This window comes from Calypte anna, chromosome 3 (assembly GCF_003957555.1).
Source record: "Calypte anna isolate BGI_N300 chromosome 3, bCalAnn1_v1.p, whole genome shotgun sequence".
NCBI classification, from domain to species: domain Eukaryota; kingdom Metazoa; phylum Chordata; class Aves; order Apodiformes; family Trochilidae; genus Calypte; species Calypte anna.
This window is the reverse complement of record NC_044246.1, coordinates 104,016,608-104,160,786: the sequence shown is the minus strand read 5'-3', so window position 1 is coordinate 104,160,786 and position 144,179 is coordinate 104,016,608. Positions and strand designations below refer to the sequence as shown.

The 144,179-nt window shown below is 38.8% G+C and overlaps 2 protein-coding genes across 2 annotated transcripts; one reads left to right on the top strand and one right to left on the bottom strand.

Annotated features, from left to right (window-relative positions):
* Nucleotides 1–89,714: 89,714 nt before the first annotated feature.
* Nucleotides 89,715–113,093, bottom strand: KCNS3 (potassium voltage-gated channel modifier subfamily S member 3). The gene is made up of 3 exons (XM_030448070.1): nucleotides 112,904–113,093; nucleotides 92,443–92,627; nucleotides 89,715–91,714 (listed from the first exon to the last, which is right to left on the bottom strand). The coding sequence occupies exon 3, from the start codon at nucleotides 91,663–91,665 to the stop codon at nucleotides 90,184–90,186; it is 1,482 nt and encodes a 493-aa protein (XP_030303930.1). The 5' UTR covers nucleotides 91,666–91,714; nucleotides 92,443–92,627; nucleotides 112,904–113,093; the 3' UTR covers nucleotides 89,715–90,183.
* A 15,886-nt stretch (nucleotides 113,094–128,979) lies between these two features.
* Nucleotides 128,980–143,704, top strand: LOC103529815. The gene is made up of 21 exons (XM_030447581.1): nucleotides 128,980–129,118; nucleotides 132,095–132,121; nucleotides 132,487–132,579; nucleotides 133,953–134,080; nucleotides 134,732–134,875; nucleotides 135,577–135,660; nucleotides 136,242–136,409; nucleotides 136,478–136,574; nucleotides 136,672–136,895; nucleotides 137,611–137,764; nucleotides 137,839–138,047; nucleotides 138,136–138,253; nucleotides 138,401–138,606; nucleotides 139,051–139,168; nucleotides 139,809–139,978; nucleotides 140,736–140,809; nucleotides 140,889–141,016; nucleotides 141,816–142,005; nucleotides 142,368–142,509; nucleotides 143,293–143,389; nucleotides 143,697–143,704. Exons 1-21 carry the CDS (start codon nucleotides 128,980–128,982, stop codon nucleotides 143,702–143,704), a joined length of 2,718 nt encoding a protein of 905 aa, XP_030303441.1.
* The last annotated feature ends 475 nt before the right edge of the window (nucleotides 143,705–144,179 follow it).

Genomic DNA, 144,179 nt, shown 5'->3' with positions numbered 1-144,179 from the left:
TGCATGGCTGGCTCTTCCAGAAATCCCTTTGTAGAGAAACTAATGCTTTGTTTTGAGAAGAGAAAAAAAAATATATCTGAAGGTACCAGTGGGGAAATGTTCTCTTCTGCAAACAAACAAAGCAACAAAGACTTTATTCTGATTGAATTTTGTGATGTATTGCTTATTATAAAAATCTACATAATCACTCTTAACAACCAAAGAATGAGTGCTTCATTAAAAATGAGTTACCAGGAGAAGGCAATAGCACAGAGCTGAAGGTATAAAGTTGTAGCGAGAGTAGATAGCCTGATAATAACTTCTTGGCTGAGAAGCGGTTCAGGTGTTTTACATATTACCTTGACATATTGCCAGGTTTTTAATCTTGACTAATGAACTGAATGTGGATTTTTAATTATTTTTTTTCACTAGCTAGCAAAGACTATTTCTCTTCTTTTCACTGAATAAGAAAAGGAAATCTTACATCCTGGTTCTGAGATTCACCTTCGTATCACTAGCCGAGAGAAAGAAAGATTAAAAAAATGTTCCTGTGTCAATTTCTTTTTTTAGAATTTTCTGCATGGCCTTAAATTACACTAAGTCCTAAGCAAAGCCAAAATGTATCATATCATATGCAAGAATTTACTAGTTATCCCATTAAAACATGGATGTTAAAAAGCAAAGGGAATGAATGAGATTTGTAAAAATTTTGTGGTGCTATTTAAGGCATCCCAAGAGTAACCAAGATCCTTGAAGCTGACCTCTCAGCAGAAATGCTAGAAAACTTTGGGGTGACTCCAGCCCTCTGGAAAGTTAGCTGGTGGCCAGGAAGGGCATGCTAGGGCATCAGTTAGGCACCAAAAAAAGACTTACTTTTTAAAAGTATGATAGAGGTTCAGGATATGTTAGATATATGAAATAGAAAATAGTAAACCTGTGTGATTACTTTGCTGTGCAACCTTAGTATTTAGACAGAAAAAGATGCTGAATCTATTGTTTTTATTGATTTTCTTAAGAGGATTCAGTATGAATGTGGAATGCACGAAAGAGCTAAGTCTGTTTTACAGAAAAGCAGGTGTCAACAAGAGATTTGGATTCACAATATTTTTCTTGTATTTAGATTTCTAAGTTTTACCTCTCAAAAGAATTGCCAAAGATGCTCTGCTCTGGCAATAGAGAGAGAGATTTTCCTTTGTATTCAGGAAATCACTAGGTAACCCATCCTCAGAATGGTTTATCTCAAGATGAAATTTTATCCTTCAGGATGAGTTTCATATTTTCCTGGGTTTCATGGTTCATAAGCTTGAAGAGATGCAAATCTGTATTTTCTGCTTATCTGGAGGATATACCTGGCTGTTTCACAATATGAATACCATCTGCTCCAGCAATTCTGCTTTGCAAAAATAAAGAGATTTACTGGCATGAGAGCACAAGCATCTGACAACAACAACAAATGGTAAGATCTGGATTCTAGCTTTTGTCATGAGGGTTACTATATTCTTTCCCACTACGGTAACCACAAGCAGTCTTTTAAGTAGAGAGCAGAACCTATAATCCCCTGGTCAGATCCTAAATTACCACTTAGAGGATTGGCAGGGCTTCTGCACTGAGCACAGAATGTGGCACAGAATAATTTATTGGAGAATTTAATGGACTTGCCTAAAATTGACCTGAATATCTTGCAGAATTTCCTTCTAAAACTGTCCAACATATTTAATTTGAGCTTTCTGTCACACTAATAAATTCTAAAGATAGCTTTAGTCTTATGTTTTGCTCTGACATAGTATTTCTTTTATTACTGCTTTCAATCTTAAAATAACACAAAGCAAAAATAGACACAAATGCATAGTGAGTATCAGACCATTAATTGGTTTAAATAACTCCTAAAAATACCAAAGAACATTGACTCTTAATGTCTTAATGTCATCATTGACTTGAGATGTTAGTTTTAATTTGATATACTGGCTGCTATATGTTTGCAAAAAGAAAAAAAAGATGGATAAAGGTATACTACAACCATAATGCACCACTTCTAAGGAAAATTGATATATTTTAAGTAATTATGTTTTGTATTTAAATTGTATATAGTACATATATACATAATTTTATATGTATATGCATATATAATACATTAGTATATTTCAATAAACTTTATATATGGGTTTATTTCTTGCTAGAAGAGAATAATCTTTGAGCTATAGCTCACACTTACCAATTTAGCAAGTTTAGCCTGTTAAAAACATTTATCAAATTTTATCATCATAATGATGGAAAAATGTGCTAAGATTAACAATAAAATTTTTAGGTTAATATTATTTTCATGCCCAAATAATTCTGTAAGAGTTTTATTCTTTATTTTATAGGACATTCAAATACTTTGATCCTGCATATAGTTCTTACATCTACTGCACACTGGTAATTCTTTCCACCTACTGGTTAACTGCTCCCTCAAGAGCAATTGGGAAATTGTCCTCAGGACAGAAGCAGAAACAAGGCAGAGTTTCAGGTTCCTTTGCTCTACCTTGTGCCCCTATAGCAAAGCTTCATATTACAGGTGGCAACACTGCTAGAGAAGCTTAAATGCAACAGGGTCAAATCTAGCAGTGATTTGGCTAAACAAAAGTTGGTGACTTTGATTAAACAATCAAAACTTAACACCCAGGGAGAAGACAGGAGTGTCTGGCTAGTGGCATAGGATGGTAAATGGAAGTAGAGCTGACAAGCTGTATTTCCTGGCCACCATCCTGGATTTGCTTGTTTACTCCCTAAATAACACTCAGGTGTTCTTTAGGTGCCTAAAGGCCATTAGGCAGCATGACACTGAGCAAATGTACAGATTTGCTACCTGATTCCTTGTATTTTAGGAAAAAATAAATCCTTTGCTGCAAGAACACTTCTAGTAACCAAATGCAGATCTTCCACTTTCCCACACAGTGAATCAGATGTTGTTAATCAGCCAAGTATTGGTGATTTCCATTTAGCACTGCCAAACAACTCTTTGTGAGGTTCTGATTTGCTTTTTAGACCACTGTAATTTTTCCCTTCTTAACAAGGGTTTCAGTCATGGCACTGCTGCTTTTGAAAGCTGTGCTGTGCTGAAGAATTACTGTGAGTGTTAAGTGCTTGCTCAGAGAGCATATTCTCTTTTCCCTGTTGATTCATACCACTTGTGCTCAGAAAAAGCATAACTGCTGCTGCATATATGAGCTAAAGATCACTAACTGTTTTATCTTGAATCTTAAAATTATTAAGAAAACACAGGAAGTGAGAAAGTGTGCTTTCTCTCAATTTTTCATTCTCATACTTGCTTGGAGGACAAGTAGCATCGGTTAAGGGAATTAAGGGAATTCTGATGCCCAGACTAAGAAACCATCTTCAGCAGAGGGTTCCCTTTTGCAGTCAATGCATATCATGGTCTCAAATTCAAAACATGGACTTCCATAGAGAACACACCCTACAGCAGGGCAATGCATCACATAGTGTAGTCATAATACACTGTTAATTGTGAACGTACATATGCATATATATGATTTTCTTTCTTGATTCTGACAAAAACTGGGTGGAGTAAGTATATCAGAAATCTTTAATGCTTTGCAGGTATTTCTACCTTAAGATTAAATATTACCTCTTCTTTTGGGTATGTTTTTCTATTTTCATTTACTCCTTTCTAAGGACAGTAATTCATATCCACAACCAATCTTGAATTAAGCCACTTGAGTAAAGTAATGATGACTGTAATTTGAATTCATAGTAATGCCATTTAAAGAGTCATAGAAACCTAAGGAGAATGAGTATTAAATTTGGAGCTTTTTGGCCTTTAATAAAATTTAAATATGAGTGCTATTGTTCAAAAGTGAACTCTGCTTTTGATGATATTCATCCTCGTATTGGTTTAATAGCACTCCATTACAATTTAGGGCACCCATTAGTCTCTACCAGAGTTTTATACATTTCTCCTCACAGCTCTGTGTTAAGCTGGTGTCTGATTTCAGTCACAGCAGTGCCAAATAATTCCACTGAAAGGAGTTGGGTGACACCAAGCAACTGTAAAGATAAGTCAGCTGTGTGTGCTATTTCTTCAGATAAACATCTCCACTCCCAATAATATCACACGCACAAAAATCTTCCACCTGGTTCTCCTCATTCTAGGGACTTGCCTACAGTGAGCAGCAATGAGTGATCCCGGACTTGCTTTGCTTGTGCTTCAGATGAGGCAAAAAGGAGCCAGGTGTGACAGCAATGTAACCACATCGGTTCAGTGCTGCTCCCAGGCTGCTCCAGGCAGTGTGACATGGTGCTTTCTGTGCAGGCTTTGGACCCTAAAATGGGCAGGGGGGTTGCATACAGCTACCCTTAGAGAGAGGTCAAAAGGCTCTTTGGTATGACTTGATTAATAAATGAACAGAGGTGTGAAAGCAGCAGTTCGACCATTGCACTTTTACACTGACAGAGCATTTTCTGAGCTGTTTTGTTATGGGCAAGATCCCAAATGATCTCTAGGTAAAAGCTGGAAACTGACACAGACCAAAAACCATTGCTAGAGGTGAATTGTGAGGAGTCACCCTGTCTTGGGATCCAGGACACCCTGGTATTATAAAGTGTGACCATGCCACCTCTGGTCACAGATCCCAAAAGCACACTCTATACTGAATTCAGTTTGCAAGAAGAGATTTAACTCCTGATACCATCCCATCCATGAATTATAAGCCTTGAAGCAGTCACATTCAAAAAAATTTTTTTGTCATGGCAAAGCTGCAGCATGGTCTGAGGGTGACAACACAACAATTTGCTGGCTTTATACCCACTGCATTTGCTTTGAAGCTTGTAAGCAGGTTATTGCAGTACCAGTGCTGATTGAGGAGGTGATGTAGCTCTCACTGATGTCAGTGGAAAGATTCTCACAGACTTCTTAAGATGGAAATCATACCCCAGACAGAGCAGGAAGGTGTAAGACCCAAGGGATACCCCAGGAAAATACTTCTGCACTGACTCTGGTTGGAGAAAACAAGCCCTAGCAATATAATTATAATAAAACAAGATGTAAAGATGCACACAATGAATGGGATGCCTCAGTTCACAGATCAATACATTGGCAGAAGCTACTTTGTCTCTAGTCAAGCTCAGAAGTAGAGACATAATAAACTTCTTTTCCATTTAAAACTTTTCTGTCCTAACCACAAATCATTCCAGCTGAATAAAGTGAACTGATAAATCTGTCTCTTTTGTTATTATACTTGATTGATTAGTTCTCCTTCAGCTCACAGGGGATGTACATGTAGAAGTACCTTTTTTTGTAAGTACCTTTAATATATTGTAGGTTGAAAATAATATTGAGTGAAAATGTAAATTTTTTTATTGATTAATTCCAAAAGACCAATAAATTATATTTTTCATGTTTGGGTACAGTCATTACAACTAGGAAATAAATTCTCATCATTCAACATGTCTTTTAAACTTTCATACATTTTTTCCAATGTTAAGGGCTGAAAATGCTTTTTTACAATGGACATCAAATCAAATTGATTCATAACCATATCCTTGGTGAAATAATAATTAGCACTCACTAAATAAGATGGGAAAAAATAAATTCAGTGTCAGGCCAATTCTTTATTTGTAATAGAGACAAAAATGTGCTTTCTTATTATAACTTCCCTCTGGATATTTGATAAACTGAGGCACATGAGAGGTGATGTCAGCAAAAGAACTCATGCAATAGCTCTGTTGTGTAGTACAGAAGTTTCCTCACAGGAATTCCACAACATTGATATTTACTCCTATCTGTGAATTGAAGTACTGTGAATTTGATATGCTTCAAGACATGCACCAAAACTCATTTTTTCATTAGACATTTCCACTGAGGATAGTTTTGAAGTGGCTAGTGAGAACTATAATCATTACAGTAAGGAATTACAGTTGGATGGGGAAAGGAACAGAATGAGGTTTTCCATAAATTACCTGAAATTTCTTCACTTTGAGTATAGTTGTATTTTCTAGTGGAAGCATGGAAATATTGGCTTTTTCAGGGCTCCTTATAACATCAAAGCAAACATAGAGAAATAAAACCACGGATGGTCTATGCCTTATAGCTCACAGTATCATAGATTGCCAGCAGCAAAGCTTGCATGGATTTCACTTGAAAAGCCAAATTCCTGTTCTGTTGTGAAAACTGGCCCTACTGTACTCTCAGTTATCCATTTGCACTATTCACAGTACTCTTCACTGAAGACTGCTGAAGACACAGTTGCAAAAGCTTCAGCTTTGAACAAACTAAAAAAGACTTGAATGCCTCAATTGAGGCCCCCAAAAGATAAAAGGAGCCAGTTTCCAGTCAATATAGAATCACATTTATGTTGGAAAAACCCTTTTAATATCCTCAAGTCCAGCTGCAAATCTAACACTCCCAAGTCCACCCCTAACAACATCCCTAAGCACCTCATTAATATATGTCTTTTAAATACCATCAGGGATGGTGACTCCACCACTGCCCTCGGACAGCCTGTCTCAATGAAAACTCTTTCAGTCAATTAATTTTTCCCAATATCCAATGTAAATCTCTCTTGGCACAACCTGAGTTCCTCTTGTTCTATTGCTTGTTACCTGGGAGAAGTGGACTGACCCCCACCTCACTACAACCTCCTTTCAGGTAGCTGTAGAGAGTGACAAGGTCTCCCTTCAGCCTCCTTTTCTACAGAATAAAACCCATGTCCCTCATAGACTTCTACTCTAGATCTTTCACCAGCTTCATTGCCCTTTTCTGGACTCTGTCCAGCACCTCAATGTCCACCTTGTAGTGAGGGACCCAGAACTGAACACAGCAATTGAGCTGTGGCCTCACCAGTGTCGAGTACAGGGCTATGACAACTCCTCCTGCTGGCCCCACAATTTCTGATACCAGCCAGGATGCTGTTGGCCTTCTTGGCCACCTGGGCACACTGCTGCCTCAATATCAGCTGGCTGTCAAGCAACACTCCCATGTCCTTTTCCTCTGGGTATATTTCCAGCCACTCTTCCCAAAGCCTATAACATTGCATGCAGCCCTCAGATAATTCCTGTCTCAGAGCTGCTCTGAATTATTCTACTTTCTAATGGGACCTCCAGAAGTCAGAAAGTTCAAACTAATTTTGCCAAGCACAGGGACATCTCAAACTTTCTCTCTTCATCAATAAAGCCATGACTGTGTCACAGACCCTGTCCCCATAATCAACAGTGACTGCCCTGTGGGAACATCCAGGTGAGAATGAAATGGTTTTTCCTTTCTGCCTTTGCTGCTGAAGCAGCATGTGGGTGTAATGAACAGACAAGTCTTATCCTAAAACTTGTATTGCTCTTCTGAGGATTACTGCCGTGTCAGCACAGAGTGCTTAAGTTAGACTTGGGGAAGAAAACTGGTTCTCACTCCTTTGTGGAATAAGTACAACAGGCTCCTGATGCAAGAATTTAGGAACATCCACATGGAAGATTACCTAGGGCCAGAAGGAAGTTTACATTTATTTTCCTGCTGGAATTGCCACACAAACACTGTCAGCACAAGGCTAAGCATCATCTCTCACCCTTCCCATCATTTGTTCTGCATTTTGTCCTGCAGAAAGATTCTTCAGGCTGCCTGCCTTGCTCAGCTTTTTAACCATATACAGTATTAGTCTCATCATTTGGTTTGCCTCTTCCTCCTCTCCTTGGTTTCCTCTTCAACTGCACATTTTTTCTCTGGAGAATTTAGAGCTGAATATTGGGTAAATAGAAGTTTATCTGCAGCCAATGATCAGTGTTAAAAATTTCTTGTGAATCTAGTCATGTCAACCTCTTCGTCTTGCTACTTGGTCTTATTGCTATTATGAGTACTATTTGTTGTGACACAGATTTTAATTTAGCATTTTTTCCTAAATAGAAATGCATAGAATGCATTCATAGAATGCAACTTAACTGTAGACAAGAGTGAAAAACCAGATCTGCCTCTCTGAATCAATTAACAGCAACGTGAGGACAGCCACACTTGTTCAGACTGAGGCCACCTGCCACAGCAATGGAAGCCTTAAAGAAAGTGCAAGAACAGAGCAAATATCTCTTAGTTCTTCAGAGAGGATGTTTCACTCCCTGTGAATTGGCATCTTAAAGATTTCTTTAGGCAGACATAATGTTGTTGCAGTTTTAAGCACTGGCAGCTTGTAAAGGTGCTGCAATCAGTTGTGTGAAACCAGCTAATCAAAACGCGTTGCAAAAATATACAGATTTAATACTGTTGAAATAATTAATTATTTTATTTTGTTATTTTTAGAACTTCTGCTTTCGTCATGTTCCAGAGGAACTCAAAGACTTTTTTTCTTTTTTTTTTTTTTTTTAAATTATTTTTCCTATAATCTGCATCGGGATTCAAAATTGTTTTCAATTACAATTTTTTTTTTTTGTGAAGATTACTTTATACTTAAAAACCTATTAAACTGGCTCAAGCAAAAAAATTCACTACAAGTGAAATGACATGTTATTAAACTTTGAGTTTGGACTCTTTTTTTTAAGTTATTCTCAATTCTACTTTCAACATCCTTCAGTAAATAATGAACAATTGTTTACAAAATGTCTTTTCACACAGAAGATGATTTGTCAATCTAATAACTTCATTACACCACATTTGCATGACTAATTTTAAGATGCATCCCACCCATAATAAGCAGCTTATGCATAATTTGCTTTTAGCATTCACAAAACATATCAGATTTTTCTCTACATAAGTAAGTTTGGATTATGGATTTCAAAGGGAAATCAATATTCTCCTTAGTCTTATGAAGCAAATTTTTCCTAATTGTAGGAGTTCTGTATTTAAATGGTTTATTCCTTCTTTTAGCATTCTTGTTTATTCATAGACCATGGTTGGAAATAATTAATTTCTCTTTCAACTCTGTTCCATCTTTCAGTCTCTACCAATCAACCCACATCCCTGTAATTCATCCTTATTGCTGCACTGTTCTTAACTTATCAGTTAATTTTTCTCCACAATCTAATTCCTTCCCTTTCCTTCATGTCTTACAATTGCTTCTTCTGTGCATTCCTTCCTATGACGTTTTTCCTTCCCAGGAACTGCGCTTTTGCCTTTTTCCTCTCTCCCCTCTACTCAGTGCCACACAATTCCAGGGTGGCCAAATATCACCGAATCTCAGTATAGTTTGGGTTGGAAAGACTTGGTCTAGAACACTCCCAGGGAGAGGGAAGCCACAGCTTCCCTTGGCAACCTGTTCCATTGTCTCACCACCCTCAAAGTGAAGAATTCCTTCCTAGTTTCTAATCTAAATCTACCCTCTTTCATCTTAAAATTGTTCCTTTGTCACTACACTCCCTTCTAAAAAGTCTGTCCCTAGCTTTCCTATAGCTCCTGCAGGTATTGGATGTAAGGCTGCTCTAAAGTCTCCACGGGGTCTTCTGCAGGGTGAACAACCTCAACTCTCTCAGTCTATCTTCATAGGAGAGGTGATATATAACTTTCTTTAATTGCTTTAGAAATTGGCAGTCTTGTGCACAGCACTTCAGCATTTAAGAGAAAACACAAGGATGTGACAAGAAAGGATGGGACAAGAAAGGAAACAAGGACAAAATAAAGACAGCTCATATGATAACCACCAGGTTGGCTGTAACTTTGGGCTTTTGAAATTATATGCTTGTTTTTTGTTTGGTTGGTTTTGATAGTCAGGCAATAGTAGAACAATATTTATGTACTAGTAATGACAGTCTCCTCCTTTTTTCCCTTCTCAAACACCACAGCCATAGTTTATAGCCTGTCCATATTTCCATTAAAAAGTCCTTTTTTCAGAGGTCAATAACTCAGCCATTTAAGACTGCATCAGTTCAAAACTTGACATAAAAGTTGTCAAAGATTCCTAATTCACTTCTTATCCCCATGATTGAGGGGAAATATTTGTTGAGGGTTTTTTTGTAATTTATGATATTTAATTTCAATGTTGATATATAACTTGTCTTTGCCTCTGAAACTGTTGCAGATAAATTGTCATTAATATGGGCTAAATCTTTCAAGATTTTTGAAGTAAAACTGAAAAGCCAAAATATCCAGATAAAAAGCACAGCTACCTATCGATCAGCATAGACAATTTGTGTTCTTTTCCAGACTGCAGAACATATTTGTCTTAGTTGCCATCCCACTGGTAAATAGCTGGCTATCAGTTTTTGCTTGTTATGTCCAAAAGAAAGAAAATGGAAGGGCTCTGATTCTCAACTTAGGCCACTTGATTCACTTGCATCCAAGTGCTGGACTTGTGCCAGTCTGTGCCACTGGAAATTAAGCAGCCCCTGGATAAATGTAAAATAAGAACAGCAAGAAGTGCAAATAATCAGTGACTGTGTTTGTTCTCACTAACCACTCATATGTTTAATTCATAACGAGTATACTGAAGTCACAACAATTCTTCTTCGCCAAAAAAACAGCTTAGCTATGCAAAAAAGTATTTTTTTCCCCTGCTGATTTTAACTTTTTCATTCATCCATGAAGGGCCAGTTTGCAGTTGTGCCAAAGCACAGCCATGCAGAGGAAGGCCAACAAACATCAGCAGTAGCGTGCATCTGCTTTCTGGAGCCAACCTGAACACTTTCTATTCTGCATTTTCTCATTGCAGTAATGTGCTGTTATACAAGAGCTCTAGGACTTGAGGCAGCTGGCTACCTTCCTCTGAGCCCATCTGCATATTTTGGCATAGAATATGCTAATGCACTATCAGTCAGCTTTGTCCTTTGAGAAATGCTGTGACTTACAGAAGAAGTGGGGGTATTGCAATGTATGTGAGGTATGTGCAATATCATGCAATGTGCAATAATCCATTGCAGTGTACCAAGCTTATGAAGACCCCACGACAAAAGTAGACCATCAATGCCAGATGTGAATTAGCCTTCATATAGTTTAATTTGGAAAACACTGTAAAATGTGCATTCATATTTACTCATGGTTCTCATAAAATTTGTCTGTAAATCATCTGTCCAAATAAACAAGCAAAAAATCTCAGAAGAAATGGCTCTATTTTTTTTAGTGTTTTGTTGGAAAAATGCCTTACTTTTTTTTATACCATGGAGTCATCAAAAGAAAATGCCAGTAAAACCAATGAAGCGTTCATTTTCACTAAATACTAAAGGGAAAATATCCTAGTTAGCTCAAGTAATATAGCACTTCACACAAAACCTGTAGATTGTATCACTGAATGCAAACTCTCATAGTTCACTTGCAAAATCCCAGTAAAGTGTCACAGAAAACTTTCAAAACAGAAAAGATTCATTTTTGTACTTTGACAGAGTTAATTCCTGTCAAAGCATTGTGGGCAGGAAGTTCCTTTATGAATAGGATTTTATTAGACTTTATAGTTCATATTCATGCTGTGCTGAATATATAATTGTGGAAAATATGAGCCTCTTCTGAAACAGCTAACCAAAACTATTTTCCATTTAGAATAAATTCATTTCACTCAACACAAGTATCTGAAGATGTATGTATCTAATCTAGGGAGTTTGGCCTCTTCCTCTGCCCAGTGAACAGAAATAGAAAACCCAAATTGCTCTTCATTTTAGCTGCATAATATCCTTCCCTTCTGAAAAAGTACATTTTCATCCAGTGAAACCAGAAAACTTAGACTAGGTGCTTAACTTTAAGACAGGTAGGATTAGGTGAAATTAATCACAAGAGGGATTGTATTAATGTTATTCTTTTGATCACTACTTGGAATAAACTTTAAGAGCAAACATGTCCCCCACATCAGTTCCACAACACAAATTAGCTGCCAATATATTTCTACATCACTTTCAAGTCACCTTCATCATTTGTGCTGACTAATAATCATATCTTATTTCAAACCTTGTTGCAGATGTCCCATGGCATTATCTCAGGTGCATCCCACATCTCAGACCTACTTCACCTGCACAAATTATCAGTTCATTTGGTGTGACCAGGAAGCAGTACTCTACATGTACAAATGAGCACAACATTGAATATAATGAATCCAACATGTCCAGGATACACTGAATTCACTGTTTTGCACATGCACAGTCTTGGTCATATGAGATTTCCAGGTATCCAGTCCAGACTGCCAGAAATAAAGTCGGGTTTCTGCTGTCAAGATGATAAAGCAGTGAATTTTATACCTCTTACAAAGTGATTAACCAGCAGAAAGGATGGGGTTGGTAGTTCCATGCATGTAAAATTGGTAAAATTTTACTGAAATACCCTCCTAACTTTCAACAAGTTACAGCTCAGTGATTTTATCAGTTAGAGGCAGTTCATCTTTTCGGTTTTTTGGTTAAAACAACATAGAAGAGTCTGCAAAGTTGTGCTCGAGGGTTGCTTTCTACCCACAGAATTCCTCTAGAGTGTTTGTTTCCACACTTTGCAAAATATTTAAGTTTAAGTAAAGGAGAGAGGGTTTTATACTGAAAACTGTACCTGGGGCAAAGAACACAAGAGCACTGCTTGAATCCAAGGAGTACTTGCTGATTTGTGGCACATATAACTGCCCCTGGGAGAATGAGAACATTTACTTTTCTAAATTCACACAAAAAATATGGATGCTATCCTAAATTATAATATGGCTTCAGACCTCCTCAGGCAGTGAAAGGTTTGTACAAACAAGTGGAGCTTTGGACCTCTGGGGAAAAAAAAAGCTTATTGGAAAAAAAGCTTATTTCAGATTTTTGAGAGGAGGAGGGAGGGGGGTTGTGTGTTTTAGAAGCTGAGCAATACCTAATGAGAAAAGTTTACAAAACAGCAAGAACTGCTTGTATAAATCTGTCAGTCCATTTTCACCTTGTAATGCATTGTCTCTGCAGTTTCAGAAGTCAGGGTCTGCTTAATTCATCAGCCAAGGAAAAGCTTTGTAGTTTTTTTGAGATTAGTTTCCAAGTAGAAATTCTTGCTTTTGTACTGACGTGCAAAGTGACAGAACCTGTTGTACCCTGATCTATAAAAACACACACCAAGACCTTTCCTGCACCAAGGATGTTATGAAACTCTTTCCTGTTGAGACACAGGTTGTATTTCAAGGCTACTAGAAGCAACAAAATTCTTTCAATTAAACTAGTTTATGGATGACTCTATTATGCACTGTGCAGCAATTGTCCTCCTACCTTCAGGACTGGCTGGTTCTTTGAAAAGATGCAGATGCAGTAGTTACATAGAATAGGCAGCATATCTGAATTTTCAAAAATGGTCATTGCTGCCAGGAATGGTAAGTGACGTGCCTCTAGTATGGGCATGTAGGCTCCTATGGAGGCCTGCAATATCAATTGAAGTGATGGAGCAGGACAAAGTCTAAAGGAAAGATGCTGACATCCACATGACTGTTGCTGTCTCTTCACATCCTTCCTGAAAGCTCCTTTTTCTCCTCAGCCCCATTAAAAATGGCTTACATGGTGTGTGGTGATTGCCACTTCTCATGCTATACATCATGTTCTTCTTGTTGCCTTTTGGCCTAGCAACGGTTTCCTGCACCTCACAAGGCTGAAGGTGCCAGGTCTGTGATGAGGGCAGCCCTTTTGTTATGAGCTTGTACCGAGCACAGCAGGATCCTGACTCCTCTTCTGGCTCAGCAAACTGATTGACACAGTACTGAAATATTTCATACAAATCCAGCTGTACTTGGAATTTTGAGCTCTCTGGCAGAGCAAGCCCCGTCACACAGAGCAAACAATGTGAAGCTGGGGGTTTTGTCCCTCACTTCCTTTTTGCGCATGTCAGCTGCACATTCAAATCCTGAGCCAAGGATTCTGTCTCAAAGCCTGCATTACTTCTGCCTTACTGCTTTAATTCTGCATACAACTAAGCATCAGGCACTGAGGAATGCTGTTTTCCTCCTTTTCTACATCAGCCTTGTATATTGGTGGAGTTCAGGAAATAATTCTTCCTGAAAAAAATGTTGATGGCAGCACTCACTGCTTTCAACTTCACTTACATGTGCAAAAAAGACAATGACTCCAGTTTAGGTGTAAGGCTCTTCCATTTGTGCTTTGCAAAAATGAAAATGACAGTGAGGTAAGCAGGAGATCAGTGCTTTAAAGATGCCGAGCAGAAAGAGACTTAATGGAGAACCAGCACAATGGCATTTCCCTGAACAGATTAATATACATAGTAAACATATATAATTCTATATTAAAAGAGGATGCCTTGGCTGTTTTTTACATACCTTTCATTGTAGCAAAATTTTTGCACAGATTTATCCAACTGTGGTGATGATGATACTGATTCCCATTGATACAGTGTTTTGTAACTGTACAATACTTTCCACATCAAGGAAATATGTATTAATTAATAATAATTATATGGGAGCTAAAAAGTGATGTGAACTGAAACTCAATTAAACTAATAAACTTTCAGTAAAAATGTGACTCTTCAAAGTAAAATATGACTTAAAATATGTCTTTTTTTTAAAAAGTAAAGAAGTATGTATGTAGAAATGACATCAAAGCTGAAGCTGAAACCACTTCAGTTTCATTTTAAAATAGACTTTCTAATGAAGTGCACTTGCATCAAATGATTGCTACAAATTGTGCAGGTTACTCTAAAAATCATCTATTGCAAACATTTTTGTTGATACTTGCATCATATTTCCCTTGAATAACCACCTGTCTTTGCCTTCCTGTCACTGAGACTTGGCTAGACTAGAAAAATGATACACAGGTACCATTTTGTGTTTTCAAAATATACAAATCAATGTCTGTGATTCCTAAGAAGCTACAAAATATGTGTTTTACAAATAAACTATGAATAATAGAAGAAAAGATCTGAACTCTATAGTTTTTAGTTCTGTGTTCCTTCATTTGCTGGTGATAATGACAGTAGTAGCTTTTTTCTAAATTATGATGGTCTTTTGTAATAAGAACCCTGTTCTCTTCTCTTATGCCTTTGATCTCCACTCCTCATGCATTAAGTCTTTATTTTTTTAATTTTTGTGGCCTACTGTATTTTATCATGTCTTCCTTGTCTTTGCTCTAAAGCTTTTATTCTTCATTTAAAATTCTGGCATTCTGTATTCAAACAGCCACTATCACTGTTGGTTTTTTCTAACCTTCCTTCCTCAGGTTATTTATCCACTCCTTGCTATCAAGAACCAATATCCACTAAAGTCAATGAAAAAAACCTGACTGAGTCTGCACACACCCAAGAGATGTTTTACCTTAGAGAACAAAGTACATTATTGGTGTTGAACACATAAATGATAGTCACAGAATACTCATAGCAGTATGGGAGTCAATAGCAACTTCCAGTAGTCTCCAGTCAATTTAGGATTTCATAAACAGTATTAGTCCCTCTTTGTTTAACATAATTGTTGCATTTCAATCACCTCAGGACATTGGAAGGTCGGTTTCCTGATAAAATACCTGGGTTTGCTCAAGGTCAGGTCAGAGCTGTATTACCAGAAATACTTGACTGAAGATGGAGACTTCAGATCTGTTGCACGGTAGCAGTCAGGGACAGAGATTTCTGGATAGAAACACAAGATATCCTCAAAGTTATCTGCAGTAAATATGTTTCATAATCAGAGCAGACAGTAATGCCAGGGAGCAAGAGGGCTGGAGCATCTAATTATAACTTAAAGGTTCATTTTTGTCAAAGCTGTCCAAACAACCTCAAATATAGCTCTTACCAAGAAGATATTCTATGGTATTTACTATCTGAGAACATTATACCTCTCACAGGAAAAAAAAATTTTAAAAGAGTATATTTGTCAATATTTTTTAATATTTAATCATAAAACATTCCAGCCTTGACCACAGATTGTTGTTGCTACTGCAACAGTTTTCCCACTCTAATCATAATCACCGTGCCACTGGCAGCAGATGAATACAGAAATACAAGCTTCAGTTCCTTGTTGATTACCAGACATTCAGCTCATTGCTTCCTTTTCTAGAAAACACTGAGCTCCACAACCAGAAAATTATTATTCTGCAGTGAATAGGCAGATTTCATATGCAGAGAGTGAATGTACTTTAGATTTTTGCTATTGCTCAGCAAACATCCTGTAGGTCTATACAAGTGGATATTAGAGGAACTCTTCAATCAGCTCTAAAGAAAGTCTGAGGAGTTTTCAAAGACTTACAGAGTTTGGTTTAGCAAGTGCTTTGCAGCTGTTAATAACAACTTATGACCATTCAAAAATTGACAGTTGCCTTAGAGTAGTACCTTGGAGTAGTACCTTAGAGTAGTACCTTTTCTGTACTTGGATCCAATGTTCCAACACAACATTTTTGGCAACTTGTCTTCCCCTCAGACCCAGAAATACTAAACTTTGGGAGAGATACTCCAGTTTTAGATAGCTTTATCTCCTGAAGAACATGGTAACTGTGGTAGATATAACCTAACCAGCATAGCTAATAACAAAAAGCATTCACCAGCACAGTGTGTTACAGGGGACCCCGAGTCAGGTTTTAAAGGTATCTTAAATCACCCATCACTTAATTTTTATTGCAATTACTAGCAGTGCTCAGCAGAGCAGAGCTAGTTTCAGTATGGCTACACAAGGCACTGACTGCAGTACAGACCCATTCCAAGCACTTCATTACAGCCCCTGCCGACCTGCACAGCTCTGTACCTTGGGTGGCAGCTGGGTCTGCTCACTGCAGTGGGGAATGGACTACAATGCTGTTAGTGTCTGCAAACATATTCTGTTTAATCACACATAAAGGGTAAATAGGGAACTCTGACTGATGCCAAGATAACCATATTTTCTTCTAGTAAATAAGGAACAGCCGCAGTCTGCTCATCCTTATTTTCCAACCATATTGTTACATAATTATGAGATCCTATCCAGCAAGATGGATCAGTCTGCAGGGGAAAATGCAGCTGATCAAATTATCTAAAAAACAGCTCAAAGCTTAAATGTGATCTTAGTTGAAATTGTGTGCCACCCAAGAAAGCTGTTGCCACAACAAGGTCTGTTCTTTGATGTGAGTGAATCAAGGGTTTGATCCAGAAGTAGCATTACCTTGCACAGAAATTATTTCTTTAGTTTTTACCCCAATAATATGTGTATTGGACCATCCTTTTAGTTTCTTTTAGCACAGTCTACTGTCAGTCACTACAGAATCTGCAGTTATTTTGAAGGTATTTTCTTAAATGTTTTATATAACGCTGCATTTTGAATAATATTCAGATTTCTTCGTTTATGTAAATTACAGGAGGTATTTGTCTTTCCTGACTTTAAAATTCCAAGCATGCTGCTAAAATCTGTCATGCTGAAGCTTTGTAATGTAACCTTCTTAAGTGACTGCATTTGAAAAATGTGTATAAGGTTGATGTTGATGCTTTATTTCTGGGTCCAAGCCAGTCAGAACCATGAGGATGCTTTCATATCAATCATTCTCTGCTTCCCATGACCTTTAGGAATAGTTTCCATGTGAGATGGGCGTTTTCTTTCTTTAGTGTGGCTGCCTAGCAACAAATATGCTTACCCACAGCTGCATTGCTAATGCACCAGGATGAGCCATGATTGTTCCCCTGTCCCTTTGCTGGCATTTTTTTTTTTTAGCAGGTAAGAAACATTCAGAAACTATAAGTTGCTTGTTAAATTAAAAAAAAAAAAAAAAAAAAAAAAAAAAAACAAAAAAAAAAAAAAAAAAAAACATTAAATGTGTAAAAGAACATGTAGTTAAATAAATTATATCTTGGTATCAATTTGTCTGAGAGGAAAATGGCAAATTAAGAATTACAGAGTATTTGGAACCATTGACAGGGCAATTACTGTGCACTAGTAGTACTGAACCAAGGAAATTATTTAGATAGGTCCTGTTAGAATTCTCAGCCACTGCATTGCAGGAGCAGCTTTTGAGTATTGCTAACACATAGCAGCCCCTACTACCTTCACAAATGAAATCCTGTAAAAGCCTACTGTCATTAATCTTGAGTTGTAAAATGCTATCGAGCAATTTAACCTACAGAATCAGCCCACTGCAGCAACCACAGTATAGTTCTATCTCTGCAGTAATGCATATTCAATTATCTATCTCATCTTCTTCTGTCTTTACTATAATTGATAGCAAGAAACTTCTTAACTGCAGCTCTCCATTAAATAATAATAAAAAAATAATAATAAGAGGGAAATTAAAAGATTGGCGTGTGATCATTCCTATCTGTAGGGCATGTAGATAGGTCAGTATTTATATTTTTCAAAGAAATTTTTTTTTAAACTGTTCTAAATGCACTGCCTCACAACAGGTCCATATGCTTCAGTCCCTGCCAAATGTTTCAGGAATGCAGATGTCCACAAAGAGGTCTGTGGCATTATATTAAACAGCATCAGAGTGTGAGTGCAGCCCCTGGAATGAGCTGCCAGCACTGCCATTGATGGGGTGGGCTCAATCCCCTGTTAGCCAGACCACCTATTTTTCCCTTAGCAGTGCTTGATAACAGCTCAGGCTTATCACTGATCAGAAATAATTCCCACACAGAGTCTGCATTCAGCTGACCTGCTTTGTAGCCTAAATGTGGACAGACTATGCTACAAAGGTAGTCCTGATGCTGTTGGGTACACTGGCTGGTACAGATGTAGGTACAGTGCATCCATACAAAGCTTGTGCTTTCAAGAGCAAGGTCACTAGTTTAAAAAGTCTAACTTAGAAACCTGAAGAAATGGATTATCATGGGGCTAACTTCTTCATTGTCTTCATATTTGGTGCTAAAAGCTAGCTTATCTGAAAATAAATCTGATGCTTCCAATTCTGGACTACACTACTTCTAGATAACTTCTTGAGGTACCAACTCACTACCAATATACTTCGAACCTGACATGAAAACAAAACACTAAGCCAACATGAATGTGACTAATATAATTTCATGGACTTTCATGTCACAAGATGAATTATCAACAATACAGAATGAGCTATTTTTAACTGGACATTGGAATATGAAACCACAAAATACAGAGGACAACACTAAAAATACATCCAAATAAGAATTGATGTACATAAGCAACTTAGAAATGTCTGAAGAGATAATCCAGAATAAAAGTACGGAGCATTTTTTTCCTTCAGAATTTACCTTCAGCTTCTAGTAACCAACAATTTAGGGATTCCCTGAGTTGGAGATGACACCCAGACAGTTTTTGATGAATTTCTGCTCTATGAGTTTGTTCAATGCCTTTCTACAATTTGTTATATTTTCAGCTTCCATAAAATCCCATGGCAATGGGACAATTCAATACTGCATTGTGTGAAAAGTGTGTAAGGGATGGGTTACAAATAAGGATTGGGAAAGAAAAAGCACATTAATTTTCAGTATTCCATGAACATTTGTCAGTGCTGTAGCATTGCAAAAATAAATGGATCACACAAACTTTTAAATTTTATAGCTTGATTGTCACAGCTTTTAGACCTTTTTATGCTCAGAATACCTAAGGGTAAAGTTGTAATAGTATTTTTCTTTTTTTCACCTTTACTATATACCTGTAATAATATCAGTATTTTCAACATCAGGACAAGACAGTGACAATTTTAATGTTATCATCTGGTTCCATTTATTGGTGGAAACTGTTGATGATTCTCCCCTGAAGAATTTCCCTTTGGGTAATATTTGATCTATTTTTTTATGGTATGTTTTCCAGTATTGAAACAAATGTGATTTCTCTTTATAATGAAGAATTGAGCAACGGATTCATGATTTGTTTGTTGATCAGCTATGAAAAGAGATAATTTTATTGTTGGACTATTTTCTAATTTGTAAGCTATTTTTTCTTTCTCATATTTTTGATGCAGTGAAATTTTGCTGAAATAAATATACTGTAAAAGAAAAAAAATTGTAGGTGAAACAGAAAGCAGTATTGACTTTGTGTTGACGTGTTAAAATAAAAAATTCACATTGGGAAAATCAACTCTGAGAAGTCTTTAGATCACAAGGATGTCCCCTGGCACTAGAGGTTGTAAAATATTTGTTCTAAAGTATTGTATGAAAGTTTGCTAGATTCTGGCTGGTGAATTTTCCTCTCAATGACCAGGTTAAATGGACCTCAATAGAGACCTCTCTGCAGGAAGAACATACTTATTTCCTGGACTGTTATTTTTAATGATAACAAAGTACCAATGCTAGATGAAAACCTGAACATGGATATCAGGAAAAGTGACACATCTTGAAATGGTAGTTTCACCTCTGAGTTTATCCTTTCCTGGTACTCACATTGATTTATTTTGATATCATAGAGGAAAGCAAGTCAAGGTGTGGCAGAAAGTGTTCTAAGATACATGCCTGAGATAGGTGGGATGAGTTAACTTCTGAATGTGTTCATCTTTCTTTATTGAAGATAAAGACAGCTTAGCTGAATGAAGAAATAGACTTGGTAACTACATTTGTCGAGGGACTGCCTTTGGCTCTGAGGCAACCTGATGTGCAGGGTTTTTACCTTACCTTCCCAACAGGTTGCCTGAACTGACTACCCTACTCCCAGACCATCCTAATCCCCAGATCATGTTGAAAGATTAAGCACAGAAAAGGCACTGAGCAGCCTGCTTTGACAAGTGAACTAGAGCAGATAATCTCCAGAGACACCTTCCAATCTAAATTATTATCTCTGATAATCTGGGAGACTGCTATGTCACCATACCACAGACCTGACAGTGCCAACAGCATTAGGATATGATGGATTGCAACCTTAGGCTCTTTGATACATGTAGACCTCCCTGCAGTCTACACATGGATATTTTTTTACCAAATCTAACGTCCTGAAATTTCTGAACATCCCTAGTAATAGACCAATTCCATTTCTCTCTGGTACTGTGACCATTTCCCTGACAAGTAGGGAAGCAGTGGCTCAGGCTTCCAAGGTCCCTTTGAACCCCTATCTTCCTGTGATTCTGTGAACACTTGTGGTAATATCCAGAATTAATTGTCCAGGATTTCACATGGAGTGTTGCAGCATGTGGAAGCTGTGGTTCTTTGTACCTGAACTCGATAATCAAAATCTGTATATATGAACACAATCACACAGATGGCTCCAGTCTAGACATGCCCATTGGTTTTGGTAGAACAATGGTATGACCCAAAATTAAGCTCCTCAGCACATCAAGCTAAGGGCAGAACTCAGACATTTGTTAACAAATGGAAAGCAAAGCAGTAATGAGATGTATGGTTTTTATTGGAGATTGACATTATGGACACAGCAGATGCTAAAGCAGAATTTGAGAGGTATGGGATTTGTTCAGAGAAAAAAGAATAAGATGTAAAGATTGAATTATTTTTCTAACACAGCTTTCATGGATAAGTGCTGCGATTTGTTATCTGCTGGCTACTACCATAAATTTTAAAATGTATTATTTTTCAAAGTTAAATGAGTTAAATAAGTTTAAAAACTTAGTCATATGAGCCTGATTAAGTTTCTGAAAGCATTCATGAACTCTGGGGATACTTAATTTATTTTAGCAAACCTTCACTGAAAAGCACAGAGCTACCAAGATGGTGAAGTGGCCGAGCATTTGGCCTGTAAGGGGAGCCTAAGGCAAGTGGCCACATTCAATCTGGAGAAGAGATGGCTTTGGGTTATATAGCAGCATATTATCAGTAAATCTGAAGGCATTATGCATCAGTATTGTTTACAGTGATGCATGGCAAGACATCAAGAGACAATATCTCATGAGTTGAGCCAGGAGAGGTTCAGGCTGGATATGGGGAAAAAAATCCCCATAAGTACAGTCAAGGACTGGTACTAAAAAGATAAAAAGTTTGTGCAGCTTTAGAGACCCAATTGGATCAATACCTTAAGAACCTAGTCTCATCTCAAAGCTGACCCTGCTTTGAGAAGGACCATGGATTAGAGATCTCTTCAGGTCCCTCCCTCTGAATTATCTTATGCTTCTATGATCTTGAACATCACTTTCAAATACTATCCTACCTGAAACTATCTTCATCCTGAGAATATCCTGAAAACTCCAAGGCACATCATTTTATAAGAGAGAGCATGGATATTTTTCCCACTGCTTAGCACTCTGGTGCATCACACCTTAAGAAAATCCTTAATTGTCCAATGTGGAAAGGAATTTAAAGGAGAAGATGTTTAATAGAATGAGCTAGTAGTTATTTCACTAATGATATCTAAGAATCTCATTGACAATGACAAATAGAAGTTGAAAAACATATATGTTGAAAAACACCCTGAAGCTGAGGTCAGTGTGGGTGTTGATGGGCAATTTTTTTGTTTGTTTTAAATAAGTGTTTTTTTAGTAAGTGTTAAAACAAAAGCTTTGAACAGGTTTAGGATAGAATCATTCCTCTTGAATCACGTAATGTTTAATTTACTGAAAGCTGGAGAGAACTTTTACGTCCTGCTGCACAAACAGAGCAAATGAACCAGCAACTGCTTTATTTTCTCTCCATAACAACACAGATAAGAAAGAACTCTTTGACAGAAGAAAACAAAAAATACAGCCTGAGGTGGGGTAAAAGACAACTAGGGTAAAAGTGAAACATAAGTCTCAAGCCAAATGCATGCCCTTACTAGAAAAAATAATGGAAAAGCAACTCAGGTAAATGATATATGAAATGCAAGTAGCAAATGAGAAGAAATCTGAGGAGTGAGAGGAAAAAAAGCATTATTGATACATTTTGATACAGAAGTAGGAAACGTGTATGTTACAACCCAGCTTATACCTGAGGGAAAAAAAAAAAAAAGAAGAAGAAGAAAAAGAAAAAAGAGGAAAAAAAAGGAGAAAGAAAGAAAAAAAAAAAAAGAAAAAAAAAAGGCTTGGGTATAAGATGTAAGTACTGGCCTATTATCAGGAGTGCCCAATGACAAAGGAGTCTCCAGCACACAGCAAGTCTTCATCTTGCCCAAAGCTTACTCCCAGTATCCAACAATTCAGAGGATTCCTGAGCCAGAGCTTGCACCTTTATATCTGAAAACTTTCATGATATTTTCTAGCTGCTTCATGAACCACTGTAAAATTTAGTATACATAACATCCTATGGGAAAGTATACACCAAACTATGCACCAGAAAGAGCAGTGTCTTCTGGTTATTTTTAATCCATCACTTGATGGAATAAGCTGAATCTATTAAACCTTTCTTGATTTTCTGCAAAATGCTCACAATCTTTAAAATATGAAAAGGTTTTTATTATATCTTATTGTTGTCTCTTCCTTCTCCAGACAACTTCTTCCCAGTTTTAGTCATTGCTTTTAGGCACTTATGTGATAATCTGTGCTTCTTACCCAATTTTACCATACAGATTTTCTGAGGAGGAAAATTAAACTGTGTGCAGTATTTGAGAAGTGAGCAAGTTATCCATTTCTGCAGTGGCATAAGTTGCAGTTTTCTTCTCTGTTCCTTTGCTAAAATAACTACTAATCCATTTGCTTTGTTGAATCCTAATGAGCATTAAACTGATGTTTTCACAAAGCTATTAAAAACTCAGATCTTGTCTCTTGGTACCAATACTCAGCTTAGAGACTACTATTGGGTATGTAAAAAAAAAAAAGAAAAAACATAATTTTTCCATAATAACTTTTCCATTGAACTTGCCACCACTTTGCCTCTCTTAGGATAGCTGCTCAGCACAGGTGATTATCAAGGACTACAATTTTTTTGTGCCAGGTTTAGTGCCAGTAGGTATTGTAAGATACATTCCTCAGACCTATACAGTTAAACAGAAGCAATGCTAGAGAGCAAGTGAACACAGAAGTGCCAAAACAAACTGATTAATAGTTGCAAGGTTTGAAAGCCAGATGATAGACTTCAGAAGGTTCAAAGGTAATAAAAAGGTAATAAAACCTTGCTTAAATTTGCTATTATCAGAGTATTGGGGAGTGGAAAGTGCTGTGTTTGTCCTTAAGAACTATACTGGCAGTCATCCAGAACTGTAAACCAGTAAGTTTTATTTCAGCATTGGGCAAATTGAAGGGGTAAAGGAAATAGTGTTTGAGAAGATATAGGTTAATTTATGAAGTTGACAACCTCCTACTGCTTTATGTAAGAAAACCCACACCTCTCTAAGCTTTAGCCAATAACCAGGTGACCGATGCTCTCAGCTATATCCCCACTGTCCTCCCAGAGAAGGATAAAAAGGGAAGGGAGAAACTTCAATGTTGGAAAAAAAAGAAAACAAACAAGAAAAAAAAGAGAAAAAAATTAAAAAAACACAAAAAGCCCATACAAACAAAAAAACCCAACCCAACAACAAGAAAAATAAAACCCTAGAATGGATTTAGTGAAGTAATAACAATAATAATGATGGTGAATCATAAATATATACAAATTTGTAAATATGGACTCCACAGTCCTCAGATGGTAATTACATGTCAACCAGAAAAGGCCCAAACTGGACTGGGCAGCACATGGGGGTTCCTGAGTCCAGGGCCCCAGTGTAGTACACAGAAACTGTGTAGCACGTTTTTTTTATTTTAAAATAAAAGCATTTTACTATGCTTGTGTTTATGTTAACCTCAAATAATGGGTAGAGTTATCAGCCTTCTTTTTCTGTTAAACTTAGGAAGCCCACAAAAAGCTTTCTTGTTTGAGAAGTACAATTGCTAAATGGAACAAGTTTATTTCTCCAACTGGAGTTCTGATTACTGTCTTCAGTCTCGTGTGAACAAAATTAAATCAGGATTAAAAATAAAAACCCACCCTGAGCTGTGTGACCTTTGGGAAACTTCACAGTTTCATGCAATCAGCATTTTCTCTGCCTTGATGAGTTATACACTCACCTGTGCTGCTATTTCAAGGATGTTGCTGATTCAGTTTATAAATTATATAAGTAAATCCATGGCTTCCCTTACTTTTTAATGTGAGCTATTGGCTTTTCCTTTACCTCAGATGATTCAAGTGAAAGGATCCTATGGGGACCTTGTAGAGGAGGAAAAAAAAACCAAAAAAACCCACAACCAACCAAATAACAAATAAATAACAAAACACCACTAGCAAAAACACAAGAAACAACAAAAATCAACAAAATAGATATGAAATAAAGCATAATGGAAAGAAGGTGGCTCACAGCTTTTTCAGGGCGGAAATAATGACTATTGTTTAATAACAAATTTGAGAGGAACAATATACTTTTGATTCATGAAATGGTAATTGTGTCATGAAATCCTGTATTTTTATTGATTGCACAATACAGGAAGTAATAACAAATGAAACATAAAGTGAATGTTTGTGGGATTTTTATGATCTGCCATTCATGAGAGACAAATCTCAGAAAACATCCTTGAAGCTTATTACCAAGCTGTCTTTTTTGTGTTGTTTGCAAAGAGATTCTGGATTTGGTCTTCTCACATCAGACCTTTTACAAGAGGGCATTTTGTATGGATCCCATACATTTAGTCAGATTACATTTGTGTTTACCTTTTTTCTTATTTAAAGTAACAACTAAAGACTCCTCTTAAAAATGTCTTTTGCTCTAAGCAGCATGCAGAAGCATCACTAATCTGAGACCAGAAAAGTGCCAAATGGCAAAGAACATGAAGATGTGACCATTTAGCTGCCTCTATGCACAGGTGTTCCCATCTCCCACTTTGCATCTCTCTGCAGTAGGGACCATGGAAGGACCCAGTGATCACCCTCTGCAGGGTAGCTTCAGATTCCTGCTCTGAAGGAGGTAAAGCAGGCACTTCAGTCCACACAGTCAGCATCCACCTCTCCCAGGGCAGATTAAAACAAATGATGAAACTGAGTGTTTTGGTCTGGAGAAAAGTAGTGTGAGGAGAGACTTTCTTGTTCTCTAAAACTAACTGAAAGAAGGTTGTAGCAAGTCTGGTGTTGATCTCATCTGCCAAGTAACCAATGACAAAACAGGAGGAAATGGCCTCAGATTAGAACAGTGGAAATTTAGATTGGATATCTGGAAAAATTTCATCATTGAAAGGTCTGTCAAGCATTGGAAAGATGGTCCAGGGCAGTGGTGGAGTCACCATCCCTGAAGATATTCAAAATACATGGAGATATGGTACTGAGAGACATGGTTTAGTAGTGGACATGACAGTGCTGGGGTTGAACATGATGACCTTACAGGCTTTTTCCAGCCTAGCTGATTCTATGATTCTAAAGACTCTGAATCTGGGGGACTTTTTGTTCTTGAAGGCTAGTTAATGTCAAGTGTGTAACAGACTCTGGAGACTCCATAACATTCCCTCCTTTGCTAATGCACAGATTACTGTAAACTGCAGTCATTATTCCTGTTGCTTTTTCTTCCTCCAGGTCTCTGAAATCTGTAGTTACACACCTTTTGGATAGGATAGGAGAAGAATACTCATTACCCATCTTATCCTCACCTGAGGTCATACCAGATTTCATAGTTTACATAACTCAAGTACGAGAAGAATACCAAAGTCTAGAAGACAAGAAACATTTCAGATTAAATTTTCATCTCTTTACTTCTGTCTGCTTTATCCACTCTCCCTAATGGATATTTGGGCACTGAAAGCTGCACCCAGCTCCCATATAAAACTCGGGCTGGTAAACCACATTCCAGGAGTGGTTTACCTAAAAGTTAGTTATGTGGCAAGATATAATTCAGTTCTTTTCTGAATTGGGTATTTATTCCTCAGAAAACAGGCAGCTGTAAGCCATCTTTAGGTAGAAATTATATATGCAGTCAGCAGTTCAGACTGATAGAGTTATTAATAGGCTTAAAATAATCTTTCACTAATACTGATAGCAGAATAGAAGAGTTCCTCTAGGGCCTTTTGGCGTCAAGCCAGATGGCAATGACTTGCCTAGAGTTGTAAATTTCTTATACCAAGGTTCCAAAAAAAATTGTCACTTACTAGCAAACAAAGCTCTGTTAAAATGCAGCACTTAAAGTTTAAAAATAAAAGTATATAAAATCTATATAATGCATATTGTAATTTGGTTAGCAGGTGCTTTTCACCATGTAATTTTAAATTGAATTATTCTTAAATAGATGCATTTGTAGTGCTTTCCAGTGAAGACTAGATCTGGATCTAAGCTGATTTTTTCATCATTAGCCTGGACCAAATAATAATAAAAAAATCTTTAGTAATGAGGTCTGTGTGATAAAGATAGATGTAAATAATATAAAAGACAGAATTATTGTTTCCCAGTCCATTTTCAAGAGAGCCAAAGTATAAGGTTATGTATGACGGCATTTCTAATTTAGACTCATTAAACTCATATATTTCTTTCTTTAGGAAAGGCCTGAGTGAGCCTTAGCCATCTGCCAATTATGGAATCAAAAGAGATAATACATTCTTGCAAATATAAGCAGGTAAATACAAAGGGGAAGTAGCACAAATAGAATCCCCTTGCTTCAGAGACTGACACAGCTATGATTGGAGTACTTGCTTTACATCCTGTATCTACAATTCAAGCAGGAAGTTGATCAAGTTGAGCAAGTTGGGAGAAGAGTCACTCATATGCATGATTAATGAGAAATTTAGCATCAATGACATGTAAAAGTTCCAAGACAGTAAACAGAAATGTGTTTCTGTTTAGAGAAAAGTCACTCTTTCAGAAAGTACCTAGGAAAATCTGTTAAAGGTGCTTGACTGGTACTTCAGTAGTGAGCCTGTTTAACCAAGACACTAGAAGGCACGGAGGACTTATTGGATGTGAATTGGATGAAATTGGATGTGGCTTTCTAGATACATTCCGTTTCTGTCACAACTATTTGTTTCTAAGCAAAAGCATTACTCAGAATGATAGGTGATGATCAACATATTCTCTTATGTGTCTCAAACCTGTGAACACTCCATCTCATCTTCTGGATAGAAGAGGGAAATCTGTTTGAAAAAACACTTTAAAAACCCCCACAGCTAATGATAGAGAAATAAAATACATTTTTAAGATTCTTTCTCTTCTGTACACATGATTTAAATAAGCAAGAGCAGTACATAGCAGAAATCATTTCAAGGGCTCACTTCATTTCAAACTGAGCCAATGTTCTGCATACTGAAGCTATTTGATCCCAGGCCTCCCACATCCATAGAGATCCCTTGGGCTGCTGAACCACTGTACCTCTGTTGGAGTGACCTTCCCTTCCCAGTAGCACAGATACTGCTGGAATGGGAAAGAAAGATTACACAATTTCAGGGTTAAATGATGCCTTAAGTGGCCAATAGCCTAGAAATGTGCTTAACAAAAGCAGTAACAGAGACTGCTGGGGAGAAACCCCAGAAGAGGTACCACCCTGTGCTGACACTTCATGTAATTTAGGAAATGGGAAAGCTCGGCTAAACTTCTGCTTCAGCTGCCCACAGCAATGATTATAAATTGAGATTTCCAGCTTCCAGGAGGACACTGGTGAGTACAAGCAGTGAACATGTTGGGTTTGTGCATTGCATTTCCCTTAGGAGACATAAAGTATCAGACCAAGAGAGTTACTGCACTGTTGCTCTAATGCTTTCAAGCAGAGATTCTCAAGAAATTTATGCTGAATTTTCTAGTACTCACCTGATAGAAAGAAGCATTTCCTGGCTGTCACCTGTGCTCTGCCAAAGTCCTATCTCTAACTGCCGGATGGTTTTCACAATTTTATCCAGATGCCAAAATGCTGATTTGAACATAGGAGCTGTTGGTTTCCACATCTAAGGATGCTGTGATGTTATGTGAAAGAACATGATGCACACTTCTTGGTGGAATTCTTTTTCACCAGGAAATCTCTTGCCTATTATCAGAAGCTAAGGTGATATTGACCTCTTTAGTTTTTTACTTCCCCTCACGATGGACTTCAGTCTCGATAATATGCCTGACCAAAGCTTATTTTCATCTTTTACTTTCCTGACTGAAATGAGAAACATGCCCCTTGGCATCAATCTCAAATATAACTGAGTAAAACAACCTATATTCCTCCTATTTCGAACAGTGCATATCTCAGATACTTTGAAATTTCTGGGTAAAAACTCTTTAAAGATCAAAAAGCTCCATAAAACTCATCAGGTATCTGTGCATTTCTACATACCAGGTGCTTTTTTTAATGGCTATTCCTCGTAACCAGTAACAAAGCAGAATATCAGGAAAATTAGAGGTAAAAATGCATTTTTGGATGGCATGTTTGCAGCCAGAAATGACAACTTGACCCAAATGAGTTTACTGCTTCTCCTTTTTAACACTGGAGCTTCCTTTATCTCTACCCTTCACTTTCATTTTAATTGCTGTCTGGAACATTTGCAACATTTAGAATTGGTTTCTTATTATGGCAATTTGATTTTCCTTATGCTTTGCTAATTGCATCTCTCATTTCTTTTCAATCATTACAAGAACAGATGACAATGGAAAAAATATCTTTGCTGTCCCAAGACTCCAATCTCATGCAAATCTTCAGCAAATTGTTGCATGTTTGTGTTTTGTTTGTTTGTTTGTTTGTTTTTTCAGAAAAACATTTAAACAGGTGTTTCTTTAATTGAAAATTCTGTTAAAAGGGAAATTTGCAAGAATACTCTACTGACTTACCAATACATATCCCATTAAAAGCATATGTCATTTTAGGGGGATCTACAAACATGTTACAATGTAAGCACTTGCTTTGAAGGGAAAAGCTCTTGTGAATCCAATATTTAGATAGATTACTCTTTTCTACAGCCACCTAAATCCAAGGCCATTATCCTGGTCCAGCATGAAGTAAGAGCACCAAGAAAGGCTGCCTTGTCACTGCACTGGCCTCTCCTTTTGTCAGTTCAAGTATTTTCGTGGCCTCATACTAAACCAATCTGGAGAACTAATCCATGCTAAATGCTCACTTCTTTGGGCTGGGTGGTTTTGGGTTGTTTTTTTTTATTTGGTTTTTTTCAGTTTTTCTAAGGTCACCTCTTCACAACAGTGCTCTTGTATAATTCTGAGTAACAAGAGAAACTAGAAGAAAAACATTCTAAATAAAAACAAAATTTCTGACCTGGTAGATAAAAAATTCAACCTTGATAACACAAGATTTACTCCATAAGAATCAGAACTGGCTTACTGAGTCTATAGCAAATAATTTTAAAAGTGTAGCAGAATATATTCAGTCTTTTTTCCTGATTTAGCCAAGATCAGCCTTTTGGTGGTAATACCTCCTTTTGGACATCACTAAGTGGATATTCATGGGGTCTAGACACCATCCTGGATATTAAGTGGAGACTGAATGAAAATGGGATTATATAATTTTGTCATCTACCACAAGCCAAGTTTTTCATATTTCTTCTCATACTTGCATAGCTTCTTTCCTCTTGCATATTCTTCCCTGAGAATATCTACACAGTCCTGCATTAGCCGTTTCTGAGCATGAATAAAATAATTGTAATTGAAAATGGAGCTATATACCATGTAGGCATTTACACAGAAAAATATCTAGCATGTGGAAAAATTGGCAGGGGATACAGTGAATTGTGTAAGTATGTGCTGTAGCAAAACCATTAATATGGCCTTTAGAACTACCCTCTAGCCAATCAGGGAAGCTGAAGACCATTTGGGTATAAAAATGCAGAAACCACCAAGAAACACATCCAAACCAATAATTCCAAAGAGATGAGGTCAGAACAATCCAGAACAAGTCCAGAAGCATCATAAATAAATCCAGAGCTGTTCCTGAGTTGGTGGGTGAAAATATACATTTCATCTCTAGTTTCATGCTGGTTTCCTGCATCCAGGATACTGTTTCACACACCTTAATGTATGAGCTAAGAGGACTTCTGACAAATCACTGCCTGAGCCAATGATTTTAGCAAATCAAGAGCTGCTGATGAAGCGTTTCCACGCATCTGTAACAAACAGTGCATCCAATTGTTATAGTCCTGAAAGATATCAGGTCAAGACTGTTAGTTTTGAGCAAGTTTTCCCTCTTTACATTGTATTTGCTTGAGGTAAAATTAATTTTTTTCCATTTTTCAGTGACTGAAATGTATAAAAGGATAAAGTCTACAATATGGCTGATAAGCTCAGGTACAGACATGTATCATCTAAAGTTGGATAGATGTATGCCATCTTTAAACTGAGTTTTGGATAAACTACTAACCTTGGGTTAATTTACCTTCTTTGGAAATCAGATGGAGTCATATCATTAAATCCTGTGGAAGACATAGTAAGCCAGAAATGGAATTATTGGAAAAAATCTTCCTTGCTACAGAGATGCAATTGAAACTAGCAAACTATCAGACGTAGGGCAATCTGCATTCTAATGAATGTAGCTACTTTGCCATAACCAAGACATGAAGGATGAAATAGTCCGTGCTTGTCCTTAGTGAGATATTCATGTGGAGGACCTAGATCCATCAAAAGAATAAAAGCTGTTGCAAATGATTAAAAAATGGCATTATTCTCAATACATTAAATCACAAAAAGGATCTATACAAAAACACATGTTCTATGATAGAGAGTTTAAAGAATTTTTACAGTGCACAGTAAAATCCCACATTCATCTATTTGAAGGAAGAGCATCATTAACTGTATCCTTGGTTTTACACTGTGCAGATGAACATATTTATTTTTCTGCCATGCTGTCTGATAATCTGTGCTGCAGGATATTGGAGTCTAGTGGAGCACACAATTAGAATACCAGGGCAATGGTAACTTATGCAATTTAGACATGAAATTTTGCATGCAATAAATATCAGTGTTCACTAGTTATGCTCCACTGCAAAATCCATCATTAGTGTATGTATTCTTTCATGAAACAAGATAAAAATTAAAAAAATAAATAAATAGAAAAGCAGAACACAACAAAGTGCTATGCCAGTAATACCATATTGTTATCCAGCAGCCTCTGCTAACAGAAATGTAAAAATATTATCCCCTTCTAAAATACCTCAACCACTTCCAGCATTAACTAGTGACACAACTACAGATGTGTTGGCTGTGCTTGTCAATTACATCTTTTTGGAAATTACCATCTGAAAGAAATGCATTATGATCTAAATATATTCTGGTTTATAAGGTTCAGATATGTCCTTTCTCTTTAATTCATGATACTTATTGCCCTCAGCAAACTTTCCTAAGTCCAGCAGACCAGAATAAAGCTCTTCTAGATTGCAGTAGTATCTAGTAATCAAGTATGAGACTCTTGATATGTTTGTCCAGCTAATCAGCTAACCAGATTTTGTATTTGTAGTTTTCACTGGTTATTGACTTCAGAGGCCAAGACTGCACTGAGGAAAAATTGAAGATTAAATCAGGTTGCCTCACTAAATTTAAAATAGAAAGACAGGACCTTCTCTGAGGCATTCAAAGACATCTTCCTTTCTGCTTTCATCATACTGGGAGTTCAGGCTCATGTTAAATACCTAAGTTAGACTTCATGTTACATTATTGTTTAGAAATCTTAGTTTCACAATTTACAGAAGGCAAGGCCAGCTGGTACAGAGTTTTCTGCATCTTATAAAGGAGCTGCTTAATTTTGCATATATGGCTTTTAATAATCTGACTTTGTTGACAAATATCAGACTGTCCATCTATCCCTTCTTTATAATTAGTAAAAGAAAAATTCTTAATGGGAATATTGCTCTTTATGGAATAAATTTTTTTCAAACTTTAATATTTTAATAAAACCAGAAGAAGATGCTATAAATATTCCGGTACTCTACCATGCAGCAGGATCTCTATTTTAAATTTTAATCACAATTAGGGCTTACCCATGTCCATACAAAGAGTTGCTTCATTTCAGGCTGTAAAAACAAAGTAAACGACATGGCAAATTACACAGATTTTTGCAAAATCAGCTCTTTAACACTGGAATTCTTAGTCAGTGGAGTAGGAGACTGAGGAAATACAACCTTTTTTTTTTTTTTTTTTTTTTTACCTCTCATGATAAATATCCTTGAGGAATATCCCTTAACAGAAGCACCTGCCAGGAGCTGCAGAATTTAAATTCAATTTCTCTGGTCATTAGAGATAGATTTGAAAAGCCAGATGTCAAGGCAGGTGCCACACTATATTTGATAGTAAGCTAATGGTCCTTGAAATTCAGAAGCAGTATGTCAGTCCTAACAGCTCCATTTATAACCAGCTCCCTCTCTTCCAAGCTTTTTTGTGCCCTCCTACATTCCCACTGCTTTTATTAAGATCAACAACTGAATGTGAGAAGGATGTTGTCTTTGTGTTTAGATGAGCTAATATATCATGTTACCTCATTTTAATGTTCTTCATCTCTGGGACTTGATGTCTGTGAAGCGTTAGTTCTATGAGTGTTTTTTCAAACACAGAACAGTGAAGCTTATGCAGTGAAAATAAACCATGTGAGCTATTAAATGTAGCTGCTCCTGTTCCTAGTTATTAAAGTATTTAACTTTAGTCAGATTTCTGTGGCCTTCTGTCCTTTCCACCTTATGAGATGGAGAGGATTCTTTGGAAGACTGAAAAGGGAATGCTAAAATTTCATTGCAGAGCTCTGGACCAGCTGCTGGCTTTGACTTGCAATATGCAGTTGCAATTTGGCTTCTTAGCTTTTTAAAGCATCAGTTTGAGTAAAACAATCATCCTCTTTTCAGACTCCCTCAAGTGCCTCATCAGATGGCATCAGTGTTTTATAGCAAGCAGTTGAAAGACATGGCACGCATACTGCAGGTTATGGAAGAATTTTTAAAAAGAGAGGTTTTTGAATGTGGTACAAAGGCATCACTTGCAGTGACATTACCTGCATAATCAAAGACAGACTACCCCTGCATGTAGGTTCATAGAATAAATAAAATATCAGGAGTAAAAAACAATCCTTAGAAAGGTAAAAAATTCAATAGTTTACAGCTTTTTTTGCTACCTGCACGTGTATTTTTTTCCATGTGGGGTGCTGATTACTGAAGTTTGGCCAGCTTTAGCATCAGCCAGAACAGCTTTGCATGGTACATCTGTCAAACTAATTGCATAAATGTTTAACCAAATCTATGTGGGGTCAATGTCTTCTCCATCTGCTGCCACTCATTTTTCTTTCATGTGAGCATGTGATGGGTCAGATCAACTTGCATGTCAGGTGACTTTGGCCAGCCTAAGGGCTGCCTACACGAGATGTGTATAGTTCATTTCTACTGTCTCAGTAACACCAGCTGAAGGAATGAGGCCTACTCACCAAAAAATGCTTAGCACTATCATTTGCATTTCTCTGAAGAGAAGGCTCCTACCATTTATTTAACAATATATTGATTTGGAAAAATAGCAATATATAAACTGAGCGGATAAGGGGAAGGACATAATTGAAGGGGGGGTGAGGGTGAGGAAAAGAGAAGAGAAGAGAAGAGAAGAGAAGAGAAGAGAAGAGAAGAGAAGAGAAGAGAAGAGAAGAGAAGAGAAGAGAAGAGAAGAGAAGAGAAGAGAAGAGAAGAGAAGAGAAGAGAAGAGAAGAGAAGAGAAGAGAAGAGAAGAGAAGAGAAGAAAAAAAAAGAAAAAGAAAAAGAAAAAGAAAAATCTATGTTTTGATAGAATTTTTGGAATGTTTCTGATTGCTGGGAACATTATGCAGGTAGAAGTGACATTCTTGGAATTGTTCCCTTGCCATGTGTAGGAGACCACCTTTGAATAACATATTTTAAAAATCAAGCAAATGTTTTAAATCCTGGTACATTTAAAAGCCCAGCAGCTGGGATGTGGCATTAGCCCATGATGTCTCCACTCCACGTGCATCCCTCTCCAGGGGCTCTGGGAGCACCCAGCTGGCCAAGAGGCACAGTGGACTCCTAGGCATACTAGGGAGCTGCCAGCACACATCTGATTTCCTTCTAATTATATCTCAGCAATCATCCCCATGGCAAACAGTTTATGTAAACATGTCTCATGTGATTCTGTCACGTAGTGAAGATCTGGAGGTTGCATTTTAAATCAATTGACTTGGAGTGGAGAATGCACAAGGGGCTGAGGCTGGGCAATCTGTATCCACTCAGTAAACATTTGCCCACAACAGTAATCCCTGCATCAGAGCCTCCAGGGAAAGGGAAACTGCAGACTGAGCTCCTCACAGGACACACTGAAAAAGAAACTTACTCCACAAAAAATTCCAGTTACTTTTTATTCTACACCACAGCAGAAACACAAAAAAGCTTAGTATATTGAAATTCAATTATAAAGAGCAATTTCATTTAAATATTCAGTACAAATTTTAGAAAGGAATTATTGTTCATATCCAGAGGAAAAGAAATCTAAAAGCCTAGTCTCATTTCAGTGGCTTTAAATTTGAATGGAAACAGATTGAAATAATCTCCTTCATATATTTAAAACACTTTCCCCTTACGTATCTGAACAAAATGAACACAGTCCCATGATAAGTTTACATTTTTACAAGCTACTTTTTCTGACCAAAACAGATCATTTGAATATGTTTTTCAGATGCATTGTAATATTTTTAGTTCAGGGTGAATAAAAGTGACAGTCATAGACTTTCATTAACATTGAAAGTTTATATAATTTTCCTTCAAGCCTACTCAGAAGTCAGGTGAGAAAGAGGTTCATTTAAAAAAAACATTCTATGATGGTGAAAATTTTACTCATCAAGAAAAATGAAAGAGAGGCCATAACAAAAGGGTTACACAGAATCACACAATGTTAGAGGATGGAAGGTACATCTGGAGATCATATAGTCCAACGCCCCTGCGAGAGCAGGTTCACCTACAGTAGGTTGCACAGGATGGCATCCAGGCATGTTTTGAATTCCTCCAGAGACAGACTCCAACACCTCTCTGGGCATCCTGTTCCAGTTTGTAAGCATTTCCCCTTGACCTGTCAGTGGATATCACTGGAAAGTTTCTGGTTCCATCCTCCTGACATCTGCCCTTCAAATATTTGCTGAGGTACCAAATCAGTCTTCTCTGGGCTGAACTGATCCAGTTCCCTCAGCCTTTCTTCATATGGTAAATATTCCAGTCCCCTAATCATCTTTGTGGCCCTGCACAAGACTCTCTCCAGTAGTTCCTTGTCCTCCATGAACTGAAGAGCCATGAACTGGATGCAATATTCCAGGTGCGGACCCACTATAGCAGAGCAGATGAGGATAACCTCCCTCCACCTGCTTGCCACTCTCTTCTTGATACACCCCAGGATGCCATTCACCTACCTGGCCATGAGGGCACATTGATGTCTCATGGACACCCTGTTGATCACGAGGACTCCCAGGTCTCTTTCCACACAGCTGTTTTCCAGCAGGTCAGCTCCTAACCTGTACTGCTGGGTGGGGGTTATTCCTCTCTAGGTGGAGTACCCTGCACCTGCCCTTGCTGAACCTCATGAAGTTTCTCTGCCAAATTCTCCAGCCTGTCCAGGTCATGCTGGATGGTAGCACAACCTTCCAGTCTGTCAGCCACCTCTCCCAGTTTTGTATCATCTGCTAACTTGGCTGAGGGTGTGCTCTATCCCTTAGTCCAGGTCAGTGATGTATATATTAAACAGGTCTGGACCCAGTAATGACACTTGGGGAACATCACTTTTTACTGACCCTCAGATCTGCCTTTGAGCCAGGAGGTTTTTCTCTCTGGCAATTCCTCCCTCCCCAAGACTGTTTCCTATATGAAAAAATATATTTTTATAGGTTTTTCTCACTTATTAAAGGATTTTGTAGATTAAAAAACTTCTCCCATTATGTGGCAACTAGACCATAAAATCCATGTGTGGAAGAAAGGGCAGGGTAATTCACAGATTTCAGAATTTACTTTCCTGCTTCTGAAAAGAACCCATTTAGGTCAGACAGCTCATTTTGGAAACATTGGTTTCAGTTCTATTGCAGGTTCAATAACCCATCATGTTTCAGTCCCGCATGTTTCCAGCAATGAAAATATGACTGAACTTTATAACAATGATCAAAATAATCAAACCATGTCTGGTGGTTGTTGCCGTAGAAAAGCCCAATGTCTGTCTGATCTGGGTGAGACAGAATGTTCCCATTCCATATCTGCTTTGGGAGATACGTTAGGGTACAATTTATTGGTATATGACAGATAACAAGGGAAATTCTAGAGATTTATTCTTACTTACACAGAGACATAATTATAAGTGCTTCTCCCTTTAACTGATTTTCTTTTCTTCGTATTTCATGTACTGAGAAAAAGTAAAAAAAAAATTACTTCAGCTATGACCATCTTTTAATGACTGTGTGATCAAGCCTCAATGCAGGTTCTCAGAATTTCTGTAGTGACTTCATAAAAAGAATAACAATCATATAATCCTTTCCTTACTATGTTAGAAGAAGAAAAAAAATCTCGTGCAAGGGGGCTGATCTCGGGTCCTACATCATGCTCCAGCCACCCATGAGACTTGCTCCTGTTACTAATGGCTCTATAATAAAGTGTCAGCTTTCTGCAAGGAGGCATATTTTTAATACTTCTGAATTTTATTACATTTATTACAATTTTATTACAAGGATGATCACCCAGGATAACATTATTATTAGTTGTTCTAAAGAAGCTCTTGCAAACCCTGAGTTCCACTCACAGATGAAGACACCCACAGAAGTCTGTATGTATTTCAAGTGTTGCATATCCTTTGGAATCTGATAGGGAAGTGTCTTCTAGCCTGGAAGATCTTGACTTAGGAGATATACTGCATCGTATAAAAAGGCAAAGTAATAGTAAATTAATCATGGTGGATTGCAAGTCCAAGTACAGAAACCTGATCAACTGTGTGCTGAAGTGGCTGGACCAGTCTTGTCACTAATTTGGCACATGCCATGAAGCACCATTCTAAACAATTCTAAGAAATAATTTGGAAATTAGCACTTGTCAGGTAAAATTCCCAACAGGTAATCTGGATGGAAGTAAATGCCCCTGAGGTTGAAAGACCTTAACAATGTATTTGTGGGTTAACTGTGCCAGTTAGCTTCCATGCGAAGAACAGGACTTGGGATGGGTATTTTACTAGCATAGATGCAAGAGAAATAGTAATAAAATTAGGCTGGAACTACTTGGTTCAAATTGCTATCACTTAACTAGCCATAAAATTATAATCCCTTGAAGAGAAGGAAACAAATTGTGCACGTTCCACAGAGGACTGGACAAATGAACAAAGTGTAAACTTTACTTTCTGCCAAATGTCTTATTCAATTGAACATTACTCACTTCAGGAGTGGTAAGAAAACTGTGACATTTATGCTACCACAAAGCAAAACAAAACAAAACAAAAAGGAACAAATAGCAAAATAGCAGAGAAATTCTCCAGATGATTTTTAGAAAAATTATATGAGCACCTGCTCCAATGAGATTTTTCTCCCTTTACTAAAGATTAACACCCTAATTTGTGTTTGATATTCAGTCTGGTTCAGTATTGTTCTGAATTTATCCAAGACAGGGATGGCTATTGCTGTGCACTTCTATGATTTAGCTACCTTGGAGCTGTCTTTTTTAGAAAAATTATCTTATATTTACGCGATTTAAAACTGCATTAGATTGAATTAAAAATGAATTGTAGAGTGCCATGAAAAAAGTCTAAAGTACTAAATCAGTATAAGCGGTGGTAATTCTTTCTGTAATGCATAGTATATTGTCAAACTGAAATAACTCTTTGTAATACACTGTAAACTTGCAAAACTGAAAGAATGAAATAGAGAGTTTATAGTTAGAATTCTGAAAAATGGGTCTGGATGTATCTTTTAATACTGGATCTCTACTGGGTAACTTGTTTATGCAATGTATCTTTTTTAAGCCAAATATTTCCTTTCCTATCACCCAGTGCTTAATTAAAGAAGAGCCCCCAGTCTGCATTCCCTGAATCTGACTGTTTGCGGTCAAGAGGGAAGGGACAACTCTCCACAGAAAACTGACTCCCACCAGCAGGTTTTTCTAGTTGCATTATAGCAGCAGGAGGAGATCATTAAACTGATCTCCAAATGACATATTCTCAGTCGCTGTTTTTCAAAGTATCTACATGACTGTAATGGGACTTCAGCATCTCAGCATGTAATGTCAAGGCACTTGGCTGCTGATAGATTCCCCAGCCCTTATGTACCCTGCAGGCTTTCCAATTCTGTCCCTCCTAAGAGAGTCTCTTCCTTAACATTTTAAACCTTGCAGCCTAAACCCTTCCCCAGTTATAGGGGGGCACTGTAGCTTCATTTTAATTAATTTCTGGTAGTGTCATTGTTGTATTCATTAGCATATGTCAAAGGTAAAACTCAGCCTGTCTGGTGACACCTGGTATGAGTACTCTGTCCAGAGCCTGCTGCTCAGTGAGAGAAAATGCCTCAGGACTCTTATGATAATCTCAGCAGTTTCTTTAGTAATATCACAAGTCAATAAAAAGCCTGCATGATATAAATGTTCAGTCTTCCTCTGATAGGACAAATTAATATTCATTTAGATTTTCAGTTGAATTGCTATCTCTGTAGCAGCCCTCAGCAGCACTCTTCATTATTCTCAGTGAGTATATTATCTTTCTTAATAAGAAACTCTTAAAATTTTTAGTCAGGGGAATTCAAGGGTAACAAAAGAAGAAATATTGTGCAATTCATTTTAATTACAGATGTACATGTTCTTGGACAGAATAAGAAACTGGAAGTTATGGTGTTAGTGTAGCATTAGACAGGTAGTCATGTCTTGGGTACTGTACACCATTCAGGAAACAGAAATAGTCTAGGATAAACCTGAAAGAAAAAAATCAGAGTGCAAGAGAATGGGACCACAAATGATTGAATTTTCTGAAACTATTTTTCTGAAACTACTCACAAACGCTTAGCCCCTGTAGTCTCTTAACAAAAATGATGGATTTGGATATTTCACCATTAACACAAAAGTTGGGATGCAAATATTGGTTTACCTTACTATCCCTCTCTACATCCCAAATGCCTCATCAACTCTTTTAATATATTTTAAGAGAAATTGAGATATTCAGATAGTGAAAACTATGAACTTTTGCTACAAATGTATCTGATAATATCAATAATATCAAAAAATAAACAGAAATATATTTTTCAGCTATGTTTTCCAGCTACTTTTGCAGCTACAGAATCATAGAATAGTCATGGTTGGAAAGAACCTCTGAGATTACCCCATCCAACCATACACAAAAAACCACACTGAAAAACAACCCTGAACAAAATCAAACACCACACATAAGGCACCAAATAACACCACCCTAAACAAACAAACAAACAAAAAAAACCGAAACCCACCCCTACAATCTCAGCCACTAGAGCATGCCCTGAAGCACCACATCTACACATTTCTTAAATACCTCCAGGGATGGTGATTCCACCACCTCCCTGAGCAGGCTGTTCCAGTGCCTGACCACCCTTTCAGTAAAGGAATTCTTCCTAATATCTAATCTAAACCTCCCCTGCCATCATTTCAGCCCATTTCCTCTGGTCCTGTAATTGTTCACTCGTGAGAGGAGGTCAGCACCCACATCCCTACAACCTCACTTCAGCTAGTGAAGGTTCATCATCGTCTTAAGACACAGAAAGACACTTTCAGAGTGCAGTTCACCCTAACAATATTAAGAATCCAAGATAAGAGGCAGTGTCCTCTGGTGATATCTCTGTTTTATTTGCCAGCAGAGGAAGCCAAGCCCCTTCTCATCGTGGGGGCTCATCATGTAAATCATTCTGAATCATTTTTCTGATGGCTTCACAATCCTTTCAGTAATAGAAGTCTGGGAATGTACTGCTGGAGGAAAGATGGAGCAGGTACATCTCACAGATCAATTTCAGGTGTCATATGGCCACCTGATTTAATTTCTCTGTGGTTTTCAGAGCAGGTCACATACTCCAGCCTCTTCATAATCCAAAATGGTTTGTGTAATGTGGCTGTTGGGACTGGGTGTGTGTAGCGGGTGTGAAAAGAGCACCCAAAAGTTCCTGAGGAAGTTTCTGCCTCAAACAGATCATAATACAGAGGAAGACACCATCAACCCATTGAGCAGCAATGGGGGAACTGCAGACAGACTGCAAAAGAAAAGGTGTTGGTGTCAACATTTTGTGCCTGGTGTTGTGCTTCTTCTATTGTATTGTTGATATAAATCCTATTATAGTTCACTGGTTGCTGTTGATTAAGTGCTGTTAATAAATCAATAAACTATTCTGATCATGATCTGTTTTCACAAAATGAAGTAAGTAGTTTCTCCCTGCAGTGTTATTACAAGGGGACATTAATTTGCCATTATTTTGACATCGCTTGTGCCTATTCATGACTCTGGTCTTCAGCAAGGAAGGGTTCCCGCTGCAGCATGCAGAATAGTGGCATCAGTTTGAAATTCATCTGCTCAGGCTCTGCTTGTCATTACTGTCTGGTTTTGAGATGTTGTCCCTAAATACAGGAAGGCTATTTATTCACTTTTTCATAGTGGTGCCTAAAACTTAATAATTCGTGTATCTTATGGTAATGATGATTTCATTAAGATTAAGACAGAAATAATCAGTCTTCTTGATACTTATTATAAAAGCCAAGAAGTTCTATACATCAGAAAGCACAGAGAAAAAAAATATTCTGTGCTAAATTTACCTTAAACTTTGGTCTAATTAATGTCTTTCATCAATTTCTATTGTCTTGGTTTAACAAATGGAATCATAAATAATGCAATCTACATCAATTGCACTTATTTGCAATTAGATTTTTTTTCAGTACTCTGTTTTATGAATATTTAATAAACTGTGTAACCTTGATGGAAGGAGTGCAATTTAAAAGGCCATAATGAATATTTAGAAAGTCTTGTTTTACGATCTCAACTTCTGATTTTAAATTAACATCCAGTAAATCTTTCTGCACAATGCTCAGCTCAGCAACATTCTAACATTTTCTTTATCTAGAAAGAGTTGAATAATTTCAAGATATGCATTCTACTTCGGATGAACTAGGTGCTATTATTAAGCTTCTAATAATTATGACCTAAAATTTTAGAGTACATATTTTATGGTGTGTATTGAAAAAACAAAAAACCAACCAACCAAACAAACAAACAAAAAAACAACTGAGAAAGAAAAAACCTTACTCCTAAAATGTATATATAAGATTTGTGATGCCAAAAAGAAATATTACATATACGAGAAACTAGTAGAGTAGAAAAAATAAATCACTGACATTTCAGTGTTTGCATCTTGGGGGACAGGAACAACAAGCCAAAAGTTTGATTTGATTTTCTCCACTTTGCCACAGTAACTTCATTTTAAAATATACTGTCATGGGAGGAATGCTAACCTACTGCTATGGATTCGTAATGTTCACATTTACCAGTCATTTAAAATAAAGAGAAACTGCAAGAAGTCAATTGTCAAATAGGAGAAATATATGAGGTATATTCTTCTAGCAGTAAGAAAAACCTTGTGATTGGTTGGGTATTATTCAACCAAAATAAAGCTTCTTCTTCTTGTGCATGAGATACAGGAGAACAGAAGCTCAAAATCAGTAAATCTCATTCTGGAGGCAATTATATAGAGTGCTGTGACACTTGGAAGTCTTTCTGCAAATTGCTGTGGTTCAGTACTTTGACAGTGAAAAAAGAAGTGCAGTGTGAGACTGTGAGTTCTTAGTCATCCCAATTTACTTCTTGCTGCAGAATTAGCTTAGGAAAGTGCTGGAGGAATTGTACTGGAGACACAGGAAATCTGTTAAAAAAAAATACCATATTTCAGAGTCTACAGACACCTTCAGTTCAGGTACCTGGGGGACCCTGGAGACAGGAATCCAGATGAAACACAAAATAACTGAAAGAAACACTTCTTCCACTGAGAAGATATCACTGATTTTGTTCACATTACAGCCCTGGAAATAGATTCAGTGCAGATATTAAATCAGTGGCAATTCCCAGTGACCTCACTGGCAGAGGGATGCGAGCTGTCTGCAGGCAAAATGTGTTCCCTCTTCTGCAACTCTGTTACTGCCCTAAGCACAGACCTTGGAGTCCTGTAAGTGACTGCTCACAAACTCCCTAAGTGTTATATGTAGTAACAGTTGCCTTTCTGCACATCATCAGGACCAAAGGCAAGAAAGGTGACATCAGTCTGAATGAAGATGCTGATCAAAAGGGAATGAGCCAGAGGGTGGCCATTTCTGACTTACTCAAAGGAGAGATGAATACATCTTGAAAAAAGTTGGTTTGCTGGCAGTAAATTTGTATTTTTGCAAAAAATATACTGGAAGCTGATGTAGGAGGAAGCTAATAGCCAGCTGCAATACCAGCTCCCTTCAGCAGAGCTGGGTGGGAAGCAGGAATGGGATTCTGCCATGCCCTGGGGGAGGCTGCTATCCTCTACACTCCCCATCAGCATGATCAGGCTGCAATTCCAGGGACTCGTGGGCAGCTCTGGGGCTATTTGATAAGAGCAGGCTTAACCACTGCAGTGCTTGCATCCCTTCTTTAGCAGTCCCCCAAAACTGGTGTGGTATCTGTAAGCCTCCAAGCAACACCATCCATGGCAGAGTCCCTAAATCCTGAAATCCTGGCATGGGCAAATACAATCAAGGAAAAATTAGTTTCCTGACAGCCTTTCTTTTATGTTAGAATAAAGCAAAATAGCAGCAGGGCTGCAGAGCCTGGGGTGAAATAACTGCTGCAAACATGGGTTCATTTGGAACCTATTCAATTACCTGAGTTTGCTCTTTGACTATAAAATAGTTTGAGCCAGCTGGGCTTCTATCTGCTATTCTTATCAAAGTTGACACAAGAATATATTTATCTTATCTGTGAGAATGGAAATTTTCTTGTGGAATACAAGTATTACATTACCTAATACATGGGTTTCAATGTTTATCTTTCATTTGAGAGTCAAGATAAAGCATAAGCAGAAATAAGCTTGTTTCCCTAAAGCTGGAGCTGTTTTTAAGAATGTTCTGACTGCAAAGTTGGAAATAAAACTTCAGTTAATTGTGTTGTAACTGTAAGAGAAGAAAAAAAAATGTGGTTGAATGCTGTTATTTATTTATTATTCTTTCAAATGGAAAAAAAATTCTGTGAGGAAAGAAAAGGTTATTCAGAGGACAAAGAGAAATAGTTGATTTCACAAGGTAATCATGCACGTAGAGTGCTTAAAGAGAGAAAGAGCAAGTTCTTAAAGCTCAAGTTGAAAAAATTGAGAGCTGATTCATAGGTCCCAAGTTACCACTTTGACTTAGAGTCTATGCATGCAGCTGCTGACTTAAACTGCTGTTATTGGAGGATGATGTGAATGATGAAGTTTCTGTTGCTGTGTGTTTGGAACAGGAATTTTTACTTCTTTCTTCTGCTTTTAAAAGATAAAACACTGTTAACAAGGTAACAAAATCAGACCAGTAGGGAAACCATGAACAGAGACTTCATTCATTTTCAACCTTCCTGTGGGCAAACAAGATGTTGGTCCTGCATGAACAGAGTTTCCATTTCCAACATAATTTGGCATTCCACAAAAAGTCTGACGGGGGTATTACCTGAGAAATTGTCTTGCAAGGGCAAGTTTTCTAACCAGCAAGCTGTATAAACATTCCATGGTTTTTTTGCTGGTCTCAATATATGTATACATATCAGATATATAACACTCTATAAAATACTAGTACCTGAGAAGTTTGTTTTTCATAAAAATGAAACAGAAGTTCAGCTAAGTGATTAGAGCCCTGTGGATTTTTTTTGAAAAATACAATTACCCAATTTAAACTGTAAATTGTTATTTAAAATGCTTCCTCTTTTGTCTAGAATTACATTAGTTATTGAAGAATCAGGTAATGATTTTTTATTATCTACTTCACTTATTGGAAAAATTCTAAAAGGAAAGGAATCAAATAAATCTTCTAAGTTACTTGCTTAGAAGTTCTAGCTATATTCCAGTAAGACATTACAAAAAATTTGCATAATTCAACTAACACCAGTGAAATAAGCACTGAAGAAATGTGCACACAAATTAACTTAGTGCTTCAGAGGCAGTTTCTCTTAGGTTTTTCTTTCTGCTGCAATCTGGGAAAATTGGTATTAGCATCAATAAGGATGAAACTATGACATTTTGTGGTTATGAAGACACAAAGAATTCAATGGCAGTAGCATCAGGACATTATTCTAGATCTTCAAGCCTAGGCACTGTGATCAGGGATTTGATGTCATGACTACAGCTTACAGAGCCAGGTCTGTCTGAGCCACCTTGAGCCAATTTGGGATTAGCTAGATAGAATCATAGAATCATAGAACTGGCTGGACTTAGTTGTATGGAACAAGAGACTGACTAGGAAATAGTCCACAGTTTTCTCCAAATTCATGCATCAGATTTCCTTCCAAAACACATTAGAACACATGGCATATGGTAATAAGGCATATCTGCACAGCTTTACTGACACAGCCAAGGGGCTCATGGTACTGATTACAGTAACAACTAGAATTTGTGGACAAAGGCTTGCAGCATAGCAGTGAATTCCACTCTTTGCTATTCCAGTTTTCATGTATCATGGTCACCAACTGTTATTATTTGTTCCTGTAGAACCAAGGATGCTGAATGGGTCAAATGGATATTAACAATGTTAAGAAAATCAGCAGTCTAATAGTTACCTAGAAATTGCTTGGAGCTAGAGCAAGAGCACAGAACCTTATGCTGGCATAAAATTACTGTAAGATTTACTTTGTAAGTAAGGTCTTGGAGGGCACAGACAGACTGGAACAGCAACAAAAACAACACAAAGAGGACCAGCTGACAAAGTAAGTCAAACTGACAGGGCTAATGCAATAAGACTTTTCAAACTACAAACATTTGGAATACAAATGGTCTATTCCCTTCCTTTAAGCACAGCATGTTTTGATCTACAATATCTTGAGCTTTGATTTAGCAACACTTTCATCCATGTGCTTGCCCCTAAGCATATAATTAAATTTTATTTGCCACATCTTAGATTTACTATATCGCAGGTCTGAAAATTCATGGTGTTTGACAATAAAATAGAAAGCTTCTCTTTGCCCTTGAGAAGTCTGTTATTCAACCATCAGTCAAGAAAGTGTCACATTTTCATTTTTGCACTGATTGAGTGATGCACTTCTAGAGGAAAAAAAAGAATAGAAAAACAAACAAACTAGCAAAACCCCCAAAAAAATTACAAACCCAAACAAATAACCAAAACAAAAATGAGGCAAAAGGAATGAGGCACTCCAATAGAAAAAAATTAGTCATGTATCAAATTTTTAGTAGTTTGATGGTTTCATCTGGTTTCAGGTTGGTGAGCATAGTATTCCTCTGCTTTGGTCTGTACAGAGGATGTTGCAGCTTACCAGTCTGGTTCAGTAAAAAACAGAAAAAGTCTCCATGCATAAGCCTGTAGGCCAAAGTGGACCAGAAATCATGTGAAGCCCACTGTTTCCTGATCTCATAAAGCAAACAACAAAAAGGAACACAGAAAGATTAAAAATCACAATCTGAACAAGCCCTAGAAACTGGCTCAGAGAAAAGAGGGGGGGAGGTGGGGATCCGTGACTAAAAATACCCAGTAGCAGTCTACTCACTTTACTAAGATGTTGTCTCCTGTTCCATTCACAGTGCTTTCAGAAAGAAAAGGGACTTTGCATTTTTTCCCCAATTAACATCAAAAAATCATTCTGAACAACTGAAACAACCCTGAAGTTCCTGTGTTTTTCGTTAAGTGCTTAGATCAAAAGCAATCATTTTAAAGACCTCAGACTATGTTCTTGTTCTCTATCTTTGTGTGCCTCTGAGCTGACTACACAATACCTCTGCATATGCCTCAGAATCAATAGATTTATATTTGAAATACTCTTGCCCTTCCTAGTCTCACAGCATTTTAATATTTTAAAGCCATTGAATTGACTGTGGTGAAATTTCTCATCATAAAATACTCATTACTTTAAATACATGTGTTTCATTTAACATTTTAGGGCATCCTTCTTCTCCTGATTGTTCACTAATATCTTTTTCATTACCTTCATCCCTTTCCCTGCAGACAATTGTATAACCTCCTAAAATATACTGAAGAACTGGAATGGTAGGTTTTGGTTTCACTCCCTTCATTGAAGGTAGAGTCATTAGGTGTCAAGATTCTCCCTCATTGATCCTGTTTACCACAGATTCTGAAACACTTCACCAGTAAAATCAAGGTTATGACTAAATGCTACATTCGTGCCATCCTGTTACTCTGTGTCACAAATCTTTTTTTTTTGATATCTCATTAAACCTCACTGAAAATAATGACAGATGAGAATTCCATAATAATTGTCTGCCTTCTATGGTTTGTACTTTCTAAAACTTCTTTAATCAAATATGCTACATAATACAATTCAGGATCCCAGATTATGGTAGATTTAAACATAGTGGTAGCTCTAGAGCAAGCTGTCATGTCTCTTGGGAATTATGAGACCTGAAAACTATTGATCTGGGTTCTGAGATGTGGCAGAGGTCACTAACCAAGGCACGTTTAGCATGAGAAAGTGAAGCCAGCACTGGTTTTAATACTTTCTGGGTTATCAGAGAAGATTAAATTTGAAGACTGAGACTGCAGTTCCACATAATTCTCTTCCCCCACAACTCTTCTAATTTTGATGTACTAATCAAATGATAAACCCTTCCAGGTATTTTTGCCTTAGGAGAGGGGATGTTTCAAGTGTCACGAACAGTCTGCCTATCCCCTGATTTATCTTCTATCCTCTTCCTTTCTTATTCTTAGAGAGACAACATCATAATTGGAGGACTGCTTTTTAGTTTTTAAGGGTTTTGATATTAGTATGAGATGGATAGTTTGGGGATTTTAGTCAGTTGGGGATTGAAGGTTTAGTCAGTTAATGGAATTTAATCGTGTTCATAAATATTGACAGAGAAAACATAGTTTATTGGACTAGAAGTTGACCTTAGCCTTAAAAAGAAACTTCTGCCAGATTTCAGTGTTAAAGCTGAATATCATCCAAGTAGACCTTTAGTATAGTGGACAACATGATTTCATTCAACAGGAAACAATTTTTTATTACAGACCAGGCTGTCAAGGTTTTCAGCTTTCAACAACAAATTATTCATTTATTCCATGGAAAATTCTTTATCATTTAAACTTTACAACAAATCTTAAGGATTTATCATGTTGAAGTTGTCTAGGCTATCCTAAGTGTTACTGCTGAGGCAATGGACATGATTATTTTTCCTATGTATCCTGATATTATTTTTTATATGTTTTCATTAATATGGATAAATCATTTCTGAAACACCATTAGGGACCATGCTGAACTAGGGTTCTCATAGGCTGTTTGGCAGTGCTGGAACTGCAGAAGTTTAACCGAGAGCCCACTCCTATTTTTCACAGACACAGTTAGTTTAATAAATTAATGAATATTTTGGGTTTGGTAGTCTATTTAAGGCAGTTACTATTCAGTTGTCATAATTCATGATCGATTGTTGCACAGTGTTATTTAGGCTGGAAATATGCAATGGCTTCAGAATTAAAGCTAACACTACAGAAAACAGGCTGACCTTTTGACTCTGCCTTTAGCCTACAACTTACTATAAAGACATTTCCAGCATTAAAATGTCAGTGCCTCTCCATTGTTGCAGCAAGATGAGGAGTGTTGGAATGGGATTCCTTCCACCCAATTTAGCTGCCTGAATTTAGACATCTAGTGAAATCCACTGTTCAGGTTCTATATAAAGCTCTTGCACAGAGCTTACAATCTGTCCCTTCCCAGCGCACATGTGCTCACTTGTATACTGTTACCTTGTGGAGGTACATGTATAGCTCTGACTGAACACCCGAGTTTAACACAAGTGTTTTATGTGAGATTAATCACTTCTCTAATGGAAAGTGTCTTCCTGAACTTCAAACAGTATGGGCAAAAATTTAGACATTTAGGAGACAGCTCTATAAAGATAATTGCATGTTGTGCTGCAGTACTTTGTGTTCCATTGCCTTTCCACCAAACAGAATATGCAATATGCAAGCTTGATGGATGCTTTCATTTTTTTTTATTATGTGTTTTCATTTAGATAACCAACAGAAAGTCAATCATCATCAATCTAAACGATGGAACCTATATGAAGTAGAAAGCTAAAGCCTGCAAGAAGGTAGAATAGTTGTCTGCTCATTAAACCTGATGAGCCCATGAAAACTCAAGCTTCTCATGCTATAAACTCACCAATAGCAGTTGTAATTACAGCATCACAAGCATCTGGGTTTTCTTTTTTCTATTCATATTCTCCAAAGAAACATTTTTAATTAATACCTCCTCTATTATTTTTCTCCCTTTTGAAACAGTCGAAACAGTCATATAACTGAAATTTATTTCAGTCTGTCTTCTTCAAAACAAGACGGACTAATGTTCATGTACATACAGGCTAGATGGTTTTGAATGCGCTGAACAAAGAGAGCAGGCTGACATAGCCCACTCAGATACCTATGAAAAGTGATTGAAGGTGTTAAAAGCCACATTTATCATCTACTACTCCTGTTATTTAAATGGTCTTTGTTTCTTTATATCAAGTAGATCAAACAAAGTAGTGACATAGAAAAATCAGACAACTCTTGCAAGGTCTGCAGGCAGAAGAGGGCTCTATAATTCTATAATTAGGGGCTCAGCAAATTTAAAATGCAGGTGAATGCTAGTGAGTTCACACAAACTGGGTGACATATAATTTTACCGAGTGGTTGTCTCTTCAAAAACCTTTTGAGAAGGCTGTGATTTTTTCTGTTCTTCAGGGGCAGTAAGTATCCAACAATACTTCCATTCTTAAGCTGCCAAGCACTCTGAAAATCCCTGCCCATATTATTACTTCACCCCATCACCTCAGCATGCAGTGTATTAGTTGTGTGCTGATGACTGCACAGCCCCTGATGCAAATGTGTGTCTCAGTGTAAGAAACACAGCAGCTGTCCTAAAAGTAAAGTATTAGTTGGTACTTAACTAAGGCTTTATGAGAGACTGTGCTAAGCAGAACCTTAACAGGTTTTTGAAGCTCCTGCTTTCTACTTCTCAGGCCTCTCTGCATCTTCACCCAAAAGGTCAGCATGCTGTTTAGACCTTTCTGTGGATTTAGGGTGAGTGCCTGGGGGCAAACCACATGACAGTCCTGCTCCATATAATGTGTTTTGCCCATGAGCAAGCTACTGCCACTCACCAGGCAGCACATGGGAAAACAAGGTTCCCAATATTTGGTGCAGCACATCTGCCCTGCCCTCACCTTCACCTGCACCCCTGGACTCCAGGAAATAAACCTCCATGTTTACCCTTGTCCATGGGGTACTCTGCCTTCCCTGCAACATGGAAAATAGTTGGTAGCTTGTTGCAACAAGTATATGAGTCTGCAAGTGTCCCTGTGTGGTTTTTCTGTACTCTTTTCTTCCTATTCCTTCCTTCCTTTCCGTTGGGGAAACTGAATACCAAAAGTTCAGCATAAACCAAATAATCTTGTTCAAGGGCAAACAAATAAATCAACCAGCAACTGCCACCAAGTATGTCAGTTTGGCATGTACATCTTTCATTACCAGCAGGAACAAATATGATTACTTGAGAACAGTTTTGCATCAGGCCTGGAAAAATGCTAAGACAAACAGCTATGGAGAAAGAAGGAACTAATAAAGTATTCTAAATTATAGTATGCACTGCACCATAAATGCAGTCATGCAGGTGAAATGCAGATCAACCAAGAGGGTATCTTCCCAAGCATCTTTCTGGGAAGGGTCTCTAATAGTTACATACACATCCAAGGCTGGTTGCATGATGCTTCTGCTGCCTGAGAGGAATGTTTATGGAAGTAAAAAGAAGCCCAAGTATGGAGAATAAGGGACATTCAGAGAAAGAGAGTCTGTTAAATACCAAAATGTTTCTCTGCAGTTATTCAGGAATGGACCAAAATGGCACAGATTGACTTTGATATATGTCTGTGCAGGGACTTGAAAAAAGCATAGGTAGTGGAGATTTTACATGGTTCTGTCAGGAAGGAGAACATTAAGAATATGAAACCTGTTCTCTGCTACCTACTAACCAGTGTTCTGTGATAGTTATTTCTGTTAAAGTCTCTTCTCTTTCTTGTCCTTGGCAATCAGATTATATCAGCAAAAAAAATTATGAAGAAGAAAAGGGAATATATAAATACTTTCTATAAACTGCATATTGTTTTTATGTATACAGAGATTTCTGGTATTTTAAATGTTTCTGTGAGAAGCAGATTATTAAATTAAGATCTCATGTTTGGTAATCCTTAACAAGTGGTAAATACATTCAGGTTTTCAGCCTAATTTGGACTGTGATCCCAGGCTAGAAATTGGCTAATAATGTACAGGGAATAGAAGAGAAGCAACTGGTACTGGATGAGATAATTAGGCCAAGATATTGCCAAGAATTTCTTTATTGAGAGAGTGGTCAGGCACTGGAACAGGCTGGCCAGGGAGGTGGTGGAGTCAGCATTCCTGGAGGTATTTAAAAACTGTAGATTTTAAAACTGTAGGCACTTCAGCATATATTATAGTGGGCATAGTGATACATAAATATATATATATACATATATATATACAATTAATAATATACATTATATAAAGATATATATATATATATATATATATATAACTTTATTGTTATTCTCATTATTGAATTAATAGGCAGGGGAAGGGAGATGTTCACCGTTGGACGAATCACCTAGGTTGGAAAGGACCTCTGAGATCATCAATTCCAACCCTTGACTCAATATTGCTGTGGTTACCAGACCATGGCACTGAGTGCCACATCCAGTCTCTTCTTAAAAACCTCCAGGGATGGAGAATCCACCACCTCCCTGGGCAGCCCATTCCAATGTCTGATCACTCTCTCTGTAAAGAAATCTGTACTGATCAGATGGACGTGGGACATTTACCACCTAGAAAAGGGCTCCTACATGTTTTACTTCCTGCCAGACAGGGAAAAAAGCCAAAAACCCCTGAAACTAATGTTCTTGCACAGGCTGAGAGAGCTGTCTTCTGAGAATAAAGGGTATGCTTTTATTGAATGGTGCTCAGAGACATGGATCAGCACTAAGTGCTGTGTCTGAAACCACAGCACAATTATTTAACCAAAATACAATTACGTAAGGCAGTCCAGTTTTGCAGGGAGACATAGTATCTTCTATTAGACTAGAGCTGGATTTCCATGTCAAAGTAAAACTTTGAAATAATTGTCTGTGCTGGGTTTTCCTCATGTCAAGAAATGTGTAGGTTCCCAGCTCAGTCACTGCAGCCTACAAATGTATTCATCTGACCAAAGGGTGAGATTCAGTTGCCTAAACACATCTGAACAGGGTCACTTCAGGCACTGCAAGCCTATCCAGGACATGCAATGTACCACAAGTCTTGTGAATTTCTCCCAGCCCTTGGTGGACGTTTTGGAAGCACAGAGCTGTCTCAAACAGCCTAAATTTAGACACCTTTCTTATTTAGGATGAGCCACACAGCCTTCCAGGATCCACTGCCATTATTGGCTGGGTATCCACTGGCTACTCAGCAGCTGCTTGTGCGCAGGCACCCACATGTAGCTACCTGGAGTCAGATACATTATTCAGAACTTAATCCCATCCCGGTTTTAGATCAGAGTAAAGAGGTCTTAGGAAGAACTGCACCTTAGGTTCAGTTTTAAATAACCTGGGGTCAATGTGAACTGAGGCTACTGAGTCTTCTTGCTGAAATAACCTTTCCTCAGTTGACTTCATTTGTCTCCATGGTTTGCTAGGGGTGGAGTGGAGCTGAATGTTGACCCTGAACACCAACAAGGAGAGTGACTTCTTTGTGGCTTTTGTAGCTTTCACAGCATCTGAGAATCCCAGAGTCCCTTTTTTTAAAAAAAAGTCTTCAGAGACACCTTTCAGGAGAGCAGCTGCTGTTGTTATTGCTGTTACTTCCACTTCAGATAAAAGTGAGTTGCTGAGAGGCCATATTTTTAAGGTATCAGTGTCACTATAGTCACATACCCCAAGAGAGATTTTAAAGCACCTGAGACTCTAATTTTGGCTGAAAAATTAGTCATTTTGTGTCTAAGTGCTTCTGAAAATCCCCCTAGGGTCCTATTTGCTGGTTCATTGCCTAAATAGCTTGTAAATTCTGCCGTAGGTTGTTCAAGGTGACACATACCTTTCAGATGCTACCTCTCATCCATTCTCTACTCAGCTCACTTTGGTTTTGGTTACTAATATTTTTCTTCCCTGACCCAAATCCCAAACTCACTCTCAAGGTACATCCAACACAATCTGCTGTTTTCCTCCACGTACAGAAACCCAAGGGGCTTTTGCTCACAGCTCTGCACTCCCTTTGCATTTTTGCTATTAAAAATTCTTCTCACAGTCTTAATACTGTGCTGGTTGTTTATATTTAATTTAGCCACTTAAATACATCCACATCCACTTTAGCCACTTAAGTACTACCTTTCTTGATAGCTACTCTACCAGTTTCACAGGAAAGTTCAGGTAAAAAAAAAAAAAAAAAAAAAAAAAGCTTATTAATATCTCAGATAAATCTTTGCTGCAAATACAGCCAGTTCCTGTTTTCTTCTTTTCCTTCATACTAGCTGGAAAAATGGAAAATTACCTATCGTTGTTTCTTTCATAACTTCTTTTCCAGACATGGAAACTGTAAAGAACATTCTTTTTTTTCTCTAAAGAAAATAAATCTTCTTCCTCATAGTTTGCTAAAGGGTTTGTATGACTTTTATGTCCTCTATACTTTTTGATTTTTCAATACATTTTTAAGTTGATTCCTCTGTAACTAGCAAATTTCCTGTTATTTGGCACATCCACCTTTTAAAGTGAATTAAAAATAATTAAATGATGAATTAAAGGATGAATTAGAATAATGTAGCAAAATTGGAGGAGTGGTTAAAATTGATAAACAGGTTTCTGGGAGACTCTTACTTTGATAAAATTTAAGAAATTTGAGCTATTCATCCACATGCTACATTTAATATTAAATTATAATATTAAATTGAAGAAGTGAGCAAATCCTTTCACTTTCAGACTAATTCATTTTGCTTTATGCCACAGTGACATGCAGATTTGAGAGCATATAATAGCAGATGGCACTAATAACTAAGAAATGGTTTCATCCACCAAGGAGGTAACAATTTCTCCCAGATTATCTCAGGAGGGGTTGGCCTGTTGCCTGTAAGCTACTTCTCAAATACCTCTCATACCTATGGCAATGTACACAGAATGATGAAGCTTTCAAGACTGAGATCTGCTCTGAATGTCAGAAGTGACAAATTTCCTTGTTATCTCATATGATTTTCCAAAGCTATAAAGTAGCATACAGGAAAATTGGCTTAGAGCTGTGCTTTAATTTCCCTAGCTGGTAAATTCAAGATCTATCTCTGCATTTAAATGTTTTCTAATAGGAGGGGAACTTTGTAATTCATCATCCCTCCCTCTCTTCATAAGCATTAAAAATTCAGCTCCTGATCGTGGGGGATGCAGATAAGCAACACTGAAATAAAAATTAAAAGAGGATTTTGTATCTTTTGCAAGAATCGTTGTATTCTTAGATGAATTATCCAAGAAATAAATAATAAATGAATAAACAAGATTTAAAACTTGCTTGTTACAAATAGTTTAGAAATCACAATGCAATCCTCATATCCTTAAAGAAAAGTGATAAAACATACTAGGTGCAATAGCAAGACCCATTAAAGACTGAGGTCATGTTGCTGAACATATGCAACAGATATATCCCTAATTTCACTTTTATATATCCTCCCAAAATGCTATGAGAGTTTTGCAACTGCAGAGTTCACAGCATTGCTGTTAATATACAGATGAGTAGATCCCACTGTGCAATTTAGTCAGCATATGGAATCTACAGAATATGGCCAAAAATTGTTAAACCTGACAAAAAAATGCTCTTCAGTTTATGTAAATCATATATAGCTCCAGTAATTCTAGAGAATTTACGACCTTCACACCAAATCCCACTTGTCAACCAGCTGATCCACACAGATTATCCATAAACTGTATACAACCTCTAAAGAGTAAAAGATGGTGGTTGACATGCAGAGAAATGAACTAAGCAGTTAATAACTTCTGTTACTTGACAGATTATTTCCTCTTATAAATAACATCCAAACAAATAGTAGCATAAAAGTTTTATTTTCTCCAGTATTTTCATGCAGACATAAGAAAGATTTATGTTACTTTGGCTATTCAGAACATCTTGACAGTTTTGCAGTATGCCAGCTAAGCCCATCTCATATAGCTGATTCAGTGAGCATTAATATTCATCAAAAGCAATAATGAAGTGCTCTGGCCCTGATTTAGAGCACTGACAGGAGGCTGGTGGCAACAGAGCTGGGCCAGAACGTTCTGTCTTGCTCTGAACTCAAGCCTGCATGCACACCAGCCCACAGCTCATTAGGTCCTGTTGTTAATCTGTCCAACCAAGAACTATGAAGTAAGGGTGAAGTTCTACTTCAGTCCTGACAACCTTTGTACTCTAACAAAAGTAGTAGCTTACCATGGACGATGTAAAATGCTTCACAGGCACACTGGGACCAAAGTTTTAAAATGTCAGCTTGTAAATTTATATTTGAATTATAAGGAAATAGTATAATATTTTGTGGTGGGTTTTACATCAGCTAGCTCCAAATAAGTCAAGGGATATCTAAGATTTGTTGATGTTTTTTGGACCAGAAATATTTTTTCCAGTCATTTAAGAATACTCCAACTTTAATTAAAATGGTATTAAAAGAATTTCACACAAGTGGAATTAGTAAAGGACCTGAAAAAGCCCAAAGACAAGTTTTCTATTCAAAGGTGAAAATGAAAGGCAGTTAGGATGATTACACACAAAACCACAGAATATGCCAGGATGTATGGACTGTGGGCAATCAAAGACCCAAGGAGGGGGAAAGCAGCATTTAACACCTCTGTCAAGCAGCCATTGCCAAGAGCAAGAGTTTTTGCTTCAAGATGAAGAGTAAAGATGTCTTGCACATGAGTTATGTGCAGATGATGCACATGGATGGATCCTTGATTGCAAAGAAGCTCCTGAGAGGTCCCAGACTGCCCAGTTCTGGCTTACTTTGCTGCACAGGGTTGTCATCTACACTGGGTTCTGCATGAAGAGCTGCTGGGGACCAGTGCCTGCAGCCAGAGCTACCATGTAGTATGATAAACCCAGATCAAAGGATGAGATGCTTCCTGCAAGACTCCCACAGCTCATCATGGCTATGTTTAAAAGAATAAATTAAACAATGCAAGGGAATGTTGACAAGCAGAGGAACTTGACTCTACATGACTAAGTTGTTAGAATGACCCAAACCAGCATCTGAGTCTCCTAGACAGACCCTGGGTGTGCTTTGTAAACCACAGTGAGATGGTGCTCACTCCAAGTCACTGTTACTGTAAGTCCTGTATTCTGAAAAGTCAAATAATAAGTTAAAATAGGTAAAATAGCTGTATAAGGCAGGCAGTACCCTGACTGTTGGCCATCATGGCAGAGAACAGAGATGTCTAAATGTAACACCATGTTGATACTGGTACAGGGTTGGCGGGTGTAGGTCCTTGTCTCTCAGCAGGCAAATTCAGCCTTAAGCTGGGCACAAAAACTCCTTCTCCCACACCAGGGGAAAGTTACTGGCATGAGATATTGCCAAATCACTCCTTTCCCATCGAAAAGTCTTGGATGGCAAGCTAGAAATCACTTTTCTGCAAGGTTGTCCTAAATTTCTGCAGTTAAGAATTTAAAATTATCTAGGCCAGCTAGTGAAAGCAAAGCTTTGGAGATTAAGTCACAGATCCAAGTCCCAAATTTCAAGCATGTTTGTTTATTTTATTCACTGGATGTTTAACACAATGCATAACAAACAGGAATAAGCTCTCCTTTTTAAGGCAAATTTCCTGATTCCAAGATTCAAGACTTGTCCTTGTTCTTGTGTTTTCTGTCCAGTCTGGCAGCTCTTCAGTTCTTTGCTCTACAACAAAAAGGCTTCAAGGAAAAGGGGAAGCATCCTACAGACTCTAAGATCATCTCTCATTTGGCTAGTCTCCCAATTAATGGTTTGGAACTTCAGCATAAAGAGATCATGGGGAGGGTTACCTGTCCCCAGGGTGAATTACCCCTGGGAATTGATCCAGGCAGACTACAAATTACACAGTTTTTCCCTCTTGTTCCAGTTAATTAACCAGCTGCTCTCATAAAAGTTGCTAATGTTTTTGTTCTCATACCCACAGATACAACATAGCTATATTCTGAATACCCTGGATTGAGTATTTGAAGGAATGGGGTAGCAAAGCAAATTAAAGTATCCCAGTTTGGACACAGGTAAGACAGAGTGGCAGGAAGGAGCATTTGCAGGGCAGAACATTTGGCACCTTTGCAATTTCACCAGTGATAACAAGACATTTGCAGACTTGAGGATTTCATGTTTTTCTCCTTGGCTGACATCCTAAATTTCAACTAATTTACTTTTAAAAGTTCAACTGAGAATCCCACATGTTAGATTGACCCCATGTTTCTATGTCTCAGTTATTCTTGTTGCATATAGCACCATTTTCTTGTGTATGGGTGGGGTTTTAGGAACAGCTACTGAAACCTTGTAAGTTTTTGTGGTGTTAAAGATGTCCTTGGATGCAGTTCTCTTCAAGACTGGTGAAGTCTGACTCTTGCTGCCACTAGGTTAGATCAGTATCAAGGTAGAAACCCAATGGAAAAGTGAGAATGAAGTTATCTTTCAAACAGGAAGGAAGGTGGCTAGAAAATATAGCAAAGAACAAAGATGAATTTAGAAGACAAGACAGAAGGAAGAAGTGGGAGGGACAGCTTCGTCCTTCAGAGCTCTAGAAGCTCATATCAATGGCAATAACTCATTATTGCAATGTTTGATTTGAATAACAGTTAAAAATAGTTACCCACAAAACTTACTTTTGCATGGTGCTCCTCAAAGTGGGGTCCTTAATTTCTATTGGAAGTATAAGTATTTATTTCAGTGATTGCATTGGAATGACAAATTGAATGAAACTCAAGATTTATAAACCAGTGTGTGCAAGGGGAAAGTTTATGCTGAACTGAGAAGACAAAGGTAGCATCCCTCCACAGGACATCACCCTAAAAATGTCTCAGTCCTTAGTGCTGAGAAGGTGCTGAAAAGGTCTGAAGGAAAATTCCTCCAGTTCATTCTGGTTGGGTGACCAAAGAAAGATAATCTGCATAGGAAGCAGATTTTACTATTAAAGAACTTGAAATTAAGAATAAAGCTTATTTTGTAAAGCAACATGAGAAATGTTTCCATTACAGAAAGAAGCCTATGTGAATACTGCTTTGAAGAAAAAAAACCCAACCTCTTCTAAAATAAGCTTTGGACCTGTCAGTCCAGTTCTGTTCTAATCTGAAGTTACACCAATATTTTGTAAAACTAAGAAATGCTCTTCTCCGAGTTATATTACTTCTAAGATTCTTTCCCCTTTTTAAGTAAGAAAGGCTGGAAGACAGTCCATCTGATTTAAGCCATTTTAGTAGGAATTTCTGCCATATTTTGGGCATGTTCCAAGTGGCAGTTGAGATATAAATAGCAGAATAAACAAACAGCTGCGCAAGCAAAGTTGAAAAGTCAGAGACTAAAGAGATTATAGGTTGTTTCTGCAGTACTTCCAGCCTGCCTTCATAGCAAGTGTGATATCATGTGACAAATTCTGTAATGCCAGCAGCTGGGTTTGGGTTTCTTCATTCCTTACTTACTCAATCAAAAGTATTTTTTCAGTATTTTTATTCCGGAAAAGTAAGAAAACTTTATTAAAGCCACCAACAGTGAAAGTCCCAGTTTATGCATTGAACTTCATTGAGATTTAGTGGCATCTTTATAAACATAAAGGCAGATATATGTTTAGGAATGAAATTCCAAAGGTGAGAGAAAATGTTCCCCTCTCTCTAATCACGCTAGATTCAAGGCTATGAAGTAGGAAGATATCTTTTCTCCAATATTTGTGAGCAAATAATATTTATGATAGAATAATGATCATGCATAAGATTCTCAGTACATCATATTTGATTATGAATACTACTCATTTGGCACTTCTTCCTGACTATAAGCACAAAGAAATAGACAGTCCTGCATAATGAAAAGAACCAGAGTAATGAGAGTGTTGTTAGAATGCCAGTCTTTTAAGGCACTCTACAAATGCAGGTAAGTTAAAATGTATCTACTGGCTGTCAAATAGATACCTGTGTTCTCTGGGTTCTGTCCTCCAGTTCATAGAAGAATTTCTTTATTTTTCTTATTAAAATGAGTGAAAGATTTTTTTTGTCTTTTTTTCTTTTTATGGACTTTTGTATGTGACCCCAATGTTTAAATCTGCAATGTTTCACAGCTCTGGTGCAGAAGGCAATTTATGATTCTTGCCTACAAGGACCAAAGTCTCTGCTGAAAGTACTGCTGAGCGTCGCATTCACTTTAATGCTTGGAAATTGAGCAGAAAATTGAGCTTATTTCATTTATTTTATTGCCAAATCAACAGTGTAATTAAAAAATAAAATAATGTATTGCATTAGTATTCTGTCACTACCGTGTAAAGGAAGTTAAAGTGTGTTTTAGAGACTCACAGCCCACTCTGAAATTGTTCTTCATATTTTTACATTATTTATGTGTTTCCATTTTTTAATTTTAGTGGGATTTGCAATTTGCAGCTCATTTTCAAACTTGGATGTAGTTCTGCTCTGTTTTAGGTTCTCAAGTCCACATTGAAGTGATTCCTTTTTAAAACCCTGAGCTTCCATTGCTGTTTTCCTGAGTGATGGTTGCATTTGTAAATCCTGTAAGTGCAACTACAGTTTGCAATTGGAGGCAGTTAATCTAGGAACACTTATTCTGCTACCATTTAACCACAGTCCTAGGGGATAAGCTGAGCAGAAAGTATGGGATGCCCAAAACATTTACTATATTGGAAAAGAAACTGGAGTTTTTTGAGCTCTTTCCAAGTACTTGTGATATTTGACCTATCCATTAGTCATATTTGGTCTATGATCTCTGGAGTATCTTTTATTGGAGGTGAGCTAATAGCCACAAAAGATGGATAGTCAGCTAAAACACTTAAAGGGATACAGCATATCAAAATAATATGGAATTGCTCTATATCAACAGCTAAAGTAATACACTAAATGCCATTACCAGTCTCAAAGTACTGCAGAGAAGAATCTGTTCTCTTCATTCCCATCTCATAAATAATGAGACACAACAAGCCATGCTCACCCATACAGAGTTAAGAATAAGGCAAAGGTCTAAAAAAGCCCACTGTCTGTGAGGAGCCAGCAGCAGCCTCTGTAACAAATTACTTAATATCTAAATAGGTAAGGGATGGTGGGGAGAGGGGGTGGAGGAAAGAAGCAGGGAAGTGCATTGATGGGACAGAGGAGAAGCAGATGTGAACTGACTTTGCCAAGGAAATTCAGTGACCAAACCAAGCTCAGAATTCAAGCACCCACCCCGGGACTCATGTTCACCCCTCCTGTAACACTGCCAGGGTACAGTGAAGTGGGCTAGTTTTTCCTGAAAGATCCGGTGAACATTTATGGCAGTGAATATCCAGTCCATTGGATATTTTAGAAGACTTTTCTAAGCTAGTATTAGGCAAGAGCTGAAAGAGTCCTGCAGATTTCCCTATTTATACCCTGTCTCTCTTTGCTAATTCTCATCCCCATTTCGCACATAGCTCACTCCTTAGACAACACAGCCAGTTGCATCCTTCAGTTGCATTCTCAGTTCAATACCCTTTAGATTTCTCTGTAAACCTTTTTTCATGCTGAAACACCTTCATACATTTGCAAAGCTTCCCTCAAAGGCTTTCTTTTTCCACAACACTTTAAGAAACTGCTATTTTGAATTCTTATTGAACAAGTAAATAATAATTACTTATCTTCTGTCTCTGTCTATCTGTGAGGTCTAGATTTCTTAGCACTTAATACAGGCCATTTATTACTGTTATCTTTAATTTTTGTCTATTCTACCTGCATGTCTGAAGTTCCCACATCTGTGTAGGAGATAAACTTGATGATGTATCTCAATTAAAAAAATTAAAGCTAAACTCAAAACAGAAGCAAGTCATGTCTGAGAAAAGGATCTCAACATTCTTTCTTCTCAACCTTCAATGTCATAACATTCACAGCAATGAGCCACTTTACACAGGGCTTTGATTACATCAGGTGAGAAAGGAAAGTAATGGCTGATGTATCATTGAGCTTTTCGGTTATTATCTCTTCCCATCAAATGGAAATGGCAAACCATATTATGATTTTCTGTCTCTCTTTTTCTATATATTGCAGTAAATTGTCTGAGACATTTTAAGCAATCAGAACTTCAGATTCTATTTCCTTCCACTAATCTTTAGACATGAATTCAGCTCAGCTTAAATCAAGCACTCAAGCTGAGCTTCCTGTTTTGCCAGTTTTGCCAGTTGTCAGCAACAAACAGGATGGAAAACAAAACCAGTATCTAAAAAATTTGAGCATGTATTATTGTAAATAATTTCAGTAGTGCCATAAAGCTACTTATGGAATGAATATATACTGAAGTTATGCATGTTGTGTATCTAAAGAGCTGACATTTTAAGATAAATAAAAGATAAAGCATATCAACACAACAAACAAGAAGGAAAGAAGAAATGAGGTATAACACTCCAACAGTCAACTAAATATTTAAATGTCACCTATGGCTAGAGTTTTCAATAACCAGATTAATAAAATCAGTAACAGCATTTCCAGAAAGAAGCTCTGATAAATCTGAGGGGGAAATGTCACCCTGTGTATTGTCAATGGCTCAAGCTAATCTGAAGTCCTGAGACAAAATTCAATCTAAAGAATTGCATCTTCTTGTTTCATATGATAGCAGGCCATTTTGTATGATGGTAATTTGGTCTCAATTGACTTGAAAATTGCTCCAAGCCACCATGAAGTGTTTGATGTCGATAATAAAAAATATGCAAATTTTGCAACATCCGTTTCTCAATTTGATTGTTTTGCATAGTTCATTTTTCTCCATTCCCAGGTACTAACATGATCTTTTCAATTCTGAAAACACAATGTACCTGTTCAGGTTATATCACCTACTCCTCAATAGTTCAGTTAAATAGTTCACTCATTTCTTTTATTATATTTCATATAAGGAACAATCTTTAGGGAAATGAAGAAGCACAGATAAAACAGGCTGTCCCCCCATCTGTCTGAATATGTGCAATTCAAGAATAAAGTTCTAATAAAATAGGATAAGAAAACATGTTTAAAAGCACATCAAAAAGTTGCAGAATGGAGAATACTAGCTTCGTTTTTCAAAGTCAGTGAGGGGCTTGAATGTTTAAAGTGTATAATGTGAAACAAGCCAGATGAAATAATTATTTATTGTTGGCTAGCACAGAGTGAATTCTAAATGGAAAGCAATTTTCAATTAACTGGTCATGCTACACTTACCTGAGGTTATGTTGCATAATTAATCAAGAAGAAATGTTATTTTCCTACTGTTTATGAGCCAGGTGGCTCTAATGCTCATTTTAAGACTAAAATACTATTTTAAAAAGAGGAGGATGGGAAAACTTATCTCCCACTGCAAAAATGAACAGCACAAGTCAGTTGACATGGTTGATGTATAATTTCAAAATATTTTGGAGAGATGGATTATAAAGCTATTGTTATCTAATGACAGACAAAATATGCATTATTTTCAATAGAGGCAGTATTATTCTTCTAAATAATTCCATGGTTACTTTTATAATGAAAACTATTCAAACTTTGTTATATTACTGCAGGCTACAAAAGTGGAAACAGGTAATTAAAGTGGTATGTGAAGGGATGCCCATAGACTTTCTAGTATTCCCTCTTCCTATGCTGAAAGATGTCCAATAGTCCCCTGAATTACCATTTATATGACATCATTTCGTGTCTTTCAGTATGCGTCTTGAAGTGGCATCTCTCCCAAGGGAACCAAAATTACACTCCCATTCCTCCTAGACCCCCTTTCACAATGCAGCTGTGAGACCTTCCATCACCCAGCTCCCAGTGGGCCTGGAATTGCACCGAAGGTGGCAGAGCAGTCAGGGAAAGCTGTGCAGGAATCTTCTTTAGGGACAGAGCACGGCTGAGACCACCAGTGCCTGCAGATGTCATCCCCGGTGAAGGTGCAGTGTGGCTGTGCCATCCCAGGACTCACAGCAAACCATGTCCTGCACCTTGCACAAATGCAGATGTACTCACACAGACATATGTAGCTGCAGCCCCAGTATCACACAAAGAGTATTACACAGCCAGAAGAAATGCCTGGCATTACCTCTTGGAGACACCACTCTAGCATTTCAGAAGGACACCATGATTTCTGGTTCCTTTTGAGGATGATGTGTGACTATGCTATGCTCACTCTTTCTGAAGTTCAATGACATCCCTACACCACCAAGGCAAATGGAAAATTTCCCTTTATCACTGAAACCATGCATCAGACCTGATTCCTTTTCAGGCTCTCATGTGTCCTTCCTACCCACCTTCAGAATTTCTGCTATTGCGTAGTTTTCACTAGTTGAATATATGCTCTGGATGAAATGTTGTTGTTTTCAACTTGCCTGTAAAGCACTCAGAAGCACAGAATGTAATTTGTTCTGGCTTTATAGTTTCTTACTGCAAAGAGTTTTCATCTGCAAACAAGAAAAGATCTCGAGGGTCTTTTGTAATACACACAAATATCAATAATGCTCATGTCTTGGAATACTCTGGGTTTCCTGTGCCAAAACATTCACTTTAAAAATTGATGCATTCATGAGGAAATGGGAGGTGGTGCTCAGGATAATTGAAAATATCCTTAAAACTTAGATTGCTTCAAGTAATAGAATGAATGGATAATTGTATTAATTTAATTTAATAAATGCATTTATGAATATACAATGATTGATGGTATTTCTAAAATATCAAAGGGGAATTCTATTTTCCACAAAATCAGATATTCCAAATAACTTGAAAGGAACTGTGCTTAATAGTAAATCTATGTGTAAAGGTCTGAGGAACAATTGCATAGGAGCCATTATTTGCAGAGGGCAGCAAAAAAAATTAATTATTTTCAATGCAACCACTGAATCACTCTAGAATTTCAAAACACTTTATAAGAACTAATTATATTTCAGGTATACTGGAGGCAGAGGAATTCAGCTTACCTTGTAATAATTAGTTAATTTTATCTTCTGAGACCACAGTGAAGCAGAAAAATATTTTTGATACCTCTCATATTTTCAGGAAAGTCAATGGAAATCCTGCTCTTTAGTGATATTACAGGTGACCTACTGTCTCCAGGACACCCATTTCAAAGAGCACACCAAATGCTACAGACTTGCTGCATGCTTTGTGTAAGTGCTTGAATTCCTTTTCAAACAGGGACACATAAGAAAGTGAGAAATAGTGCTCATCAATCACGACTTTGAACCCCTGAGCTAACTAGTGGGAGCACATTTTTCACTAAGGATTGTTAATTAACAATTTAAGACACTTCCAACCTTTCTTTTCTAGCATCTTCATTGAAATCACTTCAGACACTTTTCAGCAGCTGATTTAGCTGAGTGCATTAACACCAAGGTCAATGGAAGGGTGGTGCTAACAGAGGCAAGATGTGTTACCAAAGGGAACTGGATCCTGTGAAACAGAAAAAGGAATTTCCCAACAGATGCTAATGGGTGAAGGCTGGGCTGCATCCCAATGCATCCTTTGGTTAAAGCCTTCCTTCTAACCAGTGTCTCGTTAAAAAAGATGCACAGTGTTTACTGACATGGCTATTAAGTACCAGATGCTATTTATCCCAAAACTTATGCACTATACTGGTGCAGGTGTAGTTACCATATAAGCAGTATAGGATGCACACATCAGCTTCACCATGTGTTGTGTGTTGTGCTGGAACAGCTTTTGAGATAGGATCAAATAGAATTAAGTATTTTCTTCTTAACCCTGCCTACATATAACAAAGACAGGAATTGTCCACATCCATTCTGTTGCTTTCTCCCTTACCATATATTATTCTTCAGCTAGTGAGTAACCAGTAGTAATGTGTATGATGTAACTTACAGGTAATGTGCATAATGCATCAAATCACACTAGAGCAAAAAAATTGTGTCATCTGCTAGAACCTATCCAGACAAGACTTAAGGATTGCTTTACAGAAACCAACTTGATGAGACAAACCACATAGTCCATTCTCCATTTTTTCTTCTCTGCCATTCTCTATGGGTACCACTAAAGTATAGCAGCAGAATTTGGGAGATGAAAGGAAAAGGCTGTATTTCTAAAATATGAAAGGGGAATTCTATTTTCCACAAAAGTTCAGTTGTTACCACAGGTCTTTCCAGGAAAATTCTCAGGGAAAAGGCAAAAAATCTGACTTGACTTACCTCATAAAATAGAAGATCCTTATCTTCCAACTGCTATCTAAGGGCATAGATGAAATATTTGGTAAGAGCTATCCAGTAATCCTCTCACTGATGAAGATTCCCTCCCCGGGGGTGGATACTGCAGGATTTTCAGTGGCAGAAGAGGATCCCATCTGCTTTCCCTCCCCCTTCTGAAAGATTTTTCTGTCTTTCAAGAATGGATGAATTTTTAGATCCTTAAAAAAAACCCTTTGAGCTTTGCTGAGTGCCCCCTTTGAGCTTTGCTGAGTGCCAGTGGCTGTTATGACCCAAGAATCTGGGAAGACAAGAGAAAATGTTTCTTGGGGTAGGGATGTTAATCAATCCCTTTAGAAAAAACTCATCAAAAAAGAAAAAAAGAAATAAAAAAAAGTCAAAACAGCTTTGGCTCGAGGCTTAATGTGTTTAGTCCACAAAGACTATATTGATAGCCCAGTTACATTAGGCTGGTTGTCCAAGGTTGTTATGCACCTTTCTCCACTCTTTTTGAAACCAAACCAAATCTGAACAATTGGTACACATTTTCTTCAAATCAAATTTTATTGAGGCATCCTTGATAAAGATGAGACACTTCTTTCTCTTCATTTCCTAAGGTATATATGGCCATGTTAGAAAGGCTTATATTATTTATAAAAAACTCAAAAAGGACTTTTAAAAAAATAGTATCTATAAGACTGCTTTGGAACCTGACCCTCACCAAGTTCAGCCCTGGCTCTGCTTCAGAATTCCTTTTTATTCTGAAAAAAACCTGTATGTCTCCTAAAATCTCCTTTCCCAATTACCTCCTGTCAATATAATCAGTAGAATCATGCCAGCTGACAAAACCTGTCAATATAAGATGAAGTGGGTTTTGTGCAGTATCTACAATTGCTGCCACAATACAACTGGAAAAGTAACACAAATGATGAACACCACATACCCAGACATTGTGAAATGAGGCCATCAGGGACTCAACCAGATTAGCTGTACAGTTCATACTGAATTAAGGATTTTCTGAAAACTTTGTTATCAAAGCATTTCCAGGAAACTGAGGGAAATAATTGAAACTGTGCTTAAGAATAGACATTTATCCTATGTGCATATACTCAGTTAATTAAGTACACAGATACACATAAATATACACCTGGATGTATGTGTATATGTATATGCAAATAAAGCATAAGCTATAATAACTAAAAACTATCCCTGTTTTTTTATGATGGGTATTCCAGTCAGAATATTCTGCTATGCTGTGTTTCTTAAATTCTCTGCTTTCAATTAAAGGAGGAGAAATGGAATTGCACTCCTTTTCAATGTAAAACTTACTCAGCACTTCTGGTTCCAGAGACTGAATTGGTATTTTGTCAGGGCACTAATTTATTGCATGCCCACGCACAGAAATGCTCTATCAAAAATGCAGTATTCACTCCCTGCAGTGTAATTGCACTTCAATTTATTGAAACCTAGAGGCAATTCACTGGGAAAAGATAAGAAATCATCCTATCCTTAGAATTGTTTATAACACTACAGATATACAGACAAATGCAAAGTGATCTTAAGAACCTAAACCAGACATTCAAAGGACTGAGATATCTAGATCCAAAAATCTTATACTGGAGTCACTTGAGTTGTAAGCATCTACATGCCCTCTGTGGCAGTAAAGAGTTGTGAGTGTACTGAAATTCTGCAATAAGCCTAATTGAGTATTCTTTATTCTTTGAGAAGTTCACTGACTTCCTTCGCTATCATCCTTTTATGATTCACCTGATTCCAAGTTGAATACAACACTATTACTGTACTACTTGTATTTAACCTGACAGTCCCTATGGTTTATTTATGTCAGTCAGCAAGATTCGTTCTTTAGCACAAAAAATTTTCACAGAATTTCCTTTTTCTACATCATCTGAGCATCTTGCACCACTGGTCTTAGAGAAATGTGCATGTACATACAGAGATCAGCCTGTAATTAATTCATAAGTTGTTTATGTAGGATGAATCAAAAAATGCAGCCTATGAGAAAAGAAGATGGACGTGTATAGTGATTTCAGGGCCTTGACTGAAGAAATGCATCACTGCTTTGCTACAGGTGCTACACAGCAGAGATCTACATAGCATAAGAGCTGCCCAAACAGCTCTTTACCATCCAGAAATTTTCCTCAATAAAAACAGGCTTCACAAGAAACTTGTATTTCCCTTGCCACCATCCTAATGTTCTCCCTTCCTAAAGATACCTATAGTTGCATATAAATTCTATATTGTGACATAACCTCCCAATAGATTTTTCATAGACACCATGTTCCTGCATTTGACTGCAAAGCCCATACAGGTCTCACTAGGTTTATCTATGTGTAGGGTCAAGATTTCCAAATCCCATGGCTGAGGGGATTTGTTGCCTGGTACATATCATTGCTCTTTGGGAGGACTGAACTCAGACCCACGAATTAGTCAACTCGTCTTTTTTTGCAAGTCTTTCTAGGGGACTTCTAGCCTGAATCCCTTGCTTGATTCTTCTGCCCATCAAAATGATGCACTCCAAGGCACCCTTCTTTGTTCCCTGCTGAGAACAGTAAGGAAGCATGAAGCCAACTTCTGCTCTCTCACCTCCCATCACAAGAAGTGATAGCTCACTTTATCCATACAGTTTGTGCAGAGGCCAGAAACACATGGCTCTGGGAAAGAAAGTACCTAACTCCTCCTCTGCCCTGATCAAATGGATGGGAGGACAGCCTCACTATCTTTGAGCAAATTGGTACAGACAATATTGTAGCTATATCCAAACCTCCTCTTTCCTCTATAGTGTACCAACAGCTTCCAGAGAAAAGCTCACCTTATGGAAATCCTTGCCCAATCCTGGGGCAAGAGCTGTGGTTGCAGCATCAAAAGGCTCAAATCCAGATCTCTGTTCAAAAAGTGCTATTTGTTGAGTAGGAGCTACTCACAAAAGTAAGTATTTCAAGGTTAGACAGCACAGCAGATGCTTCTCTGCACTTTCAATGCAAAGGAGATCTTAAGAGGCTTATGAAAAAGGTAGTGATAGAACAACTGTGAATGCTTCCACATATAGCCAGGTGCTCAGTATACAGTATCTGGAGATCCTCTTTGAGTATTGTATGCTGTTGTACTAGAAGTCTGAGAGTGTATTCAAAATACCTGCTATTGCTTGTGTACCTACTTGACTCTGCTTCCAGCCACCAGTCAAACCACTACCCTGTTCAAAGACAAGCTCTTCTCAGTGCTCTATGCTTTTGGATCAACAGAAATGTGTGCAGTCCCACAAAATCCTTGAGGATCATCTAGGAGGCACACCTCCTGCATTCAATTCTCCCATCTACACCAAAGAAAGGACACAGATCTGTTAGAACTAGTCCAAAGGAAGGCCACAAAGATGATACAGGGGCTGGACCACCTCTGCTGTTATGAGTGGCTGGGATTGTTCAGCCTGAAGGGAAGATTCCAGGGGGACCTTATGGCTGCCTCCCAATACCTGAAGTGAACCTACAGGAAGGCTAGAAGAGGGACTTTTCTTAAGAGTGTCCAGCGACAGGACAAGGGGAAATGGTTTGAAAAACTGAAAAAGAATGTTAAAACTGCATATTAGGAAGAAGTTCTTCAGAACGAGGGTAGTGAGACTCTGAAACAGATTTCCCAGAGAAGTTGTGGATGCTTCCTCCCTGGAGGTGTTCAAGGCCAGGTTGGATGAGGCCTTGAGCAGCCTGGTCTAGATGAGAGGCGTTCCAACCAATGGCAGGGAGGTTGGAGTAGATGATCTTTAAGGTCCCTTCAAACCTAAGTCATTCTATGATGCTATGAAATTTAGGCCAGATTGTTTCCAGTATGAGTCTGCTGTGTGCTGAAAAGAGCACCTCAGTTGTGTGAGGATCTGATTTGCTTTCCAGGACCTTCATCCTACCCAATCCAGTATCAGTAGATCACCAGGAACAAGAATGGTTTGCAGCACAAGCAGTGAACTGCCTTGAGTTGGTTGGCAGTGGGACAGAGCAGGAGCAGCAAAATGTGAGGCTAAAACACTATCTGGGACTGTAAGAGGATTGTGGATGAGCCTGTAGAAACCAGTCAAGCATGAATCATCTATGATGCCTGCAGGATGCCTGTAGGATTCCTATATGACCCTTCTGTCTCACTGAAGCATCCCTTTTTTTGCTGTTTTCTCAGTTTCGACAGAGGGATGAGTTTCAGGTGAGGGTTGGCTTGGGTGCTGCATGACACTCAAGGTCAAGGGAAATTCTGACTTGGCTTCTCTACTTCCTATGAGAGCACTGTAAACATGGGGCTATTAGTTACAGTTAATTATGGCAAAAAGACCTTAACTAGCTCCCCCTATTTCCCTCTCCTAACAACAAAGCTCTGACTAAGCTATCAGAAAAACTCCCATACACTTCATGTATTTTCAGAGTGTCCTATGAACTAAACTTTTTAAAGCATTTGGGAAAGACAGGCAGATCTATATTAGACACAAGGCAGGCAAAAATGGGGCTAGGCAACCCCTTCAAAACGCAAAACTACATCAGAAGAAAGTTATCAGTGAAGTTCAGCATCTTAGTCACATGTATTTGAAAAGTTTAGTCACAATACCCTACAATAGAAGACAGCTTTAAAGGTTTAATTACAGACAGTACATCAGCTTTATTCAGAACTCACATGCAGTTCACATCACAAATTAAAGAAAAATGCTCTGTGAGCCACTGACCCTGCCATAGCCACATTTGTGACACATCCTTCACTTTTAGTGGTGTCTTTATTGCCTCTAATGCAAATAGCATTTGCTTGCATAAGAGTCTTAGAATCCAGCCCAGAATTACACTATTCTAGACCAAATAACTGGGCTGGGTTTACTTCAGTGAGATTAAAGATGCAGAATTTGCTAAGAAACACAAGGAAAATACACAAAGAAAGCAATAGCAACATTTTATTGGTGCTGAGGTAGCTTGCCTTATTGTGGAATAGTCAGCTGAGATATTTGCAGCTTGTATACTGATATCTTTTTTTTTTGAGTTTTATTTTTATTGAGATTTTTAACAGTAGGAGCAAGGAAATAGCAAGCAGTGTAATTTACAAGTCACATCATATCCAGATTACACAAAAGCAGCAGCAAATGCCAGCAGTTACAATATGAGCAGCTGCAGAGAACCCAAAAGCTCAGTCAGCCACACGAGTACTGCAAATTGTGCAAGCACCAGAAAAATAATCTTAAAAAGGGAGAAAGGAATGAGGGGTATAATGGAAGCCTTCTCCTGACAATGGAGATGCTTGTCAGTAGTGAAAGCTGGATCATTAGGTTGTAAAGTGAGTATTGGCAAGAGGCTCTACTGGTAAACAGAAGACAGGACAAATCTGTCACTGCTGCTCACTTTATACTTTGTATGGATTTTGATTTGGGCCATGAAAGCTGCAGTAGACAGATCTGCTGACCCTTTCAACGGGAAGGTGCTGCTGGGTCTCTTCAGGTGCTAAGAAAGCATTTGCCCAACTGAGTTTATGGTCATTGCAGGTTCAGTACCAGATGGGCTCTCAAAGATGCTAGAGATGCTCATTCTATGAGGAAGACAACCAAGTTTTGACAATGGAGGGAAGACATCTAAAAATTAAGAACCTATTATATCCTGCATTTCCCACAACTTGCTGAAGGAGTAAACTGAAAAGTAAAATAAAAAGGCAGACAAATTTCAATTTTTTGTGTGGATTTGTGTTTTGTGCAAAGGAAATGATGTAGCTTATGTTAGTGTAGTAAAATTAGCTCCCACAGCGTTTAAACTGTAGGACAAGAATATGCAATTATGTTTGCAGAACAAGAACACTAAATTGTTTTTCATCTCTTTTTTATGTTAAAGAAACAGCTGCCATTTTCTTTTTTTTTTTTCTTGCTAGTGCATTGTTTTGCTGTAGGGAAAAATAAACAAATAGTTACCAATGAGCTATAACAGAACTTTTTTTTTCCAGACTAAGCTACACAGAAGAAATATTTAGATGTTCTTTAGCTCATTGGAAGTAATCCTGGGTAAAACAGAACATGGGTGGCGAAGTTCAGTTCCAAAATTTACACATGAATATTACAATGTGTCTGAAGCCCCCCCTCTTCCCTCTCCATTCTTCACAAATATCTCTTCATCCAGGTACATCACAAAAAGAGCTTGCTTATACATGCAAATATGCATATTAAACAGTTCATAACACAGCACTACAGAACAGCTACTGGGTTTTATTTGCAGATTATAGCTATAGATTAAGATGGATTTTTGAAAAGAGACATTAGCATTCCCTACTGCTGACTCTGAAATAAATAAAATAATAAGGAGTAGATCAATTTTGAAAGGTTAAGTAGTTCTGGTTTGATTACACATTTGAAAATCCACACTCAGACTCCTGCTTTGGAATCTGAACTGGGAATTTCCCTAAATTTACAGTAATTACTGACTGCTTTTAGACAAAAATTAATACAGAAGCAGTCCTTTTTAGTATTTTTTGAACATCTGCTCTTGGTCCCTACCTGAATGAAGAGATTTTTTGGTGAGAAACAGTAGAGCAAGAAATATAACATGGCCAGACTTTCAAATTTCATCATTTATGCCATCTCTTGGTGTTATCCTACATCAAAGCCTTCCTCTGAGAGAAATGACACTTTAAGAACTCAGACACTTTAAAGCTTTATATGTAGGCAATGGGTTTTGCATAGGGAATATCTGAAAGATATGAATGAAAAAGGTTTTTCGTTGTGCTGGTGAGGTGGGCAAAATGTGGAGTAACCTGTCAACTTACCCAAAAGGATCCAGTCCATCAACTTCCATGCAGAACAGGCTTTTGTGCATTACTAGTGCTCACTTTAGATTTGAAGGTCAAAAGTATCCACACTCAACTGTAGTCACTTTCATTACTTGTTATTGCACTCGATATTGAAAAAACAGCTAGAAATTTTATGGCTTGCAAAGCAGAACAGTACTCAAAGGTGCACTGCCATCTTCTGGGAGAAACTATTCAACTTTTTGGTGAGGTGAATTAGTCAGTCCATTTTCTGTCCAGTGTTGTGGAGATGATGATTTCCAGCTAGCTAACAGTACAGCTAAAAGCTTTACACTCTGATTTTATGATCCCTTTCCCCATTCAACACCAGGAAGCAATCATCATCACATATCACAGTTATGAGCACTACCACATCAGACTGCTTAGGAAAACTTCTCTGATGCCCACAGAATGCAAAAGATCACTGTAAAACATTGTTTTCAAGCAAAGTTGAAAACTTTAAACTATTGGTTCTGCCATTTCTGTTCCTATCAAATAATCCAAAGTAAAGTCTAAGAAAGTGGTTGGGTTCCAGGTTAAGTCCCAGATTCATCATGAGTTTGAGATAAATTAGGCAACTTTCAAATAATTAAAGATTTATTTTTGCCTAATGATGCACACTGACTCTCTGGAGCAAGCTGTTAGTAACATGTTCATAACTCCTTCCATGCTTAGACAGATTTGCTGGAAATCAGCTTCATGAAGGGGTACAAGTCTCTAAAAATATTTTAATACTTTTAATACCAAGTCTGGATGTTTCAGATGAAAAGCAAACATACCAGTCTTTTGAAATATTTTTTCTCAAAATAATTCTGTTCTCTTTCATAGAGAACATGGAAAACTGTGCCCAAAATCTCCTGCAGAAATCACTAATTTGCAAAATTTTTAATGCTAATGTATAACAAGTCTCCACTGCCCTTTTTAAGGCAGGTTAAAAACAGATCAGTCTGCAGGTTCTGCAGTGCAGGGTAAGGAAGCAGAGGAAAGAAAAGTTTACTCTATGCTATTATGTAGTAAACATTATCAAGTCAAACAACAAGTTTAATGAGCTTAAAATACCTGTTTCATTGTCTCAAGACCCTTATATTTTGCTGCTTATGTTGATAAGAATGACAGTGTTGGGATTGGCATGGTCATGCCAGTTACTATCAGCTATACCAAAAAAACCCAAAAAATGCATTACTGTGTAATGCCTTTATAATCACCAAACTCACCAGGTTTCTTAACTTATCCTCCTTCTATTCTACCTCCTTTTGTCATAGCCTGGAAGTCTGTTAGACTGAGGGGATTCAAAAGGACTACCCATTAGCCAGTGTTGAATCTAATATTTGCTATTTATGCTAACAAGCCATTCCCAATCCAGCTTATCAGTTAATGCACTCAGACACTCAGTCTTGAAACCAGGAATTGAACTTGTCAAAATAAATTTTAAAGCAAATGCCTTGTCTCAGAATGAAATTATACAGCGACTGCAGCTGGTAAATGTTGGTAGGCTCAGGACAGGATGGAAAGATTCCAGAGAGGTCAGTGACTCCTCCTCTGCCACCATCACATCACAGCTCAGACTCCAACTAATACAGAAAAAGTTTTCATTTGTTTAGTGATTCATTTGTTTTAGTGGTAGTTTCCTGCTACTAGCCCCATGTCCCATCTAAACCTGACCTCTGGAGGAGCTCAGATGGGATTCTCTGCCCTGTGTTCTGAGTGTTAAGCAAAATCAATTGGGCTACATGGGTGTTGTAATGAACTCAGCACAGTCATGTACCTTCAAATGTTCTGTTACCAGGTATATCTGTAATATCCAGAAAGATGTCAAATAGAGGTATTTCCCAATCTGTTTACTCTGCAACTTAGTCTGACCATCTTTAGGTTCCTAAAAATGGGAATATCTGGGAAGCCCACAAGTAATGAGTATTAACTAATGGAAAAGACTGCCTGATTCAAACTCTTCTCAAATACCTTCTTATTCTCAGATTATCTACTCAGTTAAAAGGACCTTGTAAAGAATGGTAGTAACTGGATATAAAGAGAAGTTCACTGACAACATCAGTAATGAAATTAATCTTCAGTGTTCCCACGAAAAGCTTATGAATGCAAATAGGGGTTTGCAGGAAGCATATGTTCTCCCCACACAGTTCTTCCACACTGCAAATACCCTTCAGAAAACCTAAACAGACAAACAGTTACAGTAGAGAGGTACCAATACTTGTTTTGGGGGTGGAAGAGGATTGGGAGGAAAGAGGTGAGTGATTTCCCCTTGGATTGTGGTGCAGAGAAATGGAATTATGATCTCAGTGTCCATGCTCACTCACCTCAAATAAAAATGACACAATTCAATTTGAAATTGCAACCAGATGCTTTTCCAAGATCCAAGCAGGTTTCTGGGCCTGCAGATGAATGGAAACAATTTGCTGACGAAATAAAATAAAGCCGTGGTTATGTCAAAATCAACAGTCACTAAATAACAAAATAAACAAAAATAGTATTTTACTAATGATGAATACAGTGATGTTATCCCACACTGTCTCAGGACAGGAAAAAAAAAACCAAAACCACAGGACATTTCCAAAACCAGATTCAAAAACATAACACATCCATTAGGATGGGAAACAGACGGACTAGAGGGTCCTCTGGTACAGAGACTATTAAAATCCACTGAACATTGCTGTGGCTGCTCAGGTTCCTTTGCCCCTCTTACTTCTTTCTGTAAATCCCTTTTTATCTTTGCACCAAGACTGAAGAACAAGTTCTTCTAACATAGATGGCAGTAAACAAGTGAAATTCCAGAAAGTTGCAGGTTATAAAATCATTGTGAATCAAATTTTCTTGTCCATGGAGTGAATAAAATCATGCTGTCCCTTCCTGGCTCCAGAGCTGTCAGGTAAAGGAGTTCGCTCTCAGAGGAAGAAGGGCTTGAACACCACCCTCCATCACCCAGCTCCAGGCCCTCTGCCCTTGCTCCTTGCCTTCTTCCCAACCTTAGCCTGGCAGATGCTTTCCCCTGGCTTTTCAAAACTCATCTCTCAGCCTTCCAAGGAGTCCTCCTCTAGCCCAGGACCACAAAAATCAGCTTTGTTTGCCAGTAACCTCCAACGAGCATAAATGTAGTGCTTCCCTAGGTGAAGAGGAGAAGAACCCTTCACCTCTCTCCTCTGCCAGAGGACTCAGGCTGGGCCATAGATTCTGGCTTTCTTCCAGCTCATCTGAGGTCCATAGACTTGTACTGCTGACATCAGCACATCTGTCTGTCCTTGGCAGCACCCACTGCTGCAGCTTTTTTGTCTGCTCTTAACAATATTTTTATGGAAGGGTCTAGAAGAAATGAAGATGTTCATACATAAGTTGCTTTAAATCATTCTAGAACCTACAGTATTTATTAATACTGTACATCCATGTTGGACACAATGTGGATTCCATGTTTAAGAATTAGTTGACCACCTCCTACCTGAATATGTCAAGATGTGAGTATGAAGAATCAAAAATCACTAAATATTCAAGTAAAATAAGCAGCATTTTGCTGATTTGCTGATTGGTTTAGACTGAAAGGAGCTTTCCTATATTCATTAAAGGGCAAGTTTTTTGACTGAGTAGGAATAGGTACTGGTAAAAATAATTGTTTCTTTACACCCTAAGAATTCAGAAACGTTACTTCAAACATTTGCAAAGGCATGGACCAGAACACAGTTTCTAGTGAACTGATCTGTGAAGCTTAAAATGGAGAGAAATGAGTGCTCACTTTCCCACAGGAAGAAATCATTGAGTTTCACCCATGCTCCCTTTCCTGTGTGATTAACTGATACTTCTGAACCAGCAACAGATGACCTGCAGTAACCATTCACAAGGGGCTGAAGTCATAAATAGATACAGTCTGAAAAATATTTATCTAAAAGCAAAAGAGCTCTCAAATCAGCTAAGCAACTTGATATGTTTCCTTGGCACACATTAAGGTATAAGGATTGAAACTTCCCACAGTTTAGAGTCTATGAAACATTCTCAAATAATCAAAGAGAGGAAAGCCACGTAAGATCTAACAACTAGGAAAAAAATCAGCTATGGCTATAAATATCTATATGGGTGATGAATACAAGCTGGCTATATTTCATTGATGGAAAAATAAACATGCAGACCAGTTTTATCATGACTCTCAAACTGGACTGCAAACTTGTAATTAAACTCAGATCTCAAAATCAATGGAAAATTCAATTGCATCGGCATCGACAAGGCCTATATAATAAAAATATCTATTAATAATGAGAAGTAACTTCACCAAAGTCATGGATAAGTATAGAATAAGCCTATAAATAAAAAAGATTGCAAAAAAGATAGACTGTGCCAGAAGTTAAAACTTACTAATGCTTTAATGAAATGGAAGTTATCTTCCATCAGCACAACATTCTCTTTAAGAAGCATCTAGAAATACCTTCTGCAGGGTACCAGCCATCCTCCAACATTATCCCCAGAAGCCATGATCACAGAACATCAGGTTTTTCAGTTCTTTTTTAAAGTTCTCCAATTGTTGTGGTGCCAAAGTAGAGTTCATAGGCTTGATCTACCCCATTAATTCACTTTGGGCCTTAGCCTGCTGCCAATAATTCACATCAGGGTTGCTGGTTATTTCCTCCTTTAATCAAGGAGAGGGAGGACTGCAGAGCTGCACAGCCAGTTACTAGAAGTTTTGCCTTATTTTGGTTTATGCAGAAGGGTCAAAGAGTAGGGGAAGGTTTTGGGACTTAAGGAAGGAGCTAAGCAGGTAGGCAAATCACAAACAAACAAGGCTACCACCTGCCTCACTTTCTTCCATTCTTCTCTCACACTGCAACTTAAGAGACTGCCTGAATTTAAACTTTATATGTTGAAGCTTTATAGCACTTATGATAATTTGGGGCACAGGTTAGGTCAGTGTTAAATACAATGAGGTTTTGTCATTCACACAGTGAACGAAAGTTTATAAACCATCACAGTCTGGTATCCAGAAATTAATTGAAATATTTTGCCAAAAATTTCAGGAGACTTGGTACAAAGTTTAATGATTATGCAGCTGTTACACTATTTATAAGGCACTCTATAATCATACCCATGGAGACTGGCTGATCAGCATGTCAAAAACAGTAAGATAAATGATACAATCAAAACATAAAAAAGAAAGTTAGATTCTGACTTTAAAATTATAGAGGTTACATTCCATAGCCTTGAAGCCAGATTTGGAATAAGTTTAGTGCTTGGAAGTAATTTAAAAAGTAACAATGCTCCTCCAAGGAAAGAATCGAAATTTTATTCAAAGTATAAAATGTGGCTGTATTTCTGATGTCAGCACACTGAATCAGATTATATCTGAGAAATTAAGAGAGTATGAAAAAAAACACCTGCCTGATCTGCCTGATTTGTTTAAGGGGGAACAGATTGGATTTTAATGAACTAAGTGGAGTCAAGGGGTTAAGGACAGAGGCTCAAAATACCAGCAGGGATAAAAATGCAAACTGATGTATTCAAAAGAGCTGAGAGAAATCAGACTCTTGTGTGCAAAGCCTGTCAGAAAACAAATTTTACTGTTGCCATGGAAATTGAAACAAAACCAAAACCCATTCCCGATCACAATGGAAGGATGGGATTTTGAAATTTCCTCTTGAATAAAGTTTCCAGGGAAGAAAAAAAATGTTCCAAACCATAAAAATACATTGCTTCTTACATGCAAAATGCTTTGTGTAGGTAAGGATCAGGATTTCATCTCAGTATTTCAGTTCAGCTCAATCTCTATAATTAAAATATCAATAGCTATATGATGAAAAATATACTTAACATACAGGAAAAACATTTTAGTACTGTATGCAAATATGTGCATGAAAAATTGAACAGATCACAAAAGATCAGAAAGTATTTCTGGTTTGCACTTTGACTTTTCAAATCAGACATGAAATGGAATTATTAGCTGCTGGGAAGATAAATCACATCTGTATAGTGTTCACATACCAACATGAGCTATATTAAGAAAAATTCAACAAATATGCCAAAGACTGATAGTGGCCTTGGAATATGCTCATGGCAGACTGTCACTGTATCTCAGTCATGCTGCCAAGCACACTTCTACTGAGTAAAAAAATTTTTAAGCTTCTACTGACACATATGCCCAGTTTCTTCCCCAATGGTTCTTTCTCTTTTCCCACATATGAGACCATGGGAAAATACTGGGCAGTATCTCAAAGGATATAATCTTCTCCCCTTAAGTCCAAGACAGGGTCAAAACAGCAATTCAAATGTACAAGGCTGGTTCCCATCATCTATCTGTTTTCTCCTCACCACACCCCAAGTTCTCAAGCCAGGGGCATCTCTGTGACACAGGTAGCCCAGGTCCTTATAGAAGCTACTGAGTCAGCCCCTCAGTGAAGTAAGTTTACACATCACTAACTGACAAGTTATATAAAATTTTGGATTGTTGCTACAGCTGTGGAGTCACAGAAAAAAAAAAACAGTTTGGTCTCCATCAAGAGGACAGAAATCTTGGGCCTTTTCAACTTTTTAGGCTTACTTACAGCTACCTTCTACCCATTTAGTAAAGAATGATTTAAATTTTTTTAAAACCTGGACTACTGGAGCAATCTGCTCTTTCTTCACACAGACTGATATCAGGACGACCAGAATAGCTGGAGGTGGGCAAGTGGCCACAAGGAAGCAGGAAGAATTCTTGAGCCACTTTTAACATCAACCCCTCATCTTTCCTCTCCACAGCTTGAGCTCAGTTTCTTTGCCCCCTAAACAGTACATAAAATAACCTATATTTTTCTTCTTGCAAAAGGCTTTCAAATACACCAAGATTAACTGCCTAGGGCTTCTATTCTCTAGACTACTCATTAGAGGATAATATTACAACAACCTCCATCTTGAGCCTTCCATTTTAGCACTCTTTAGCACTTCTATTTTAGCTTTTGCTTACCACTAAGAAGTTACTGCTTGATGTATTTTATTTACTGCAAAGATTTCTATTTGAAACAATCACTGACTAGTACATAAGAACATATATATCCACTTGTATCAACTACTTAAAAAAAATAACAATTTTCTCTTTGATCAGCCTTCAGTTAGATTCCAGACAAAGAAGGAATCACATGAACAGATGGAGTGCAACAGGATTTTCATGTGTTTTCTTTTTTTGTGCTTCATAATGAAGCTCTCACTAATAAACTGGTTAAACTGGGCTCATTTCCTTTCTCAGGATCTGATTTGCTTGTAACTACTTTTTATTTTCTGTCTTGATCAAACTAAATGATTCATTTCTCCTTCCCAACACCACCTGAGTGTCACACACATCAGGGGAAGACAACGGATCAGCCACATCACCCATGGTGATGACATATTTTGTTTTCTGCATCTAAATTCTCCAGGGAAAATAAACATTTTCCGAAGAATACAGCTAAAACTGGATTAAATCAAATTTTTTTGTGAATAGAAAATTCATTGAAAAAAGCTGTGACAGGGATACCAATTTTATTTCTGGGCCAGCCCACAGTTGGTGAGACTTCTCCACAAAACAAACAAACTGAACAAAAACCAAATAAAAAGGCAGAAGGGATTTTGGAAGAGTGCATATTTCATTGTGAAATTTTCTGAGAGCATCTTGTTACCAAAGATGCAGAAATGTCACATTTCAACATATCCTAAAAAAACCCCAAAATTTTTCATTGTGAAACTTTTCTTTATTATTATTTCAAACTAGCCTAAATTTAATTAGATGCAAATGAATTAATCCCTCAAAATCAAATGAAACATTGAGCCACAGAAAAAAGGCCCAAGGGGTATTAAATTATGGATCTTCAGAACAATTTTGTTCAGCAACCAAATAGAAAAATCTATTAGTTGCTGTAGCAAATTGTACTCATTTTTGTATAACTATGACAGCACGAGACAGGAGATTATTATTTCCTCCTCAAACTAAGATATTTTTTTTCCTTAGACATCTTATTAAAGACAGATCATTTTAAACAACATGGCCAAAGCTAAAATGAACTCTACCGACAAGACCTCAACTTTTTCCACTTCTCCACAGTTAAGTCACCATATTCCCAGCTACATGCATGAAGTCTTCCAGATCACCACTCCATTTTTTTCCACCACATTCCCAGTAGAGAAGAACTGTATTGAGTGAAAGGCAACTGCTATCCTGCATAGAAAAGAGAAGGCAGAAGACATGATGGAAACCAGAGTGCTGGATGACAGAATGGCTGGCATAGCATCACATGAAACTTCAATAAGAGCCACAAGGGAAGATCCTAACCCTTTGCAGACCAAAGGCACTGATCTTCCTCAAGACTGGATCCTGATTCCTTCTTGTGGTTATGCACATATGACCACAATGAAAGGCTTAGCTGTCCACTTTCTTGACCCTCGAGCTGTCTTCACACTGCCAAAGATATCTTTTAATTAAAACAGACAGGATTCATCACAGAGATGGATTCCTACACACCGAGCTTTCCCAGATTCCAAACTCCTTTTTCAGTAACTTTTTTCGACCACTTAATTAGGAAGTGGTTCATAAAGTGTCTTGCCAAGAGAACAGCATCCCAATCACCATTAAAGGAGTCAGAGATAGGAAAGAATCAGCAACTTTTCTTTCCTCTCTTTATTTTTTCATGCTCAAGTGTATACAGTTTCATTTTTGATGATGTAGTCCAACAAAGATCACTTCGATAACTGTGGAATTTTTGATTTTTTGGCCGTGAGAGCTATTTTTCAAATATTTTTTCTGCCTTTTTTCACCAAACCAGAAGCCATATACTTTTCTTCTCTTTTTCTCCTCAGTCCAAAATTAAATAAACATCCAGCCAATGCAAGTTTTATCAAAAGTGGGGGGTTTATGGTGAAATGGATTTGTGGTGAAGTCACCTGCATTTTAAGAAACTAGATACTGAAATTACATGCAGAAGAAGAAGAATTTGGCAATTAGAAGCATTTCTTCCTGACCACCATCTCTTCACCCTTTTATTTAGTTTGCTGAATAGCTGGGAACATTGCATGGATTACAGAGGCCAACACATGCCATGTGCCTAACGGTGAGCATGTGCTGTCAGTACCATCTTTGAATTTTTTATAGTTTATTTTGTAATGCTATCCTTTTGCCTTTGACATCACACACTTAGGTGTTAGCATTTGTTTGTCTTGACTGAAGAATCAAAATAAATAACAGACAATATTTATCTGACTAATTTTTAGTGCTATAAAGTACAGAGTAAGAAGGAAAAGAAATACTATGAAATGAGCCATTCTGTCCCTTTCCCCCAAAAAAAGCCATTATCTCCCAGGTTACAATCCACAATGTCTATCCATTTTGAAATTACTGCAGGAAAGGAGTCTGTATTTTGCCAAAGTTTTGCTTCCTTGGAAGATGCCTCTCTGTAGGAGCTGAGGAGAAAAAAAGCTTCAAGATGTGAGAGGTAAGACTGCCACAGACACAGGTCCTGCCATCATCCCCTCTTTCTGGCCTCCCTACCTCTTTCCAGCTGCTCTCATTGCATCTCTCCTCTGATTTCAGGACTAAAGAAACATTTTAATGTTTCAGGATATTGACATCAGACTGAAAAGGACACTGTGGATAGGGCACAAAAAGCTACAGTTCATGTGGTGGAGTTACACAGCAGAATACCATTGGTGCAGAGATGTCATCTTCTTTTCTATCCATTGCCCTGAGCACAGAGTACACAGGGGCTGCATGCAGATGCCCCACCCTGATCCCCACAGTCCTCCAACACTTATTTTTGTAGGGACACTCAGTGTCTGAACACTGAATTTTCACCTAAATTTCATTATGCTCCCATTCCTACCCATCAATAAAAACAATAATCTTTGATCCACATTTTCCTCCTCATCTCAGTGCTTGCTATCAAGGAGCCCTTGTATTTTCTAACCCCTTTCCAGATACCCCAAATCTGCTGGGGTTTAATTAAAATTTCAAGGGGGTTATGTATAGGTTTTCAGCAGCTGCAAATACAGGGAAAGCAGCAAACAAACCCTGGCATTTCTGCGGGAAGTGCCTTTGGCAGAGCGGGCTTGCACTGCACTGCCCAGTGGGATGGCTCAGCGTGCACCACACACCCCTGTAATGCAGCAGCTCCTCAGCAAGTCCCAGCAAGGCAGATTAACAGAAGTTATCTTTGGTGCTAACCTTCTAAAAGCCTGCACAAGAAAGTTTTGACAGCTGTCCAGTCAGTCCTATATGTCTAGATAAATCAAATATCCAAAGCGCCAGCCTCCCATTTACAGAGGAAGTCTAAAAGCCAAGAGTACATTACTAAAGCAAAAGCTCTAACTAGAACAGAACCAGATTAATTCCTGAATTTTTATTAATCTTTCATTCTCTAAACACTGCCAGAACTTTAGTTTTATAGTTTAAAAAACATTAAATTTACCATACCTATGCAGGAAAGGTATCCTTTTTTTTTACCTTTGCAGGTACCCTTCTTTTCCTTCAGATTCTATAGTCAAAAAATTATTCAGATAAATATTGTCTGTTATTTACTTTTATTCTTCAGTCAAGGAAAACCAATGCTAACAGAAAAGTGTGTGCTGTCAAAGGCAAGAGGGTATAATTACAAAATAAACTGTAAACAATTTAAGTATTCTCCGCTACATCTGACCCAACTGCCGTGTCTCTTTCCGCACCTATAAATGGAGCTAATTTAATCTTTAAAGTATCAACAAGGAAGAAGTATTTCTTCTGCAGTATTTTTGGTATATTATTGTTTTGTCCTAAACAAAACAAAACAAAACCCAAAAAAACCCCCAAAACCACACACCAAATCTGAACATTGGAACATCATGAAAAAATATTGTCCCAAGGGAAGGGGGGTGTTTACAAAAAAGTCATGCTCATTTTTAATTGCCTTAACTTCAATGTGCCCTTCATTTCACCCAGTGCCCTCCATCACCACACAACAGCAGGACTGTTACTCTCCAGCCCAACCTAAAATATTTAGAGAAATAAGAAAAAAATGTGGTTTCCTTTCCACCTAGGAGGCTTATGAAGCCATCCTGTCAGACACCAGCATCCTTCTGGTTCCTAAGGAATTCCTGTCTACTCAATGAGCATTCAACCAGCATTTTGGCACCATGAGTTATTTGCTCACCACATTTTTTTCCAAAGACCTATGATCCAAATATGTAGGATTGGAACCTCATTTTCCAGATGACAAATAAATGGATACTTATTTGTGTACCTGGGGTTTCACCACCTGAAACAGGATTCCATACATACCTCCCTCGATCAAGACCTAAGCTGGTCTTTACATAACTGATAAAAAAAGTTACCTAAAGTAACTTAGGTAGTCCTAAAATTCACAGTTCAGGTGCAGGAAAAATCCCTTTCTGTGAAACATGGCATTTGGTGCTGTCAAAAAATAATGCTGCACTACAGAAACTGTCTGAACTCTTTCACACTTGTAGTTGCCAGGTTTCTAGGAAATGGCATAGAGGCTGCAAGGATGATTTACAGAATTTGCAATGCTTCAGAAACATTCAAACTCCAGTCAGCATTAAAGGCAGAGACAACATCCCATCCAGCAACTGGCTTAGAGAAAAGGACATATTGTACCTGCAACTCAAAGCCTGTGGGAAGACTACATATTATTCCAGCTAATGGACCAGGTTCAAGGTTATACACAGTTTTCGTCTGTGATTCAGTAAAAGCCCTTGGATTAAAAAAGCACACTAGATTTCAAATAGCTGCTGCTAAATATCTGACTCTTGAAGTTCTTCCTTGTTTCTGCCTTCTTTCCTAGGTCTCTTCTAAGATGCACAGGAGGGTGTTAACACCAAACCATGTGATATTCTACCTTCCCAAAGGCAATTTCATACAGATCTCACTATTTTCCCACCTAATCCCATCTTTTTTAGAGACAGCTGCCTACACTCCTGATAGCTCCAGGAAAGGTTTGTTGAGCATGTCCCAAGGCTATAAGAGTCCCTCAGTCTTTATGCTCAACCAAGAAGAGCTCAGTCCTAAGTGTGCACAGGAATAAAGGGAAGCCCATTACCAGCATCTCTGCACAGTCCCTTATTCCTACACACCATGGAGGCAGCTGCAACATTAAAATAGCAGTTGCAGCTAAACACTATTTCTGCAATTTCTTCATGATCAGATGTTTTTGCCAGCCCCACATCTGTAATACAAGGACTTAGCTCCACAATTATATTCATATTAATGCACAGGTAGATTTTACAACACGTTGCACACTAAGAATATTTTATATGTCAGTGGCTATCACTTACCAGCCTTCAGGCTTCAGAATGATTTCCTGTGTCTGGCTTCATGCCACCCAAGTTTAGACTTCTGTATCAGAAATACAGCCCTTCCTACACATACTCTGTTGAGAGGGGCAGGATGGCACCACTGAAATGTAATGAAGTCCCTACTTCTTGTCTAGCAATAACCATCAGATTTCTGTTCAGCTACCTAAAGGCCAGACATCTAACCTAAATCAGATCACGTAGGCTTGCTGAATAACCATATACAGATAGACAGGACCTTTGTCCAGACAGGATGTGCCACCTCCTTAGGAGGTCTGCTGTTTCTCTGTTGACAGAGAGAACTCAAATGACCAAGCCATACACCTGAAATTAAGGGAAATTAATTCTGCCCAGGGTGTCTTTCTGCCTCCAATGATTCATAAGAAATCCTATGATAACAACACCAAAGTAGGCTATACCAATCTCTAACATATTCATATGCTAGTTAGAGAAGGATTCTCTAGTGACAAATGCTATAAAAAAATAGGTGACTTAGACAGTATACATGCCATTAATTAGCAGAAAGTAATTACAAATTAAACCATAGTAATGCAAGGCCTTCTTGGGCTTTCTCTTGAAATAGTTTTATAGAAACAGCGACAATTACTTTTCTAAGTCATCATATGAAGTCACATGGCACTGATTTGAATTGACAGACTATAGTAGCAGTTAAGATTTCTCTTTCCCAGCATTTCATTGCCATACCTGGAATCAGACAGATTCTTTCCAGCCAGGTGTCAGGGACAGGTTTAGCTCCATAACCAGCACCCAGCTTGGCAGCCCCGTTCCTCAGCCTCCCGACTCACGGGCCTGTTGGGAGTGCTGGAAACTCTCTCCCTCCTGACGAGATGTGCAATTTGGAGAAAACAGATGGGTGTGCATATGAGAGATCCTTTTACCAGCTTTTCTGTTAAAACCATGAGCAAACACTACCTTCTAAAATATATTCACTAAAAAGAAATGAACTCTAGGTGTTTTCTCAAGGAAAGTGTTGCATTTGATACTTAATGCAATTATATTATACACCTCAATAAACTTTGCCTAGAGGGCATATATACATTTACATACAAACTATATCCACACACACCCTCAAGAGCTCTGACTTTAATCTTTAATTACCTGTAACAGCTATGAGCCCATACCACAGTGAATTATCACTCCTTGTACTGCCTTAGCTGTATCAGCTGGGTGGGAGGACAATGCCCAGAGTGGAAGTCAATAGCAGCCCAGAGTGGAAGTCAATAGCAAAATCTTGTAATCCATCCAGAGGTATACAGAGAGTTTTTCTGCTGCCAGATTGTGCTTGGACCATAGGTTCATCATGAAAAATTAACTATATATACACAAGAAATTAAAAAAAAAAAAAAAAAAAAAAAAAAAAAAAAAAAAAAAAAAAGAGGTCTCAGCAAGACCTGCCATTATGCTGTGCTTAGAAGAGACACTGCAATTATTGTGCAGTGGGAAAGTGCTGAGATGTTTTAATGGCATCTCGTGGCTCTTGACTGACAGAGAACAAACATTTCAGAAGTACAAGCAACAGCATTGCAGCCACACAGCCCCAGACAACAATGTTTACCGACTGCAACCAAGCTACTGCAATCCATTACAGACTGCACACCTAGCACAGGGTTATTCTGATTTTGTTTGAGAAATGTCCTCCTTGGGATGAAGAGGCATTAGCAGCTTCACAAATACTGTCAGCTAATAAAAAAATATTAGAGAAACTCTCCACAGCTTAGTGGTTTTCTGTCACTTGCTCTAGATGTTTGGAATGTGTGGAAATGAATAAATGTATTAGTACAGAGCAGCCTGTCAGGAGCCCTTAGCACACTGTGAGCCCATGTACTGCATTTGCCAGTGAAATCCAAATGATTTCCACTCTGCATTCCCTGACAGCAACCCGTTCACTGGGGAGTCAGCAAAGAGTCAGCTTTTAAATGGTAATATCTCACAATATGGTGCCTGACACTAATTTCTACCTATACCAAAAGTGATAATTCATTTACAGGCTTGACACAGATGTGCCATTTTTTTAGCTCACATTTACGCTCATTGATTTGAGCCACACTGTGACCTTGCTTACAAAAAAGCACATCCTGTAAGTGTGTTAATCACTGCTCATATGCACAGCAGGAGGGCTCACTAATTTCACCCCCGCTAAGATCTGCCTGCTGCCATCCAGGCAGATGAAAAATGCCTTTCCAGACTCAGAAAGATCCTTGTTCTGGGACAGAAACGGGACTGCTGGACTACAGGCTGGGTGGGAAGGAAGGCCAGGGGGGTAGCAGGAGGGAATGTAAGGCAAAAAGGGAGCAAAGAGAAGAAAAGCACCAGAGGAAAAAACAAGAAAAAAGAACAAGTGAGGACTCCTCCTGTCAACTTCTTATTCTTTTGCTTTCTTCTAAGTTCCTCCCAGACTTGTCTGTCATCTCTTTTTCTTTGATGGCTTCCTATCCTCTCCTGATTCTCTTTTCTGGTTCCTCTACATTGGCCTCTTCTAAGACACACTGAAAGTGGTGACAGACCCTGCTCCAGCAGGGCACGGGCTGGGTGCCCCGGGCTGTCAGCCCCTGCCAGCGGGAAGCTGCTCAAACAAGAACTGCAGTGTGGTGCAGTGGTGTCTTCCCTTGCTATGCTAGGGAAAAAAACACTGCAAAGAGGGATGCTAGTCTGAAAATAATGAGTATCAAATGGGAAGCATTTGCCATCAAGACAAAGAAGCTAATAACATGCCAGGAAATGGCTTTATATAAAAGACAAAGTAACCTCTGTTATACAAAATAGGATTTTTAGCCAAACAGTAACTTCTTCTGTGCTTTGGTGCCTAAAACTGAGCAGCTGGAAGGAGAGAATTTAGAATGTGCTTTTAAAGAGAAAAACATAATGGTATGAGAATTAAAAAAGCAACAAAGACAATCTACCTTTTGTCAATTCTGATATTACACATTGATAATATGGAACTTGAGACCAAAGAAGAAGAAAAATTAAGTAAGAAACAAACTCTTCTCACACTTACCTCATACTAGTAAATTACTCTAATATAAATTTCTACTAGCAGGAAGATCATGTAGTAACTCAGTATCTGCTCTCATTTGTTTTTCTCTGGTCCTCAAGACTTGTGACACCCTCTAGTACGAGTCCATGTTCCTGGACTGCAGGACAGCAGTTCTGCCTTGAGAGGAGCATCTTTTGGCATGAAACAGGGCTCACATCTTTCTCCCAGTTACTCCTGTGAGAAACCAAAGTGCTGGAGGTGTTCCAGCAAAGGGAACAGATAACAGCAAAGACAAAGAAGCCATGGCAATGGTTTGAAACTTGAAGAGGGGACATTTAGATAAGATATTAGGAGGAAATTCTTTACTATGAGGGTGGTAAGACACTGGAACAGGTTGCCCTGGGAAGCTGTACATGCCTCATCCCTGGAAGTATTCAAAGCCAGGCTTTGAGCAACCTGATCTCGTGGGAGGTGTCTCTGCTGGTGGCAGGAGGGTTGGATCTAGATTTAAAGTCCCTTCCAACCCAAACCATTCTATGATTCTAGGACTCTTGAATGTACAACTGATTTGAAAAAAAAATCTCATCCCAGAAATTAAAATAACACACACTACATGATACATGCATATGTACTCTACCTTCTTATATGTTCCAAAAGACATACCTCACTTTGTAGAAAGATGTATCTACATAGAAAAGGTCAGAGGAATTTAAACACTGTCACAATCTTCAGATTGATTCATATGAATGATCAAAAATTTATCAATTTTATGACAAATCACCAATCTAAAATTTAATATAAAAAGTTCTACTATATTCTGTGATCCTTGAATAATGATTAATATAAGATTAGATTTTTCGGTCACAAGTTCTTTCAACAATTAAGTGCAAATTTCTTGCAGTTTTTGTTGTGTTACAATATTTTTCATTGATTTTGAACTTCAGTATCTATATATGTAGTCTACCAACAGACTTCTTTGGACAGACCGTAATTTTTATGCTGTTATATTGCCAGTTCCTATTTTTTATTCATATGCACATGAATATTTAATATTTTATATCATTGCATCTTTGTAATGCTAATTTTTCACTAAGAACAAAGCACATTTAGGCTAACTTTCCTTTTTGGCATTCCTGTACTAACTATGGAAAGAATTAACCTGAATTATCTGTGAAGCATCATATACACTTATGCCACTCAGCAAGTAAGAAGCCAAATTGAAGTTTCTCTAAATTTCAAAATATTCTCTTTAAGTCCTGCATCCTTATATTGGTGCACAGAAGCCCTAAGGGACACCTGTTTCTGAGGTATAGGTTGATCCATTCCATTCTTTTTTGTTTCACTGTCTCAGGAAGAGGTTAGAGCTCTGTGCCTCAGTAACCACCAGTGCACCTCAGCTGCTCAGAGTATTGAGATATAGAAAACCTGGCAGACATCTGAAAAACTAACCCTCTGCAAAGGCTAAAATCAATGGCCATCTCCTGGTTTTACTGAGTCTTTAAGTCATCTCCTGCTGAGTTTGATCTGCTGATCTGCCTGAGTAGAAACTGAGAAAAGGTTTCAATATTTTGCCCAATAATTAAAAAAAAAAAACCAAACAAACAAAAAAAAAAACACGAAAACAAAGCAGCAAAGCCTCTTTTTCTCTTTTTAAGGAAAATACATCACAGTATCTTCAGTTCTCGATTGGCCAGCAGCCGGTCATTAGACAAAGGAAAGAAAATGAGTGCTCAGAAATACTATGGACTTCTATAAAGTCCACGAGTTTCTCCAGCAATCCTTTGTGCTAGGCTCAAGGGCTGGCTTTCCTTCTAAATAGCTGTAGAAGATCCAGTTTGAACCAGACCAGGATTAGCTGGCTGCATAAGAAATCCCTAGAGAGGAACGCCCAGAGCTGCAGCACTGGCAGGCAATGAGCACTCCTCCATCCCAGAGTACAAACCAGAAAAGCTGCCATCATCAGTAGATGAGCTTTGGAAAATGAAATGGTTTAATACACAAGTGCTCAAAGGGAATGGCCACCTTACCCCTCTGATGGGAAATCCATGGTAGAGGAGCATAGGTCTGCACATCTCCATTGCTCAGCATTGCAGCCCTGGACTGGAAATAACCTCCAGCAAAGGAGCAGTGCTGGCAGCAGGGAGCAGTAACTTCTAAGGACTATCATTGATGTTTGCTTCAGTGCCCACAAAACAAAGCTTCTGGGGAAGCCACCAGGATGGTCTTAATCACAGCAGGATCCTCTCCAGGAAACAGAATTGCTCAGGTTCACAATGGCAGAAGAGGTGGCTAAAAGGGACAGGAGGCTCCTGGCCTATGTTACATGCTTTGCCCTGCAAAGCATGGATTTAGACCATTTAGGATCTAACAGAGCTTAGTCATGCTGGACACTGGGAAAAATATAGGCACAATGGGATTAATTTATTTTAACAAAACCAAAATGTTTTGTGCTTTTGGAAAGAAATTCATAAATATTATGCTTCCATGGAGTAAAAATAGTATGTACCAATACATTTTCTGCCCTAACTTAGGGAATAGGTTCCCAACTTCAAGATTACATAAATGTGTTAGTGAGCATAATTTTATATGAACACAATTCTTTCTTTTTTCTTTTTTCTTTTTTTTTTCTGCATGTTAAAATTTCATTGACTTGTGCAATAGGTCCTACATGTCTGTAATATATGTCTACCTAAACAGCAGCAACTTAGAAAAGCAGATTCTGTGTAAGCTATCAGTTTTCTGCAGGGAGAAAAAGAGAAAAACAAACAAGCAAAAAAACAAAAACAAAAACAAAAACAAAAACCAACAAACAATCCACAAAACCAAACAAACACTGACCTTACATATAAACCGTTTTGCTGACTTTTTTTCCCCAAAATGCATAACATCATTTGTGTAAAAAATAAACCACCATATGAGGCATAGTTTAAAGCCTCATATAAACAATGAAGCTTGTATGGCATCCTCAGAGCAAAGAATGTCCAAATATGGCTGAGAGTTAAGTACCCTGAGAATTAACTGCTCTTAATAAATTCACTCATGCTTGTAAGTCCATATTTACCAAGAATCAGAAGAAAAATAAAGAGAAAGTTATTAAATTCATTTTCCTGTATCATTTTCTAGAGACATTGTGTGATAAACATCCTCCATATCTTGGATGCTGGAGGCATCTGTTGAATCTTGGTCACTGACTACAATTCCTACTGAAGAAAGGCTGGATATGAAGGAGTGCATCTTTTTTGCATAAATATCTCTGATGTTAAAATAAGGTAGGTCATTATATTTCTCTTTGCGATCATTGTTGCATTGGTCAGGATCAATAGCTTTTTGTTTCTGATAGTACTTAGAAAACTTATTGAAAATAATGGTGATTGGAAGTGCTACCACAAGTATCCCACAAATAATGCATAGGGTGCCGAGCAGCTTTCCAGCAAGCGTGACTGGATAAGTGTCCCCATAGCCAACAGTGGTCATGCTGATTGTTGCCCACCACCAGCAAATGGGGATGCTTTGCAGTTCTGATGAGTCGTCGTCTTTCTCTACTGAGTAGACAAGCACTGAAAAAATAGAAATCCCAACAGACAAAAACAAAAGCAGAAGTCCAACTTCCTGGTAGCTGTGCCTCAAAGTGGCACCTAAAGACCGCAGCCCTACGGAGTGCCTGGCCAGTTTCAGGATGCGAAATATCCTCATTAACCGCAGGATCTGAACAACTTTCCCCATGTTTTCAAGATCTTCGCTTTCCTCTTCCTTTGTGTCCACAGCCAAGGTGGCATAAAAAGGAATAATAGAGACAAAATCAATAATATTCAGTGGTTTCTTCCAGAACTTCTTTTGACTTGGAGCGGCGATGAGCCTGATCACTAACTCAGCAGTGAACCAGATGATGCATGTAATCTCCACAGCTTCCAGCACAGGGTCTTCAATTTCCCTGTCATTGGCATCCAGCCTTTGAAACTCTGGCATGCTGTGAATGCACATGGCCACGATTGATGCCAAGACAACACTCAGGGATGACACGGCAATTAACTTGGCAGACAAGCAGTATGCAGGATTTTCCATTCGGACCCAGATCTTCTTTCTTATTTCACCTAAACACATACTGTCAAACTTTTCCAGCTCTTTATCAAATGCAGATGACTCTTCATTTGAGGAGTCTATACTTCCATCACTCTTCTGATCCCAGTATTTCTCAGGGCCTTCTTCTTTCCTTTCTTGGTACCAATTGCTGCAGCAGGAATCGATAAACAGCTCATTTATCCCCCAGTACTCTATTTCCTGGCAGAAGGAAAAGACACAAAGTTCTTCCATGACATGAAGTTTGCCCGTGTAGTAAAAATTCAGAACATATCGGAACAGGGAAGGATTTCTGTCAAAGTAATATTCCTTGTCTGCAACACTATAATCATCACACAGTTCTAGAATAGCCTCTTCTGAGTGGCATTTGAGAAGTTTTCCAAGTCTGGTGTGAGGAAATCGGAGCAAGGTGCTTTGATCCACTGATTGCTTAAAGCCACCCACATTCAAATTGATAACTTCTGCATCCTTGCCAGGTCTGCGGAAAAATTCACCATAAACCATTTTGAACAGAAGAGTTTCACTGCTGGTGCCCAATGAGATTACATTGAACCTGAAAAGAATATAAGATATTGTTAGAGCATGTAATTCAGTTTTGCTCTTGTGACACATTCTTTTCTTCATCTCTGGTTACTGTGAAATGTTATAGCAATGAAAAGAAACTAAATTATGAGTGCCACTATTCAGCATTTGACAGAAGCAGGTTTAAATCAGCTTGATGGTTTAACTTAGCTTTAGCATATTTGAAAGCAACAGGTTCTGGTTTATTACTCCTCAATTTTTTCTACTGTGGAGGAAGAATGACTAATTAATCAATAAATCAGCTTCTATATTACTATCATGTTGAAATTAACATGAGATAAGCTTAATGCAATGAAGGAAAAAATCTTTGGTTTAAAAGGCAGAAAACTTGTCAGACCATGAAAACATTTAGAACAAAGTTTAAGAGCAGGTGTCTCCCAATCATGGTTTCAGTACAACAGTATTGCTTCATATGATGCTGCAATCTATCCTCCTCTACTCTAAATGTTACCTACTTTGATATGGACCACAATTATTTCTGTTGTCACACCAACCAATTAATTTCTTTCTAGAGTCATCCACAGAAGAGCATGATGTATTCTTGAAAACATCAAATATGTATTTGAACCTTTCCAATTCCTGACCTCAGAGTTTTGTATAGTATTTATTTCGGTATCTTCATATACATTTATGTGCATGTGTATATATATTTACATATATACACCCTTGAGATATTTTTCTACCTGCTTTCCTACTTACCTGGAGTTTCACAACCCTCTCACGACCTTGGTCAGATCCAGGAACTCCTCCTATTCTGCCACAGCATAGCCACAACCACTACGGTAATGCTGAGAAGTTGGTGTTGAAATGCCATTTCTGGAAACAGGAATTTCCAGAGATAGAACTTCCACAGAAATGTTACCTCAGCAAGTACCTGGGGATACCTGCAGATAGATAGAAGGACATTTCAATGTTCCCATATTTTACTGTGATTTAAATCATTCAGTTGAAACTGACTTAAAAAACACAAAGCAGATATAGTTAATTTTTAAAGTTAATTTTCTCATAACTTAACTCTTATTTCCTTCTAAGGAACAGTTTTATTTTAGCCAAAATTGGCAGTTCTTAAACTTGTCATGAGATTATATATAACTTCTGACCATAAGGAAAGCAAATTCTTCTGATCTCTGATACTTAAGCATTAATTGATGTATACTAATCTATTTTATTTCAATTTAATATGGAAGCCAATTACTTTAAAATGTGACAAGCAAGCATTATAATTCTCCAGTCTCAACATCTGAACTCATATGCCACAAATAAATAGCTTTGGTGATCTTTAATAACTTGGGGAAGCTACCCAAGGATCAGACAGTAATTCCTATACCTGTCCATCTTTCAGTGCCTCCTGCGGTAGCACCAATTAATGGTTCAAATTCAGGACATGTTACAGTTTGAATATTTTTTGCTGCTCCTCAAAGTGTCCTGACTGAATTAAGGGAGGTCTTTATGGTTATGTCTGCTTCTGTGTTCATAGTGTGTGCACCACAGCTGCATCCCTGCTGTATGTCAGCTTGAGAGAGGAGCACTAGCTCTTTACATAGAGAAGATCTGGGATGCCAGAGTGGATGGTTGGGATACTGGGCCTCAAAGGTGCATGTAACTTAGTTGACCAGAACAAGAAAGAGGCAAAAGAAAAAAATATAAGAAGCCCCCAGTTTTTATTCACCGTAAACTACTAGAGCAATTCCAGCGTTCACTCAGCTTCAGGTACTTGTATTAATGGACTGGTTCTTTTGAGCCATATAGCCCCCAGTGCCTGGATTTATAAAGACAGCAAGTGTTTTCATTCCGTAGCTCCAAATAAAGGACTAGAGCCATGGGGTCATGTGGAGAATGGAAGATTTAACTGAGCTGAACAGACCTCCAAACAGAGATAAGCCTTCATCACCACCAGTGCTACATCCAGCTGCATCAGTCACCCAGAATAATTCACTATGCAGCTTTCTGCTACCTGGTCCAGAACTGAATTACTTATCATTTTTAAAACAAACCAGCTGAACGGGTTGCGTTGTGGAGGTGGAGCCATTTCCCAGCTACTGATCCCAACTCTACTGTCCCAAATAGGAGGATACTACGAGGCTACTTGCCTTACAGAGAGGAACTTGCCCTGCTACAGAATTCCCAAACTCCTTTTATTGCAGCAAGATCTAAAAGGAGACAACCTCATCCTACTTCACAGTAGGGACAGCTCTCATGAACAGTGTTATTCTTGTCACTTGATGATTATTTCAGAGGACAGAAATAGGAAAGGCCCTAAGAACCTGATTCAAACTGCTGATTAAATGCCAAAGTGAGGAGAAACACATAGAGATAGAGATCCATACTGGGAGGGAAAGTGCCAAAGAAACTAAGGAGTATATCAGCCAGAATTTGTAGTCCTTCAGGTGAAACTGTTTTGTAGTACCTGTAAGTGCAATGATTTATTTCCTCTGTCATGGAGAACATCAACTGCTTAGAGAAGCAGTAACTTCCTGCAGTTGCCTTCTTACCACTCCAGTGCCCTCCAGATAGGATGAGAAGAGAGAAGTAGATCATTGGGAGATCATGGGGAATGGGTTTCATGGCAAAAGTTAAGGCACATCAGGTTTTACTACAGATCCGTATTTCCATTTAGAGGAAGGTTACAAAGGACTTTCTGAACCATGATCATTTCACCCCCCTCACCTTTAATTTCTCCTTTTTAGGTTTGTCACAAACATCAGTAGAGATCAACTCAGTGATGTTCTCCTTTCATTATTTTATAGTCCTTCATCTAAGTAGGAAGGCAGGGTCTGATGCTATAAACCTCATATATTTTGCTTCTTCATTTCAATAAAAGCTACTGAAAATCTTGTATTAATCTCCCTGTGTATAACAATTACCAACACCAAGAACACATGAACTCTCAGGACCAGAAAATGGTGAAACCACATATTTGGTTTGGTTATTGATTCTGCAAAACCAGGTTTCTATCCAGAGTGAGCTTTATTTATATAGTGAGAGAAAAATATTATTTTGAAAAATAGGTAAAAAAATTTCTTTTCCTGGCCACACTACAAAATCCTTCAAATAACTTATCTTAAATACAAATTAGTTTGAAACTTTAGTTTTACTAAGTGCAGTGCCTACCATTCAATCAAGATAAAGTTTTTGTTCTGCTAAGACCTGGGAGGGGAAAGAAGCATTACACAAGACATACTGCTTCCTAACTAGAAGGCAGAGGATAGTCAAGTTTAATGGCATGATAAACTGTGTGTATAGAAACAACTTTACGCCTTAAGGTGTAGTTTGAAGGCATATGTTTACCAGCCAACACAATGACTGTTAGACACAGCTGCTTCAAGTATTTCCCAAAGATCAGTTTTTAGGAATGATTAAGACATAAAATAAAAGCACTGATCTCTACTCACAGATGAAGGGCAGCAGGACTCTGCTGATAAAGTACCACACTCGACCCATGATCTAGAGACAAGCTGGGTTTTTACAACACTACAAATAAAAAAAATAAACATAAAACTCAAGGATTGGCGTGGCTAGAGGTCAAAGTATATCCAAAACCAAACTGACTATTTATTGATTAATACCCGTGAATAAAATCTCCACTTTCAGCAGTTCATTAAGATAAAAGCACTAGCAATGTTGTATTATAAAAAATAGGCAACAGCTCAGATTATCTAGGGGCATTTCTGCCCATAACAAAAACAAAGTGAGTTTTACTCCAAAATAACTAAAGCAATATAAACCCATATTGATTATGCAGATTCTATTCTTAATAGCACTTCCATGTAGTGGGTGTGTGTAGTAAATTCAGTGAGTAGCAATTTACTGCTTTGTTTTGAGGACACTGTAGTCATAATTTGTGCAAGATGCCGAGAGAAAATGGATGTTGCTTAGGAAGACCATGATTCAGAACCTGCTATAATACTGTGATTAAATGACTTTTACATTAAGACAAGAATGTATAGGAAAGTTTCATGGCTACTATGTCAAGAGGAGCTTTATGATCTGAAGAATGTCTTGTTTGACTTGTAGAGGCCTTGATCTTGTAGATCCATGGAGTGGGATGGTGTTGTCAGGCACCACCAGAAAGAACAATTTGTGGAATTTAAACAAGTGACTCCAGCCATAGGGCAAAGATCACAGATGACAACTTTCAGTCTCAGCACAATGTGCTCTCTGCTCCAGGGAACACTTTACTCACTCTATCAACTTTTTTACTCAAGGGTAAAACTACTCAGCTGGAAATGATGTTTTCCTGGAGTGCCAAAGCCTATGTCATGAACACCCTGACAACCTAGAGCTACCACAAACTTTACTATTCTCAACTTGAAGTGCAACATTAACCTCCTTGATCTTCTGTAAACAACAAGTATGCATATATAACATAATAAACTGCTAACCATTCCAAAGCACACATTTCTTGCCCTGGAGAGAGTATAAGAGAGTAAGCAAATGCATACCAGATGTTAGTTACTGGCGTGCTTTAATTGCTCGGTTGTTTCAATGAGCTACTGGATTAAAACTTGTATAGAATAGAAAACGAAACAAAACACAAAAGAAAGATGCTTACTGGAAGAATCAACATTTTCCAAGATGAAAAAAACCCACAATTAAAAGTTCCAAATGTTAAGCTTGAGGGCCAAATAAAAGCCAGTCATAAGGAAGGCTGTGTGAAAAGTATACAAATAGTAGAATAAAAAACAACCAAAAAAAACCCCCCAAAAACCCACTAACCACTAGAGGATCCAATCCAAATTGGAGATGGGCCCCAGCCAGTGCTTCCACAGTCACACATTGTTGGTGAGGCCACAGGCCTATTGTCTGGCTTGGAAGGGGGATAGCAAATTTCTGAGCTTTTAGATTCTGTGAAATCTCAAAAGCTCACAGAAGAAGAGACACAGAGGCACAGTTCTTGTATATATGGTCACTTTAAGAGAGCTACTCCACAGATCTATAATACACCCCAAAGTGCTGTGGTTTCCACCCTTTCCTAGAACAAGGCCCTAAAAGACTTTTAGTGGTGATGTAGACCCCTATACCACAAATTTATTTGTCTGCAGAATTGCTCTTTCTCAGTTATCGTTCACATATTGCCTACACAAAGTCTCTGTACTCTGTGAAGTCCCACATCACAACCTTCAGCACATTTTTTTTTTGACACATTGCATATTTGAACGTGGTAGTACTTCAGCTACCGTTAATTCCACACTAGGACAGTTTCAGCTTTTCTTGGCATTAGTTTGTGATTATCCAGTCAGAGTGGAAAGAAAATTGAACTGATTTACAGTTGGATAGACTATGTTCTGCTCAGCTACCTCAAATATTCAAAGACAGCACATCCCTCCACATACTCTACCTCTTTGCTTTATGTCTACTTTGTCTATAGCCTCACCTCCTGCTTGCTCCACAGTAGCACTTTATAAACCTCTCAAGTTCACATTCAGGATGTTTTCTTCTAAGTTGCATGAATATAAATAAAAAGGGGCAAGTCCTGCTCATCCTGAAGTCAAGAGGGATACAATAGTGACATGAACTAGAAAGGGAGGGGAAAACTCTGTAACTCTACAAACTACTCACGGAGCTCAAAGATATTCTCTTACAAAAAATCTGGTTATATTGGTAGATAACAATTTCAGGGTTCACTGCTCAGAAAATTGAGTAATTAGCAGAGGGACTCCAAGGAAATTTACTGGGGCACCTGACCATCCCCAGGAACCCGATTTTTATTCTTAATGATGCCAACAACCACCTGGGCTTTAACCTGTGCTAATTTCCTGACAATTCAGAGCTTCTACTAATCACCCTAGCTACTATATGTGCAGACATCTAAGTACTTTTAAAACGCTGTGGATATGACCCTGACAAACTTCATCATAAGGTAAATTGTTGTCTAATTCACCACCTAAAAGTACAGTCTATGCTTTCTGACTCATTGAGCACCATAAAACACCTAAATGCTTGTATAATTTACTTAATCAATCACAATTAAGGATCTGGCCTAAAATCCAGTTAGGATGACCTAAGCTCTTGCCTGTCAGCTGGGCAGTAATAGCTACTTTAGCACACGTATATATTACGCCTGAAAAAACAGAAGGGAATATTACTTGGCAAAGCCTCTTCCATTTTGATATAAGCTGTAATCATCAACTCTTCTTTTTAATATTTGACACAGATAATTGTAAAATCGTTCACAGTCTGTGAAGGCAGAGGTTAACTTAGAAAAGTCATCTCCCACGAACAGCCAGACCATCTGAAGGAAATGATCTGTGGCTATGGATGTTCTGTGATGCAAAGAGGATAAATTCATCAGCTAAATTATTTGCTCAGTTTTAATTTATTTTTATATTCCACTGGCACTGACAACCTTTATCCAGAATATTGCATTAAAATGCCATGAAAATAATATAATTATACAAGTATTTTTCTCTTAAAATGGATTCTGTACAAGCTCCCAGAAGACCTTAGATAAATAAAACTTGAGTTGAAATATTCAGGTTAAAATGTTGTTCTGATGTTACTTGCACATAAAGCTTCATAGCTAATTTCAACCCTGGTACAATTCCACTGATGTCACCAAACTGTTTCAGAAACTAAATTTGCACCAAATATTTATCTACCTTTTCAATAAACTGGAGATCAGAAAGAAATTATCATAATCTGAAAACAGATTATGTGCCTTAGCTGCTAGGCACACGGCTGACAGTAAAATGCAGTATATCTTAAAAATATCAGTGGGGAAAAAGTCTTTAAGCCAAAATATAGTTGTTGTTTTTTAAACTACCTGCTTTAAAAGACTGCATAAGGAAGAAATGGCGCTATTATAATTTAGAGTGAAAGAACACAAATAAAAATAGAAGAATAAGCACCTCCAGCCCACAGGTCATACCACTTAGCTTAGGCACACATTACCTATTGGAGAAGTCCACCTCTGTATTGACTTGATAAGCAGCCTATATGACATCTTATATCATAAGCTGCCTAACTTTCATATGGCTAATAGTAGGTAAAATGAATCGTCTCAGAGTGAAATTCTGCTGATTTTCACTATGATGATGCCAGCTACGGCGTGTATAGGAGAAAGGGGCAAGGGAAAATAGCACTAGTTGTAGCATCAGCATGACAAAAGCTTCTTTGGGAATGCAGTCTGTGATCTGAATTGCTTTCTCAAATACATAAAGAGCAGGGACCATGATCCATACCCACTCAGTTATAAGAAGGTCATCTTGTAAAATGACTTAATAAAAAAAAAAAAAGGTATCTGTCACAGCCCAAAAGGTGGGTGCAGCACTATCAGATCTCACAAAGTGAGCAGGGCTCCCCAGACCTGGGGGCCAAACCAAAATTCACATCCTACAGAGTGGGTACAGCATTACGTCCCATGGGAGGGCCATGGGGATAGTTCCCCAGAGTAGGGACCATTCTGAGGAGATTTGAACTGGACCTCCTTGCTTTCTAAACTCCTTCAAGGGAGGAGCTTACATGCAGCTGGGCCCAATCCTCCTTCTCCTCTAATTAATCTCTTTTAACAACTTATTCAGAGATATTAAGTTCAAGAATTCTCTGTGCGGTACTCAGGAGTAAGAGGTTTGTATAAAAACACAACTTTACTTAAAAGTGAGTATAATTATAAGGCATGAGAGATTACAACTAGCAGAATTATAAACGATGGGACTTTAAAAGCAATGGATTCCAATTTAGCAAAATTTAAGGAAGTTGTCAAAAGAACAGATTACAACTAACAAAACTTAAAGCAAGGGGAAGCAAAACTTAACAAATTTAGAAACTATGTTACCCTCATGTGCCGAGGTAAGATTAGAAACAGGGACATGGGGAGAGAGAGAGACAGAGAACACTAAAGAAGAGATAGGAAATGTATCATCAGCCTTGGATCCACCGGTGATCTCAGTAGGAAGTTCAAGTCCTCGGATGGTGGGCGTGCATTCAGCATTCCAAGTGTGCCTCTCTTATTCCACCTGACCCCACCTTTTTTGGGGGGGGCTTTGGCATCTCTTGCACAGCCAGGTGTTCACTTAGGCCCCTTCAGATGGGCTGAGTGGGCAATAACCCTTATTTCTGCACATGCATCCTCTTCAGTGGCTTTACCCGGGGCACACACAAGATGTCACTCTGCCATCACAGGGTGCTGCTTGCCTGCCCCTCTCCCTTACAGAATAAGGACAGTGTCCTGCCTGCCAGGGTGGCCACCAGACAGAGCTCCCCTTGCCAGGCCAGTGTTCAGCTTACTGGAATGGCCACTGAAGGAGGGGCTGCTCTTGTCAGAACAGGGCCATGTTTATCAGGGTGGTTACCCAAATGAGGGTCTCTCCTTGACAGAACAGAGTCCAGGTGGCTTATTGAATGAGGATCCCACCCAAGTACAATGTCCATTTTGTCAGGGCGGCTGTTTTGAGACAAATATTCTTTTTTTGGATTCTACAGTACCCTCTTCCTAACTTGAAAAGCTCCCAGAGATAGCACCCTACAGCAGTTAACAAGGCTTGCACCTTGCAATGTTCCCAGAGGCTCTGCAATTTATATTCTGTTCACATAAAATCAAATATCATTCTCCACCTTAGCTAAGTGGCACTGGCAGATTAAAATGTGTTTTCTTGAAAATCAACATGCAAATTCCCACCAATTAAACACAGGTGCAATGTTGCAGTTAGGACAACTGACCAAATTAAACATTTCTTTGAGCTACATTGTCCCAATTGCTGAAGTTCACAGCAATATTTAAGAAGACGAGAAGATGCCCAAGGCATTATTATGACCAGATCAGCATTGCTGTCATTTGATGGCACAATATGGTCTTCACCAGAGGATGCACAGGGATCTCTGCTTCAGCTCCTGGAGTACCTGCTCCTCCTCGCTGCCCTTGGTGTCTGCAGGGCTATTGCTCTCATATTCTCACTCCTCTCTTCCAGATGCTGTTGCACAGCATTTTCCCCCTTTCTTAAATACATTACCACAGAGATGCTACTGCCATCACTGATGGGCTCAGCCTTGGCCAGCAGTGGGTCCTTCTTGGAGCCAGCTGGCAATGGCTCTATCAGACACAGGGGAAGCTTCTAGAAGTTTCTCACAGAAAGCAACCAGTAGCCTCCCTGCTACCAAAACCTTGCTATGTAAACCAAACCAAATACACATTCCCATTCAAGCAGTTTTCCAAGTAGCAAGATAAAAAAAAAAATCCTATTGCCAAGCTTATTGTGGCAATCTGTAGTACCACTAATGATCAAAAATATCTCATAATGATTCCAGCATCAGACACCTCTCTATATATGAAATATTGTATGGAATAAAGGTACCTCAAGGTATTTCTTGAAAATGATTCTGCATTCTCCTTCCATCACTGATTAGTATAGAATCTATGGAAGCCCTCAGTGAAAGTCCACTCACAGAGGTAACTTGGCTTTGAAAGGCTAATTACCTAAGCAAGTAAGAAGATGCAGATTCCCTGGGAAAGCAGCATTCCTGAGGTCACACAGGAGATCAGCACTCCACAAATGCAGCTCACATCCCCTCATGCCAAGATGCTCCTCAGTCTCCTTAACAGCCAGCACATATGAAACCAAGTGCTGATACCTTGAGGCAGAGGATTGGATACTTGGTTCCCAGAACAATCAATCAAATGCATTCTGACACAGTAGCCCTATTTAAAAAGATTAAAAAAATAACATTAAGAAAAAGCAGCTTCTTAAAGCAGGTTTTTTTTTCATCTTCAAATATTTCTTCACGTAAAAAAATAAAAAGCACATTTAGCTAGACTAGAAAATCTAAATATTATTCCTGCATTTATAAGGCAGTTTGAGGAGTCAGTGGTTGCACTGAGAAGCTGTGATGGCAAAGGTGAGAAACTGCACTGCTGCCACTCCTCCAGGCCTGACATAAAGTGATAAACAATTAGGCATAATATTTTTTCTCTAATACACAAGCCCATGAACCTTTTAAGACTCTCTGGGGTTTTCAAGCAAAGTATTAATGATTCACAAGCCTCTGCTCAGAGGTGAATTATACCCACAGTGAACCATAACTCTTCCATGTTAAAGAGAAGAATATGGAATGTGGTGAAATTCATACTATTCTTATCTCTTGCAGAAGGGTAACAGAGAGTTAAAATTAATATTTAACTCACTGCCAGGAAGATTCACCTGCTAGCCAAATTTTCCCACTTGTTAGTTCATCCTACATTTATTTCCTGATATTAAGGAAAACTAGTGATTCTTATTTCTCACTATGGATGCTGAGGAATTTTCCTACAGTTCCTAGAACAGATGACTCCTGATGAAGCAAGACTGCTGATCATTTCTGCTCCTAGATTATCTTCTTCTCCTCCTAATTTTTCTCTTTTTATTTCTTTTTGGAGGCAAGACAATGTTTCTAAAGGACTAAAAGTTGAATCACACCAGTCAGCTTCACTGGGTGTAAAAACTTCTGAACAATGACAAATCCATGCACCCCATAAAGTAGGGATTTTCCACCACATAAAACCCAGCACTACGTTGTAGTACATCGTAGCAGAAAAACCTTTTAGGAGACATATGAAATCAGTCCTGTCTGTGCTCTAATCCCATCTTCACCAGCATTCAGCCACAGGGCTAGAATGGTTAAAAGGGCAATTCAGTGACAGATGGTAGAGTGTTAAACAACTCAATTGGCTACTCATAACTTCTGAATCCATTATAGCTGTAGGGTTTTTTAATAAAATTTTTTCTAATTTTTTTTTATAGAGAAATCCTGGCTGTGTCATGCCACTAAAAAAATTCTCTCCCAACAAAAACAGTATAAGTATATCAGTAACTTGGAGGTTTTTTATTTATAAATATTTTTTATGTTACTAATATACTATAGACTACAGAAATTATATTAGGAATGGACATTAAAAAGTAATATAATCCCATCCCTCCCCCACCTCAGAAACAATTTTTGACAGGTATTTATTTAATGTTCCATAATAAAGTTGCCCAGAGAGGTTGTCAAATCTAGTCCAGTGCTTGAATGTGCTCCTTCTCTCAAAACTATTTTTCTAATATCTACTAAACATCCTCTGCTTCACTTGAGGCAGATGGATGTATGTACTTAGAGTAGATCTAGAACAAGATGGAGTCACTGATGGAGGGCAGGAAAAGGCTATCTATAAATTCTCTGTAACATTTCAGTTTCTTTCTTTGCTGTAATCTCATTTTACTTGGCAGTCTGAGTAGCTAAAGTTACATGGTTGGGGTTTTTTTATGATTTGAAAAAATTCTTTTAATCTCAGAGATGAACAAAGGTTTTCTTTACCAAGGTGAAATTTTCCAAGATACTTAAAGAGTCAAGCAACAAGGAGACAAGCAACTGTTACTGAGAGTATTTTGAGTGAAACCTTCAAGTGAAAAACTGTAAAAACCTTTGTTTGAAGCATGTTAATTTCACTAAAGAAGTCTGTGTTGTTCAAAAAAGTTCTCTTGACCCAAGACAGTTCTGAAGTAAAGATCCAGATCTCAGTTATGTAAGATCTGCAGTCTGCTTCAATCCAGCAATCACTTTTAAGGCATCCAAGTAACTCTTACAATGAGTGAGCATGCATGACATGAAGCCACACAGAGTGAGGATTTGTGAAGGCAACAAGAGAGAAAAACTGCATGAGAGACTTTCTTGAGCAAAGAAATTTCTGCATGGAAAAAAAAAGAAAAAAAAAAAAAAGAAGCCTCAGTTTCTTGAAACACTCAGACTGGGACACATGCTCACCGCTCCTACATTGAAGTCCACTTTATTCTACCCCTCCCCTTGACTTTGCAGGGAGTCACAAAATTATTTGTGTTGAAAAGGTCCTCTGGAGGTCATCTTATCCAACCCAATGTTCAGGGCAGGTGGTTCAGGGCCAATTGAGTTTTGCATTTCTGCAGATTTTCCCAAATTGTCTGAGAAATCTGGGCTAGTGTTGGACCCCTCTCAGACACTTTGGTTGCAACTTTGGTTCACTGGATTGCACTTAATTGCTATGCATCTCTGAGAAAAGTTACATGTCAGGAAACCTAAAGTTTTCCCTGCATCTATCGTTCTCCAGACTTAACATAACACATCTTTGTCAGCCCCTCTCTCACAACCAACTTTATGGACTTCTGTGGGACTGACTCCAGCATGTCAAGGTCTGTACTGAAGAGCCCAAATCTGGATATAGTTCTCCAGATGCAGTTTCACAGTGCCAAGCAGGAAGGAAAAAGTTCTTCTGTGGACCTGCTGGCTACATTCTTGCTAAAAAAACCTAGGATGAAGTTGGCCTTCCTTGTGAGGGCACACCACTCACTCGTGCTCAGCCAGGATGTCCATGTCCTTCTCTACAGAGCTGTTTTCCATTTAGTCAATCCCTGAAACTGTGCTGCTGTGTGGTACTACTGAAGCTCAGATGGAGTTTCTCCAGTACATTGAAATCCCTTTTAATGGTGTTCCACTACTAGATCAGGTTATTATTAGCCATTTCAGTGTTCAAAAACCAAAGGTTTTTTCTCTTCTTACTTCAATGCGGCTATCCCCACAAAGCATTCAGGAAGAAAGGATATTTGCCAGAAAATCTGTGAATCAAATACATGACTGGCTATGATATAAAATTGCATCTCTGCACCACTGTTCAATTGAATATTCATAGCAGTAGCTAAGGCATTGTCAATGTACATAAAAAGGAATAGCCAGGAAATAAGTTTTTCATCAAATAAAAATTAGTTGTACCAGTGACGTTCATCTAAGCACCTATCAGTATTATTACCCATCATTTCTTCAGGAAGTGTTGAATATATAGCAACACCTGGATTTACATATGCAAATGAATACTGCACACAGCCACAACTAGTAAGTTACTAAAGGTGTTATGTGCATGGGCTGGATCCTGACAACATTAACACCCATGTTTGCACAGCACATAACAACACAGCCATCTACTCAACACATTGTAAGGCCTATAAAATCACTCAGGTGTAATTTTTACTATTGGCTTCCACAGTGACAATTCTGTTTGGAACAGGATATAAAGCCAAACCAAATTAGAAGGAATTTCAAAAGCCAGAAACAGCTCTGCCTCTCCATCTTTCTCCCACCTTATTTTTACAGTCATATATTTCTAATGTCTAAGCTGATCCATACAAATGTCCAGAGAAGGAAAAATTAAGACACGTGGCTGAGTAAAATCTCATCCCACAAAATCAGAAAAGGTTTCAGTGAAGACTTTAAGATGTTGAGGGATTTCTTAGGCTTTTGTTAGGGCTGAACTTCAGCTAGAAAGATTCATAAACTCCCTTAGTGAGTCCTAAGGATTCTGAAAATGTCACATTATGGAGGCAGTTTATACCAACAGGTTCAGAGGAAGATCTGCGGCCCTGACAACATCTCTTCAGAGAAAAAAATTACATTTCATTAAGCACATGCTGTGCATTGGAAGAAATTAATTTAAGAACAATACACACTTGGGGTTTGTTGTTTTTTTCCCTTGATAAGCTAGTGCTTGAAGTGAAATACAGCCGCTTTGAGCAAAAACCTGTTTGGCCTTAGCAGCAGTGCTAATCCACAGCTCAGTAGTAGGAAGAAAAAGTCACATGAACTTATATTTCTTTCTTTTGGTCTGTGTTTGAATGAAGAACTTCAGTACACACTCAATAAAACCTTGGAGAGAAATATTATGACTTCTACCTCTTACTTCATTTTTGCAGCAGTTTTCCACAGGCTCCAGGGGCCTTGAATATCTGTAAATACTTGATACCAGCTAAAATAAGTAAGATTTATCATTAAGAGAAACATGAATGACTGCCTATGATGGAATTCACAGGCTCAAGCTCTGGAGTGGTCAGAGATGTCAGCTGAGACTCAGTTCAAAGTTTTCAGACTGAGATGGATATGCACAAACAAAAAGAGTATTTTTTCAAGTCACATAAGACTTCTTACTAGCTAATGAATAAACTTGTTCTTAAATATTCTCTTAAATTGGAGCTCTTGCTAAGCTCCAAGGACAGCTGATAGCTTAAGAAGGCTGAAACACATGTCTCGCCTCTTGTATGTACTGAGGGCCTCAGAAAAAGCTGGCATCACAGTCAGGAGATGGCTGGAGCATCTCAGAAAGCCAGGAATAAGTATTCTGCCAAGTAGTAAGTGCTTACAGACCAAAGTTCTCTCATTTTTATGATTCACAAGTTTCAATGTGTTCCACAATTCATATTTGATTGTCAAATATACTAGGAGACCCAAACAGCTAACTTGTCCTTAGCTTTGCACTTCTCTGTCATCCTAACAAATTCATAAAAATAAGTGGGAAAAACTGCTCTTTGCCTGGCCTAACACAGAGCAAGAATAAAACAATATCACAACTCCCTGAAAATAATAGCTTACAAAAAAAAAAAAAAAAAAAAAAGGAGCCAATAAACACTACTACTGTTTCAAGAGAAATGGCATTGAGCTAAAATATCAGCAAGGACCTATACTATCCCACTTGTTCAGCTCCATCTTTTGCCAGTTTCATAAGTGAATTTAAGAGTGATATTGACCTGTACTGGCTGTCCTTTCCTCTGCAAACATTGCACTGGGCAGGGACATGCACAAATCATCTTAGCTTAAGAGGAATATCCAAGCCACTACCCTTTTCCTTGCTCAGGGAGGAGTCAGCTGCCACTGAAACATCATGCTGAAACTATCATTCAATGCTTGTCAATAGCTAGGGCTAAAACATGGAGGACTGATGCAAATTTGTGTTTCAGTAACGTGTTGTTTATCTTCAAAATCAAACCCTAACTTATTGCTCCATATTTATTTTTCTCTCAACTGGCAATAAGTAAGAGTTCATAAAATTACAAAGCAGCTTTGGAATCATAATCCAGTTAAATCAGCAGCTACAATGATCCAGATAACTGAAGAATTTTATTATGTATACATGATAAAAACCTTCAATAAAAAGGAATCTTCTTTGGGACATATATAATCCTCCACCTCTCCCCTTTTAAACATGCTGATTGACAATAATTGTACAGTAAAGTAATCCTGGAGATTTATCCTTGCACTTCACAAACTGGTCTTCTCTCATTGAAGGAAAAAGTGAGGATCCCCTTAGCCTCTGCAATACACTCTCTCCCAGTATCAGAGGGTTTCTGAGCTGAAACCTTCACAGCAGGTAACACCACAGCATCAGCTATTGTCAGCTGAAGGAGAGCAGGTAGATGAGAAGTCAGAAGCAGAGCAGAGCTCTCAGAAATGCTTCCATTTCTTATCAACGTCCTCAGGCCGTGTTTTAACTCCACGATGCAAATCAAAGGTTTTCATAGATTTTTCTGGAGTTGGTTATCTGCCTCCCACAGATAACCTGCCAGTACTTATATCAACAGCAGCAATCCATTTTTTAGGCTCAGAGAAAAAAAAAAATCAGATAAATACAAAATCCCCCTACACAGGGCAGCAAATTGATAATATGGAGTTATACAAGACTATTGCAGTTTTTTGTCCATAAATCTCACAGCACTTCATTAACTTAAAACTGCTTTGAGGTGGATGCCTTTAACTCTGTGCTTTGGAAGCCAAACCTGAGACTTGAGAAGTGACCTGTTCAATGTCACATAGCAAGTCAACACATTCTACTTTAGAAGTTCATAAAGCTTCTGTCCTTGGTTTTACTTTGCTTTTGGTGAAAACTGAAGACAAGCCAGCAGCTCTCTGAACAGGTAGAGCTCTGAACCTGTCATTAGAACAGCACTGGACTACAATGATGAAAAATACAGAATTCACTAGTTTAAGATAGTAGTTCACATCTAAATTGCTTGACCACATGATAAACAAAGGACAAAAATGTACAAAAGATGAGGAGAAAAAAAAAGGAAAACAAAATTCTCTGTCTCAGATGATAAATGACCTGTCCTCCTTTAGCCAGCCACACTCCATTTTTTCCATGTGGTCTTTGTTGTTTTTTTCCTGGCAGGCTGGTATGACCAAAATATTCCCTAAAAATGGCAGAGAAAAGTTCATTTATTAGCCTTTACCCCAAGGCACCACTGTTAGAGCACCAGCTGACCAGGTACATTTGCAGTACACTCACACCTTGCCAGCAGGAGCCCTCACAGGCTGAGAGGGGACAAATCCACTTCTTGCTGATGCTGGCTGAGTTGGGGATGGTCACCACATGTGGATCAATCCTGCTGGACAACAATAAAGCAGTTCCTCCTTCCCAAGTTCAGGTTTCAAGACAAAAACCTACCTAAATGAGATGGCAATAGACACACAATAGTCAGGCTGCTATCTGGACTTGTGTGGGACACATGGCACCTCTTGAAGAGGGGAGTCCAAATGGCTGAGACCTAAAAGTCTCCCCTTGTGCCACCTCCCAGCAATTCTTCAGCAGCTGCAAGAGCTGGTAAACCAAGATCTCTCACCTCAGCCCCAACTCATCTGTCAGGAATGGGAAGGCAAAATGTTTAAGGCACTTCAGTTTGAAGGGTGAGGAGTTGAAGAGATTGTGACTAAAGGGATGGAGAAGAGAAAAACAGGTTAAGCCCAATTGGGTGTACCTAGAAGGACAGATATCAGTGAGAGAAACAATTTAGAGAGGCCAAAATGAGTGAATCTTTTCACAGTCTTTTATATCAGCCTTACCAACAACACAAATACAGAGATGACCATGCTTACTGCAGACTTACCCTAGGTCCTTGCTGAATACTTAATGAAGCTCAGGGTCTCAGGCTTGACTCATAACACAGCAAGTGCCCTGAATACCAACTAAGCTCCAGAACTAGCACAGTGACCACAACAGCATCTTCTAACATAAGTGACAAAGCTCATCTTCCCAGAAGACAAATCCCTCTTGAACACAAGATCATGAGTGAAGGAATGGGCTCGCTCAGAAACTAAAGACTAACATGGCCAACTCATCCTCCTCTACAAGCAATATAAATATTTGAGAAGTCATCTCTTCTAGAGTAAAATGAAAAAACCAACAACCAAAAAACCTAACAACCAAAAGAAAACCATTAGAAGCAACTGCCACATCCTGAATCCTTTTCTAAGAAAATATGAGCAAGTTATCCACAAGTAACAGATGACAGCAGTTTAACACACTACCAGTAAGGCTTTAGAGATGCTGTGAATGATGGTAAGACAAGACAGAACAGGTTCAAATAAAATGGGAAGTAGAGTATAAACAGAAGAAGCATCAGTAAATTTGGGAGGGAGGGGGAAGAGTCAGGAGGAAGTGGGGCATAAAAATGAATAAATGATAAAGAATTGACAAACATACTGAGGTTACACCTTGGAAAAGATGACCACCTGACAGTAACTGCTGCAGAACCATTGATTGCAACAGGTCCAGACAGTTCCTATCAGCACAGAATCTATCTGGCCCTTTACAAAGAACAGAAGACAAAAGCAATCAGATTGCTTTTGCAATCCTGCCTGATTTTCTAGGGTCATTTTCCCCCTCAGGCAGTAAAGAGGCAAGACAGGAAGAAAGTAAGTTTACCTCACAAACTAAAGAGGAGAAAGCAAACTCTAGAAAAGAAGAAATAAGCTAAATAGAAAAATAAAAAAGGATGAAGACCAAGAAATCAGAACAAAGAGATGTGGTAAAGGCAAGATAAGAAGCACATATCCACAGGTTAGTGGAATACATCTTATTTATTCATGAGCTCTGTTTTATTATCTGTCCTTGGCAGACATCCCATAACTGAAAATTTGCAAGGCAGGGAATGATGCATGTTTAGAGACTTGAGCCTTGTTTTCTAGTCATTAGCCTTGGTCAAGTCTTTTTAATACACATGCCCCAGTAGCAAGTAAACAAGTTCTTTGTATCAAGAACCTCTAGACAAGAGGCATGATGTAAACAAATGGGCTTAGCCAGAGAGAGATTCTGGGGAAATAAAAAGACACCAACCAAGCTGGCCACGACCTGTTTTCAAGCAATGAAGAGGATGGATGGAAGAAAAGATATTGCCCAACAGGATAGAGTCTGCTTCTCACTCTGACCCTACCTCACATAACATTCTGCAGAACACCTGATGGCAGGGGTCTCTGGCATTGATCCCACACAGGCAATGTGTCCAATGCTTGCTTCACTGCGGGCTCAGCCAGAACGAAGAGCCCACCTCTGGCAGATGCACCAAGGTAGAGCAGGGAAAGCCCAGATGTTTCCACTCTCCTGTGTGGGTTTCAGGTGCTTCTGCAGTGCAGTGCAGTCATTTCTGAATCTTGGCCCACAGTCTCGGCACTGTGTATTAAAAGTTGATTTTACCTTGCCTATAGCTGTTATTCTACAGCTAAGGCTGTATTAATGGATTAATACTGGTTTATCATCTGTCCAGGCCTGAAGTGGTTTTATTTTTCTTGCCCTGGGAAATTTAGTAAGTCCTAGAGATGGTGAGAAGATAAATTTTTCTCCTTCATGACCCCTCTGTTTCTACAAAGGACATTTTAGGAAAACGTCTGACCTCACTTGTCTCAGGAATAACACCAGGAGTCACAGTGAAGTATGCATAAAGTTCATCTGAAACCCTTTGCTTATTGATTTTCTTTTGCCCACTCACAAATAGGAAGTTGAAGACCTGCTGCCATTTCTGTGGGTTGCTTTAGTGCTGAGACATAGACATTTAGATATTATGCTCAAGGAAAAAGGTCTCTTCAAAAAGAGCTTTAACATCCTCTGCTATGGATATATATGGATTTTTCTTATTTGAAGTTCAACTTAGCCAAATCTTTTCAGCCTTTATAAAGAAGGTCCAACAGACAAGTAAAGAACTGTGACTTAGCAGTCTGTCTACTTTTTCTAGACCTTTTTCGTTCTTCAATGACTGTGACTGAAAAAAGTGAAAGAATAATATTGCACCTCTTTATTAAAAGAACTGATTTGAAATCTATACATAACAAGCACCATATAAAAGCTAGGCATGATTACTATCAGTTGAAGCTCTTCTGCCAGCAGGCAGTTACCTACCTATATACAAATAATTTACACAATTTCAAAACAAAAAAATCATCTTTTTCTACCCACAGTGCTACCTCAGGAGAACTTTAGATACAGAAACTACTAAGCTTTTCCTTAACAGCCTATTGTCTTCCACTTCCCCAAGTATTACCTTCTTGAAAAGTGAAATCTCGAAAAGTAGAAGGTAGCAAGGAAGGTAAGTAGAAGGTATAAAAACCTATAAAAACACCATTGTCATTACAACTGATTACTAGTTTCAACCTTGCCACAATGGGCAGCTTCTACCTAGCAGCAGATACCAAGAGTAGACACCAAATACACCCTTGAAAAGTTTAAAAACCGCCTCTGCTTTGTAGTGAGTTTGGGATATCAAGCCTGATCATATCCTACCAAAACTGTAGATGATTTAACTCTTAGCTACTTGGAACAGAGAAGAATTTTTGAAAATGTGGCACTTGTGACCAAGGACAATGAGAAACCATGGCTCGGGACATGCCTCTGAAGATAATACCTTCCTAAGGTATCCCAAGTCCCAGAATCTGCCTCACACATGCTGTCCAAAAATCCCAGCTCAGGTAAAAAGTGTATTCTTCGCTCCTCTGTCCTCTTAGCCCGAGCACCTTATGCCATCTATTGGCCTAGACCAGCGACAGATGCTCTGAGTACTTTAATTCTGGGAAAGCAGCTGTGTTAAAAGGGATCAGTCTGTAGATCTGTCAACTCTGCAAATGGAATCAGTACACTGCTCCTGCTGCTCAGATCGTGAGGTCTACCTTCCCCAGTCAGCACTGAGTTCAGCCCCCAGAAAAAACAGCAGTTGTGCTTTGCCTTAGTAAAAGAGAATTGGTGTTGACACTGGGCTATCTCACACTCTACACGCTGGCAAGAAAACCCAGAAAAATGAGCAACAAGGATTTTCCTCGTGTTACAGAAGCACATAGGAAAAGTATTTTTACAAAAGAGAAAAAGTCCGTTCAAAATCCACCTGGATCTAAAATCAAGTAAACTATCCCCAACTTAGTAAGTTTACTTTAAAACAACCGCGCAGAGAGAAGAGACTTCCACGTTTCTTTAGCTGTAGCGGCTACAGTAATAATTCCCGGGTGCTTACATCTAGTTTACTTTTTAATCTAAATGTGTTTTTAAAAGGCAAGGCAGAGGGCTGCAATGCGAAAGGGATTCGCAGACATCTCTATCGATCCGCTCCCGCACAAGCCATTAAGGAGCCGCCGCGGAGAAGTCGGCAGGAAAACCCCGCGGCCGCCCAGTCTGCGCCCGGTCTCCTCCGCGGAGGTCGAAGCGGTGCCCGCCGACCCAGAGCCTCCTCCCTTCGGGGGTACGAAGAGGGGCGGCAAGTCCCGAGCCGGGGAGTTCGAGGCAAGACTTTGGCGGACCAACCAAGCACCAAGGCTACACTCCCTCACCCTCCTCCTCCTCTCCCGGCTGATTGCCCCGCAAAACGCAAGAAGACATCATCGCACCCCCGGCACAGAGCCGGGACGGGCTGCTCGCCCTCCCTTCTCCCAGAGCAGCGAAGCCGCCCGCCCAGGGACCACTCGTCAACGCGGAGCTGCCTACCTGGAGCCGAGGCCGCCGCCAGCCGCCCCGCCGCGCTCCGCGCAGCCCCGGGGTGGGAGGGGAAGGAAGGAGACGGCGGGCGGGCTCAGGCAAGTCCCCACCCCGGCCTCGGGCATCCCCCGGCCCCCGCCCCAGCGCTCTGAACCCGTCCCAGCTCCCCAGGGGTTCGGAACCGTCCCTGCGGGGCGGGCACCGTAGCGTAGTCGCTCTGCCTCCGCCTCTCAGGGTCCCGCAGCACGCTCTGGGGTTCAGCTCCGCACCCCGGGATCCCGCAGCGTGTCTGAGATGTGCCGTCCGTTCTCTGGGGGTCCTGTACAGATCCCACATGTCCCACACCTCTCCCGGGGTGTCCTGCATAGTTCTCGGGGGTTCCGCAGCGCTCCTGGGTGTCCTGCTCATGCCCGGGGAGTTGCGCTCAGTGCTCCCTTTAAGTCCCGCTCCGCGCCTGGGGGATCCTGTCCCGTGGCCCCAGTGGGTTCCGCGCTGCCCCCGGAGATCCTTCTCCCGGCAAGTTACAGCACTTTTCCTGTAATTCCCTCTCCGTATTCTTTGGTTCTCTCACCGCGCTCCGGAGGGATTCTGTACAGTAGCCTCGGGGAACCCTGCACCCCCCCGGGACCCGTCCCTAGAGCACCCCTCGGGTTCCTGCTGCCCCACTCCCTCCCGCAGCCACCTACCTACCAGGCACCACCAGGGAGATCAGATCCTCCTCTCTGCCCCGACTCGGAGAGGAGCAACCCGCCTCGGGAGGGTGATGCTGCCGAGGCTGGGCCGTCGGGGATAGGGAAGGTTGGGAGCGAACTTGCGGAGCCCCCGAACTGCGGCAGCGCGGCGGAGCAAGTCCTGCGTCTGTCGCGGGTCCCCACGAACTGAGCCGCTCGGTTTTTACCTGCCCAGTTTTGTGCAGCAACGGTGCCAAGCACCGCGCAGACGGTGACAACGCGAGTGGGATTGATCTGCTATTGATTCACCACCGCGGATTTGCTGAAGCAGCAAATAAACAGCGTTATTCGCCGGCTGGACAACGTGAGAGGCAGTGTCCCCCCACATGCAGCTGAGGGAAGTGATTTCTCTGCCCTATGGTACCCTAAAGTTACTGTCTGTATTAGGGCTCATTTCTGCCTTAGTGAAAGGCATGGTTATTGGGAAGCCAGGCCAGCTCCCAGTATAACTACAGAGCATCTGTCCCCACCTTCAGGAATGGAACATTTTGCCAGTTTCATTGTTATCGTTTTGAAAGCTGCTGAGTATGAATGTGAAAATTTATTTATTCCTTTGTTCCAAATTTGCAAACAAAGAAAAATTTTTTCTGCTCTTTTGGCGAACTTTTCCAAACTTTCCCTTAAAAAAGTCCTCTAAACCATCAACATCAGCATAACCAGCTGCAGGGTTTGGATAAAATAAAATCTGTTAAGCAACTATTTCTGCTATTATTTTTTTTTCCTAATCAATCTTCCCTTGAATAAAATCATGCATAAATGTTGCAGAAAATTTTCCTCTGATTCTCCTCAGTTGTTTTGCTTTCTTTTTTGAGGAGATGGGGTTACAATACATTACATGTTTTAAGCAAAATAATTAAATGACTTCTTTTAGAGTCAACATAAATACTTACTATGCTGCTGCATTCCTGGTAATAATTTTGAAGTCTCACAAGTTTCTTTGGTTGTGAAGACTGAAGAGAGTAAGGATTCTAAGATTATGTATGTCTTTCTGCCTGTGTTTACTGGTATTCACTTTACTTGCCATTCCTTGTATAAGAAGTTGTGGTGTATAATTACATTAATAATTTCATTGTTTACCACCTTCCTTTTTCATTAATCGTAAGCTTTTTAATCACTGAAGAACATGTCCTGTCCAGGTATTACATCAGCCCTTCAATGTTGTGCACAGCAATCTGCATTTCTGCTACATTTTGTAAAATAATAAAAAAAACCAAACAAAAAAAACCAACCAAAATTAAAACAAACAAACCATAATTAACTGGCAGTAATATCAAGATCAGAAGTAATGACCTGCACAGAATGACATTTAGTTACAGAAAGTTTGTGAGAAATCAATGTTCTGAGTGCAGAGTGAATTTCTCAGAGCTGTCCAAATACAAGAATGTGAACAGAACACTTCCTGAAATACTTCCTGCAGACAAATGAGGTCATCTTAGTGGGTCATTTGGAGATTTCAGCATAAAATTTGAAAGATCTTGCAGAAGTATTGTCACTGACTTTGGAAATGATACTGCAGTACAGCAGCCCATCAGATGGTTACACAACCTACATTGTCACAGGCAAGAATGTGAGCTGCTGGAAACTGCCAGGAAGGTGAGGAGCAGCAGCAGCTCCCCGGGCAACCAGGGCACATACATTTCTCTAACACCCAGTGAGATCTGTAGTGGCAAAGGGGGATGTGATGGGCACATTGCTTAGGGACTTACTAGTGACCCTGTCCTTAGCCACTGTTGTGGCCACTGGATGTTTCCCATGGTCCTGCTCTGCCTGGCATGGAGGGCAGAAATGGGCTATCTTGGCTTCTCATCAACCCTGTCAAGCTGTAAGCTGCATTATCATAATTTACAGCTCCTTACATCAGCATCATCTTGCATTGCTCTTTTCTGGACAACAGACTCACTCCCTTGGGGGCAGCACATTTAGAAATGCCATTTCTTTCTTCTCAGTGTTCTGCAGCCCCAGATGTCTTCTCTTTTTATCTGCATCAAGAAATATCACAAGACTTAGGAATTACAGTTATTTTAGTATTTAATGCATTGTGGTTCCTTTTGACAAAAACGGTGTCTGAGCACTGAGCTGTCTGAAGGAGTCTCTTCCCTTACAAAGCAAATTTTCATGTGCTTCCACTAAAACACAGCAAGTCCCTTGAGCTCTATGGTCATGCTCTTACACAGAGGGCTGACTTGAGGTTTTTGGCAGGTTTCTGCATCTTCATTTGAAAACATGGGCTGCAATGTGCTTGATTCGCTCATCTGGAGAAGGAGAGGTCATTTCTAGCTTTCTGATGCAGATGAACTTACTGGTAGCTGTTTATGGTGGGCATGAGTTTAGCAGCTGGCAGTGGGGAAAAGAGATGAAGGAAAATCTGGGCTATTATAGCACCATTGTCTTCATTGCACTGTAGTGGTCTATAACATTGCAAAATGGTGTCAGCTGTTGCTTACCAGCCTAGAAGGATTGTGAGATGAAGACTGTGAGGGAAAGTGGCACACACAAGGCTGGCTCACAGAATCTTGTGCTCTAGCCAAAGGTCAACCAGAAATATTTGGTTCTGGAACAAATCATTACAAAGTATCCAGACTAGTTTTTACAAATATTAACTCCTTCAAAGCTGCTGATAATTAGTTAGCTCAAGACAAAGCTGTTGTTTTAAATCTCTTTTAAGATGAGAAGACTTCTACCAGTGGAGTAGATGGAGTGAAAAGTTTGCAGTAGTGAACATATGGCTACGTCGGAAGGGATTGTGGCCCCCCATAAAATGGCTCACATCCTTTTTATGGCTCTCTACAGCATGCAGAGGCTATACAAAGTCAAGCTGCCACTGGCTAACCTAAACTGGAAACAACAATGTCCTGAGAATTGTTGTGCATGAGTGTGTCATGTTTGTGTAATGCTGCCATCCCTGGGGGCTGGCTATTTTTCTCCCTGGTTGTTTTCTTCCCTGAATTGCCTTCATTCAACCAGATTCTGTCAGCAGTTACACCAGGGGGACCCTATTAAAGACAAATGGACTTAGTGTTCTTCCTCCTCAAATACTCATAATTTAAATTGCACAGCTGTGGGACAAAGTGGGAGTAACTCTGCCTTAGGTACTTTCTTGGGGAAAGAATAAAAAATAATAATAATTTTTTAAAAAGGCAATTAGAATGGCAATTCGTCTGTCAGCGAGAGCCGAATCCGATCTGCCCTGGCTGCTGCAATCCCACCCACTCCAGCCCGCAGGAAAGCACATGGGACAGGGACTGACACACCACTTCCCCTCCCTGCAGTACTTGCTGGTGTTCAGCCATGGCCAGCACAGCAGTGAGAAAAGGAAAATGTCACTTGAGGCACAACCACATGTACAGCTTTTCACCCTCCTGTTGACTTACAGGTTTGTCAGTGCAGGACTCTGGGTTTCATTTGCACCCTGGCTGGATGCAAATTGTTTCATTCCATTGACTTTTTCACTGGGCTTGCACTACATCCACAGAAGCTCAGGCTTCCCTTCTTGTACAAATCAGAGGAACTACTGTTTTAACACTATGAATTTACAGTCTCACAAGTGAGAAGTAGATTGGAAACAGAGCACTCCTGTGCTTGCTTTCATGTTTCCAATCTGGAGTCCATCTATGCCTCTTTTGATTGAAGAAAATCAGTGTAAATTTACAACTTATGTTATTTAGTTCCTGAAGACAAACTTTCTTTGTAAATTGTAAAGTTCCTTCCTAAATTAACCTGAGGGGAAAAAACAAACAAACAAAAAAGACAATCAACCAACCAACAAAAACCAAATAAATAAATAAAAAAAAAAACAACAGACAAACAAACCCCACCTCCATATAATGCATCAGAGCTTTCCGTTCACTAAATAGCATGCACCCAGTGATAAAGTATTATAAAGAGAAAGATAAAGAGTTTTAAAATGTGTGTGAGACAGCATGATCTGGTAACCTGAGGAAGCACTGCATCTACTGCAAAGCCAGGAACAGAAGTTAGAATTTAAGAATTTTTTCTTATTTTTTACATCTGAGTTTGGTAGCAATGTAGGAGTCGCCAGAGGAGAACACGGTTAGCACCTGAATTCAAAAGCATCTGTAAATGTTTCTAGGAATATGAGAACCACACCAGATCTTTAATCAAGCAGAAGAAAAGAAATCTATCAGGTTACTGGGCTATTGACACATTTCTTAAGAGAAGAAGTAAAATGTGAATGTGCATTAAGCAGATTCCTCTTCTGAAAAGTATGTTTGCCATTTATTTTGAAAATGTATTAGTGCAGAAGCTTGTTTAATACAAGATGATAGATGGCAAGCTACTGAATCACTGTTTGCTGAGGTAGACAGGAAATTCCAGGTAACTTTTCCAACTAAAACTAATCTGAAATTACAATGAGACCTGTAGCAGAATAGGTCTAAAGCAGAGCCTTGTAAGCACAATATATACACGGTAACACAGGTGGAAATGCTGAAAGCAGCAGTTATCATTACACAGGCTGTGAGTCCAGTGATTACACATTGGTTATGGGATCCAACTTGTCTTTCACAGATCAATTCTTGCTTACAACAGATATACTGACCTCTACACTGCAATGCTTTTTCAAAAATTAGTTCGAAAGGATGGTGGAGTAAAATACGACAGGGTCTTTCAGCAGGAAAGCCATGCCTGTGAAGAATAGTGAAGGATTATATGTAATCTTTTTATTTCTTCTACAATTTTAATGAGGGTTTTATTTTTGTGGGAGGTAGAGGGTTGATTGTTGTTTTTGTTTGGTTGGGTTTTGGGTTTTTTGCTTAGGAACGTGAATTAGAAGTTAGGTCTTCTTTATTGAACCTTCTTTCTCTTGCCTTTATTCTTTTTTGCTGTCTTTCTTTTTGGCTTTCAACTCTATTACCATTCAGTGTCACTAAGGTAGTCCCTTTGGAGCATCAGTCCAAGCACATAACATCATTTGGCTAGTTGTGATACAATCAAGTACAAGGGAAGAAATCCTGAAGATTGGATAAGACAGACAGGGCTATAGAAGAAATGGAAAATCAGAGTTTGAAAGGCAAGGTAAATTAATAGATTAAGAGGGGAAATTAAAATTAATAAAGCAATAGAGAAGCTACAGCAGTATTTAAATTTCTTTAACTTTTAAATTAGCTTTTCTTCTATTTCTCTTCCCGTCTACAATACATTTGCTTCTAATTTTACTTTCTTTCCTTCCCTTTTGGGGATCTCTCCTTGGCATTTCTGTTCAGCTCTGAAGTCCTTGACATGTACATTTCTCTGACTTGCCATCAGTCACTGGCTGTGTGGGTGAAAGACAAAGCTGCAAAAATTTCCTTCAATACTTAAGAGAAAAACAGACCAGGAATCAATAGTGCTGTACAGACACATAGCCTGAATTATTGAGATGTATGGGTATTTACATCTGAAAGCATTCCACCATGCTCTTCTCATGAATAATGAAATATATTAAGCAATTCTTGTGGATCTGTGTTAGCCAAATAAAATCTTTGGAGTGTATGAAGGGACTACTACATCTTCATTACCATCCTATGTTTACTTAGTGTGTTCTGGAATAAAACAAGCCACAAAAGCTAAGAATTTTGTCCACATATCTGTTCCAAAGAGGGTCGATACAGAAGTCTTCTAGCTTTTCCAGTCTGAGGCTTAAAACCTAAAACCAAAGGACAGATTGTAAGCTAAAGGAAAACATATTCCATGGTATTAAATAACTAGAAAATGTCTTTATGGTAAAGAAAAACTATACTTACATTATTTATTTTTTGTGATTTAGCAGCTATGGAAGATGCACTGACCAAAATGGGAGCACCAATAAAATGACTGCCAGCCCCTTAAAATGAGACATTAACACATTCTCAGTGACATGAACAAAAACAAACCTTGGTTTTTGACAAGAAATATTTGTTCTGCCCTCCAAAAATATACGTGTTCTCATCACTATATCCACATACTGGCTGAAAACAGATATTGAGCGAAGAAAGTGGATGAAATGGAGTGTTTTGCCTTGCTTTGCTCTCAGCTGTGAAAAATTGCTTGGCCAAAGCCTTCTTTGTCTGCTACCTGATTTTCCATCAAACAGCAATATGTTCTATTACATTATGCTCAGTATGCACTAGAGCCTCCCCAAAAATCTCCCTGAACCCAAAGCATTAGCGTCTTCAAAAGCCCAGCTTAGGACTAATACATAAATATATAAATATATTAGCATATATTTTATACTTTTGTATATTTATATTTATATTTATATTTATATTTATACATACAAAGTGCCTATCACCATATTGCTAAACATTCTTTGGAACCACTCTGACAGCAGAGGTAAGAAGAGGAGTCAGACTGTAGTAATGTCAGGGCCAATCCCCAACAAGAAATGATTCAGCAGGACACAATCTGTACTGGTGCTTAGTGCATGTGACTGGCATATACACTGCATGAACCCTTTTTTGTGGGGTTCTCTTCCCTTCTGGAAGTTTTTTTAATGTAATCAAGCCATAATAAAGATCATAGTTTTATTAACAGGGCATATGACATGATATAGTTTTGTGCTGCTTAAAGGTGGGAGCAGTTTGAATGCAGCAAGCAGATTCAGCCTCTTGCTAAATCCATCTGTTCAGTTTTGACTAGAAAGAATAGAGAAAGGTGTCATGAAGGTAACTGGTCACAGAATGGCTATGAGTCATCAACAGAACAGGACCATAGAAAACCCAAGATACTTTCAGTAGAGATAGAGAAATGTTATTCACATCATATCTAGTGTTTATGAAATCTCATCTGTATTCACTTCTGATCACTCATATTACAGAAATATATTCAGACAAATGGAGAGTAAAGTTAAGACACGGGATTAGGAAGACTTAGTCCATAAAATGATGAGTAACACTGAGTATGAGTTCTCCTTTTGAAAATGAGAAATAAAACCAGGAGGTGAATAGGAGTAATTTAGGGTTGAAGGATGTACTGTTGCAAGAACAAATCAATATAAACTGCTGTCCTGGTTTGGGCCAGGATAAAGGTGATTTTCTGTTTTGTACTTTTACTTTTAGCTAAGTCTCTTGTAAGTAGTTGCACTTGCTGAAATTAACAGCAAGTTTCTCAGACAGTGTGTGTTTCTAGGATTGATAACACTTGATGTTTATAGTTACTGCTAGAGACTGGTATGCAGAGCCAAGGACACTGCTCAGCTCTGAGGAAAACATTTTACCTTCCAGGAGGATACAGAGGTCCCACCTGAGCCCTCCTTTGGGGAGGAACAGACAAGATAGATGCCAGAATTGACCAAACAGAGTATTCCATCCCATATACATCACACTCAGTATAAATTTGAGGCATCACGAGGGCCGAGCCAGATCTTTTCCGGATTTCCTGATTTCCCTTCTTCCCTTCCTTCACTCGGCATCCTGGAAGGATCCCGTCCGTTCGTTTGCCTGTGGTCCTGATCCGTGCCAGCCCATATCTGTGTGTTCCTGCCTCCGGTTCCCGACTGCTGCCGACTCCAGGAGTCCAGCCTGGACTTTCCCAGGGCTGCCCTGCAGCCTCGGTGGTGACGTGAGAGTTATTGGGGGAAAGGAGGGAGGAATGTGGTTTCCATTTTCCTGTATGTTTGTATATATTTAGTAATTTTTCCTATTTATCATTACTGTTCATTAAAGTTGTGTAGTTTAGTTTCCAACCCATAAGTCTCTCTCCCTTATTCTCTCTCCTTTCTTTATCAAGGAGAGAGAGATTAATAGAGAGCGTCTGTTATTCGGTTTAATTGCCGGGCCAGTGTCAAACCGTGACAACTGCTCAGGAACACAATCTGGATAAAAATTAGAACACTTACAAATGTAAAGCAAATAAAGATCTGCAAAATTCTTTCATTAGAGAGTTTTGGGGGAAGACAAGTTGATTGGGTTTTGAGGGTTTTTTAAATCAGCTGATGAAAATTATTATATAGAGGATTGCCTGCAATACTGGGATACCAAGAATATGGATTTATGGACTCTCTAACCTCTTCCCAGTCCTTAGATTTTTAAGCACTATAAGCAAATGTGGAAAACCTCAAAATCTAAGCAGCAGCATTTAACATTTGCACAAAGGAAGCTGTGAAGAGTTACCCTGTTCAAAATCCTTTTTAATGGTATTTCCATTTTCTTACAGTCATTTAAATCATGTGCTCTAAGAACAGCTTCCTTCAGCAACAATCTATTTATATGCCCAGTTTGAACGTGGAAACACTAGATGAACACAGGTATAAGTAATGCATCTGATGAGACTGGGCTTACTACTGAAAAAACCCAAATAGGTGGAACAGTTAATCAGTCATGGAATTACCTAGTTGCTTAATGGGAAGATATATGAATACAGTTGTGACCTTAGATTTAAAGGCATTGTAGCACTTGTACAAATACAAAACAACAGTACAGAACTCAGTACAATATAAATGAAATGTAAGAGTTCTGACATAGTGTCAAATAATAAGCTTTTTAAGCCCTGCAGATGTCTGAAATTCTTTTGGATGATCCCTATAACACTTCATTTTTTCCAATATCTGAGTTAAGGTAGTTGCAGCAGAATCTGTGCTTTTATTAATAATTTCTTGAACACCAGCCACTGCTCATTGCATTTCAAGAAGAAAAAAATACCACTCAATGCCTTAAGAAGCTGAAGACATTCAAAGCACATAGTGCTTTGTCAAAAGCAAATCAACTTAACATTAGCATTGCTTCCCTGTCCCGTGCTATTAAAGAGACTGCAAAAGAGTTTAAAGCAAACTGCTTTGCAGATATACAGGATTCACTTGCTAAACATAGGAGCTTTTCAAGCAATCCTGGGACAACTACTAATATGCAATATTTTAATGCTGACATAGAGATTTAAAGCTGCATAACCATTCCCATACTGATGTCACGGTGCTGATCCTTAACTTAAAAACATCATTGACAGGACATCCCTTCAACTTATGCAACTTGAAAGTATACTACTAAATCTAACATTATTCTCAAGGTCTAGTAATCTTGCCTCTAATATGCATAAAATCTGGAATAGGATATTTATATGTTGATTATGGTATGGCAACAGTACCATAAAAAAGAATCAAGCCATTATTTCCCAGCACCCCCCCCTGGGTTTTAATCATAGAGTGAGGAGTCTCCTGCTGGGCTTGCATTTGCTGGGCTGTATCACAGGCTGGGGCTTACAAATGGACCTGCAAATTCAGCACAGTGGTGCAGTAGTTTTGTAAACAGACAAGGGTATGAAGCACCTAATCCACAGTTTTCAAAAGGTTTCTCTAGTTGTTATATGCCATGCCCAAATCACAGTTTATAAATGCCTCACTTGGGCAATCTGACTACAGCCATGTAAGTTCAACAGAAAAGTAAGACACATTCCCTACTATGCAAGGTTGCTCTTGCCTGTCCCTGCAATAATTAAGAGAGGCAGTCAGAACATCTGCTGTGCTTAAAACACATATTTTGACAATTTGTTATCAGTAGCAACATTCCACCTTCATACATTGCCCTGTCCCCATGCCAAAACAACCCAGCTCCTCTCCTTGCCTCCAGATGTGCCAGCATTGGTTTAGAACTGCAATAATACATCTTTTCTTCTAATTCTGGTGCAGGTAGCCAGTACACAGTATAACCCCATAAGTAGTTGAAATGATGCTTCTATGGGGGCAGCACCTTGCTGTTTGAAGACAGAAAGGTCTAGAACATCATAGGAGCAAAGCAGGGATGATATTAAGGAAATTTAGCCACTATTTGCAGTATTTGCCACTATGCCCTAGCCTATTTTGAAAGGAGCCCAGTAAGCTAATAAACTCTTCAATAAGCTGTACTAAAAGCACTCCTGAACTCTTCAAGTATCTCTCATTTTGCATCTTTCCTACAACCTAAATAATGAAATTACAGCCAGAACTTCTACATAGTTAGATCACGGGTCTTGTGAGTCTTGTCCTAGTTGTTCTTAACTGATTTCAAAATAATAACTCCTAGTTGCCTGTGATATGGATAAAACTATAATCAAACATTCAGCTGCTTGATAAACTGGTTGTTGGTTTGTATTTTTTTAAGAACAATTTTCTGCTGCTTATTTTGAAATGGAAGCTAAAAAAATCCAAACTTGTTGGCATTTCCAATGAAAAACACTGGGCTTTCACATGAAATCAGTAAGGATCAATTTATGAATTATTGTATTAGACTCAAAATCTGAAATCCTAGTGAGTGTTTTCTCTCAGCAAAGTGAAATTAAAAAACAAAACTCCAAAGTCAAGGTCAAATCAAAATGGCATTCAGAGAGGTTATGTTGTTATGCCTGAATGGCTCATAGCTGTTCTCATTAGTGTTGAACGAAGGTGACTTACACACCCCTCATCCATCCTGGGATTTTAGTATCATCCTGACTCTTTTAACTATGACTCTAATTATTGCAAAGTAATTCCTTTCAGCAAGATGTCATCAGTGCCCATATTAAAACTGGCCATGATTTACTGCTAAACTACTAAGTGTCCATGCAACTCTGAAATGATTGGTATTGGCATACTGTCATCAGCCTCATGAGATGCCTCATGGAAGCTGTATTTCAGTTGCTGAATATCTCCTGGTTTTTTCCATGGTATAGAGTTTCTTGCCATGCAACATCTTCCATGATATGTGACAGACAGTTACCCACCACAACACCAGAGTACATTGCAGATAGGGGCTCTGGCAGGGGAATTTGGCCTCCTGTGGAAAGCAATCAGATCATGGAATCATTTAGTTTTAAGGAAAAGACTTTCAAGATCACCGAGTCCAACTGTAAACATATTTAGTCTATAATCTCCAATGATATCACAGAACCTCAAGACATTTCAGCCCAACATCAGAACAAATCAAAGAGAAGCCCTTATTTTATTTCAGACTGAATTTCTACTAAATCATTCTTCTTTCCAGGCTGTTGAGTTCTGAACTGTCTCTTCTGCCAAGTATTTCACTACTTCTGCTCTTTATCTCAATTTGGGAGTAAAACAAATGTCAAACTTGTTACCAGGATATAATGCTATGTTTTTTGACTGGAACTGATGAATGTTCAATGACATTTATTGTGGAATAATATGTTTCAGTATATTAAACAGAAAAGATGTGAGCAATATCTCATTGTGTCACAGATTTCTTCCTTCTAAAATACTTAATCTACGCCCAATTTTCCCCATAGTTACTCAAAGGCAGTGTAAATCTAGATTAATATAATTAAAATAATGGAGGCACACTAAAGCACAAGTGGTCTTCCATACTTATAGGACCTCTTTGGTACACATAATCTGCAGTGTATGAGCAGTTCACAAAATTTTTGTATTTTGCTTAACAGCAGTGTGAAACATCATTAACCATGTCTTGTAAGTAAGGGATATAAACCCAGATGTTTAATGAGACTTCCAAGATTACTTAGGAACCCTGAAGCAGATGCCTCAGTCTCAGGGTAATGTTCTAATTCAGTGCAATGACTCCAGTTTTGTCTCATTCCTCAAGATAATAAAGGGGGAAAATTAGAAAGGGAGTTTGGAAGAAGGAGCATGGCTTTTCTTTAGCACAGTCTTTCCCACAGATTACTGTGAAGTTAAATTGGAGGATAAGCCCCTTGTGTTTTGCCTCTCTGGGCTTGTTCACAGAGTTGTCTGTATGTAAGAGACCGACTGGTTCCTTGCACAATCCATTGCACAAGGTGAGGGTGTTCCCAGACCTTATCCATCTCTTTCATGGTCCTGTATAAAGGTCATTCATCATTTCAATCTTTATGATTAGAATCTGTTCCACAGAAGAAATAAATCTGGATAAAAGCCAGGGTTGCCCCCTAACCATTATGAAAATTGCTGTGAGACCTTTAACCTAATACTGGGGAGCTGCCAGTTCTGGGGAGAGGAGACAGCTCATCAGAATTTAAACTTTTCTTTTTCAACGTGGGATATATGGAGTTCTATCTGCAAAACAGTGCAGATAAACACATGCAATTGAGTACACTTCCAAATTTCAAAATAAGTCAATCAAATAAAAAAAGATTTTTACTGTTTACAGTGTACTGGGAACACAGGCAGCCTCATCCTCCAAACCTTGAGAACCTAATCCAAAACTGACTGAAACCAGAGAGGATTGGATTATGGTTGGTTCAAGACTTCAGTATTAAACCTTAGAGACTTCAATAACAAGCATGAACCTAATTAAAAACATTACAATAGGATTTAGAAGTTAATTTTTATAAAGATACTCCGGGAAGATTACTCTTCCCTTGATTCTCTATTGCTTCATTTTGACTGCTAATAAGATGCTGTGTTGAATCACTGGAAGAGATGGTAACAAATCTGTTTATTTGCAGAAGACGACACACTATTTTCACTTCCAACTCTGTTGCTACAACATCTAATTAGTATTGGTGCATGGCCTTGCACCAAAGAAAACTTCTTTTCTTCTTACAGTACCAAAGATTATGTTCTAGACAAGTAAATGATATTGCAAGATCTCAAAGACTTTACATAAGTAAGAGAAAAGATAGGATTACAATTAAGTGAAATCATGAGTGTAAATCCAGAGTGACCAAAGAAAATAAATTGATTTATCTGAAGAGAAGGAATGTGGCTTCTGGGCACAGGCCTGAGTTCCTCAGCACGGCAGGAGGATTGAAACTGAAGATGAACTAAAAATACAGAAGGATTATAACTGTACAATCCATATGTATGACAGGAGATAGTTTATATGTCCATTACTTTGCAGGATATAAATTTCCAATATCATCCTCAAATACAGACAGAGCAAGAGAATGAGAGGGAAGACTGAAATGTGTTTGTCTGCATTTGAAATAGAACTATATCACAGATTGTATTTTCAATTTAAGAACAAGTAATTCTTTCCTAGTTTATTACAGTTGTCAAGTAACCATATATAACTACATATAGACAAAGATAGGGCTGTACAGGAGCAGCAATTATTAATGGACATCACTGAATGATAAATAAAGAGCTAGTTCAAAAAATGGTATTCATTGCACACAGATGTCTGGACCATGGGCAGATGTCTTAAATTGTCCACACAAAGCACTTTTGTGCTATCAGAGTAATTTAAATTGCTTTGCATTTGCTTCCAGACATTTCCACAGACTGTTCTCCACTACACATGAATTCCTATTCTCAAATTCTAACTGGACATCAAGGGCCAAATGACTTCCTGGTGTGATTCTTTGGTTTAATTTGGCTCAGATTATTGATATAGACAAGCTTCAGGAACGGTCTTCTCAGTTTTAGGAGGTCTTGCACATAACTCCATAGGTTATGGTCCTGGTTCAGGGGAGGGCACTCACTGCTCTTATGCTACCACACCGAAGGAGATGACACTCAGAAAGCATGAGTGGGGATAAGGTGGGGTGGAAGCATGGCTTCATGCATGCTCTATCTGCAAAAGATGATGTATTTCACAAGAAAATATGCTGGTTTACCCACAGCTGGCAACTAAGCCACATATAGCTACTCACTCAGTCTCTCCTGGTGGGATGGGGCAGAGAACTGGGTGGGCAAAAGTGGGGAAACTCAGGGGCTGAGATAAAGACAGTTTAATAGGTAAAGAAAGAGTCACACAGACAAGCAGACTAAAACAAGGAAATAATTCACTACTTCCCATTAGCAAGCAGGGGTCCATCACATATAATGGTTACTTGCAAAGACTGTAGCCATCACTTCAAACATTACCCCTTTTCTTCTTCTTCCCCCAGCTTTATATGTTCATTATGACCTCATAGGGTGTGGAATATCCCTTTGGTCAGCTGAGATCAGCTGTCCTGGCTGTGTCCCCTCCCAGCTTCTTATGCATCCCCAGCCTACTCACTGATGGGGTGACATGAGGTGTAAAAAATGCCTTGATGCTGTGTAAGTGCTGCTTAGCTGTAAAAAAACCCATCTCCTGGTTACCAACACTATTTTCGGCACAAATCTAAAAACACAACCCTGTGCTAGCTACTATGAAGACCATCTATCCCAGGTAAAACCAGCACATATGGTCATGAACAACATTCTTGGGAGAAGGCCTGTTTCAAATGCCCTGCAATACCTATTCAGAGAAGAAAGAACATACACAAAGCATTACCTAGGAATGTTTGCTCTTTTAAATGTGTTTTATTCTGTGAATTGTCAGCTGATAATCATCATACCTACTGCCCATGAGTATGGGGGAGTCCAAAGAAACCACTCATAACTCTGAGACAGATATTTCTTGACTCTCTGGGGATCCCCATACTCCCATAGCAGGACTGTGCCTAACTGAAAATCAAGTCAGTGATGATTTAGGAAATAATTTATATCCTCAGAGGAGGCATATCTTGCAGCAAAGACAGCTGAGCATAAGTTGCTGAGTTTTAGTTAATGGCCTCATTCAATCTAATGTGTCTGCTCTTGCAGCCATCACTTACAGATGAACTGTGTGCTTTCTGTCTCCCCATTTTTTTTCAAGGAAAATATTTGAATTGAGCTAGCCTATGAACACACTGTCTAGGAACAGATTCATTAGAGGAGAACAAAACAGAGAGAGAGAGGTAAAGGACTTGATTGAATATCTATTATTCTGAATTGCAACCCTGTGAAGAAAATGAGTAACACATTTCCTTGTGGACGTCTTGCAAGGGTCACTCTGTGAGGATGAGACTGCAAAATTTCTCTTGGTTTTATTATTACTAATAGCATAAAATTATCTTTTTCCCAATCCTAGAGAAATGCTGATTTGTCTTTAATTTATCATACATTTTTTAATGCTCTCAAAATAGCCTTCAAGGTATGCTTAAGAAATAGTCATATAAGATTGCACAGACCTCCTTTACAACTTCATCCAAGAGTCATGGCAATAAATGACCTGACCCTACTGCCCTGTCACTTCCTGTTCTAGGACAATGATCAGTTACTAGCTGAAAGGCCAGAAATATTAAGATATTCTGATACCAGCATGTGGTCCCACATAGATTTATCCTTGAAAGTGTTCCTAATACTTCATAATTTCCTCTTCTTGCCCAGCTACTGATTGAAAGACCTAGAAAGAAAATTTTGTGTTATGTTAGACATTTCTGGCTACAGAGTTTGAGTAAAGCCTTTTACATTTTAGGATTATTTACAAAGTAAGATTGAGCTTTTTAGTTGTGTCAGGTGGTAATTTAGGTTTGACTGAATATAAATAATCTCAGATTTATTTGTGTTACTTTATTACTCAGAATAATAATTATGGTCCAAGACAATATGTGATGCATGCTAAGATAAAACAAAAAATTAAACAAACCCAAAACCCAGAAAATAAAGTGTCTAGAAATTTAGCTATGGTTGATTGGTAAAACCAGAAAAAGAAGGAAACAAACAGTGACTGTGTGGGTAAATGAGATGGACAATGATTCAGTACAGCTGTGATGAGGCTGTTGTAGCAGAACCACTGCAATTCTCTTTTACACTCCTGTATGTGGTTGCTAATTTCCATGATCCTGTACTGTTTAAACTGCAACAACTGACTAAGACACATCCAGGATGCCACTCTGCCCTGTAACCTCGGCCTGCAGGTAAGTATTGGCAGGCTGAAGGATTAAGGGCTGAAGGAAACATGGCTAGAACCTGTTTGGAGTGGAAGAGCAGGAGCAACACTGACACTTACCAATTGCTGTAGTGGGCTTGTCAACAGTACAGATCTTCTTTAAATGTCAATGGAGATCATGCAAGCTAGGAGAAATCTCAGGCACTTCCCTGGTAGTACCTAAAATCAAGTTCAGAAGCATAATAACCTTTTTGTAATAAATATTGTAAAAATACATTGCACACTGGAGGAAAACTGTAAGCCAAATTGTCTCCACTCCAGCAATAATGAACAGGGTTGGGATACCCAATACTTAAGCCCTGACTGCCTGATCAGGGTTTTACTTATTATTATAATCCATTATTTACATAGTATCCTTGGTGGATAGTACTTTTCAGGAAAACTCTGTGAAGTTAACAATTTATCAAATAGGGGGGATTTCAGGAGGAAACATCAGCAACACAAACCAACTGTGAGTAAAACTGGTTTCAGAGGTAAAATGCAACAGCTGCTGAATGGTGCTGTTGATATTTTTGAGGGATGGGATGCCATCCAGAGGGATTTGGACAAGCTGGAGAACTGGTCCTGTGTGAACCTCATGAGGTTCAACAAGGCCAAGTGCAAAGTCCTGCACTTGGGTTGGAGCAACACCTGGTATCAACACAGGCTGGGGTGTGAGGGGTGTGAGAGCAGATCTGAGGAGGACTTGGGGATGCTGGTTGAAGAGAAGCTCAGCATTAGCTCACAACATATGCTTACAGCCCAGAAAGCCACTTGCATCCTGGGCTGCATGGAGAGGTTCTTCCATTCTACTCTGCTTTGTTGAAACCCCCATCTGCAGTACTGTGTCCAGCTCTGGGGTCACTCAGCACAGGAAAGACATGGAGCTGTTGGAGAGAGCCCAGAGGAGGGCCACAAAAATGATTAGAGGGCTGGGGCACCTCTCCTGTGAAGACAGCCTGGAGAAGGGAAGGCTCACGGGAGACCTTATTGTGGTCTTTCAATACTTAAAAGGGGGCTGTAAGAAGGAGGGGGGCAAACTTTTTAGCAGGGCCTGTTGCAACAGAATAAGAATGGTTTTAAACTAAAGGAGGGCAGATTCAGACTAGATCTAAGGAAGGAAATTTTTTACAGTGAGGGTGATGAAGCACAGGCACAGGTTGCACAGAAGGGTGGCAGATTTCCCATCCTTGCAAACATTCAAGGTTAAGTTGGACAGAATTCTGAATAATCTGATCTAGCCAGTGTCCCTGCTCACTGCAGGGGTTGGACCAGATGACCTTTAAAGGTCCCTTCCAACCCAAACTACCTATGATTCTGTGAGCACGACAAACCTTGGGTTTTTACATTCAATTTTTTTTTAATATATATACTCTCAAAGATGTGTGAGTGGTGCAGTAAAGCAGCGGATAAGCAGCATAAATAACGTCACTCTAAAACCACCCCGTGTCATCATTGTCAGGTTTAAGAACAAACTCCGATCGCTGCCGGTGCCCGGGATGCGCTCTCCGGGATGCGCGGAGGGACAGAGCTGAGCGGATCAGTGCGAGAGTCTCAGGCTCCCTCCTGAGGACGTCGGTGTTAATTACAAATAAATCCTCCATCCCTCACGTTTCTGTAGCCTTCACTTGTTACAGGCATGAGCCTATGACAAGAGAATCCCCGATATAAGGTGAGTTTAGATATAGAATATTAATTTAGAGAGGGGAGCAGGAAAATCTGCTCATTAAGAATCACTACCGAGCTTGCCTCTTGGCAAAGTGCCTCAAAGAGGAACAATGGCATGTGTTGACATGTATGATGTTGCTTCCATCCGCATAAAGTTGCTAGAAAATACATAGATCCTGAAGGAAAATGGGGAAATCAAATCAATCAAAGCCGTGAAAGAGAAGAAATTTTCATTGTCACAGGGGAACTATGGCTCTGAGAGTTAAGGATACATTTGCTCAGGGTGACTGGCAGCTGAACAGAATGATGACCAAGACAAAGAATACTGAATTCTAGCACTCTTCATCACAAACAATACTAAAACACCATTGCAGTTGTTATTGTTTAGGCTGCTGACCTATTGTTTAGTACTCCTGATCAGTATTCAACACTTACAGAAAATGTGAACAGTTATCACAGGAACCCATTTGCATGTGAACTGGCGTGATCACCTTCTGACCATCAGCACTTCAGCTCAGCAGCCCCAGGGACATCACACTCTCATGCATGATCTGCAGTGACCAGAGTGAATCCATGCTGATGATGCTGGGAAGCTGTCACTGGTCTGGACCCAGGGCCACAAGTATAACTTCACAGAATCACAGATCACAGAATCATTCAGACCTTCAAGATTGAGTCCAACCATAATCTAACTCTACCAAGTGTTGCGCTTAAACCTTGTCCCTAAGCACCACATCTACAAGTTTCTTAAACACCTCCAGAGGTGGTGATTCAACCACCTCCCTGGGCAGCCTACTCCAGTGTTTAATTACCCTTTCAGTGAGGAGGTTTCTTCTAGCTAATCTAAACCTCCCACACCACACCTGCAGACCATTAACTTCTCTGTTTTCAGCACACAGCAAAGCCACTGCCCTTTCTTCTGATCTCTTTGTGGTCAAATCTAGTCTTCCACAGTTTCTGAGTTAGTTTTCCCCAAATTTGTGTATGGCTTCTGACCTAGATGTCCCTCAGGTCATTTGGTGAGATAGATCTTCATTTAGTTCATGACACCCATCAGTCTCCAACTGGGTTCCCTTTTATTCTTGGTTTGAGTGCTTACCCTAAAGATCAATAGTTTCAGCTACACTTCGCACATTTGTTTCTGGGAGACTTAGCTGTCAGTGCTACGCAAAATCCTCCCCAGAGGAGACAGAGTGAAGAGAAGTGGTTCTGAAACAATGCAGTCTTTACCAGATGCTACAGTCTTTACCAGAACAACACCAGCTGCCCTGCTGGCCTCTGACAGCCTCCTAAGTCAGGAGCTGGCAACCACCAAAGTGGGAAGATCCATGTCAGAGCAGATGTAACCAGTAAAAGAAAATCAGCAGGTGACATGAATTAGGTGACATGGTTAGGAGAGAGAACACCTGAAATTGAAGTTCATCAGCACAAAGGTGTCAGTCTATTTAAACCAAGACTCGGAGAAGTTAGAAAATCTTTGCTTTCTATGCAAAGCTGATAAAGAGGATTTTTGTTTGTGTGTGGCTGTAAGGGAAAAAAGGCAAATGCAAAATGGGGTTGGTGCAGAGGTGAGAGCTTCATCACTGGTGAACATGCATGGTCTGACTGAAGGCAATATATTAACTTCTCTGAGTTACTTTCTCTAATTTTCTATTAGTGCCCAAGGAAAAACCTCATCCTGTGATTTCCAAGTCTAGATCTATAGCTTTAAACTTCAGAATAATTTAATATCTAGACGAGAATTTTCTGAGCATGTAACTTTGTTAGCCTGGTGTTGCCCCACCTGAAGGTGCTTCTAATGCCTCTCTTCTCTTACAGGTTGCTACTAATAGGGATGTTAATCTCTGAAATATGGACCCAAGAAAGACCAGGTAATTTGTTTCATTTTGAAGTATGTTTGAGGGGGTGTTTTCTTGGTTATGTTTTGTTGTCGGTTTTTGTTTTAGGAGTTGGCTTTTCCTCTTCTCAGGAAGGTGAGGGGACTTTCTTGTTCTGTTTTATTCCATGTAAGGTGTCCAGATTGGAGCAGCCAATTTCATGCTTTTTTGACCCTGTTTCAAAATTGTTTCCATGAATGGCTGCTGCAGGTAATATTGCTAGATGATTGGACATAGTTAATAATGGGACACTAATTTCAGGGCTGTTTTTTCTCCTGGAAATATTGTTTGCTTAAAAAAATAAAAAAAACCCCACCAGGCTAACATGCACTGACCGGAGATTCTGGAATATGACTTCCATAACACTGACTTTTTACAAAGCAATCTGCACAGTAACAAATTTCTGTTTGTATGTTATCTTTAATTCCCTACTTACTGGCATTTCAATGTCTTCCACATAGGACCCATAAGTTCGGAGTGCTTGGGGAACCTTTTGTGTATAACACTGAGAGCAGAATACTTTGAAGACAAATACTTATCTTTTTCTGTGGTTGGTAAGTTGATAGTGAAGAACTTGTAGAGAGAATTACACATGGTGAAATGCTTAAAATTCTCTGTGGTCCACATATATTAGAGTCCCATGGATTATGCTAAGGATAGAGCTTAATATACAGAACCTCATTTTAAGTAAAGCCAAATGTTAACTTTATTTTTGTCTAACTTATCCTGTAGGCTTGTGGAATAACTCAGCAATGTCAAATCTAATCATGGCTATCAAACTGAAATGGAAGTGGCAGTTTCTAGTCCTGTTAAAGCTTTAAAGCTGGTAGATTTCCTTCTTCGCAAAAATGCTCCCTAGTAAGAGCACATACTATTCTGAAAATTCCCTAGCTAAAGCTGGTACTGTGTTACTGGTTTTATACCAGCAGCTTTCCAGCTTCCTTGCTTTCAGGTATGGGTCTTCATGGAAGCAAATAAATTCATAATGAGGTTCAAGAAAAATTAGCTGGGCCTTCTGGCTATGGATTTAGTGGTCAACAAGTGGTGCATTTAGGTGAAGAGCACAAAAGAGTGCCCTGAAAGGGCAGAGTGAGATAGCTTTTTGCCTATAAACATCATTAGATGTAAGATCATAGGTATAAAATGTAAACTTGGCCTTGAACTATATCTCTGAACTAGTTAGCTGTCTAACTAGGTATATTCTGTGATATCCATAACATCTGTCTTCCTAGAATGTTAAACTTGCATGAAAATTTGATTAATATATCTTTTCTTTTCAAGCATCTTCATCTATCCACAAATAAAGACTGTAACTGGCATATGAAAAGCTTAAAAGCAAAAATCAGTAATTTTTTTAAGAAAAAAACCCAAAATCTTGAAATGTGTGATTTAAAGCCCAAAACCAGAAAGACAGTTTAGTAGCCTATAAAACATTCAAGTGAATCTTTGGTGTGTTAGTCATTCTGATAAGACCCATGAAGAGACTGTGGTGGCCAGGTAGACATTAGAGAAATATAGTTCTATGCCAGCTGCAGCTCAGGCTCCTGATTTTACTAGGCTGTCATTATCTGTCAATCCTGACAGCTTCAGTGCTTACGATCTAACTGACTGTTCTGTTCTGACTGGGTTTTTTGTCCCTTTAGGGTTTAGTATCTATCAGCATTGGTGATTTTTTTTTTTTCCATTTTCAGCCCTTATACTGCTGGTGTTTCCTGTCCCTGTCTGTCTGTAATTTTACTTTTCTTATGTTTTATAGACTTTGTTACAGATCTTTCACCACTTTCCAATCCTATGTCTGAGCCCAGTGCATACTGTTGGGCCCTATTAGAGCAGGGTTAGCTGAACCCTCAGCAAGGGCAGGTTGCTCAAGGAGTTTGCAGAGCAGGAGTTGTACTCATTAATACCACCATTCACAAATTGCCCACAGATCAATCTGGCATAGCCTGGGAGCTAGATGACACCATGGCATCACAGTGTGGCTACAGAGTAATGTACAGCAAGTGGAGTAACATTGAGTTTCATGCTTCTGCACTAAGCTGCCATTCTCACTTAGAGGTAAGCATACCATAGGAATTGTGCCTACAGTGCTCTTATGTACAACCTGCATGAAAAAGATTACCAAGGTATTGATAGGTACTAATTGAGTTGGCATTATGTCTTGAATATCTGTTTCCAGAGAACTGTTCAATTCTCCTTGAATGTATTCAGAGTTCAGAGAATATTCTATGGTAGTGACATGTGAATGGCTCCTCTGGGTGAGCACGAGAATAAGCAGATCACATCTGTCCTTGAAGAAAAACTGTTTTCTCTTGGATAAGAATAGGGAATTCTCTCTGGCAGCTGTGTTGTGCTCTCCTCTCACATTTAGTGCCTGCAACACATTAGGGTAAAAGCTTAAGAGCTTTGGCTGTTTGTTTGCTGATACTATGTCATAAAACAAATATAACTATATTTTAGTGAGATTTTTTGTTGTTGTTGTTCAGTTCTGAGCCTACCCAAAAGTATATGTTACTATGTAGCAGGAAGCATGAATGCATATAAGCTATGGAGTCAACCAAGTAGAAAGCAATAATGCTCCAGTATGGAGTTTCTCTTCCATTTAGAGGATGGTGGGTGGATTTTTTAAATTTATTTTTCAGTCACAAGGGTAGGTGGTACCTAACTAAGGAAAATCGGTCTTGCAACAAGTGCTCTCTGTCTGTGCAGGAGGATGTGTTCATAGTGACAATACAAATCAAAGCATCCTATACTCCTGATATGAAAAATGCTACAACTTATATGAAAAGTGCAAGTTGCCATTATGGTCCATGGAGTCCTAGGGAGTTAGTATGTGAAAGTAACTACATGGAGGTAAGTACCAGCTGTACATAAGGGAAGGTACTGCAAGTAAGGTAGGGAGGTAAAGTGATTAAATTCTAGGAATGTGTGTTGGGAACACAATGTGAATGCACTTCCAGAAACAGCTCAGTAGTGAATGCACAGCAGGCATCTCTAGTATAGTGGTGCATTTGTATTATGCTGATATAGTCTACTTGGCAGCATTACTAGCAAATAAAGCTGTGAAATGGTATTCAAAAGGTTAAACTAATGGATTAAGCACAGCCAGTGTTGCCTTAAAGTATCTTATTTGAGATAACAGGAATGCATCCTTTCTGAAATACCATTTCAAGGGTTGGACTCGATGATCTCTGAGGTCCCTTCCAACCCAGCCAATTCTATGATTCTATGAGGGAAGTTCCCTTACTGAATTTGCAGGAGTGAAATTCAGAGAGGAGAAAAAGGACTCCTCTAGGAAGAGGACAAGAGACTTAAGAACGAATTTCTAGCCTAAGCAGAGAGTAGAAATGGGAAGATGGGTAGAAAATAAAAGAAGCTGAAATCAAGTGGACTATAAATAATGCACCATGAATGATGACATTTTATACCATATTTCTTTGCTTGGTGGGAGGAAATGTCCTTCTGGAAAATGCTAACCTCCTTTGAAAGAGTCTTGTAATATGTTGAAGAGAGGAACCATCAGTAAACCCCTTATGGAAGATTTTTCCCTTTAGGTTTCCATCAGGAGGGCAGTTCCACAGACTGTAGAAAGTTTTCTTCAAGATGAAGCTGAGGACAGGACTCTTGCCTCTCCAGAGGTAAAACTACAGGGTTTTTTCCTAGTAAAAGCCAGCACTGCTTCTGATACAACCATCGATCTCTTCTGTGTCCACACAGTACACAATGTTCTTTCAAAAATAGGAAGAACAGAATTTCTGTACCAAGTGCTTTTGGTATGGATATTTTACATGTTAGAAATACATACAGCTATAGGTCATGTTTGCAAGGAAGAAATGGAAAGTGATTTCTCAAAATGCTTAAATATATATATATATATATATAAATATATGTATTCATACATATATATATATATATATATAAACTTCCTCAGGCAAGAAACTATGCACCAAAAACTGTTACTAAGATGTCATGGCCCAGGAATTAACTGTAGATAGGCTTTTTTCTTCTGAGACCCTGAATTTACAGTGCACAAATTCTCTGCTCTTAATATGGAAAGATTTCTGTTTGTATGGGGTGGGGTGAAGCTGGAGGTTTGTTTCACTAGCAGCAGTTAGAATAAGTCAACAAAACTGCTGGGTGGTTCAATACAATAAATCATTTAATATAGTAAATCTGTTATTTTAAACAGCATGTTTAAATTCTTAATCTCTCTGGCTAGGCAAAAGCAAATGAAGCCTCAATATGGCAAATAGTGTTTCATCAGCCAGAAGAAAAAAAAGCTCTGCTTGTGAGAGATGCTTGGAGAGCAGGCTATGGACTCAACATCACAGACACCAGGGTTCTGCTCCGAGTGCCATACACTGCTGAGCAAATTCAGCTGGTCAAGGTTGGTATGCTCATTCTGGCCCTCTAAGCTTCCAAGCTGTGAAATTCTAACCAGATCTCTTCCTACAGGATCGGGGAATTAATTTTTCTGCAGTGAGATCAAGTATACTTTACAAGCAGGGATGGGTGATCCTGATGGTGGATTCTGCGGTGGCATGTCCTGTAGGTGAGAAATGCAGCACCTTACTCAAACGCCTAGATGTACAGGGACTGATTTACAACTAGAGTAGGGAGCTGACAGATCTTTATATCTTGTCTCTAAGATGGTGTGGACTATGTTAACAAAACGATCATCTGGACTGTTCCAAAATACACCCAACTGCTCTCTGCTGGAGCTACAAGATTTAAGGATGTGTGTGTTGAAGCTGGTGTGGATCTACACAAACTTTCTGCCAAAGAAATGGCTGCCAGGAAATATGTTTTATTGAATGACTTAAATTCAATTACAATGAAGATACCTATAGGTGCAGATGGTGGCTACTACAAGGTTAGTGACTTGCGTTAGGTGCTAGGCAACAGGCTTCCTGTTCTCCTTTCTGAGAAGGAATAATACATCTTCCTTACAATTCAAGGCTGGAGGTGAAGGGGAAGAATGGGTATACTAAAAATTCTAAAAGAACTGACCAAAGGTAGCTCTCATAAGCACCACTTTGTGAAGAATTTGTTTTTACAAGCACAGATAAACATAAACCTACACAGAAGTATTAATTTATCTCCTTTTTCAGGTCAGCAGTTTTTGGTTTTAATCCTGCTGTCATACACCTTCGAGAGAGTTCTAACTGAACTGTAAAGGATGCATGGGGTCTGTCCTATCTTACAGAGAGCATTTAATAGAATGGGAACAGCCCATTTGTCCCTTAGGCTGTATGATATTTGGGTGGGCAACTAGATTTAGATACAAATCCTGGGTAAATGCGACAACTGAAATTCAGAGGAAGTTGTAAAAGGAGCCCTTCCACTGGTGCAATAGTCCACTGCTGCTTTGAAACTAGGGAGTGGGGGACAATTTTCCAAAGGAAGTCATCGGAATATTCTGAGAACCTAAGCTCATAGGGATACAGCAAGTGCCACCTGAGAGTTCATGATTCCCGAGCTGGTAAAGACAATATTTGGATCTTTAGCTCTACCTGACCTTGAGATGCTACAATACAACTGTAATATAAAACCATGTTATACTAAAGGATGTTGATTTGGAATTCTAGACTTCTGTGAGCAGTGGACGATGTGGGGCAAAATATGCCATCAACCTCTTCTTGGAACATCAATGGAAAGACAGCAAATGGGGACTAACCAAACATACCATCATCAAGGAGATAGAAACACCATTTGAACAAGTAGAATTTGCTATAACCAGCAGTAAGTAGCCAATGCTGAATTTACTGAAGGTTTTGGTACTGTTAAGAGCTTAATATTGTCATGTTCCCTTTCAGATTCAAATCTGAGTGCAAGGCTGATGAATGTGACAGTGGGAATGTTCCTCCCAGATGTGGAGCTTGTGAACTTAAGCACTGAGGGAGCAATTATTGCTGTACCTGATGCTGCTCAGCATGGATATCTAACATATGAGATCAGACATGCTAATGGAAGCAAAGCCTATGTAATACAAGTCCCATTTGATGCACCAAGCATTAAGAAGGAGGTGTGTACTAAGACACTGGGGCATACCATGGTACAGAAAGCATTATATCATGTGGTGATTTCTTTATTCCTAAATATATTTTTCTTAGTATGTGAGCCCAGGCATCAGAGCATACACCCTGAATGTCACACTTGCATTTGTGACCCATCCAAGAAGTGAGACCTTCACTGTCCCAGTTGTGATAGTGTCAGCAGTTAAAGATGCAGGTAAACTAGTGGAACTTGGTTAAAACTTGTACCAGTCTGGCTGTAAGCTCAGCTGTTAATTTCAGCCAGGGATACTTTCAGTCCTAAACAGCCCTATGAAACTCTAATGGCAGCTGGTGTGCTGGCTGAATCTTGATTGTATTACAGTACTGCCCAGTGCAAGAGGATTTTGCCATGAGAGGAACTTTCATGTCATTATCACTCATGGGAATGTGGACCAAAACTGGCTGCCCTTCATCTCAGACTGGCACATGACTCCAGAGGCTGCACAGAAGCACAACTACAGCCTGAGGGACAATGGCACTCACCTGACAATCTCTGTCCCTTTCCTTTCTTCCCACGTGAACTATGAGGTAAGGATGCCAGCACTGTAGCAATTAAAAGGTGTGCTCTATCTAGCTGTGAGATGAGAACATGGCACACTGTCCTTCATGGTGAAATAAGACTTCTCCTTGAGATAAGCTTCAAGAGACTAATGGAGGACTATTTTTTGCCCTTCAAAGAAAACTTTGTTTTCCCTTGGTTAATGTTTGCAGATATAGGCAAGAAAATAACGTTCAGTAAGCACTTTAAAGCTGAACTTTTTTCAATGGTGACTGTACAAGCAACAGTTTTTATCACATCTATTGTGAAGTGACTGAAAACCAGACTTCCAGGTGAAAAAAACTTCTATGGATTTGACTTTGCTCAAGAACCATTACCTTTGTCTTTTGATAACTTGCCATCTGAGCTTTTGAATATTTTAGATGAACAGTGAGTCTTTATTCTTTTGTTTAACCTGCAATTGTCATCTCTAGGATTTTCATACTTCTGGAATAAAAGCTTCACTCCATTTAACCTTGAAGGATGGCATCACCTTGGCTAATAGGAGGGACTTCTCAATTTCCTGCAGATTTTCTCCTTCAGAGCTCATACGTAATAACATGTTTGGGGATGTTCATGTTCTTTGAGTTGGAGAACGAAGTCACACAAGCCCGTGCACTCTGAAGTGTTTCTAGGGTTTATACTTGTGTGATAATCTATTTGCCTGTCATTTTCTACAAGACAAGTGAAATTACAGATTGTAGTGACTGCACTGTTTAGTAAGGATGGGGAAGGAAGAGGGAAACTTTATTTCACCTCACACTGCCAAAACTATAAAGCTTTTTTTAAAGGGTTTCTGGGGTTGGTTTGAGGATTGTTTTTAATTTTTTTTTTTTTTTTGGGGGGGTGGGGAGGAGAGGCAGTAAGCAGATGCTCAGCGTATAAATTAGTAACTCTAAAGCTGCTCATTACTGAAAATCTCTTTTGGAAGAGGGTGAGAGCTCTTAGAAGAAGGAAGGGAAGTGGAATTACCAGCTTTGTCCATGAATTGCGCTCTCTGCTGGCAGCTTGAAGAAAATCTGATGTTTTACTCTATTGCTCAGAAGTTACTACTGTGAGCTCATAAAAAACTTGAAAGCAAATCCATAAGGAACATCTTTGTTGTGCTTAGGCTACAAGGTTAAGGAGTTTGAGCCCTGATTTGTATGAGATTTTCTGGGGGGGTTTTTTGGGTTTTTTTTCTTTCTTTCAGAGTGTCTGCCCAATGGGTCAGTGGTTATTACTGCAATAAAACTGGCAGGAGTTGCAGACCTGGACACCAGCTGGCTTGTCCTGAGAGACAGAAGGTGCAAACCAAGCCTGGTGACAGAAAAGACTGCAACCTTCAGCTTTGACTTGAACACTTGTGGAACCAGTAGAAAGGCAAGGGCTTAGTTTACTCTGTTTGGGGTAGAGTTGTTACTAGAACTGGTGAAGGTTCAGAGTTGAGCAGAATCTGCAAGAAGGTCACAGCTGACTTTTTGTCACGTAGTACATTTGCACTAAATTCAGTTAGGCAGGAGTCTTATTTGGTAAAAAACAAAAAATCCAGATGTTTAAGGCCAGAGATGTTTTCTGAATGTAGCCTTCAGTATGACTCTTCTGAACTGCTTAGTAATGGACTTGAATGTGATTTTTGCTGCTGCCATAGCCACATGCCTTGGAGAAGCTGGTTAGGGGCTGCTAATGGCTACCTGGCCCAAGACTACAGTGTGTCTGTGCCTCTCACCTACATACTGCATAAACATGATAAACATGATAAAATCATGTTCAAACAGATCGTGTTCAAGTTCAGGTCACCACAACTGCATCTTGCTTCTGCAAGTGTTGCATCTTTATGCTGTGCATTGATTTGTCAACAGAAAAGACTGATCTCTCTCTTTCTGAGGGCCAGTGCATTCATTTTCCTGGATGTTATATCATATTCAAGGTAATGTTTGCTAGTAAAGTATTTCTTCCCAAGTCTGGCATAGCTGTCAGCTTTAGGTTAGTAGGCACAGGGCTGTTGGCTGGTAATTTCTGGCCATTCCTAAGAGCACTCTGCTCAGTGCAATCTGGCAGTTAAGTCAAGGGGTGTGGATATTTTGTCAGAACCAAAGTAAATTCTAATGTCCTGTTTGTAATGATATGTATCTTTCAGTTCAATAGCACAGTTATGGCATATGAAAATGATGTACTCTATTACAGACCTGGCAACAATATACCAGTTTACCAGTAAGTGTTATTTCCTAGAATAAGGTTGTTCCAGGTATTTTTGGTTTCTGAAAATCTAATACTAAACTTCTTCCCTCAGATTGAAATTTGTATGCTGGTATACAATTAAGCAGACCACTGATGTCCAATATGAATCTAAGAAGAACTCCCCACCCAGTATTAAGCAAGGGTTTGGCTCTCTTGGTCTTTCATTAAAGCTTTTCAAAGGTAACATTTATGATTAGATTCCATAGAATCTCAGAAAAGCTGAGGTTAGAAGGGATTTCTAAAGGTCAGCTTGTCCATCCACTCTGCTTAAGCAGATCCACCTAAAACAAGTTTCCTGGGACCATGTCCAGATGCTTTTTTTAATGTCTTCAAGGATAGAATGGAAACCACGTTAATAATAATAATGCAACATAAGTGATCAAATATCCATAGTGGATCAGATTTAGCACTTGTGTGGTTTTTTCCTGCTTGGTCTGGGCAGGTTAAAAGTTCTGTGTACTGGATGTGATGGGTGTTTCTCTCTCCTACCAACTCCTGAGTGCTGCTTAGCAGAGTTAGCACCAACTTGAAATAATAATTGTAACCTATATCAGACAAAGCTGTAGGCAGTACTGCTGTAAAAGGGGAACACTGCTATCAGAAAGGGCTAACTGAAGCTTGAACTAAACCCTTGCCCTGATTGGAGTGTAGTGGCCCTAATGATTTTTTTCCTTCTCTTCCCCTTCCTCCTAGGATCTTTACAGAGACAGCTTTGAGTGAGCATTTTACTCCTATGGGTTTTGGAAAAGCAGGAGTGTCTCACTCCTGAAACCCTAGAGCCAAGCAATATAGTTTATATCTTTGGTTTCATTGCCAGATCTTTACTTTTCTGCCATCCTATTTTGTGTCATTCATGCAGTTTTCCAGATTTTAATATTACTGTGACAGGGTAAATGATGGTGGAAAGAAGAGTAAAGATGAAAGGTTTTTTAATACCCATGCTTTAAAATGAAATTCTAGTGTCAGTATTCTATTCCAGATAAATCTTACTTGGAGCACTACCAGGAATCAGATTATCCTGTGGTAAAATACCTGAGAGAGTCACTGTATTTTGAAGTTGAATTGCTCCAGCCTAAAGATGAGAGACTAGAACTAAACCTGGATAACTGCTGGGCTACAAACTCCCAAAGCCAGGACAGCCTTCCCCAGTGGCCCGTTCTTATACACGGGTAAGGAGACCTTCCCTCCTGTATTTGGTAACTTTGGCACAAGGCCCCTTACCTAAAGGTGAGGGCAAAGAGGAAGAGGAGATGTCAGCTTGGATACAATTTGGATACTTTTCCCAATTGTTGCTGGGCTGTGAAGTGTATGTTGGTGTGGGCACAGTGGTTATGATTAAGAAGAACAAGAAGCAACCCTGGCTATGACCAAAGGCAGTGACTATGACTGGGGAAGGCTCCATCCATAATGGGGTCTAAGGGAAACAAAGAAACAAAATTGCTCTGTATTTCACCTCCTTGCTTTGCTTAAAGATCTGGTTGAAGTGATGAAGATTTAGATGAAGTACATTTTCTTTCACTTTCCCAAAAAGGTGTGTAAACAGCCAAGACTCCTACAGAACTGTCTTCCATGAAGTTAATTACAGCCTCAGAGTAAAATCCCCTCAACACCTAAAGAGATTTGAAGTGAAGATGTTCACTTTTGTACAAGGCACAACTCTGTTACAAGAGCAGGTGAGATATCTTCAGCTGGTCTTGTGCTGTTGGCAGTCCTAATGCATGAGCCTGGAGTGGTGGGTGCAGCAAATGCTGTGTAAGGTCTCAGCTGGCCACAAGCAGCCTGGGTCTATTAGCCACCTTCTTGAAGGCATAATATTATAGGGGTAGTAAAGAAAGTCAATCCACTTTGCCATGTGTTTTGATTTTTTTCTTCTTCTTTCGGGTAAGCACCCATACCAGGTGTTTGCCAAATAAAATTTCCCTGTACAAAATTCTGTGTCCAGTGTTTAAATACTGTGTTTCAATGCCATGCTCAGTTTGGGGGCCCTCATGCCACAAGAAAGACATTGAGGTGGTGGTGTGAGTCCAGAGAAAGGCAATGGAGGTAGTGAAGGGTCTGGAGAACAAGCCTTATGAGGAGCATCTGAAGGAACTGGGGTGGTTTAGTCTGGTGGGGAAAAAACAGAGGCTGAGGCCTTATCACTCTCCACAACTACCTTAAAATACTGTTTCCCAAGAAACAAACAATAGGATGAGAGGAAATGGCCTCAAGTTGCACCAGGGGAACTTTAGATATTAGAACAAACCTTTTCACTGAAAGGGTTATTAAACACTGGAACAGGCTGTCCAGAGACTTGGTTGAGTCACCATCCATAGAGGTCTTTAAAAGATGTGTAGATGTGGTGATTAGCACTGGGCTGGGTAGAGTTAAGTTAATGGTTGGACAGATGATCTTAAAGGCCTTTTCCAACCAAAACAATTCTGTTATTCTCTAATACAACTATTCTTGTTTTGTAGCTCTATTTCCACTGCAGTGTGGTAATCTGCAGCACTATGCAACACTCTCCAGGCTTTCTTTGTCCAAGGAGATGCAATCCTGGGAAACACAGACTTGGTAAGAAAATTGACACTTCTCAATCCCTCCTGAATCTTTGGTCAATATAATGGCATGTGCTCTCAGGAGCTCTGTCAGATGACAGAGTCCTAGTCCGAGTGTGTGCAGTACAGAAAATTAATATCTGAAATGTCTCATTAGTCCACAGTGCAGAACCACATCCACCTGATCAGATATCATCTGGAGCAGTGATTATTAGAAAGAAAAACAACTAGTAAAGGTTGGTGTCAGTTTTAAGTTACATGAGTAAAAATCCAAGTATATTGTTGTAACAGAAGACTTCTGTATCTCTCTCTTCTCCCTACAGGTGAATAAACTGAGTTTTGGCAAAGACTAAGAAGTAATTACTGGGTTTTATGATGTTTCAGTTAAGTGGCCCAAGCAAGCACAGCCTGCCCAGATTTGCAAAGTCCAAAACTTTTGTATAGTTATTTTGCAATTGGAATATCTGGCTTGGGGTGAGGAGATGGAAGGTGACAATGGGTGTGAAGTCAGCTGTAAATCAAATTTTTTTTTTTAAAGCTTCAGTATGAACAAAGGATTGCAGGGAGCTCAAGGTCAGTAAGAGGAAGTATATTTCAAAGCAAGATGGAGATAAATATATTTGATCTTGGAAAAACTATTATCAGAAAAGCTGTAAGCTATGGATCTTGTGGGAGTTTTGTGGCTCTGCAATGTTAAGATGCCTTCCCTAGGTGGGAGGAAATTGCTCACATGTAGCATCAGTGACTCTGCTTAGCTAAATAAGTTGTCAGCCTAAAAGAGGTTTTAGCAAAGACTTGCAGTAGCA

What these genes read in the sequence shown, in the direction of transcription:
- LOC103529815 (XM_030447581.1), top strand. Translation starts at nt 128,980, where the DNA reads ATGCAACAGCTGCTGAATGGTGCTGTTGATATTTTTGAGGGATGGGAT. An exon ending in GCTGCCATTCTCACTTAGAG is followed by an intron (nt 134,081 to 134,731) that starts GTAAGCATACCA and finishes CTGTCTGTGCAG; the next exon opens with GAGGATGTGTTCATAGTGAC. An exon ending in CAACTCTGTTACAAGAGCAG is followed by an intron (nt 142,510 to 143,292) that starts GTGAGATATCTT and finishes CTTGTTTTGTAG; the next exon opens with CTCTATTTCCACTGCAGTGT.
- KCNS3 (XM_030448070.1), bottom strand. Translation starts at nt 91,665, where the DNA reads ATGGTTTATGGTGAATTTTTCCGCAGACCTGGCAAGGATGCAGAAGTT.